We start from the raw sequence: 118,379 nt of genomic DNA on the forward strand, positions 1-118,379 counted from the left end.
AAAAAAAAATGACATGGATAATATATTTAAAATCAAATCTCCATACAAACACATCCTTGATGTAAAATTGATGGATAATAGGTACAAATAAAATGCTAAAAACACTTACGGGTGGTGTGATGTCTGACTTGGTAGACATTCCGTACACCAAATAGTCAACGTCTGTGTCAGCCTTTTCCCCACTCTGTTTGGCTTCCAACACACCCGCCTGCCCGCCCATCTTCTTCATCCACGTGTCGGCACTGACCACCGTCGGATCAATCAGCACCGTCGTCCGAAGAAACGACGTCGGACAACATCCGTATATAAGTATAACAATCGTACGTACGAAGTAGCGTACATCATACAAGGGGGTAACAATTAAATAAAATATAATGGTAGTATGTTTGATTGTGTACTGAATATTTTAGATGCTTTTCAATTTTATTTTTCAATATATCACTATTAAATAAGGAAGAGAATAAATGTGCATTCCAATAAGAACTTTTTGTATGAAGATATTTTTTTCGAATGAAGTGTTTTTTTTTTGTTTTTGTTAATCAAAAAGTTATAATAATTTCGAAAATGTTTAACACACATTATATTAAAATTCCTGAAAAAAAAAATAAATGAGCCCTGTTGGAAGGATATATAAAACAGAAGGATTGATGATTGATGTCGGCTGGCTGGTTGCGGATAGAGAGTAGAAATCACGCTGGAAATTGGCGCGTGACCAATTAATGGCAAAGCTACTACGGTCTATACTCTATTGCGCAAAAAATGGCGCGCACTCTCACGCCTGTAATTTAATGCAGCAATAGATAAGTACTGCTCCTCCGCTCCAATACAATAGAAAGTCTGGCTTATCATTTTTGTCGTCTCAAAACAATAGTTTCATTTTTATAAATAATTATATTATTATAAAATTATTTATATTTTTTTATTATTATTACATAATTATCATTATTTTTTACATCAATATATTCATAAAAATAAAAAATTTATTTATCTTTACTTTTTATCAATTATTAATATAATATCAATATATTTTAAATCTTATATTTAATATAATAAGATTATACTTTTAAACGGATGAAGTGCTATTTTGATAGAAGTAGCAATAAATAGAGGCCCTGTCGTCAAATCAATATATATCTCTTTATACTTCTAAATTAATACCCATTTGGGCGTGTTTAATATAATTTGAATAAGTATTTTTTTTATATGATATATAATTAATTGTATGAAAAAAATTTAAAATAATAATGATGTAATATATTAATTTTTTTTTAAAAATATATGTATATATTTTTTTATTAAAAGAACAGAACCTATATTATTATATGATGTTTAAAGTTATGAAATTTAATAATAAATAATATATTACTCTCTCCGCTCCATTTTAAATGGGTCTTTTAAATTGATTTTAAAGTAATAGTATTTTATTAGTTAATAACTTTTATAAATAAAAAATGGTATTTGCAATGTTATATTTACAATTTAGATAAATATTAAAGTATTTTAATATTAATGTATTTTTTTTAAAAAAATGGTATTTGCAATGTTATATTTACAATTTAGATAAATATTAAAGTATTTTAATATTAATGTATTTTTTTTTAAATACAAAATAAATACTTTGAAGTGTGACAAATGAAAATAGTAAAACTATACATATTATTTCCTCCGTTTTGTATAAAATATCTGTATTGCCGTAGATACGATAATTTTGATAAAATATAATTAGAAAATATAATAAATATAACTATAGGTTAAAATTAAAATTAAAGAATTTAACTTAAAATTTTTAAAATATATTAAAAATTATATTTAGATGGATCAATATAAAAATATGAACATTTACACAAGAGGAAAGGAAGTATATAAATTGTTTTTCAAAATACAAACTTAATAAAATAAATAAATAAAAAAATCTACAAAAAATCTCATAATTTCTGTAATTTGTTAGTATGTTGACCGGGTCAACATTCAAGTACAGGCGCAGAGACCAAACAGGCACGGGACAGGGCCCTGTCTGCCTTCTTTAATGCTTTTAAAATACCCTTTTATTTTTTATTTTAAAACCCATTAATTAATTAATTAATTCATGCAGATGATTTTTCCGCAATATTTTGTTTTAAAAAATAAAATAATAATTGATCCGCAGGAATCACTGTATAATAATAGTAATAGAATAAAATACAGATTTAGAACATTAATTAGTTGTAAAAGATCACTTGGGGCGAAGATAGGCGTATAGTGCAAATTTTAAAAACTTTAAATTATCAATTATTTAAATTCAATTTTTTTTTTAATTAAAAATGTTAAATTCACAAACAAACACGTCCAAATTAGATAGATGTCAATGGTTATGGTCCATCTGAATTTAAGATCAAATCCCAATATATAAGCTAAATTTTACAAAATTCAAACCTGATTCGACGAAATTGTGTCAAATTCTTGTAGTTTTAAAATTGCTTCAAACTTCGTTATGGTTTTATAAACTCTGCGTCTAACCCTTCGGCGGTCCTTATATAACCGTATTTGACCTAAATGAATCCAAAATGTAAATAAATTTTAGAATCTTAATTTCTAAACTTCTGAAATTACAAAATATATATTTTTCTTATATTTAGCCTAAAAAATAGTAAAAATAAACTCTTAAAATCGGATAAAAATAATTATTCTTTAGTATACTTATTAATTTTTTGAAACTAAATACCAGAAAAATTAATATTATTTATAATTTTAGGGGTTTAGAAATTGAGATTTTAAAATTTATTTGCAATTATAGCGCATTTACGTCAAATACCGTTAAATAAATACCGCCAATGGGGTTAGACGCAGAGTTTATGAAACCACGAGAGAGTTTGACGTAGTTTTAGAAATATAGAGAATTTTGCGCAATTTCATGAAACCACGGTAAATTCGTGCAATTTAGCCAAATATATATATATATATATAGTTAAATTCAAAAAATCAAATTGGATAGGATAATACTCATATTCTACTACATTCGATGAGACTCAATGGATATGAAATACCTTTATAAATTTTAACAAGTTGATTTAAAATTAAATATAGATTCGATATATATTAAAATTTATGTATTTTTATTTAAAAATATTTAAAAAATAGTTTCATAATTAATAAATAAATCAAAATAAAAGTATTTTTCTATTATAAATATATTATTAGAAATTATTTTTTATAAATATAATTGATACATGATTAATATATTAATTGAACTTAGAATTCAAATCCGGGTTGAATCCACCGTACCCGGTTTGAATCCAATTAGTGTATGTATATTTTTCATATACCCAAAGTGATATTCGAATAACTAGACTTACTACAAATAAATGAGTTGGATATCGAGTATATTCATATTCATTGTCATTTTTTCTTTTAACTATTAACAAATTGAAAAATAAATCAAATGAAATATATATTTGATCTATTATTTAAATCTATGATTGTAATAAATTTGGGGGAAAATAATGAGATTGTCTTATTATCGTCAAAATAAGGAACCTATATATAAGTCATATAAAATAGACTCGATAAACTCAAATTTAAGTAATCTAATATAAGATCAAATCTAGATACAAATCTACTAAATCTAAATATCTAAAATATCTCAACATCCCCTCAAACTCAAGTGGTATAACAAAAACCAACTCGAGTTTGATGAGAAATTTGAATATAAACATAAAAAGAAAACATAAATAAAATTAGCAGTTGACTCTCCACCCACCGGAGCAAAAAACGAGATGACTCTCTACCGGAGTCGAAAACAAGATGACTCTCCACTGGAGCAAAAAACGAGATGACTCCACCGGAGTCGAAAACGAGATGACTCTACTTGAGTCGAAAATCACATGACTCCACCGGAGTCAAAAACCACATAACTCCACCGGAGGCGAAAACGACGGGACTCCATCGGAGCCTAAAACGAGATGACTCCACCGGAGCTTAAAACGAGATTACTCCACCGGAGCCGAAAACGACAGGACTCCACCGGAGCCTAAAACGAGATGACTCCACCGGAGCCGAAAACGACATGACTCTACCGGAGCCGAAAAACGAGATGACTCCACCGGAGCCTAAAACGACATGACTCCACCGGAGCAAAAAACAGACAAATCGCAAACATCGGACAGATCAGATCGCACGCAGGCCCCAGACAAACAACGGATAGATGGCATATCATAGAGAGATTTTTGGCAACAAATAAGCAACGAAAGATGGCAGATCGCATGCAGGCAACGTACAGGCAACGACAGATCGCAGATCGCACGCAACAACAAACAGGCAACGACAGATCGCAGATCGCACGCAACAACAAACAAACAATTGACATATGACAGATCATTTCAAATCGCTCGCGGGCAATAGACAAACAGCGAAGATTTCATATTGCACACATGCAACAGACAAGCAACGGATAGATGACAGATCGGAGACGAGACGAGATAGATTTGCAAAAAGACAACTTGCAAATGCATGATCTCAAAATCACAAGACCTCCCAGTACAATCCAGGTTGAATGTATCCGGAGAAGCACGCATTGGTAGACTATTCTAATACCATAATAGAAATTTTGGGGTAAAATAATGAGATTATCTTATTATCATCAAAATAAAAAGCCTATGTATTGGCCATACAAAATCTAATCTATAAATAAGATCAAATCTAGATATAAATCTACTAAACTGAATATCTAAAATATGTCAACCATTATTATTGTTTTAGTTATCATTAAAAATATTATTAATTTTTGAAATAAAAAATACTTTTTTATTATATATATATATATGTATTTTTTTTATATTTTTACATATTTTTTTTCAAATTCGTATTCGGCCAAAATAGATATAAATTTCGAAGACGAAAGTAGAGTATATGTTACGTGGTTAGGAAGTCCATGGAGCATGAGCGATGAGGGGTTTGAACATGAAGGCTGTGGTGTGGATTGTTTCAGGATCAGAGGTCCATGGTGCGGCTAAAATGTGGCTATTTTCTGAACAAAGCCGCCTCGCACGAGTCATCACACCTATACATACCATCTAGACAGAGATAGAGAGAGTGGCAAGGGAAAAAGACAATTATTGGTACATGTATGTATTTATGTATGTATATATGTATGGAATTCGATGAGAGAGAGAGAGAGAGAGAGAGAGAGAGAGAGAGAGTACAGTGTACTGATTTCTGAACCCTCCTTGCAAGGTTATATATGTATGTATGTATTTTTTGTTTCTTGGTCGTAGAGAGATGATCGATTATTAATGGCGAAAACAAGAACTAATTATTATTATTGCCCAATCTCTCTCTCTCTCTATAAATATATATACACACGCACACACACACAGTCAATAATGCATATATATACATATATATGGGATCGACCCAACATCTTTTTTTTTAAACTCAAGACTGAAATAGAATTACTATTATTGCCTTTATAAGATAAGTAGAGTAGAGGCTTCTCTTAAGTAATTCATTCATTAATTAATGCTCATTTTTATTGTAAGGTGCTATTATCAATCATCACAATTCAACAATACAATATATATATATACATACATACATACATACAGCTGCTACTGCTGATACTCTCTCTCTCTCTAAGCTCTCTAGCCTGTAGATGATGAATATGAATGAGTGAGAAAGAAAAAAAAAAAAGATAAAATCTTTACAGCCTTTCGCAGTACTCTCCATGATCTTCCCCCTTTAAAGCTGACAGATTTCTTCCATTCTCTCTCTCTCTCTCTCTCTCTCTGCACTTTGAATTTCCATTTAATTTCCACTGTCTTGGCTTTGCTTTGGGTTAATAATAATGGTCTTGGATAAATTGGTTTCAGCTGTCTGTTGAATTTGAAACACCAGGTTGAGCGAGAAAACCTAGAGTGAGAAACACTCACACAACACAACAGAAGCAAATATATCATGTTGGAGTATGGCTGGGGAAACCCACCGTCGATCATGCTTTCCGCCGACGATAATGCCCAAGATTCCGACGGGAATCGAGGGGTTTACGACCCTTACGCCGCCCACAACTTCTCCGACACCGCCAATTTCATTTCCCCTGACCCCAATTTCGCCGCCGTCGCCGGACATCCGCACCACCACCACCACCTCCCTTTTCACCACCCCCAAAACCCTAATTCCAACCCCCATTTTTCCGGCATCTACGACGCACGTGGTTACGGCGCCCCGTCGGCGTTCCCACCGCCGGCCTCATTGCTCAGCCTCGAACCCACCGCCCCTGCCGGGTACATGGTGGTGCCGAAAACCGAGCCCGGCGGCGGCGGCGGCGGGGGGATCGACTTCAACGCGGAGTTCAACAGCAGAATAGGGCTGAACCTCGGCGGCCGGACTTACTTCGCCTCCTCCGAGGACGACTTCGTGAACCGGCTCTACCGCCGGTCCAGGATCCTCGACCCCGGTTCGGTTAACTCGCCGCGGTGCCAGGCGGAGGGCTGCAACGCCGACCTCACCCACGCGAAGCACTACCACCGCCGCCACAAAGTCTGCGAGTTCCACTCCAAAGCCGCCACCGTCATCGCCGCCGGCCTCACCCAGCGATTCTGCCAGCAATGCAGCAGGTGACGTAAAATTACCAAAACACCCTCCCCCATGCACCCTGAAAAGACGAGATTGCCCTCCCCGCCCCCGCCCGACGGCATTCCCAATCCCAATTTCTGGATAATGATAACAATGTACTTGGTACCATCGGTAATGGAATAACAAATTAATAAGTACGTACTTGCAGATTCCACCTTCTGTCGGAATTCGACAACGGCAAGCGCAGCTGCCGGAAAAGGCTCGCCGACCACAACCGGAGAAGAAGGAAATCTCACCACTCTAATCAAGACAACCCTAACAAGTCCTCGTCGTCGTCGTCTTCAGCTCATCATCATCATCTCGACAACAACAACAATAGCAGCAGCAACAATGGCCCCAATTCTTCGTCGGAAAACCTACCAAGTAATAATCTCCTACTTTTCAATCATTAATTGCTTAATCAATCAATCCGGCGGTCATCGTTGATTTTGATGATGTGGACGGTCAGGATCTCCGCCGGATTCGGGGGCGCATTCGTCGTCGGTGACGATCGCGATATCGCCGCCGCGAATGTCACTGGATTGTTTCGGAGGTCACAGATCCAGTTACGGGACAACCTCGTCCACTGCGTCAATAAGCTCGCTCTTCTATTCCAACGGCTAATTAACTTCATAATCGCTGTCTAAACACTGACGACGACGACGAAGAAGAACAGATTGATCAGTTTCCGACAAGGCAGGCAGGCAGGCAGGCAGTAAGTAAGCAAGCTTGATTAATTAATTAATTAATAACATAGTGAATTCGACTGGTTAATTACCGTACGTACCCGACTCCTTAATTAATTTAACACCCACTTCTAGCTAGTTTAATTTGTTCTTAATTAATTTTACCTTGGTCATTTTGGATCAAACATCATCATCATCATCATCATCGTCATCATCATATATATAATATAATTTAATATTAATTTCTTTATTACCTGTAAATTGTATGCATGTTGGAGTGTATGAACTTAATTAATTAATCAGCATTTTCTGCTCTAGTGATGGAAATTCCCAGAAATCAATTTCAAATTGAATTCAAATTCATCTTTCTGCAATTATTAATTTCAATAGACCCAATACTAAAAAATTAAAATGAAAGAAGGAATATTACATTTTCGTATATATATCGATGAATTTAATAAATAAATAAATAAATAATAGTAGTAGGAGTACCATTTAGATACAAGAGTTGGTTTTGGCAGGGAAGAGTAGTGCAGGGAATTGCCATTTACAGCTGCTGCTGCTGCTGCTGTTACATTATTTTATTTTGTCTTGCTTTCTGATATTTTGTGGGTACGTACGGTTACGGTGCTGCACTAAATACTCTATTTTATTTATTTTAATTAATAAAATTGATGGTGTAAATTAAATTAAAAGCAGTAATTAGTAAAAAAGATGAAGTGTGAAATTGGAAATTGGAAATTGATATTTATTTTTAGTTATTAAAAATTATAAGCCACAAATATATTCAAATTATTTTATATATTTTCATTGATCAATTAAATATTATTATTTTTAAATTTATTATATAATCTCCTAATGATCCTTTTGGATAGGAAAAGAAGGAATAAAAAAATAGATCAATAATGTTGGTCCAATGTTAGAGAGTCAATTCTAAATCAATTTTTCAATAATTCAAAAAATGTATATAGAATTTAGGGGTGTGCTATCAATCAAAAAATGTATTTGTGATTTAATGTTTTGAACGAAAGTCATAAACATTTGTGAAATATAATATTGCTTTTATCATAGGGTCATAAAATATAAATATAGTATAATATTTTATATTTCCATCCAAAATGCTTAATAAAGTGTTACAATAATATAGAAGAATAAAATCAACCGTACAATTGAAATAGACAAAAGGAATGTTTAATGGCATCATATCCATTAAATTGTCAATTAAAAATTAGGGCCATATCATACGATTGTTTATATATATAAATATATTTTACATTTATTCTTTTTGTCTTTTAAGTTCATATTTTTAATTTAAATGATACTTGAATACAATATTATATATTTATAAAAGAATCGTAATAATGTATAGTAAATATACAATAAAATAAATAAATAGAATATATATAGCCTTTTTCTTTGGAAGAAATGCATTTAATGGAATTCGAAATTTAAATTAAATTTGCTAGTCCCACCCAAAACAATAATAATAACAATAAACAATTCAGTGATTTCTACCGAATACATTATTACAAAATTATATATACCTAACAATTTTAATTTCAAATTGCTTGCAATTAATTTATTGCCTACAAGTTATAAATTGGCACCTTTTTTTTTTTTTTTGGGGTCAATGTAGCATTGTATCGATAAAATATAATATTATTTTATATAAAAATGTTAAAATATTCTCTCTTTTTAAAAAAAAAAATAAAGAAAAATCTTATTAATGTTCTATATATTAGATGAGACACTTACCATCTTTGTGCATTTGAATCTTGACATATTTATACCAAAAGGAGAATTATTCTTTAATCGATCTTGCAAAGTAAAGACATTTCAGATCAATTTGTCTAAATCAAAAGCAAGTCGGAAAATAATAAAAATAAATAAATAAATAAATAAAATAAGAAAGAACATAAACAGCACAAAAACTAGAAGTAGATAAATTACTTCTGTTTTGTAATTTTGTAGTTCTATTTGAATTTGATGAATTATATTATATTTCTATGTTTTTATGTGAAATTCAGATATTGACAATTAGTATGACAATATATCAGATCAAAATTTGTATGAATAATTTGTTTTTTAATAAAAAAAAAAATATATATATATATATATATATTGAAACTGGACCAAAGTTGCAATAATATATGTGTATTATATTTCTTGAAGAATAAAGCACAGACAGTTGGTAATAGTAGTACGAGAGAATGTCATCCAGACATCTTTTGATGTTCCTACTTCCTACAATCCCCCCTTCACGTGCAGCTCACGTGGACTCACAGGCTGTTCAATTTTCATGTGCCACTATATAGTCAGATAATCAATATCAAGAAAGCTCACTTAAAAAACTACACGTGTCAAAAAAACAAGAATAATTGTATTATTATTATTTTTTTTGAGTGTTAAATTCCTAACAAGAAATATTTTAATTTGGAAGAAGGGTGAGAATTGACAAAAATGAGAAAGTTGGGAGAGAGAAAAAGCAAGAACAGAAATAACCCACTTCCTCGGGGGCCCAAATTGCAGGGCCCGGCCCACATTAGAATTGAAATAATTAATTAGTACATTACAACTAATATTATTTATAATCACAACAAGAAGAAGTTCATAAATAATGATAGGTGGTGTGAAAGTGGAATATGTAAAATACATAAAATAAAATTATGTATATAATATAAACACAATTTTTTTATATAAAAAAAAAAAAAGCACATCCTAAATTTAGGGACGATATCATGTAATAATACAAGTGGTACACATAGCGCCACCTCACTTTCCATCTGTCATAATCCACCTCATCAATCACTCACTCAGTCAATCCTAATAAATTTAGAGAGAGAAATGAGGGTGTTTTTTTTTTTTTTTTTTTTTAAATTATTTGATTTGAAATTTATTAGATTTTATTTTATATTAAAATAATATAAGACAAAATATTTAGTGAAAAAAAAATTAAAAATACAACTCTGAATAATAGAAAAGTGAAATTTGAGTGTTATATTAAGAGATTTTTTTTGAAAATTTAATTTTTAAAAAAAAAATAATAAAAAGTTACTTAATGTGATTTTTTTGAGAAAAAAAAATATATTTGTTATGATATTTTTAACTATTATAAAATATATATTTTATAAATGTATAACATTTATCCCACTCAAAGTAATTATTTTTTAATTATAATAAAAATTATTTATATTCAAATAAAAAAATACTCTTAAATTATACAAAAATACTCATTTACTTTGTAATTACAAAGATTAAAATATCAAAATTATTTTACATATTTTTACTAATTAATAAATACTATTATTTGTTAAGTAATAAAAAATAATAATATTCTATTGAGATATGGAAAAGAAAATATGAGTGATTATAGTGCTCATTAGGAGTTGCTAATTTTAGTTAATATATGAAAATAGACAAACAAAAAAAGAAAAAATGACACATTAACCTAGTTTTGAAGACAAGAAAATAAAATTATTCTGACATTTGCCTCGTATATGGCTAATCCTTCTCCAAATCTTCTCAAGAAGTTATTTTTCAATATATATATATATATATATAATTTTTATTTATTAATTAATTTTTTTATTTATTTACGGTAAACCAGTGTATATGTGCTCTAAGAACATCTATGTAGATACATATAATATAGTATTAGTATTAAAATGGATGAAAAAGTGGAGGCGTGGAGGCAGTGAGTTAGTTCATCGGAAACCACAACTACGACACACTGTTTCTTTTAATGAAACACATCATCATCATCATAATGTAATGGAATTGCGATCCACACCACGATTGTATTGTGCTGCGCTACAAAGACGTTTGGGACCATTTTATTTTCTTATTTATTTATTTTATTTGTTGAGAATAAAATCTACATTTATTTTTTTTTTTTTGGTTGTGTTTCGACTTTAATTTTCCTTCCAAACTTTAGTAGAAAGGGGGACCATTTTCCCACATTGCTGCGGCAATATATATACACATATATATATATGGTTTTGATGTTTGTGATTGGGCTGAGTCCTGCTTAACAAAGCCCAATTTAAAAACTTCGTTGGATTATTATTTATTTACCATCAATTTGCTGAGTTTTCTCTCTAGAAGTAGAACACACACAAAAAGTGGACTGGAGTAGTGTTTATCATTGGTTGCTGACAGTAGTAGAATGAAATGAATCACATACCAACTGTCATGATCTCGAATATTATTATTATTAGTTAATTATTAGTATTAATAATAATCATAATGAAAAGGGTAGAAATGAAAGAGATATGCAAAGTGTACGAATTGGCCTGGTTAAAGGCAGACAGATGTACATACAGACAGTGCGGCATGACATGATTTTGGAGGCGTGCATCACATAATAAATTCCACTTATATGTTTTGTAATAATAATAATAATAATACATCTACTTCATGCATGTCAACTTATACAAAATTAAATTATACATACATAGTGGTTGAGGGATCATAACTAATTAATAGTGTGCATAAAGGGCTTGGCATTTATGTGTTTGCTTTGAAGATGGAAAAGTAAATAAATCTTGAGCAAGTTTGTGAACCTAAAGCCTAAAGCCAACCACCACTTTTCATTTCTTGCAAGGAAACTATATAATTAAATTGATTAGCATCAAAGAAACATAATTCCTATTATTCTTTATTCTAATAACAATAAATAAATAAAATATGGGAACTTCATCTCCAAATCACACACATGATGACATTGTCATGAGAAGCTAAGGTTCTTATGAAGTATTGTTTATTTCAACATTCCTAATTATAACACAAATGAGCATATATATATATATATATATTCAAATCCTCTACACAATGAGAAAGTGAGAATTAATAATGTACAAAGATAGGCAACAGCCTTTTGCAGATCTGTATACAAATTAAATACTATGCTTACTTTTTCATCCCATCATTCATAGTATTAATTGTATAATTAAAATATCATCCACAAAGAGTAGTAGTGGTCATAAATATCTAAAAAGCAAAGCCACACACACATACTGAATGGATCTGAATTCTGACAAAGTGAACAGCTTTAGGTACTATGAATTTTATCTTTAGGGGAAAAAAAGGATGCAATGAATTCTCTCCACAAGTGACTCAACAGAGCAAATGGGTATGTCCAGCTTAGATATGGGATATGTACAACCCCTCCCTTGGGACACACACAACCCTAACCTATTATTTTAATTGGAAAACATCCCACTACAACTATTTAGGACTAATTGCTTATTATAACTATATAATATATCTATATCTATATATAGAGAGAGAGAGAGAGAGAGAGAGAGAGAGACGAGTACAAGAACACGAATAATAATAATAGTCTTTTGATAAGGGTGGCAAGCCGCAGCAAGTAATGAAAAAATATACTATAAGAAAAGCAGACCGGAGATCATGCATGAAAAGGAATGAAAGTCATGTGCAGTAATTAAGTAATTAATTAAGCCAATGCAAATTAAGGTGTAATATATTTACCTACATATGTGTGTGTATGTGAGTGTGCAGCAAGAATTTGGACTTGGTTAGGAGAAGACAAATTTGATTTGATGTGGAAGAAAACTGGAAATCAACTTGCAAAATGATGAGGGCAAATATTGGTAGAGAAACACAGATTTTATTAGTATATATATATATATGGACATGGACATACTTGATGAGTTTTTGTTTGATGCTAATTTTATTGATAGATACAAGTACTCTCATATTATATAGATAGGTAGATTAATTATATGATTATCAGCACATGACATCCTTGAGAAGCTTGTACCTGCGAGGAGTAGCGCGAGGCGATGGAGTTTTGGCTGTGGCTTTCTCGGCGGAAGAACCGCCTTCTTCGCGGTGGAGCTGCTTGATTTTGTCGCCGGAGTAGACCGATCTCACTTCATTTGCATGGACTGATTTGCTGATATTCCTAGAAGAAGAACTCGAATTCGTATGCTTGGAAGAAGACGAGTTTCTTCCCTCGCATTGGCACCACTCGCAGACTTCGATCGGCTCCGCGCTTTCGCTGTAGTAGTTGCTGCAGTACCTATCGATTCATTCACAGTCCAATTACTTCCCCAAATAATTCGAATCGATCAAATTCGTAACAAACACGAACTAAATGACGCGATAACCGCCTGAAGAAGGAGCAGTTAACACTTGACGTTTCAGTTTTCACACGCCACAAATCGTGAACACCGATCCAACCAACAGACATCAATCATCATCACAATAACCGTACAGCTTCAAACAAACAAAAGAAGATTCTAGATATATAAAAGTGCGAGGAATTAGGTACACATACGAGTGCTGAAAGCGGCTGCGGCACTTGGAGCACCGGAAGAGCTTCTCCGGAAAGCCTACGTCGCCGCACATACAGCAAACCGTCTGGTGATCCACCATTTCCGACGACAGCAAGCAGCAGCAACACAAACCAAAACTGGAAGAGGAAAAACAACAGCACAAAGAGAGAGGAAATCAAAGCGATGGCTCAATTCAAAGTCGGTGTACGACGCATCTCTCATTATCATATATATATATATATACACGTACAAAAACGAAAATAAATAAATTCCACATTTTTTAATAAATAAAATATTATATTTATTATGGTATATATAAATATAAATAAATAAATACATACGTAGGGTGGGGAATACAGGTAGACCACAGGTTGCTTGCAGTCGTTTTCAGTTAAGCGAATGTGGGCGAAATGACAGATTTGTCCCTGACGTATTTTCCAAATATTTTAGGAGTATTCATTTAATTAATTAACGACTGGAAGAAAATTAAGTGGCGCGTGGAGTGCACTTTGTTTGCTTTTCAAGAAAAGGCGCATTGGGATTGGGATCGGGAGCCGAGCCGGTCGACGAGCCTTATCTCTGCGGCTGGCTGGGGTGGAATTTTATCCATTAGCGGGAGCGTGGAGAGCGCGTGGATAGCGGGCGCGTGGGTGAGAGGGTAGAAATGACGGTGGGTAAAAACCTAAAAAGTTAATTGTCCTGAAGAGGAAAACCAGTCAACTTCGTACCTTTTAATTTTAATAAATAAGTGGTCGTAACATACCATACCATGCCATACCATAATGCTTGTCGTTTAATCACTTTATTGCTAACTTTACTCAGTATTATAATTACGTTATACATATATATATATATTTATTTATTTATTTTTATTTTAAAGATTTATATATATATATATGTTTTATTTAAATTTCAACTCAGTGCAATTAAAAAGTATATATATTTTTATTTTGATTTATTTAATTATAAAATAATTATTTTATTAAATATTAAATAAAATAAAAAATAAATTTTCATGCAATTTCACAAATTTACTGAAAACTCTTTATAGTTTCGAAAATTCCATAAAAATCTATTCGTAGTTTCTAAGATATTGCATACTCGAATCTCCTCTAAATTTTATTATGCTCTTATTTATATACTCCTTCTGTCCCAGTCCAAATGAACCCTTTAGTATTTTGTAATAGATTAAGAAATAATATTCCCTCCGTTCCATAAATATAATCTTAATTGAGTTGGAAACAAAATTTAAAAAATATTGATATTATATTAATAATTTTTTATAATAATATATTATTACTTTTACTAAAATAAAAAATATATACTTTTAAGTAAAACCGACAAAATAATAAAAATGATACGTTGAATTAAAAAAATATATATATTTTTTAATTTATTTTTCTCTTTCTATTTCCATTTTCTCCCTCTTCTATTTATTCTGTTTTTTTTCCCTCTTTTCAAACTCCTTTCTCTAGGCTCTTGCTTCATTTTTTTTTCTCTTTTAGTTTTATTTTTATTTCTATAATAATTAATAATCTATAATAATTTAATTTATAAATATATTATTATTATTATAAAATATACAATTTTAGCTCCAATTTATTTGCAGATGCATCAGGTTCATTTTTGTATAATTTTTTCTTTTTCAATTTATTTTTTTATTTTTTTTTCTCAATTTTTTTTTCCTTTCCTATTCATTACTGTATCTTTTTTTTCTTCGATTTTTTCGTTCTTTTTTTTTCCTTCATGTATCTTTTTTTTCTCTAATTTTTTTTCTTCCATTTTTTTTTATCCCTTATTTTCTCCTATGTCCTATGTCTTCTTCTTGCTCGATTTTTCTTTTTTTCTTTTTTCCGCTTCTTCATATATCTTTTTTTTTTTCTAATTTTTTTTCCATTTTTTCTTTATTCATTCTTTCCTTCTCATTCTTGTATCTTGTTTTCTCCAATTTTTTCTTTCTTCATGTATCTTTTTCTTTCCTTATTTTTTTTTCCTTTCATTTTTCCCTTCTGTCATTTTTCCCTTTTTTTTTCCTTCTTTTTTCTTCCTCCTTTTTCCTATACCACGCTCCGCAACTCGGCAGCTCCCATGCGCTCAGTTCTGTTTGAATCCGATTTCAGTTGCTCAATTCTGTTTGAATCCGATTTCGGTTTGAACTATAATTGTTGGTTAAAAAACCGGTGAACCGACGGTTTGAACCGATGATTTGGAACTGGATGAGCAAATTTAAATTTTGTATTTGATGTAAAATTATTTTGTGAGTTAGTTGAAATGAAACAAGAAATAGATGAGATTTTGGGGAAAACTGTGTGGTGAAGTGAGGAAGGATGATGAGAAACATGGGTGGTAACCGGTAGCACAAGCTTTTCATCAATCTTCATTTATTTCTTGTTTTTCTCGTATTCTTCTTCATTATTGTAATATAAAAACGCAACAATGATTTTGTCCTTTCCGTCTATTGTATCAATTCAAGAATATTTGGAACAATCTATTATTTCGACTTCCTAAAAACGCCAGTGAGCAATTATTTACGACATTCTCTCATTCCCATTGGATTATTGTATTTCAACTTTGAGGATCGATTTCAAATTTGATTTCCTCCAATTTTTAGTAGCTTTAAGAGCACAGTTTCCGGATTGAGGGTTAACGGACTTAAAATGAAGAAAAATTTGATCTGAAAAGATTAATTTCAAAGAACTTAGCAGAAGAATAAAGTGGATGAAAGAATATATATTTAACAAAGCTAATATAGTATTTTAGTAGTTTTATACAGAAATATGTCACTTTACAACATTTTATAAATGACAAGTAGGTTTTTTTTTTTAAAAAAAAAAAAAATTAGAACCATGTGGAGTTTTTAGCATCTTGCCTACTATTTTCACAATTTTCTCTACTTTATCACAACATAATTACTTTTATATATATATAAAAAAAAAGACAAAAATATTTTTATACTACCTTTAAATATTCATTGCAATTAAAATAATTTTATTTTTTAAATATCATGTCAAAAATAAATATTTACTTTATAACTGGACTAAAATAGTTTATTGTTATTCCATAAGAAATAATCTGATAATATAAAATTGAATTTATAATCTTAAAATCATCATCCCTTTAAACCCACCTTGTGGCATGCAATATGTATTTTAATTTTAATTTAATTACACAAAAATAGCACAAATAACTAAACATAATCTTTCACTAACATATTTTTCTCTCCAACAATACATATGACTTATTTGAATTTGTTTTTGTTGTAGTTTAAAATTGAATGTTAATTTAAATGTTTATTTAAATAATATTTTGATTTAATACTTTATGAAAGAAAATAATATACTTATTTTTTTGTAAATTTGGATGAAATAATAGTGTTATTTTTTATTTGAAATAAAAAATAAATATGTGGGTATGTTTGTTTGTGAGAAATTGATTTTGATTTTACTATTCTAAATTTTTTTCCTTATAAATATCAAATAAAACACTCAATTTTAATTTATTATATTACACTTAAAATAAATTTTGCATTTAAACAATCACATTCATATATACTATTTATTATCGTATTAAATAATTATTTTTAATTCAAAAATTTATTATTCAAATCTCACGATCAAACCCTCAAACAAACACACCCAATATTTTTGTTATTTGCCTTTATTTTTAAGTTGTGTTCAAATTTTTATTTTGAAAGTAGAATTTTAAAAATAGTGAAATATTGAATATATATATATATATATACATATATAATGTGATGTTGGTTGTGATATTTTGTAAATATTTTTATGAAATAAAAAATAATCATTAGATATTTGTTTAGAAAAAATACTTATTGAAGAATGATGCCAAAAATAGCTGTAAACGTAGTCTTTTAATGTTTTCCTCACCTACTTTACCAATCGCTGATAAAAAATTAATATGAATGTACATGTTATTTGAAAATATCATAAGTTTAATTACAAATACTATTTTATGGACTTTGTTTGGCTGTGTTTAAATACAAACACTACTTTTCATTGTTTATCTATAATGATTTAATTTTTTTATCCCTAAATTGACATTATACATCTATTATTTCATATAGTATTATACATAAAATAATTTATATTCAAAACATTATTTCAAATATTTATTTACATCAAATCAAATAATTATTAAAATTTGAATTTTTTCCTAATTTAATAATACTAAAACATTAAAATACAACCAAACAACACATGCGTGTTAAAATATTGTAAAAACTATAGAAAAAATGTTAGGAATTTATACGACGGAGAGAAAAAAATAAATAAAAACAAAAGAAAACAAAACAAAACAAAACAGGAGAATTGATCTCTCGGCAAAAATGCTAAGGTGGTGACGATTAGATGGTCCCAATTATTATAAAAAGTAGAATCAATTATTGCTATTGCCCTTTTAACCGATCAACCAACACAAAACATTATGTAATTTTATATGATTCAATTTTTCTTTGAATCATGGTTTAATTTGAACCCAATATATATATATATATATATTAAGAAAAAAAAAAAGAAAAGAAAAAAAGGCTGAAATATCATAAAGAAACACACACTAAGATTTATACGTGTGAAGTTAATGTGTATATTATTGTCGATTATTAAAGGATCAAATAATTTCCATGATTTACATGTGAAATTTTAAAGCGAAATTTAATGTCAAGAGGTCGAGATCATAGAAAATTGACACACTACGATTATCCTTATTGTTGAGACATTTTAGATATTCAGTTTTAGATTTAGAGATTTATATTTGATCTTATTCATAGATTAGATTACTTAGATTTTAGTCTATCGAGTCTATTTTGTATTGCATAGACTCTTTATTTTTATGATAATAACACAATCTCATTATTTTTCCCTAAAATTTCTAATACTTATAAAACTATAATAATAAGAATAATCGTAAATCTTAAAGGAGCAACAATTATTTTTGTGGTAGGAGTTGCATGGTAAAATATAGCATGAATTGCATAAAAATTGTTATTTATAAACTACTCCCACTTTACTGTAGTAAATATATATTTTTTTAAATGGATGTGAAATATTAATCCAAAATTTATAATCTGAAAATATTTTAATTAATTTAAGAACAACAAAACTCATTAACAACAACAATAATAAATTAAATATTATTATTATTATTATTATTATTATTATTATTAATTAATTATTAAAATAATACTACCAGTAATGAGTGAGTAATAAGCAGCTAGTAAGTGATAAGTATGAAAATGGGGCCACAGAGCTGCTACGTGTTCTTACGAATAGGCCTTGGATTACAATTATTACTCCATCCGTCCCAAATACCATGTCCACGTTGTCGTTTCTGTTCGTCTCACATGCCATGTTTTTTTGGAAAATGATTACACACTTTAATATCATTTTAAATTTTTAAATTTTATTTTTTTAATTTTAATTAAACTAATTATCTTAATGTTAATTTATAATTATTTATATTACGGAGGGAGTAATATATATGGTATATATTTGGTATTTTTTTTTTAAATAAAAAGAAAAAAGAAGTGACAAGAATCTCTTGGGCTTGAAGTCAATAGATAAAAGTAGAGACTAAAAACAGCATGATACACAAATACTAAAATTTTATTTTGTTGAAGAAAAAGGGTGTTTCAGAGATTGGTTACTTTTTATTCTCACTTTTTTTATTTTTAATTAAAAGTATTGTATTTAAAAATTATTATTCTATCTTAAAATTACTAGTAAAATACAATCTAGTAAACAAAGCTGGTGGTTTCTTTAAGAACTAATGCAGACAAACTTTTGAGTTAACCTTAATATTAAATTGCATTAGTAATAATATTACTATTATCCTTTGCCTGGAAGTGACTTTTCATTAAACAGAGGATTTTGAGGACACAATAATTATTTTTATTAACAAAATCAAATGTACCGTACTATATTCTATTTTACGGTACTTTTTAGTACTTCACCTAACCTAACACACAATGCAAATTAAGGACACAAGGACAGTCAAATATACTTCCATCTCTTTTGTTTTGTTTTCTTTTTCTTTCCTAGCAAGCAGCATAAATAAGATAAGTTTGAACCAGCTATTCAATTTATATTATTATTATTAAATATATATTTTTTTTAAAAAAAAAAAAGATATTTAATGATGATGTACTACATGCACTATACTAAGACTCTGCTCTCATTAGTTTTTTCTTTGTTTAACCAAAACATAGTAATAAAACATTCCCAAGCACAGGTAACACACTCTAAACATCTTTGTTAATAGCCCATGATTCTTGGAATTAAATCAAGGATGAGTTGGTGCATATAGTTTACAGTAATATTTTTTAAAAAAAAAAAAAAAAAAAATCAAAAGAAGACAAGAACTTCAAGATATTTACAACAGCAGAGACTGACTTGAATTCTTTCTGGGGATGGAGGCAGTAGTTGCTTGTGACAGTGATTTCCTGCATTTAATGCTATCTCCCTACATGTCTGAACTGAAGATTAGTATGCATAGCTGGAGTAGTGAAACTATAAGATGGTACATGCTTTGTGTATATAAAGTTGATTTGATCATTCACCACATATGATTATGATATATACTAAAATCCAATTCATCATCGACAATATCAAATCATCAGTTAAATACAACAAACTCAGGAATCTAATACCATTCTAAATTCTTATTCAACAAATGTGTTGATTGTATTCATATCCAGACAAAAGAGCTTTAGGGGGGGGGGGGGGGGGGGAGGGGGATGTTTCTTTAAAGAACATCACTCCCCACACTCATCCTGTGCCTTTGGAGTTTCATCATCTTTTTTTTTTTCCCACACAAATGAAGGGTGATTGTACTTTAAGGCAGAATGGGACCACACCACTAAAGACATCTCTCAACCCACACTTGCCTGCCATTACTAACACAATTTTCAATCTACCTTCCTCCTCATTTTTTTTTTATTCTGCACCAGAAATGTACTGTGCAAGATTTTTATATTTGTTTTTTCCTCTTTCGTACATAGGGAATGTAAGGAAAATAAATCAGAACAAACACATGTCCTATCATTGCAGTGATGGTAAAATATTGCAACATGATATGTCTCCCACAGTTAAGTAAGGTGGATCACCTCAGCCGGATTAAGATTCAAGAAATCAACTTGCTCTGATTCTTGATTTGAAGATCACCTGGGATGAGCTACAAAAAAAGGGATAAGATAAAATCCAGAGAAAAAACAAGATGGAGGGCTACAATGATCCTCAAAACTTGCTAGAATGAATCTAGATTTGCACCCACCAAAATTTGATAGTTTGAAAGTTGATCGATAGGTCCAGGTCTATCACCAGCAAATGCATGTGAAATATACACTCACTTTGGGATGGGGACTCACTGGTGGCCTACCACAATGGATTGCGAGTAACAATAGTACACATCACGTTAGGACAATTAACATGCTTAAGTTAATAGAACTGAAAGCCATCATGCCTGGATTTGATAACTATCTAACCAGTGCCTTCAATAAGAAGGGAAACAATTTAAACCCATATGCCAAATTAAAGGACCATGTAAGACAATCGACTGCACATTTCTTACTGTCTTCTGACACCACACGATTATAAGCTATGGCTTTAGTTACTTTAATTCAAGAAGATGACTGCAGTCATAGTTGCAATTATAGGGAGTTCTTGACAAAGCAGTGCATTTGGAAAACAACAAATTCTTTTGAAGTATGAGGAAAGTACCTTTTCAAATGTGTGGGACACATTTACCCAATCCACAGATCAGTGCTATTGTCGTTGAGTCCCTAGCAGCCACAGTTCTGTCACACAAAAAATAAGACTTTCTTGTTCTTCTGAATATGCAACCTCTGGAAGGAATTGTTGTGGTTTTACTATGATTCACAATTTTCCTTCAATTGCTGTGTGGATCAAGTGGTTAATTAGTGTAGCTGAAAACAAAATTTTAAATGTACATAGAATGAAATGGGCATGTAATATTTTCTCAGTTAATTATTTAAAGGAGATGGTAAAAGAGGCCCCGTACAAAATGTTCATTGTTAAAGATAAAAGAAGATAAATATACTAAACAATGGTGCCAAATAAGACAGACAGAGATGGAAGGCACCCCAAACAATGTTTGCAGCTCAAATTATTTCATTATAATCACATAACCTGTTTCTGTGAGATACAACACTTCATAGCCAGCGGGAGCTTCCCAGAAACTGCCAAAGGATACAATCCTAGAACAGGGAGGCTGAATGTGGTCATGAACGATTTTGAAATGAGAAGTTCCATGCATAATAGGTTGCTGTGATGGATATATGGATGCACATAGCCAGGCCGGTGAATGTATAGTTGAATTATATTTATTCTTGCTTCCAACTATAAAACTTAGAGAAAGTTCACTCAAAAATATTCAAATGGAGCATGATATGATGTTATCATATGTACACCAAGCTAACCACACCAACCGTAACATCCCACTATTTTAGAGATCATTATCTATAGGTCGCCGGTCGAATCTTGCTTGCTGCACCAAACTTGATCATTGTTTTCTTACTGAATGATTATATAAATCTGTATGAAGACAATGAAAACATTATTTTATATTATTATTGTTATTATATTTACATAAAAAATACCTTTCTGCAATGGAGGACTTAAAGAATCATTTTAGTTTATAGCCGTTTTGATAAAGAAACATCCATGAAAAGAGAAAGGACCAAACCTCTTTTAAATCTATGTACAGTCACAAGAAAGAGAGTTTCCAGCACAAGAAAGCAATACTAAATTAACAGGCAAGTCATTACATTAACACCGGAAGCAACCGAAACCAAATGTGCTCCATGTGTAACTTGCACATGGAATTACACTTTATCAACCTAAACTGTAATTCAGATAGCATTTGTGAAGAAATTGTAATGAAAGCAGCTAACCTGCCTTGTGCTGTAGTCTGTGGTGAATATAATAAGATATTCTGAAGGAAATTCTCCAGAAAAAGGCATTGCAAGAGTAAAAGATGGAGACAGACTAGTAACATACAATTCTTCTTTAAATCTAAAGCAGAAAAAATGTTTCGATTACTTCATAAAATATTGTTACTATACAGATAGAACTCACCACAGTGTTGAATTGGATAGGCAACACTAGGTAGTACATGATCTCATTCTTTCCAAGAATAAGGGGCACGCTCAACAATTAGATAATCCTTTCTAATATCTTTCACCACCCGAATTTCATCATCAATGTATACTGACTCAAACCTACAAAACATAGTAACATATTTTCACATTTGATTGGGACGTTAAGAAATATTTGCATTCAAGTGAGTTAACATAAAATAAAATACAAACATTTGATATGGACATGGAACTCATCACTTGTTGACTTCATGAACATAGCAGAGCAACGAAGAAAATCATAAAATTTCTGGATCAAATCCATTGCATTGAATTCATGAAACGGAAAAACTACACCTTACTAAGTAGCAGTAATAAATGTATAGCAAAAGAATAAGACTCACTTACCACCCCTGACCAAATGGAGGCAGCGGAAATTCCCATCCTTTTCCCCGTAGAACAGCACTGGTAAATCTGCAAAACTAGTAACATGAGAAAAGAATGGAACAGCTCATGGAACAATCACACAATTATCCATGTAATAACAAAGCCAGAAGATTGTCCAAATCCCATGTGTCTAACTTATCCCTTTTCACATTGAATAGCTTTTGACAGCTCAACTCACAGAAATTGTCCAAAAAGTTCAAATCATCAACCATGATTCATAAATTACAACATAAAAAATTACCACATGAGGAGAGCATTTATAAATTGCTCAAGCAAAATAATTCTATGCATTTCTTATAAATTGCAATTCAATGTGGGACAATATTGAACACTTCTCCCTCGTGATGATAATCTCGAAAATCCATACAGGATCAATACCAAATACGGACACTAATATCATGTTAAGAAGGGATCCGGACTTCCAATCTAAAACCAATTGGTAGTAGATGGAGTGATCTTCACCCTTATAAGCCAAGGAAGTTCCCAAATTTTTTTTCAATACGGGACAATATTCAGCAGCTATATTTTCATAGCACATACACAGCTCAAAGAAAAGAAAAAAGAAAAATCATATTAATGTGTAACCTCAAATTTTTCTATCCATGGTTCTACTGTTTACTGCATTCTTTGAGCATATTAGATGCATCTGGATTTTAAGTCTGGCAGTCAACTGATGGTTTTTCAATTGGTTTCTAGACAAATTGTGGGCTTCCGAACGAAGCTAGTCAGAGCAGATAAGACACATAGTAATAACCAATGCCAATAGACAATAGTGCGCTACAAGAATACATTTCTAATCTTAATATGAACACTAGAGCTTTTAGTTGCTGCTAGCCTACTACGATTCTTGAATATCATGAACTTAAACTTCGTTGCATAAAAAAACTAAATATAGTACTAATCGTAAGAATGATTTCCAGAACTTAGACAAGAAAACAAACATTATAGGTTTGGGTTCTTCCTATGCTTAAGAGACCCAACAATTCATGTTAGGCCAAAAGAATTGAGAGCCCATTTTTGCTGATTGTTGACCTAACTCTCAACCCGGGTCAATTTTGGGTACAGACAATCATTATCCACACGCCAAAGAATGGACAAACAAGGGAGAATTTCTTCAACTCAATCCCGATCAACGGTCTCATCATCATCCTTGGATGTTCCTTCATGGTATCATTGATTTCTCACCATTTACTTATTTGGATTCGATTTTGAATCTTGTTGGTTGGTGATTGGAATGAGTTGTTTGTAGTTGGGAGATCTGGGGTTCGATATTGTAATTAGGTGTTGGAGTTTGATAGCCTTTTGGTTGTCATTATTTTTTATTGTACTAACACCTTTTGTTATAGTGGATTTTGCCCTGGGTCTGGTGGTGTGGTTTTTATCTTTCACTTTGAAGGAGTTTTTAGTCTTAAAAATTTTGGTGTCTCATTGTTACTTTCGTTGTTTATAAGTGGCTATCATTATCGTATTTTGTTAGAAAGAATAAGAGGTTGGAGTGAAAAGTTTTAGTGGACCGTTTGAACAGGTCAGGTGTGATCACGCTTAAGAGAGTGCATCATCTGATTTTTTGTTGCCCTTGCTCTGTTGAAATTGTAATTGACAGACTCACTGTTCGAGTTAGTGGTTTCTAAGGCTAAAGTGAAAAAATATAGTTTTGTGTTTGTTTACTTTGTATTGATAAAAAAAAAAAAAAAAAAAGAAAGAATCTTGACCACAAGCTAAAAAATTTAACTGCAACTCACTTGAAATTCACTCTTTGAGCAGAAGCAACTTGAATATCCGACCGGACAAAGAACACTCCATCGGGAGGAAAAGTGATGACGTTATTGAGAGTCAATTTCTCCACATCAATGACCTGCAAAACATCACCAGCCTTGGTACCAAAAACCGGCGCGTTCTTTACGATGAAGAGCTGCTCCTTCTCAGTGGTCCAGAGCATCCGCCACGTCGCCGACAAAGACTCGCCTGTAGTGACGGAACCGCGACCGGTGGCGGCCAATGAATCAATGGCGTCGACTATTTGGGACAGCTTTTGGGGGTTCGATTGGGTCTTGACGCCGCGATGCTCGTCTGCAATTAGCTGGAGGAGATGGCGCTTGGCTGCTAGAGACGGCGACGGCGACTGAGATTGATCCGTGAGGGAAGAGCAGGTGACCGTAGCTGTTCTCCTTGGCCGAAAGCGGATGTTGGTAGTGGCGGGAAGTGACAGGCAGTTAGCAGCCATTTGTGATATGATTCGGCCTCCCTCTGTGTACGTCTCATCCCTTTATTTTTCCTTTGGCATATAACTATTTGAGGGCCTAATACGACGTCGTCACCTTTTTGGATTGGGCCTAAAAGCCCATCTTTCAGCCAAGGTGCAAGAGCTCAATAAGACGTCGTATTTATAAGTTCCACTCAGTTCAAAGTTCAAGCCCTCTTCAACGTGAATTCTGGAATACGACGGGCGTATCCCTCTTTTGGATTGGGCCTTTAAGCCCATATTTCGGCCCAAGTGCAAGAGCTCATACGACGTCGTTTGTAGAAGTTCAAAGTTCAAAGCCTCTCCGACGTGGACTGTGTTTTGTTTAGTTCGGTACTGAAGCCTCTGGAAGATCATCTGCTCTGCTGCTCTCGTTTGATCGTTGGCAAAGCTCGCTCGAACAGAGATTGCTTCTACTGGAGCTTCGTGAAAATCCGATTTAGGATTTTGTATTGTTTTCTGCTTCTCCGGTTCGTTTTGTTGATTATTTGTTAATGGCGGTTTCGGCTCCTGATATATCCCGAGAGCGGGAATCTGGACAGGATGTTCGCACACAAAATGGTATATCTGCCTACTGGAATTATGAATGCATGTGCGAATCTGTCATGCTTGCTTTTTCAGTTCCTTGTACTTTTTAGCTTGCCAGCATGTATTCTTAAGTTCTATTTGTTCTTGTTCTCTACCTTGGAATTGTGCAGTGGTGGCATGCCAAGCTGTAGCGAACATTGTCAAGTCTTCGCTTGGTCCTGTTGGACACTTTAAGGTATTCTCTACGTTATTCTCTTCTTCACTAAGTAATTTGTTGTTGAAGTATAATTCGATCTCGATGTTTCATACGACTGCGTTTTAATTGGGATAGCATGCTAGATGGGATCATTGAGATGAATTTTAGTTTCAAATCTCCTAATTATTCATGGTAGTGTCATTCTTCAAATACTCATAATTGGACCTCACTTGAAATGGAAAAGCCTTTAGGCTATTTTAATTAAGCATGGTTTTGTAAGCTGTGAGCTCAACAGTTTCTTGAGTGGAAGTAATACATGGACCACTATATGCTAGATTTCTTTACAGCAGATGCAACCACTTATCTAGAGTTTGTGGTGAGAACCTGTTTCTACTTGCTACTAAATATTCATCTTTGTTGGTTACTGTGTAATAGATGCATTTTAGGAAGGTATTATGTAAGAATAAGTGTCGTTATATTCTGGTCATTAAATCTTTAGCTGGTCATGTGACATTTTGTCTTGATTCATGGCAATGAAAAGCTTAGTTGATGGTTTTACTTTTACTTATCAGTTTGCTAGTCCAAAGCCGGTGAGTTATCTGGACCTTATTGTCCAGTTTAATTCCTTTTGTTGATATCTAATAACAATTACCTGGGTTTATCTTTCTTGGTACTTCCAGATGCTTGTGGATGATATAGGTGATGTAACAATCACAAATGATGGTGCTACAATACTGAAGTTGCTTGAAGTTGAGCATGCTGCTGCCAAGGTGAACAGGTCATTCTTTTATCAAATTTTAATATATTATTATTTTGAAAACTATGTTTGCTAAATGTTACTTTCTTCATATTTTGAACACAGGTTCTTGTTGAATTGGCAGAACTACAGGATCGAGAAGTTGGAGATGGGACAACATCTGTGGTTATCATAGCTGCAGAATTTCTTAAGGTGTATTTTGGATCCAGTTTTCTGAATGCATTCCTTTTCAAGTTTTGTGTATGATTATTATCTGACAAGTTGGGACCTTTCTTTTTCTGCAGAGAGCTAATGATTTAGTGCGAGATAAGATACATCCAACATCTATAATCAGTGGATTCAGAGTGTGTTTCTACGTTATTCTATTACATGCTTTCTTTTCTTTCTGGGAATTTTCAGATTCTAGCTTCTTTGTCAACCATGTCCAGCCTGTAGTGTGGTTAATGCTGTATTTGTTTGCTGCTTTTGTTGTCAGCTTGCTATGAGAGAAGCATGCAAATATGTTGATGAGAAGTTGGCAATGAAGGTGACACTGTCTTGTTTGTTGATTCCTTAGAAATTTGAGGTCTCTGCATTTTTTGTTTTAGGATTTACATGTATTTTAATTTTGCCAAAGGATCTTTACATAAACTTGAAGTAGCCATTCAGCTTGTGTTTTGTGAAGTAAATTACATGGAAAATGCTGAACACCTAGAGTTGTGGTGGGAAGAAGCTTTTTTTTTTTTTCATTTTACATGGGACTGTTGAAAACTATTCCTGTACTCTTTCCTTTGAGTTATTTATTCTGCGCACCTAGTTTATTCGCAAATAGAAGCATTTTCTTATAGAAGTGTAGATTATTCTGAAAATGAAATTGTTTTATTTTATTATGAACCAGTGGCACGTCTAAGTTTGACATATTTAAAGTGCATGTAATGTTGGTTTCTGAAATTTCTTTAACATTATTAGTTTTTGCATTAGTATATGAGAAGACATTAATATTGGTGTTCTGAACTCACATTCTAAGATGCTTGCTTAGGTTGAAAAACTTGGTAAAGCATCTCTGCTAAACTGTGCGAAAACCTGCATGTCCTCAAAGTTGATAGGCAGCGATAGTGACTTCTTTGCAAATCTGGTAAGTTTTCAGCTTCTGTTTGGCTCTGTTGTATGGTATTTGAACAGAATATATATATATATACTTTTTAATCAGAATTTCTACTCGGCAAAATAGCATAAAATCCCCTGTGGTTTTCCGAATGTGTTGAAAATCCCTCTGGTTTTAAAATTCTATAAAATCTACCCGTGGTTTCCAAAATGTTGCACACTCTCCCCTTTCTTCAAAATTAAACTAACAGTGTTAATATTTTATTTATCTGGACCGTTATACCCCTTAGCAGAAATTTGACCGCTCTGACTTTCTGACTTTGACCAGTTTTTTTTTTAAGCCATACACACATACAGACATTTGCAGGTAAAACACACAGACAAGCTTACACATACACACACATTTACACACAGACATCAAAACATACACACATTTACACACATATAGTACAAATATACACACATACATCAAAACTTACAGTGCTGCCGCCGAAGTCTTTCTTTTTTTTTCTTATTTCTTCTTCTCCAACACAGACATCCAAAGTTACATCAAAACCTACAGAGCCACCACCATGTCTTTTTTCTTCTTCCTTCTTCTCCTTTCTTATATTTTTTTCACCTATGTTATTTCTTCTTTTTTTTAACTCATATATACACATATACATACATATTCACATATACATACATATTCTTCTTTCTTTTCTATCTATTCTTCCACCGCTTGTCTCATTTTCTTCTTCTTCTTTTTTTCATTCTTTTTCTTTTTTCACCTATGTTTCTTGAATTTAATTATTTTTTGTACTCATTCAAATTGATTGAAACTCTTACCAAATTGAATTTGGGGATTTTGAAGTTTAACCTAAATTTTGAGAAAAATATGCCTAATTTGAGCAATTTCACTCAGATTCGATTGTGTTTGAATTTGATTTTATTTTGTTCAAAGAATGATTAGGAGTTTGAACCAACCATTTTTTCTGAATAATATATAATATACCTGAATTTTTTTTTAAAAAAAAATAATAAGAAGATGGGTGACTAGTGGTGTGCGACGGTCGTCAGTGGAGGAGCGGTACGCGGCATGGACAAACTCGGCCATCAGCGGCTGCAGACGACAACGGAGGAGCGATGCGAAGAAGAACGAAGAAGTATCAGGAAATTAGATTTTTTATTATTATTATTTAATTAGAATTTTTTAAAATATAAGTAAAATAACTAAAATGTCCTCTTTTAATTAATATATTTTGAAATGCGTTAGGAATGGTACTTTTGTAATTTCACATATCAATATATCAATTTTCTACCAAAAATCGCAGTCGGGCGCATGAGATGCACTCATGTTAACTCTTAACGGAAAAGGGATTTTTTTGCAATATTTTTTAACCACAAGTAGGTTTGATGGAATTTTAGGACCGTAGGGGGTTTTAGGGACATTCAGAAAATCACAGGGGAGTTTTATTATATTTTGCCTTTCTACTCTAAGGAAAGTTCAGTCCTTAATTTTCTGAAAAGTATTGTGTGAAAATTCTGATTTTATACCTTGATTTTTTTTCACAATTTCTACAATTTCCATGCATGCCATTTGTTTCTTTTCTTGAACTAAATTTCTCAGCCAAAGGCATGCTTTAATTAATGCTGGCTCTGGGAACTCAATGTATCAATGCCAATATGCTTCTTTTTATTATCTATATCTATCATAAATACTGATTTTCTTCATTTTCACACTGCTATTTGTGATTTTCTTGTAATATTAAAGTTGTGGCAATGCATTTCCAAATTTTTAACATCTAGGTTGTAGAAGCTGTACAAGCAGTAAAGATGACAAATGCGAGAGGTGAAGTGAAATACCCAATCAAGGTATAAAAAGCTTCCATTTGTCCGCTGTTCCTGACTCTTCCTGTCATCTACAAACTACAAAGTGTATTAAATTAGTAGATATCTGTATTCTCAGGGATTTATTTAGGATACATGCTTCATAGAGTGTTTTGTATCTTTTGTTATGAAAGTGTTGTGATCTTTTGTCCTCAGTCATATTCGCCAAAAACCCAAGGGAATTCATTTGCATATTCCTTGGTGCTTAGGAAATCAGTATTGTTAAAGCCCACGGGAAGAGTGCAAGAGATAGCTACTTACTGAAAGGCTATGCACTGAATACTGGTCGGGCAGCACAAGGGATGCCGTTGAGGGTTTCACCTGCTAAAATTGCATGCCTAGACTTCAATCTTCAAAAGACAAAGATGCAAATGGGCATCCAAGTCCTAGTAACTGATCCCAAAGAGTTGGAAAAGATCCGCCAGTGGTAATTGTATTTGTCGTTATATACTTCTATCATATATCAGCAAATTTAGTATTTCCATTTCTGGATAATATGCTGCATTTCAGTTTTTTTTTTTTGGCACGCGAATGGTTTTAAATTAAACAAAATTAGTTTTGCAGCTAAGATAGGTTTTGGAATCTATACAGCAAATGAATTCTTGGATTGTCCTTGTTTTATTGCTTTCTGTTTTCACTTATGAATGTTGTTGTATACTCATTGTTTGGAGGTACACAATCCTACTTGAGTTGAGGTTGAGAGTGCCCTGGAATTTCACATAAGAGATGGTTGTAATAAATGCATGCTCTGTCATGCAGGGAAGCGGACATGACAAAAGAACATATACAGAAGATTCTTAAGGCAGGAGCAAGTGTAGTTTTAACAACTAAGGGAATTGATGACATGGCACTTAAGGCAAGCCTCATGCTCAACTATTGTAGAAAAATTCTCAAATCTTTTACCTTATGGCTTTAGTAATCTATGTTAAATTCTTTTGTTATTGTTTCAGTACTTTGTTGAGGCTGGTGCTATAGCTGTAAGACGTGTTCGAAAGGAAGACATGCGCCATGTTGCCAAGGCAACAGGGGCTTCTGTGGTAATTTTTAAAATTTAAAATGGAGTTATATGGGACTTGCTGGATATGATCATTGGTGGGATGATTTCTTTCCAAAATCTCTCCCATGCAGATCTCAACTTTTGCTGATTTGGAAGGGAAAGAGACATTTGATCCATCACTTCTAGGGTGTGCTGAGGAAGTGGTTGAGGAGCGCATTGCAGATGATGATGTGATTATGATAAAGGGGACCAAAACAACAAGTGCCGTATGAATCTTGCTTCTGTAACACTTATTTGTTTTCTTTTTCCTTGTTTCAATACCTCTTTTCCTAATGATTTTGTAGCACACACCATCCTTAATCTGTTGGAGCAATATTTTCCTTTGGAACTGTGTCATTTGTTTAGAGTGATGAAATGTAACTGCATGTGTTGCTCTCTACTGGCTTTTTAAAAATTTACTTGTAAATGTACTCTCTCTCCAGGTTTCCCTGGTACTCAGAGGTGCCAATGATTTCATGCTTGATGAAATAGACAGGAGTTTGCACGATGCTCTCTCCATTGTCAAAAGAACACTGGAGTCCAATAAAGTATGTTTCTTTATTTCAGACCCTTCCATCTTTCCGAAAATTACATTCTGCCTACATTCTGCCTGACTTTCTCGGTGATGTCTTCTTTGCTTTTGCATGTCAAATCATTCTTATGTTGCTGTTCAGTAGCTCTTTCTTTTATTAAAGGAATATGTTGTGCTTTGGTAGCCAATAAACGTGAAGAGAACGATAGGCTTACTCAGAGATGTCTTTGTCATGTCGTTCCTATGGTATGGCACTATAGGTTGTTGCTGGTGGGGGTGCTGTTGAGGTTGCGTTGTCTGTTTATCTGGAGAATCTGGCCACTACATTAGGATCCAGAGAGCAGTTGGCTATTGCAGAGTTTGCTGAATCTTTATCGATCATACCCAAGGTGCTCCAAGAGACGCTGCTTAATGTCATCATTTTACTTTCTATCTGAACTAAACTTGAATTAACTTTTTTCAGGTGCTTGCTGTAAATGCTGCCAAAGATTCAACTGAGTTGGTTGCCAAGCTTCGGGCCTACCACCACACTGCACAAACTAAGGCAGATAAAAGACATTTGTCAAGGTACTTATGCCACTTTATTTAACAGTAAAGTATTTATGCTTCTTTTGAATGCAATTTTAGCAACAAGACGAGGTTCAACTGAACTCTCGACTTGGAACATGATGATCTAAGCAATACAACGTTTTAAGTTGGGCTATCATCTCTCATGTGTCTCAGTGCCATTTCTTATATATTTCTAATAGTAAGCACTGATTAGATTTAGAATTGTTTTTATATGGTAGTTAGTGTTGATTAATTTTATTCTATTGTATCAATAGTAATGCAAATGATAGTAAATAAAATTCTATTAATGTATTATGAGAATAAAAAGATTTTTGGGCGCTATAAGTGGATGGATACCAATGACCCCAAGGTACACTACAAAAAAATAATATATTTATAACGGAATTCCGTTCCAAAAGTTCATGTAGCTAACGTAATTTCATTCATAATTCCGTCTTTAATGTCACGAGTAACGGAAAAAGTAGATTTAGGACAAAAAAGTTTTGTTACAAAAATAATTTTTTCTTGTAGTGGTAGTACATATCCTATAAAAGCTGTCACAATCATTAATAGGAAGATTATAACTCGAAGACTCCGAATGATAGACTTAGGATCTACTTGATATAAATCATGAGGTACGATCTCTTATAGGCAAGCATATGATTAGTCTCCATAAAAGTTTCAAAACTAATTATGTAAAATGGAACATTGCGAATTAAGATCAGAAACTGCCAACTACAAGATGCATTTATATACTCTCTCTCTCTTTTTTTCAGCTTGGGCATGTCCCAGATTTAGGTGAAGTTTACAAACTTTGGCTTTTGAGTCATTGTGTTCACTATGGAAATTTCTTAAAATGCGTGACGTATGTAATGACACGCCTTTATAATGGCTGCAGCATGGGTCTGGATTTGGTGAAGGGTACCGTTCGCAATAACTTGGAAGCCGGAGTGATTGAACCAGCAATGAGCAAAGTGAAGATAATCCAGGTTAGTTATTCTAAATCAACTCTTGAATCATCTTTTAAAGATTTGGATGCTCAATACTTTACATTCTTCTCAGTTTGCAACCGAAGCAGCCATTACAATTCTGCGGATCGATGACATGATCAAGCTTATGAAAGATGAAAGCCAGAATGACCAAGATTGAGGTCTGTCTACGCATGGACGATGATGTTGGAGGGAGTTTAATAGATTCGGGATAGCCTGTTGATATATTCTCTCCGCATATTCTAGTATATTTACCTTGTTTTTTTTTTTTTTTTTTTTTTTTTTTTATTAATAGCCTACAAAGATCGACTAGACCGACAAAGCTTGCGTATTCAACGGTAAACTAATGGAAATTTGTCCGGATTCACTTTATTTGTGACCATGGACGATAGGTGTACACCAACATTTTGTTCGAACTTTATTTTATTAGTGACAATAGATGCATACGTAACATTGCATATTTTTATGTTGTATATGAGATTGTTATTTTTCTCTAAGCTGAATCATTTTTGCTATTTGCATTAAAATCAAATTTTAAATTAAATTAAATATAATCTTAAAAAATACATATTATTATTGTTGTTATTTATTTATCTGTTTTTTACAAAATAATTAATTTTGAATGTACTATACTACTATTACATACAATATATTTTATTATAACATATTATTGTTTTTATATATACAATATTGCCATTGCATTTTTTTCGAAAAATTTAAAGATTTAAATAATAACTATTAGTTCTTATAATATAAATATATATATATTTGTTTGGTTAAACAGAAGAAAAAAATATAATAATTTTACCATCTTATTCTTATATTGTATAAATAAAAAAATAAAAAAATATTAGCGGGATTTATTATAAATAAATATAAATAAATAAGTGTTAAATTTAGACCAATGAAAGAAAAATTAAAATAAATTTAAGAGAGAAAAATAGTATATATTATTAAAAAAATAATAGTAATTTTATAAATTAAAAAAATAAATATTTTTTCCTTCTCCAAATTTCTCTAATTTTAAAGAAAAATAAAATAAGTTTCATTTTATATTTCCTCCTTTCCTCTTCCCTTTGAAGAACACTAGAACCAAACCAAATAATTATAATTTTTTTCTTATCTACAAACTAAGGGTGTGTTTGCTTGGAGTTTGAATTTTGAGTTGGGATTTGAATAGTAAAAATTTTGAATTTAAATAGTTGTATGATGTGATATAAATAGGTGATGATGTGATGTTTTGAATGTAAAATTGATTTTTAATATAATATAAAAAATGAGAAATAAGTGTTTAATTTGATATTTTTAGGAGAAAATTTTGGATGCAAAATTTATCCAAAATTTATCCAAAATTCCATCAAACGAACACACCCTAAACAGACCCTAAAGCCCCTGTATCGTACGATGATACCGATTAGTATTTTTAACTAATTATTTATTTACCTGCAACATTCGGGTCGGGCGACCCGAATAAAAAAGTCCTATAAATAACCGACTGAAGGATCACTGGGTCGGCTCCACGCTTCTGCCTCCTGGTCCCGTCCATCGATCCTTTCCTCATCTTCCTGATTTCTTTTCGCACTCGGCAAACCTAGCGATTCGATTCGTCTCACCTCGTATCGTTCCCTCTCATTTACTCCAAATTCTGCATAATCAGTGATCGGAACACTGCTCCGACGATGATTCCGTTGTCCTCCAAGATTTCAGGTCAGATTCGGTTCCTGCTCCAGAGCTTGAATGACTCCAACGCCGATCAGATTTTTCAAGAACTCTCCCAGGTGGGTCGGGTCGCCCATGTTTCGTCCGATCTGTTTATAGCTCGAGTTCTAGTTTGAGAATGGGGGTTTTTTGTTCGCACTTTTCATTTCTCTTAATTAGTCAGTCGATGATCTCGAGGTTACCGTAAACCCAAGACCTTTCGATATTGGCTACTGGGTTTGAGTCTTGGTTGAATTCGACTTTATTTTGTTTTGGTTGAGGCTGGACGTTGATGGGCTCGAGGACCCCTTGTTAAATTATGTCTATCTGTGGCTCGTTCCCTTTGCCGTATAGTATGAAATTTTAGCCCTTCTATGGTCGCATTTCCGTTTCAGTATTAACCCACCTTTAAGTGCTGTGTTGTTGCTACTGGGATTTACATTTATATGTAATGAAGCTAATACTCTTGTCTGGTAGAGTATGAATGAATTACGCAAAGGGTTATCCTAATTGCCTCCTGACTGTGGTAGTTGTTCATTGATATCTATGTTGATTACTTTAATGTTGTTTTCACCTGGCAGTGTTCATTGTTTGGAGCGGAGGGTTGCATATTGCTGCTGCAAACTTGTTTCAACCACCTGAATATCTATGAGGAAGATTTGAAGAATTTGAGTCTGCATCCCTTGTACACTTCAATATTCAAGCATATCCTGGACAGACATCACTTTAGCACAGTGCTCTGTAAATCATTGAGAGAAGATACAGCAATCACTGAAGAGTTTCTGCAAAATCTGGCTGGTGCTCTGCGCTTGTCATTACCTGAGAAAATTGGAGTTGGTCTTGCACTGTCTGATTCAGAAAATCAAGATGTTAAGAATTGTGGTTAGTTGCAACTTGACTTATTATTTCTACATGATTAAATTTGAGTTGCCACACTGTTAACATATCTGGTACGACTGTTCTGCTTTCATTTTTGTTTACTTATGGTGTGTATATCCACTGTTTATTGTCTTCAGGAAAAAAATTCTGTATGAATCAGCTTGCGGAGTTGTCTGCTAATCCAGTTCCATTCGAATCGACTGAACTTGTTCAAAACATCCTCATGTTTCTGAGTCGATCTGAAGGCCTCGCGAAGTATGTAGATTCATTCATGCAAATGTTATCTCTAGTCCAATTGAAGGAGGGTGATCAATTTGTTCTAGTGCCTTTTCTACCTGAAGATCAACGTTCAGATAACTTCTTCAGGTGATTACTAGCTAAAGTATCTTGAAATTTTTTTCTACGTACTGATTGAATAGACTAAAATATGTGTTGGTTAGTCAATTTTTTTTAATCACCTCCTTTTTTCTTGTTTTTGGGCTCAGCAGGCACTTGGAACTCTACAGCGAGGGTGATGAAGATGATTTTGATGCTATCCTAGTAGAAATGGAAAAAGAAATTTCCATGGCTGATGTGATGAGTGAATTAGGATATGGGTGCACAGCTGATGTTTCTCAGTGCAAAGAACTATTATCTCTTTTCCTACCGTTGTCTGAAACCACTATTGCAAAGATTCTTGGTACAATTGCCCGAACTTATGCAGGTCTTGATGACAACCAAAATGCCTTTGCTACCTTCCATTCTGCCCTTGGTGGCAATAGTGGAATCGAGCAACCACCTTTGACCGCTTGGAATGTTGATGTCCTTGTGGATTCAATCAAGCAACTTGTATGCTCCACTATTTAATTACGTAGTTTATACACAATTTTTCTACTGTATTAATTGTACTATTTTTGCTTTGATTATTTGGTACAGGCACCTGGGCTTAACTGGATAAATGTCATGGATAAGCTGGATCATGAGGGATTTTATATCCCTAATGAGGCAGCATTTTCCTTTTTTATGTCTGTTTACAGGCGTGCATGCCAGGCATGTCTTGTTACTTTTACTTTTTTCGTGTTTACATTGCATACCTCAATGCTCAAAATACATTGCTCTGTTCTTTAAAACCCATTTGCTGCATGTTATTGTTCAGGATCCATTTCCTCTCCGTGCAATTTGTGGCTCGGTTTGGAAGAACGCTGAGGGTCAGCTATCATTTCTAAAGTTTGCAGTATCTATGCCTTCTGAAATATTTTCATTTGCTCACTCTGAGAGGCAGTTGGTAAGTTGTTTATTGTCATCTAATTGCTGTTATTAACACTGTTGACAAATTTAAATTTTTTGATATTAATGCTAATCAGCAATGGTCTATTCTACTTGTGCAGACTTACGATGATGCTGTGAATGGACATACATTTCAACCAGGCCAAACAAATCATGCCTGGTCCTGTCGTGATCTGCTGGAGGTGTTGTGCCAGCTATCTGAGAAAGGCCATGCAAGTGCTGTGCGATCCATCCTTGAATATCCACTGAGTCACTGCCCAGAAGCTTTACTTTTTGGGATCGCCCATGTGACTGTACTGTGTACTAAATACCTGAAACTGTTGAATTATTTTTTTGCCCAACATTTAGTGATCATGTGGTATGACTTGCAGACTCCATACAATCTCATCCAGAACGAAGTGGCTTCTGCTGTTCTCCCTGTGGCACTCAAAAGTATTTCTGGAAACAGTTTAGTTCATAAAATGTGGCATGTAAATTCAACCCTGTTATTGCGAGGATTTATAAATTCAATAAGCTTTGATCCTGAAAATATCTCAAGGATTTTGGATGCTTGCCATGAGCTAAAGGTATAGACTTCTTATTGAACCTTTGTTTCATGCTGCTTTCACATAAATGAAACGTGTATTGCATCAGCAATTTCTTTCACATCCTTCTGACTGGTATCATGACGTCCATTTATTTTTTATTTTTTGCGTGTTTGAATGCTACCTACGGAGTATTAGTATTTTCTGTTGAAAGGTGTAATGATCTCTTTCTAATTTCGAGGTTCTTTGCATAGTTACTTTATCCAGTGTTAATCACCGGACTCATGTCAGATCCATTTGCGGTGAAAAATCCATTCCTTGATAACATATGTCATTGTGCAAATCTCTTCACCAACTTGTCTTTTTTTTTTTTTTTTTTTTTCCTTTTTTGCAGATTCTCTCTCTAGTGCTGGATATGTTGCCTTTTTACTATGGGATCCGGTTAGCTGCAGTTGCTTCTAAGAAAGAAATCATGGACTTTGAAAGTTGGTTGAACAGTCACTTGTTGAATAATAAAGAAGCTTTTTATGAGGTGTACATTTTGTTTGTTAGAAATGTTATATGAATATACATGATTTTTGCTATCCTTAACTGGAAAAAAACAACTTTGTGCTGCCAGGAATGCCTAAAATTTCTTAAGGATGTTCAGATTGGAGCTCCAGATGTTTCTGCTAATCGCATTCATCCCAGTGTTGCTCTGTTGAATATTTATTTGGATTCTTGCCCTGCTGTTATAAAGGTTTTTGCATGCCTTTTATATATCCTGATTTTTTCACAACTTTAAATAAATGTTACTTATTGTTTAACAAAAAATTGTTAATCAGGTCCTCCAGTCTCGGGCTAGTGCCATTTCCTCGGCTCAGTTCTCCGAGGAAATGGAAAAACTGGATGTTAGTCATATGCGTGCGAACTCAAGAGCTAGGAGTGCTGATTCAGCTGCAGGTGATAATGTTGCTGATGATATCGAGGCAGAGGCAAACGTACTCTTTCATCAAATGTTTTCTGGTCAGATGGCTGTCGATGGTATGATTCAAATGCTTACGCACTTCAAGGAATCTCCAGAGAAAAGGTGAATTCTTAAAATCCCAATATATCTGTGACACTTGATATGATAGATATCCTGTACTAACTTGAAGAACAAGGGAACATTTGAACATGCTGATTCTATCACATCTCGTGGCGCTTTCTGTATACATTCCCTCTCTTTCTGAGTTGTTAGTTACCTTCTCTGGTGAGCCATAGGCTACTCATTTCTATATCAAATGTTGCCATTTCTGGATGAAGTATTGATGGTAAATATTAAATCTATGTGTACTTACGTCATTTGTTAACGGTGTAATCAATTCTTAGTAAAATGCTGAATTTAGACTGCTTAGAGATGCATTTAAGGCTTAAACACTCATTGACACATTACGACTTTTTCAGGGAGCAATTGATTTTTGAGTGCATGATTGCCAATCTATTCGAGGAATACAAGTTTTTCCCCAAGTACCCTGAAAGGCAGCTCCGAATTGCCGCAATTCTATTTGGTGAGAACTTGTTTTGATGTATGTTCTATAGATGTATGTGTGTTTTATGTATCATTCGAGTAATATTTTGTTATATTGTGATTGCCTTTTTGCTGTTTACTTTAGAAGCATGAATGGGTTTTATTGCATAGTGCATGGTTGATAAATTGGCTGCATTGACTGGCATGTTATCAGATACAAGTCCGTGCTTTCTCTGCTTCATACGAAGTGTCTATTTGATTCAGTGTTAAATCAAATTACAATGTTCCTTTCTTTTGCAGTAACTGCTTTAGCTATGTCCATTTTATATTTCTGTTATATATGTGTTTTGATATGAAGAATATGAATTTATAATTTGAAGCTAATCAAGTCTTTTATGCTATGCTGTTACAAGGTATTGTTTCTTCACTTTATTTGAAAAATTCATGAAGTCATGTGCAAGTCTAGATTGCTCCCATGATACACATTAACTAGGACATTTTAATGTTATGCTGGCAAGGTTGCAAGTCCCACGTCTCATTTTAAATGCAACCATTCTTGGTACTCCAAGGGCTGGTTTCTTGAATCTAGTGAGTCTCCCAGTTTTTCTGGCTTCATGCAGCATATGTGGGTGTAGTTCAATGGCTAAACGGGAAATTTTGTTGAAGATTGATTTGTAATGATGGTAAATTTGTAATCTGGGGATTAGGGAAGCTTAGGGTTTTTATTTTATTTTATTTATTCATTGAGTTCACCTTTGATGGTGTTATTTGATTGCATGGGATTCTTGGTGGAGTAAGCGTGGAATTTGCAGAACTGGTGAAACATTTATATAATTCACTGGGTGGGAATTTTATTGTGGGAAGATGTCATTGCACAAATACTATTTTCACAATTGAAAGGATTTTATAGGATGTACAGTTGTCCTCTTTTGTGAGTCAAATATACTTTAATCTTTGCTTTCAGAAGAAATAATGCTCCTGCTTCATATTATTTTATTTCTGTGCCTATATTTACTGGACTTGACTCTACTTGCATAAATGATTCTGGTTACAGGTTTACTTATCAAGCATCAACTTGTTACACATCTAACCCTTGGAATTGCTTTACGAGCTGTTTTAGATGCTTTGAGGAAACCGACTGATTCAAAAGTTTGTAATCTAACAACACACATTGTCCAATTCAATTGCATTTGTTTACATCAATATGACTCAAGTTTACAATATGCAGATGTATGCCTTTGGGAGCCGGGCATTGGAGCAGTTTGTAGATCGCCTAATAGAGTGGCCACAGTACTGCAACCATATATTGCAGATATCACACTTGCGTACTGCGAACCCAGAACTTGTTGCATACGCTGATAGGGCACTTAGCAGAATTTCAGCGGCTCATGGTGAGCTGGATGTTCATAGTTTTTCTTCTGATCAACATCATGGCCCAATTCAATCGTCAGCTATGAGCATGGAGGTAATCTAATTATCTAATGTTTAATGTACTGATTTTGCCAAATGATTCAACTGCCCTCTAAATCTTTTATAACTCATCCATACATATGTTCTGTGATGGCACTAATATGTATTCTTTAACTGACATTGCACTTCCCAAATGTATGGTTGGAGGAATATGTACTTTCTATTTCTCCATGGAATTTATACTACAATTATACAACTTTTTTCTAAGTGAATTTCTAATTAATAATTATCAATTATCATGTGCTTTTATAACTTGTGAATCTATTGAATATTGTAATTGTTTACTCATTGTAGTGATCTCTCAACTTCATTCATGTTTCTGTTTGTTGGAGGTTTATTAACCCCTCAAATATCACTTCTTGGTTCAGATTCCTGGCTCATCATTTCCCCTAATTGGCCATGCTAGCACTCTGTCTGGGCTGCAGATTTCTTCTGGCCAACTTCCACAAAGACCGGCAAATTCACTAGATGAGAGGAAAACTTCTGCTTTGTCCAGTTATATGAAGCCTGCGTACACCACATTAGGTCAGCTTGCGGTTCCTTCTGGAGACGGGACTAACATTCAGAAGGCAAGTATTTAATTATGTATTTTTCTGCATGTGCATCTACACAGTACCTGTTTCTGTGTATTTCATTTATTGGCCTTTTCAACTAATTTGTTCCAAGCAAATAAAAATAAAAATAAAAATGCAGTCACATAGCGGAATTGGTGTGGGATCTCTGCATTCTGCTTCGCCTGGTTTTCCACGTTCATCTCGACCCACCTCAACAAGTATTTCCACCACTTATACCCTTATCTGTTTGATTTTCCTATGATGTATATAAATTGTATACATGCTCCTCTGTACCTCTAATATCCTATTATTCTGTGGTCTGTAACTAAACTATTTACAGGGTTTGGTTCTGCCTTGAACATTGAAACACTTGTTGCTGCAGCAGAGAGAAGAGCAACGCCCATAGAGGTGCATTTTTTTATAAGCTATTGTGATACCTGTTTAATTTTAGCTTTGCCTGCTCTATTCATTATCTATTATGTCCTATGCTTTTCATGTTCGCTTGTGAACTTCTGAATTTTCCTTTTCAACTCTTGCACCTTTATTATTCCTGTTATAATTTATCTAGCCCCATATTTAGGGTTATGGTATTTATTCTCAAACTTATTTATTATTCCTTTTCTGTTGGATTATAGTTGCAATTTATTGACAGCTACTGCTTAACTGACTTTAATGCTAGTTACGTATTGCAAAGCAATGGTTCTTTCTTGTATTTCAGTTGGTTACATGGTTTTCTTGCATTGTGTTTTAAGTTCTCAAAAGATAGCAATTATATAAAGGTTTTGGATGCAGCACCATCACGAGTTTCTGATATTGTCTATTTGTAGACCTACCTATGAAATTATCAGTTAGTAACAGCTAAAAAAGCACTAGTAGTATAGTCCATCATCTATTTCAATGGAAACTTGAATGACACTTCAATGAGTTCGAGAAAGTATATAATGAATTATACATAATGAAAATAAATCAAATCAATATGGTGTCACAGCCCTGTGAAAATGGCTGATGCTTGCTTTTAGCTGTGATGCTGGGTGTTTTGATTAAGCTAATGAATCTAATAATGCTGATGAGGTGACTTGAAGTTTTTGGTATTTACTTGATCCTAAACACCACCCAACTAACCTTGATGCTCTACATAGACAGCTTGATCTAAAGAGTACTCTGAAAAAGTACCTTTTGCTTTTGGTTTTATACATTCTTAGCCTGACAACCTGAAGAACTTATCTTGAATCGAAGTGTTCTTTTGAACATCAACGAAAATAACCAAATTTTACCTAGTAGTTGTGTGCTCAAAATTTCCTTTTCCTTGGTGTATACTGCATTTTGTTGCGTAAGTTCCTTGCCTAAATTTTATGGTGTGGATCTTTAATTATATGGCTTTTTAATATTTGTAATTAGCAATTTAGCAGTATGCAAGCCACTTTTATTGTGTTTAATTATTTTTGTCCTACCGTTCTGTTTTGAACAGGCTCCTGCATCAGAGATTCAGGACAAAGTATCGTTTATTATAAATAACTTATCTACTGCAAATGTGGAATCCAAAGCTAAGGAGTTTGCTGACATACTAAATGAGCAATACTTCCCATGGTTTGCTCAATACATGGTTATGAAAAGGTTCTACCTTACCTCATCTCATCCTTAACTGATGACCAATGGCTAAAATTCCATTTCAGCTGTCCTTATATACTATTTTGGGAAACTGAGTTTTCATATTGCCTTTCTTTTCTGTAGCTTTCATGGTAGTGACTAAATTGATTAAATTAATTTTTCTTTATTTTCCATGAACTTGTTGACAGGGCAAGCATCGAGACAAATTTTCATGATTTGTACTTAAGGTTCCTTGATAAAGTTAATTCTAAGCCTTTGAATAAGGAGATTGTTCAAGCCACTTATGAAAACTGCAAGGTTTGCATAGCACACATCACTGCTGATTTCCCCCACTGCGTTTCCACTTGGTATTCAAATTTGGTTCATGCTTGCTTTTCAGGTTCTATTAGGATCAGAACTTATAAAGTCAAGTGTAGAAGAGCGGTCATTGCTGAAAAACTTAGGAAGCTGGCTTGGGAAGATTACAATTGGCAAAAACCAAGTTCTAAGGGCGCGAGAGATAGATCCCAAGTCTCTAATTTTGGAGGTTTATTTTATCACCACATACATATATTCCCATTGAGTATGTTTGAATGCTATTTTTTGTATAATAATTGAAGTACTCCCAATATTTCTGTGTTTCTACAGGCCTATGAGAAGGGACTTATGATAGCTGTTATCCCTTTTACCTCCAAGGTATAATTCTGCATCCTGTCAATTTTTAGGATGCCTCATTTTGTTCACCTTCTGTGCTTTTTCCAGATTCTAGAACCATGCTCCAATAGCCTTGCATATCAACCTCCCAATCCTTGGACTATGGGTATTCTTGGATTGCTTGCTGAAATTTATGCAATGCCAAATTTGAAAATGAATCTTAAATTTGAGATTGAGGTAATTTTACCTTTTGCATTTTGCATCTAGTTATGTTTTCACATGCATGCTTTATATTACTGAAAGCCCTTTTCTTATTTTTTTCCTTTCCGTTCAGGTTCTCTTTAAAAATCTTGGTGTTGATCTTAAAGAGGTTGCACCATCATCTTTGCTAAAGGATAAATACCGAGAAGTTGATGGAAATCCAGATTTCTCCAATAAAGATGTTGGAAATTCGCAGCCAACTGTGGTAAATGATGCGAAACCTGGAGTAATATCTACAATGAATCAAATTGATGTTCCCCTTGAAGCTACATCTGCTCAACATCCTGGTGGCCATTCAAGAATAATATCTCCGGTTTGTTTTAGCCAGTGCCATTTTAGTTTAATAAAGTTTTATTCTTGGCTTGATTTTATGGTCTTGGGATCAGTATGGCACCCCTCTCCAACATCCACCTGGACCATTGACGGAGGATGAGAAGATGGGGAGTTTGGGTTTTTCTGACCAGCTTCCTTCTGCACAAGGCCTTCTACAAGGACAGACACAGTTTTCAGTTAGTCAGGTTTGTAAAGCTCACCTGTTTTTTTTTTTTTTGTTTTTTTTTGCATTTATGGACTGATTATTATTTCTCTGATTTTGTTATGTTTGCAGCTTCCTCTGCCAACTGCTAATATTGAACAGCAAGTTGTTGTCAATAAGAAGCTTCAGGCTTATGGTCTACACTTACATTTTCAGAGGTTTGGTTCTTTTAGTTTAATCTGAAGCCTTCTGTTACAAATTAGATTGGTATGTTAAAAACATTTGTCCTCTCTTATTTGCTTCAGCGTGCTTCCAATTGCCATGGATAGAGCTGTTAAGGAGATAGTGTCGAGTATTGTTCAACGAAGTGTATCTATAGCGACTCAGACAACCAAGGAACTTGTTATGAAGGTCTGCTCATCCCAGTTCTTGACTTGATGAATGAGAATAGTTTGTTTGTTCTATAAAGAACCTAGGATCAGTTTGTACCAACGCATTTGGATATAAAGGGACGATTTGGGTGAGGGTTTTTGGAACTGTGTAATATGGATACAAATACACCCCAATCTGTAGATTATAAGTTAGAAATAAAATTAAGAAGTTGCGTATAACATATACTGGTTAAAAACATATTAAGAATTTGTTATGATGGTCGTTGGAGGCATCTTTGGAAAATACCCATCCAAGATACACATATTGTAGTTATTATGATACTGAACAGGTATTGGTTAATCAATGGCAGGACTATTCCATGGAGCCTGATGAGACTCTAATAAGAAATGCAGCACATTTGATGGTAGCAAGATTGGCGGGCAGTCTGGCCCATGTAACCTGCAAGGCAAGATATCTGCTTTGTCTAGTATTGCTACTTGGATGATGATATACTCAATTTCCTCTCTCTCTTTCTCTCAAAATATCACTCACCTTCTAATATGGATAAAGTTTTCCTCTTTTTTCAGGAACCTCTGCGAGGTTCAATATCTGCTCAGCTTAGGAACTCACTCCAGGGAATGGGCATATCAACTGAACTTCTTGAACAAGCAGTACAACTTGTAACTAATGATAATCTGGACCTTGGCTGTGTGTTGATTGAGCAAGCTGCTACAGAGAAGGTAGACATTCGTTATTGAACCACACGAACTATATCATGAGTTGATACTGTCACTGGACGGGCTGTTGTATATCTTTTAAGATAAAATTGAAGCTGCATTATTTTTTCTAATAATGTTTTAACTAAATCTAGTAGACTAATTCTTCATTTCTTGTGGTTGTGTTTACAGGCAGTACAAACCATTGATGGAGATATTGCTCAACAACTTAATAGTCGGAGAAAGCCTAGAGATGCTGCTGGTGCAGGATATGTTGATACAGGCTCATATTCACCAGGCCAATTGGGGCTTCCAGAGTCCCTTCGCCCCAAACCTGGCCAGCTATCTCAATACCAACAACGTGTTTACGAGGTTGATGGATCCTATTGCCCTCTGGAAAGATTAAATTTCCAATATTACTTAATAATTGGTTGTCTTGACATTCTTGGTTTGTTTGGTTAGGATTTTGCTCGCCTTCCTGGACAAAAAAGCGGAAACCAACAAGGTTCAAATCCTCCACCTGTTGGCCCATCTGTATCGTCTGCCAGTGGTGGAGTGACCCATCAATTTGCAGCTCCATCTGGCCAAATAAGTTCAAGCCTTTATTCATCTAGCCATGTAAATGCTGGAGCTGGTGCTGTTCCACAGACTCTGGAAATTGATTCTGATGAGGCAGAGCCTGTTGGTTCTCAGATTCCTAGGTTTATCTCTTGCTTTTCTTCAAAATTTGCATATTTCTTATTTGCCTATACTTCTCTCTTTCCTCCTCCTATTAAAATACATAAATAAATAAACAAACAAACATTCTGGTGATGTTACAGTGTTCCATCAACACATATGATGGGTGATGTTTCACAAAGTCTAGAAAGTGATACTGTTCCTTCATTTCCTTCTGCTTCGACTTCTGATCTGCAAGTGCTGGAAACTGCTAGCCCTGCTAAGGTTCGTAAATTATGTGAAATTGTCATGTTGGTGTAGATGTAAGCTTATTGATTGGACTCTTATTAATTTAGGAGTCTGGAGCTACTGTGCAACCTGTTACTGCATCTTTGGCTTCTGAACGTCCTGGAAGTAGCGTCTCCGACCCATTGTTAACCACGGGTGAGGCGCTGGATAAGTACCAGACAATTTCAGAGAAGGTATATACGGCATTCGTATTTCTTCTCATGTCTATTAATCAGTGATTGTTCTTCACTAGTTGGCTTGAGATTTGGTGTTTCTGTTTTTGTCCATTAACAATATCACCACAATAATACCTTTCAGCTTGAAAATCTCATGGCTAATGATTCGAAGGATGCTGAAATTCAGGTAAATGGCTTCAGCTTTAATGCGTCATTATAAATTCACTTCAAATGAGTGAAGTCAAGGCTCTTTCTTTTTTCTTTTTTTTTTTTTTTTTTTTTTTTAAACAAATGCTTTAAATGATGCTCACTTTCAGGGCGTAATTGCGGAGGTTCCTGCAGTTATCCTCAGGTGCATTAGTAGAGATGAAGCTGCCTTGGCTGTGGCTCAAAAGGTGATGATTTTTTATTATTTTTATTTTTTTTCTTGATATTAGTTGAATAAATACTTATTTTTATAGTAATATATCTTTGTTAATGATGTAGGCTTTCAAGGGCGTATATGAAAATGCATCTAACAGTGCTCATGTTGATGCCCATCTGGCAATACTGTCTGCCATTCGTGATGTTAGCAAGCTTGTAGTTAAGGAGCTCACTAGTTGGGTATGTCTAGTTTTCTAATGGAAATTTTAGATCCTGCTATTCTACAATTCAGATTTATTTATTTTGTTTAGACTTTTTTGTATCCAGCTTCTCCCATCCTCTGACAAACCTTCATGCATATTCTTATTGTTGCTTCAATTTATTATTTAGGAAGGGAAAAAATGTAATTGGAAGTTTTAGTTATGATTAGGCTCAATTATTTTTCTTTGGATGCTCTATTATCATTAGAACACTGACACCACTAAGCTTTGCTGCTTCTTTGATGGCAAGCTTAAGAGCTCCATCTGCATGGTGAGGTTGTTGTATAGTAGGTGAATTGGTAGTTGTGTAAAATGAACGATCACCAGTATCATCAACTAAGCTTTGTTGCTTCTTTGATGCTGAATATAGCTTCTTCCTTTATTTTGGAGTGGTATGGTGAATTTATGCAAATTAGAAATGCTGTTTAAGAATGTGCGATAATAATGTTTTCCATTCTGAAAGCACATGACTTCAATATTAGGTAGCACTCCTGCTTTGGGAAAATGTGTTTCTCTATTTGATTCTTTGTAAAAAATATTTGAAATGCATTTATTTATGTCTTGCTTCCTTCTCTATATAAATTTTTTTGTTTATTTTGTTTTTGTTTTGATAGGTAATATACTCTGAGGAGGACAGGAAATTCAATAAAGATATCACAATTGGCCTTATCCGCAGTGAACTTTTGAACCTGGCTGAGTACAATGTTCATATGGCTAAGCTTCTTGATGCAGGAAGAAATAGTATGCATCACATTTTTCATTTGATTTGTTGAATCTGAGAAAATAATATAGTAAAAAAATAATCAAAATTTCTGCTATTGCAGAGCCGGCAACAGATTTTGCCATTTCTCTTATTCAAGCATTGGTTGTCAACGATTCGAAAGTTATATCAGAACTGCACAATCTAGTTGATGCTTTGGCAAAGGCACGTGCTTCATATATTTGTCCCAGATTCTGCATGCATGATTGTTGTAATTGTTTTATATTTTGATTATTTCCTATGTTAGCAGCTTGCTGCAAGACCTGGGTCTCCAGAGTCGTTACAACAGCTGGTTGAGATTGCCAAGAACCCTGCCAATGCTGCAGTTTTGTCTCCGATGGCTATTGGAAAAGAAGACAGTACGAGAACTCCTAGGGATAAAAAGGTCTTTCATGCATGCAACCACCCCCCCCAACACCCACACACATTTTGAGCACTCACTCTTTTGAGGGGTGTATTTGGTCTGTATCCTGGTTTTGTTATCTGTATTTAAAATTATGATGCTGCAACAGGCCACTGGGTTTTCTGGAGGAAGCCGAGAAGAGTATGCTACTTCAGAGTTGGTGGATTCAGATCCTGCTGGTTTTCACGAGCAGGTGCAAAATTTTGTTTATTTACTCGTGAGAACTTGGCAGTGGCACATGTGTCGATGGTTTACCTATATAATGTGGTGTTCAAAAGCTCTTGAATGAGGGACCTTTTAGCGACTAATTTTATGTGGGATTGCTGAGATGCGACTTGATTTCTAAATGAACTTGTCTTGCATGCAAGTTTAGGAGTACTAACTATACTACAGTTAACTCAGATTTTTGGTTTCTAAAGTTTCCCTCTATAGATTCTTATTTCCCTAGTTTCTATGCGCTCTTCATGTAGGTGTCTGCGCTGTTTGCTGAATGGTATCAAATATGCGAGCTTCCAGGAGCAAATGATGCAGCTTGCGCCCGCTATGTCCTACACTTACAGCAGAGAGGCCTGCTTAAAGGGGACGACACCTCAGATCGGTTTTTCCGCCGAATCATGGTATATATCCTCTTTTTTGCTCCGTGCTCTTTACATAGAACTTTTTCTATGTTAACATCAATGAAATTTCAGGAACTTTCTGTGTCACACTGTTTATCTTCTGAGGTCATGAATTCTGGCTCATCCCAGCCACATCAAGGACAGCCATTGTCATTCCTTGCTATTGATATCTTTGCAAAGCTAGTGTTTTCAGTTCTGAAGGTGCGTATCACCACATATAGGCTGTTCCGAAAGGAAAGCTGAACTTACAGACCTCTGCTATATGTTGGATATCACCTGGTCTTTTCATTATGTTGGTTGTTGTTATTTAATCTTTTCCTTCTAAACTTTGCAGTTCTCCCCCGTTGATCAGGCGTCAAGCAAACTCTCTCTTCTGCCCAAGGTACAGTTTCTTAAGCTTAACTAGTAATAGTAATAGTAATAATAATAATAATAGTAATAATTTGATGCACTCAATTGTCGTTTCTTTCAGGTTCTTGCTGTTACTGTGAAGTTTATTCAAAAAGATGCTGAAGAGAAGAGGGCATCCTTCAATCCAAGGCCATACTTTAGGCTGTTTATTAATTGGATTCTTGATTTGTGCTCTTTGGAACCAGTATTTGATGGTGCAAACTTTCAGGTATAATTCTTCAGACAGTGAGTTCTACGAGTATGTTTGTGTCTGTATTTTTAATGAACTGACTATTTTCTTTGTTTTTGTTTGCAATTATGGGCTCTTTTCAATGTACTAACTCTATATTCTAATCAACCTTTTTTTGAACTATAATCCAATCAGGTGCTGACTGCATTAGCAAATTCTTTCCATGCTCTACAACCTCTTAAAGTTCCAGGCTTCAGGTTTGTGGTTTATGTTTGTATGATTTCACTCTTGGTACTTTCTATTGAGCGATTTTTTTCCTTCCTCAGAGGCTTCTCCTCTCCCCTAACTAAATGTGTTTTGATATTCTTGTGTTTAATGTTTAGCGATGATATATTAATTGTATCATTTTCATCTCTTGTGATATAAACAGTGAAAGGATTGATTAGTTCTTAGAGTAATACCCTCTTTTCAATATTATATACCCCGTCTCTTAGATAAAACAGCCTGTTGGCTGCAAAGCGTATTCCCATTTGATTTATTAAATACCGTCTTTTCAATATTATATACCGTCTTTTCAATATTAAACAGTGAAAGGATTGATTAGTTCTTAGAGAAATACCCTCTTTTTAATATTGTACCCTTTATTTGATTGCCTCATTATGGATATATTCGACTCACTTGTTATTTTGGTTTCAGCTTTGCATGGCTTGAGCTGATAAGCCACAGGAGTTTCATGCCAAAATTACTAGTAGCAAATGCACAGAAAGGATGGCCTTATTTGCAAAGATTGTTGGTAGACTTATTCCAGTTTATGGAGCCTTTCCTGAGGAATGCTGAACTTGGAGATCCGGTTCGTGTCTATTACTTCGTAATCTCCATTATTTTACAAAAATTGCCTGCTTACATTAATGTCCTTGTAACTCCTCTGTAGGTTCATTTTCTTTACAAAGGGACACTGAGGGTGTTGTTGGTTCTACTACATGATTTTCCAGAGTTCCTTTGTGATTATCATTTTAGTTTTTGCGATGTCATTCCTCCAAGCTGCATACAGATGCGAAACATTGTACTTAGCGCATTTCCCCGGAATATGAGGCTGCCAGATCCTTCTACACCGAACCTAAAGGTCACTATATTCTTATATATGTTTTTTTCTAGTTTGTGAAGTTCCTGTTCTTGACATTATTTGGAAATATGTAGATTGATCTGTTGGCTGAGATTAGTCTGACTCCGCGGATCCTCTCAGAAGTTGATGCAGCTCTTAAAGCAAAGCAGATTAAGGCGGATGTGGATGAATATCTCAAGGTTAATATCAAAGAACAACAATAATTTCATGGAGAACTGAAATCGTTTAAATGTTCCCATTCATTGGTTTTGTTACTTTTTTGTGTTAATGATGACTTTTTAATCGTCTGTGTCGAAATCTTCATTTCAGTTGAGACCACAAGGGTCCCCTTTTGTTGCTGAGTTGAAGCAGAAACTACTACTCTCTCCAGCTGAAGTGGCTCGTGCTGGGACTCGTTACAATGTTCCTCTTCTCAACTCCCTTGTACTGTATGTTGGGGTGCAGGTATGTCTCATCGATATAGGGTCTTGGGTTTTGCTTCTTCTTATTCTGTTTCTTGTATATATCATTTTACTCGGCGACTGTATGAATGTGTTGGTTCATTATTCTTGGAATCATAATGTCAAGAAAATTTGTGCAGGCTATTCAGCAACTCCAAGCAAGATCCCCTTCTCATTCTCAGTCAATGGCTAACATGAATGCATTCCTGGTGAGTGCCGCTCTGGACATTTTCCAGGCCCTGATAATGGATCTGGACACCGAGGGTCGCTATCTGTTCCTGAATGCTATTGCCAACCAATTACGATATCCCAACAACCACACGCACTACTTCTCTTTCATTCTTCTCTATCTGTTTGCCGAATCGAACCAGGTATGCACATTCCATATGATTACGGCAACAAATACTTTTACTGTATTATTGATTTGCCATCCATTTGATGCTTGCACGAAGCAGGAAATGATCCAGGAGCAGATCACCCGAGTCCTGTTGGAACGCCTGATTGTGAACCGTCCCCATCCATGGGGTCTTCTAATTACTTTCATAGAGCTTATCAAGGTAAAGATTTTAGGAGTGTTATTCTTGCCTACCCGACCTTCTCGCTTTATTTAACGTGTGCACCATAAATACAGAACCCGAGGTACAACTTCTGGAGCCGGAGTTTCACAAGATGCGCACCTGAGATTGAGAAGCTGTTTGAATCGGTGTCGAGGTCGTGTGGGGGACCGAAGCCTGTGGACGAGAGTGTAGTGTCTGGTAGCGGCATACCCGAGGGCATGCATTAACGATTGAATGTAGGAAGGACGGATTAAATTTCAATGATTTCTGTTGCTTGTAGGATTTGCTGTAGATTCTCTCACCTATGTTTTTTTTTTTGTCAGATTAACGTCCGGACGTTCGTTTTCTAGGGTTCTTCGACCTTTAACGCACCCCTAGTTTTGGTAAAAGTTTTTCAAGGCAGGCCCCAATATGGCGTTTTGGTTTCTATTCTAAAATATTAAAAATGGTTATTATAGTCAAGTTTTAAGTTGTAACGGTAAATCGTTGTTCAAATTTTTGGTTTGCATTTTTATAAAATATGAACTTCAAATCCAATTTAACGGTTTCAATTAGAATAAAGAAAGTCAAAATCGGAACACACAGCAGTCAGTTGCTGTAACAGATTGTGGACTTGTCAGCAGGGTAGTGGTTGTTTTGATTTGAAATTTTGCAAATGCTTCCCTCCACACGGAAATTTAGAAAGATAAGATGTGGTAATTCGGATCGGGTCCAGTTTTTGACCCATCAAACCGGAAATTGGGCTTGAATTCTTCGGCCCAGAATTGGGCTTGAACTGGACCCATCAAACCGGTAATTGGGCTTAAATTCTTCGGCCCAGAATCGGGCTTGAAATGGACCCATCAAACCGGAAATTGGGCTTGAGCTGGACCCAACAAACCGGAAATTGGGCTTGAATTCTTTGAACTGGACCCATCAAACCGGTAATTGGGCTTGAATTCTTCGGCCCAGAATCGGGCTTGAAATGGACCAATCAAACCGGAAATTGGGCTTAAACTGGACCCATCAAACCGAAAATTGGGCTTGAATTCTTTGGCCCAGAATTGGGCTTAAACTGGACCCATCAAACCGGTAATTAGGCTTGAATTCTTCGGCCCAGAATCTGGCTTGAAATGGACCCATCAAACCGGAAATTGGGCTTGAATTCTTCGGCCCAATCACGAATCAAGCCCAGCTTGATCTTCATGAGCCGTTCATTTTATTAGCATACGGGCCAAGTATAGCCCAAAGATTTTCGGGCCAAAAGTAGGCCGAAACAAGAGTCTTTTAGTGTCGTGTTTGACTCGAACTTTCGGGATGTACTTAATTTTGCCCCTCCTAATAATACTATTAAAATTTTTCAAATGCTTCCCTCCAATTAAGTACGAAAATTTAGATAGATAATATTAAATAGAATAATTTAAATTTTTTTATCATTATTATTTTCTTTTTGAAAAGATTATAGGATACTGATAGGGAGGAAGTATAATTATATTTGAAGTTCACTTCCATACTGATGTGCAAATTAGTCATGCCAAGAAATTAGTCATAGGAGTGTTACAAACAGCTCAGCGAATAGTATGTAACTAAAGCACTAGGAGCACAAACATACTCAAGAAATGCAAAATATACCTCAAGAAAATACATTAAAGATTTATAACCAATGCTTTAAATTAATTTCTACTCGCTTCTAGTTTCTTTAATATTTATAATCCCAAAACTAATGCCCACCATTATTTTAAAAAATAATTAAAACAAAAAATCTACAGATATCCTTCAGATCTCGCGATTCTCAAAACACAAGAAAAAGATTAGATCCAACACAAAATCACCATTACATTACACATACTTTGCCAAAAAAGAAAACATCAAATCCACAAATCGAGGAGCATAAAAAACACGTCCATGTATCCAAAATCACTAAATCATATATAGTTGGAGAAAGCCGAGACGTACCTTTTCTCGTAAAAGACTACTTCGATCTGATTCTCTGCTCTGAACAAACAAGGGTTAGGTTACAGCCAATGATTTCCAGCCACGTGGACATGAGTAGAACCTGCTTTATTTGGACCAAATACCAATTCTTGTAATTACAACATTCCCAATAGTAATAATTACCTTAAAAAGGAGATAAAGTTTCGATCTTTCCCTGTCCCTTAAAAAAAAGGGCACACAAGTGGGGTAAACATTTCACATGTTTATATTAATTAATTATTACACATATCTATAAGATAGCAGTAAAAAATAAGAGGTGAGGTAATTTATTCTTCATCTTTACAGTCTTCATACAACAAACCCATCCAATTATTGTAGCCAAACATGCTGTCCAAATTTCACAGGCAATCTTATTTGCTTCAACGGGCATAGATGACAGAATGGGGGATTGATTTTAATGCCAGCCTGTAAGAAATGGTAATGGATGTGATAACAAGTTCAAAATAGTTCCAAGAAAGTGGGCATAGATGAAAAGAATCGACAACATAGGATCACTTACTGTAAGGGAATCCATACAAAAATGGTGTCTCTGTGGGCTGTCCGTGTTGTTGCTCAGTACCTTTTGCTGTATCAATGCCTCTTGAATGATCTCCCGCCGCTTTGTCTGATTCCCGTGCCCACGAGGCCGGCTGACAACATCGATCGGGAATCAGGCCGCCACTTGAATTCTTTGAGCCCAGAAAATACTTGTGCTAGCTCCGGAGTTATTTCGCTGTCCCTTACCTTATTGCACGAAACTACTTTGAGCCTTTCGAGTTCGTCCCAGGAAAGGATTACGGATTCTAATCCTTGTGCTGTCAGCAACGAACATCCTTCCAGTGAGAGAAACCTCATGCCCCTACAAACAAATTACTATCCGTGACTTTCCGAATCTCCTCAACATGTTATGACAACAATTGAGGTATCATATGTAATACAAAAGATCCGAGTTTAATCGACTTTAAGATCCACCTAAATGTATGCAGCTTTATTACATGGTAATGTTAAATGTGACTGCAAGCTCTAAACATGGATATGCCCGAATTTGATTATGAACAAAAGCTCAAATCATAACAAATGAAAGACAAGACTTCCCATTTAAGAACTTAAATTCTAATCATAAATCTACCACAAAATGCAAGGACGAACAGTGCAGATTGAATTTTAAAGTGAATAAAAACACAAGGCATGAATCAATTAAAAACACAGTTCATCTCATTTCCTACCTACAAATAATTGCAGCAGCAAATATACCGTTATCCAGTCCCCAGCAGTCCTCAACAACCAGCCCTGTAATAGCCCGACAGACCAGAAACAACGATCTTACACCATGTTTAAACCGCAATTGACACCGTGACAAATGTAACTCCTCGAGCATCGGACAAGACCTTAAATGCTCATCCAACCCAGGATTATCATCAATATATTTACACAGCTTGATCCTCAAGATCTTCAAGTTTTTACAATAAGACAGAGCCGACAACCACCCACCCTCCATTCTATGGCTGCAAATTGTCAACTCTGCCAACATCTCACAACACATTCCAATCGCCTTAATTCCATCAAAACTTCCTTCACACCCCATTAACTCCAGCTTCAACAATCGCCTACACCCCTGTGCTAAAATCGTCATCCCAATATCCGAAACGATGGAGGCATAAACCCCACTCAATCTGCCAACCAATTTCAATATTTGCAAATTCTGAAACCTGTGAATCCCTCTCAATGCAAAATCACCACAATTGTGCAGCTCCATTTCCTGCAACATCTCACACTCTGTGGCCAAGAAGGTTAGCCCTTCCTCACCAACATTCATTAGAGATATTTTTCTCAAATTCTTACACCCCTCCGACAATATCCTCACCCCTCCATCGATCCTTTCAGAAGGTAAAATATCCAGTTTTCGAACAAAAGAACCATCGTTTTCCAGCACACTAGAATTCAGATAAACCCCAAACGACTCAGTAGACAACAAAATCCCAGAATTCCTCTCGAATCTGATACTCGCCGGCAAAATGTTAACATCAACCAAATTAGGGAAACGATACGCCAACCTCCCCGATTCCAAAAACTCCCAATCCAACAACCTAATCGATTCGATCAGCCTCCCGCACAGGGAGCACCATCTCTTGCACACCAACGAATTGGATAAAAGCTGTTTCCGTTCCGAAATTCTTTCGAAGACTTTAACCAACAATTCATCCGAGAGCAAAGCGGTGCAATCCGGCAGGGCGGATAACGGGCTAGGGTTCGATGGTGTCTCGGATTCGGGTTCCGATTCGGAACGAGGAGTTATCGACCCCGAGTTGGGAAACGAGAGAAGGCGCATTTTCCGAATAACATTCTTCAACGCCTCCTCATCGTATTCGCCGGAAAATGGTTCGCACCAACTCAGGCGGCGCTGCCTCGAAATCCTCCGATCACACCCGGGGCTTCTGTCCGACATTTCCGGGCAATTAGGGTTAGGGTTTTCGACGCCGCCACAAGCAGAGGGAACCAAGCATTAGAACGACGCCGTTTCGCGCCTTCCACAACAATCAATAATCAATAACTGCCACTGCGCATAGATTTTGCCCCTGCGTGGGTCAGCTTGACGAAGAAGAAGGAATCAATTGAACAGGACACTTGAGTTTGGTATTATCTTTATCCCTTTTGCCAAATTTTATTTAGAAATTTCTTTCGCTCATTAATTTCACAGAAATAAATAATCAACAGGTAAGCCCCACTCTCCCTATCGTATTATGCCACGTCATTGAATGATGACGCGTCGTTCATTCATTGGTTGTGTTCTTTTTCTGATTCTTAAATGTAGCAAGAAAATAAAAACACCACTTCTTCATCATCAAGAAATATATAAATTAATAAGCATGTATATATGGTTAAGGACACCTTTGGTAATAAATAATTCCAACAAGAAGAACAAAATAAACAAACAACTAGAAAAAAGATCAAATATAAAAATAAATTTTGAAAAATAAAAATAGAGTCAAATAGATAAAAAAAAGCCGAGTTAAAAGATGGATGTCATGTCACACTCACACGTACACGAATGCTTGTTTTGTCTCATTAACAAAAATAAGTCCAGACAAAATCATTGCAAATTAGTTCGTACCAATGCCTCCAATTGATTTTTGTCACCTAATGTAAGAGATTCCTTAATTTAAATAGAAATACTTGATATTTTGAAATTTTGTAAGGTTTTAAGAATATAATTTTTTTGAATATTTTTGATATAATATCTAAAAGATGTAATAGTTTATAAAAAAAAAAATAATATTGATTAATAATATCAAAATTTAAAAATATATACATGTAGAAAAAATCATATACTGAGGGACTAAAAATTTGTGAAAGTTTAAACTTGCAATTGAGCTTAATACCCCATGTTCAACCTCCAGACCACTAGGCTGTCCCTCATTTAAACCCATCGATTTATTTTTGTTATTATTAGAGTGAACTCTAGAAATAAGAAGTATGCTTTTAAAAAGGCTCAAACGAAATGAATTAGACTAGGGAAGGGAAAGGAAATGTTCATGGGCCGGGCCATCATTGTCTTGTTTGACAGCAGACCCATTATGAATGTGTTTGTTCGGTGGATTAGATTTTAAATTTATTATTTATTTCATTTTTTTTTAATATCAAATTAAACACCTATGGTTTATTTTTTATACTATAGTAAAAATTAATTTTACATTAAAAACATTACATCAACATCTATTTATAACACATCATACAACTATTCAAATTCAAAATTTTTATTATTCAAATTTCAACTTAAAATCCAAACTTCCAAACAAACACACCTATATTCTCCCTCCATCAAATTTATGAGTTACATATATATATATATTTACATATAAAATGTAGTTTTTTATTTTTAAAAAATCTTTGATAATATTTTTATTTATTTTTAATATTAAATTTCTTGTAAATATATCAAAATTGTTTACACATTCAATATATCTAAAACCTATATATTTTTTTAAAATACATATATATTTTTATAATACTTATTATTTATATCACAATCAACAAGTATAGTACTATATTCATTAAAATCTATATTCAATTCAAATGAACATATAATTTGTGGGTTAAAAATTTATTTTCTATTTTATAGAATTTATATATTATCTTTTTTAAAAAATAAAATAAAATATAGATATTCCAATTCCATCGTTTTTCCCCCTTATTTATTTATTATGTCCTACCATCGTACTATTGAATTTTCTACCCAAACAATGTGGCCATATATATTTAAGTAGTTATAAGTATCTCTTTTCCATTTTCATTGAAACTATTTCAATTTCTTTGCCCCACACGATATTATTAAAATCATATCATATCACACTACCTAGTGAATTAAGTATTTTTACTTTTTATATATATATTCACACATTGATAATGCTATTACTGTCCTTTTTTTTTTTTTTTTTTTAATTTTTTAAATGAATAAAATCTAAGGGAATATAAATATCCAAGACCTGCATGCCAACCCCATATTCCTATATTTATTGCCAAAATATCTACACTTTAATTTTTTTTTAATACTTTATTGATATTTTTTCCAAACAAACATGTGATTGTGCTACATATGGTCTATATTTAATTCATCTTAGTAAGATAGTTTTGAGTGTTGATAAGTACAACTAATTACCATTTTTAATTTGAACTAAGTTTCAATAATAATGTGTGTATTATTCACTATTTTATTTTATATTACAAATATAATACTCTCATCATTCAAATATCAAATACATATATATAGTTCATTAAAAAATTTATTGTCTTATCACATGAGATTAAAATTTTGATTAATAAACTAATACACATCATTCTAGCCCAGACAAATCCCACCTACCTACTGGCCATCCTGATCCAAAATATAATTTGTTTTATGTTGTGGAAGAATTAATTTAGATTGTTTTCATAATTATAAAAACTTAAAATAATAATATATAGAAAATATTTAAACAGTCAATAATTGAACATATATATATATATATTTACAAATAAAAAAAAATAAAAAAATTGTGACTCTTGCTGATGATTTGATGAAAAAGGCGTTTCAACATAATGCATTATGGTTCAAAAGTATTTATTAGTGTGGGCAACTTCCTGACCATAATTTGGGGTCTAATAAATGAATTACTAATTTATGGCTAGATATTATAATTGATTTCAATAAAAAAATGTATGTTAATTAATTCATATGTTTTGGAAAATATGATTTATAGTAACAATTTACATAATATATATATGTCTATTAATTAATTGAAGTCATATAAGTATTTTATGTACTATATAAGACTAATTAGTAAACTGTGTTTTGACAAAGATTTCTGGATTTTTGTAATTTTAATGTAATAATTTATAAGAAAAAAATATATTTAATAAAATATCTTTTAAAAAACTACTATAGATGAATAATGGCAGATTTTTCAAAAGTATATATGCAAAGAGAATCTGAATCATTTTCATATATATATATATATACTACAAGAAAATATAATTTTTGTAACGAGATTTTTTCGTCTTTAAATTCATTTTTTCCGTAATTAATGATATTAGAGACGGAATTAACGATGGAATTACGTTAGCTACGTGATTTTTAGGGACGGAATTCCGTTACAAATATATTATTTTTTTTTATAGTGATACTATATAAAATCTTTTTTCTATGTCCTATTCTAATTACAAAAATTATTATTACATCATTGACGTCACTCATGCATGTACATAAAGGGTTTTCTATTATTCATTAATTGATAAATATATAATTAAATCACTATTTTCTTACATAACGATCATGCATGTATCTCATCCGATCCAAAAAAAAAAAAAAAAAACTAATTAATATCTCAGGATCAGAATTAATTAATAACAAATGTTATACATTTAATTTAGTGTAAGAACCAAATTAGTAAATTACAAAATGTGACGACGGAGGAAGTGCACGACAATGTTCATTAAAGTTATTAATTGCGGCCACACACATACACATATAATACAGCCTGTAATCTGTATAATAATAATAATAATAATAATAATAATAATAATGATGATGAATCTTCTACAGTCAATTATTATAATATTTACTTTATTTTAATATTTTTTAAAATTATTTTTTTAAGAAAAAATTATCAGGTGAAAAATTATAGGAAATAATTTTCACGAAAGTAACTAGACAGTGTCAGAATTATTAATATTATAATTATTATGGTGAGCCATTGCACGTGTACTGAAATAAATTTACTCAAGACTCAAGACAGTCAGATATTAAATGCAATTGTCTGTTCGACCTAACTCGTACCGTCGGCGCCCTGTAATAATAATATTTCTATTTCTTCATTTTTTATTATTATTTTTTTAATAACAATTCATTTAATAGATTATGAAAATAATAATAATTTATTCATTAAATAGATCTGAATGAAATATTATTATTATAAAGCAAATTACCTTATTAAATAATTTGTTACGTACACGTACAATGGTACATCTATCTGGCTCCGCCTCCGGGGTCCCAGGACCTTTCAAGCTCCCTCAGTCCCTCCTATATATATGTGCGTAAACTCGCGCAATTTGAGTCAAAATTGAAAACCCTAATCCCCAAATCGACAACCATGGGGGTGCTGATATCTCCGACGAAGCTCCGATGCGATCTCCACTCATGGTCGCCGCCGGAAACTCCAACGACGACGCCGTTAGTCATCTCCGTTCTCGCCTCTCTAATCGAGCGAGCGGTGGCGAGAAACGAGAGGATCGCCAAGCGCCACCGCAAATGTCCGCCGGCGAAGGCGGCGGCTTCCATCTTCGACTGCAAGGAGACGCCGGACATGACGGTCCAGTCGTATCTGGAGCGAATATTCCGGTACACCCGAGCCGGACCGTCGGTCTATGTGGTTGCCTACGTGTACATCGACCGGTTCCGGCAGAACTTCCCGGAATTCCGAATCGCCGGCGGCAACGTCCACCGCCTCCTGATCACCACCATCATGGTCGCCTCCAAGTACGTCGAAGACCTGTAAGTCGGATCAATCAATTAATTTAATTCTGTCGGTGCAAATCCATTAATTATTAATCAAATTAAGCTTTCTGATTAACAACGACGACGATGTAAATATCAATTATGTACAAATGTGCAGTAATTACCCGAATTCCTACTTTGGTCGGGTGGGGGGGCTGTCGGCGAAGGACATGAACAGGCTGGAGATGGAGTTTCTGTTCTCGATCAAGTTCAGACTGCACGTGAATGTGAGCGTGTACGAGAGCTACTGCAGCCATTTGGAGAGGGAGGTGAGCTTCGGAGGAGGCTACCAAATCGAGAGGGCTTTGAGGTGTGCAGAAGAGATTAAGACAACATCTTCCTACAACCGCCGGATTTCGTCAACAACCGCACGCGCCGCCGCCGTTAATTACCATCGCAGTGGTGCTTCTCTTCTTCTGTAAATATAGTTTATATTGATATATATATATATGTGTGTGTGTAATTATTAATATTAATACAGTAAGATTTAATTGTACAGTGACTGGTGTTTGATAATAACAAAGGACCTCGAATTTCCTTGTTGTAAATTAGAGTGTTGAAATCGTGGAATTAATTAAAATGTTTATATATTAAGTATATCACCGAACAATTGAGCAATTTAATGAATTGTTGGGCTTAATTTAGACTTTTAGCATTCAATGTCTTCAATTTATATTTATTGGGCTTATAAATAAGAATTTCACTATATTTGCGACTGATAAATAAAATTGAGTTTAGCCACTTTATTTTAGAAGATTAAAAAAAAAAAAAAAAAAAAATGATTGGACCTAACTCAATTTAAGTTGAGATTACTCTAGAGAATGTATTAACTATGTAATAAAATTGAATAGAAAGGTGCATACAAGAAATATTCGACACTGTTGTTGAACCAAAATGATTTATTAGTTTTTCTCCCGGTGTTTAATAGATATCATAAATATTCAACAAAAAAAATACTTAAATTAACAACTTTAATTAAGACAAAATTGTAATGTAATGGACCATATTGGTTGCAATTTTTTTGAAGCATCTTTGGGAATATTCAATATTTCTTGAAGAAGAACGATCCACGGACTAGAATAGCTTGTAAGGAAGGCCCAAAGAGGTGTGTTCTAATTTTTTGGACTTTGATTTTATTTTGAGATTTTTATTTGATATGAAAATAATGTATTTTTTTTTTATATACAAGATTATAATAATTATATAATAAAAAAATTAAAAAAGGCAAAACCTCTGTAACTTACCTTAAAAAAAAGTTTGACCGCATTATTTTCACCCTTGTCCCTTTATTGACTTTCCTCAGCAAAAATTCACCAAATAATGAATAATGGGTTAACCATATAAAAAAAAAATTAACGGTACATTTTCATTATTATTATATAAATGTCACTAATTTATTACACTTAAATTAACCGCATTTTCACAATGGCAAAAACTTGTAATTAATAATTAATACTCATTCCGTCCCAATACAATAGTCTTGTTTACCATTTTTGTTCGTCCTAAAACAATAGTCTTATTTTCATAATTTACCATATCACCACCTATACTTTTTTATTTTTATTACACAATTGCCACTACTTTTTACACTAATACACTCACAAGGGCAAAAAAAGTATTTTATCTATACTTTTTACCAACTACCAATATAATATCAATATTTCTTAAATCCCGTATTCAACCCAGACGATATTTATGGGACGGAGGGAGTATACCGTTGAAAAATTTTCAATCTCGTGCCACAAAATTATTTTCTAATTGATTTGGGATGGATGAAGCATTATTGTTCATAGTTGTTTAAAATATATAGGGTTTGCTTGTCCAAACTTTCCTTTCTATACGATTCACATTTATATATATTTTACACGCCCACAAAGTCTAACCTTAAACATAAAATATTATTTTTTATATTATCGATACGATTATTTGAATTTCACATAAAAAATTCTTCAAATCAAAATATTAAACAAAGCCGTAGTGTGTGTGTTTTGTATTTTTAATTTGTTGTGTTTTTCTTTTTTGTTGGGGTGGAAATCCAAGTTTCACATTGAAAGTTGTTAAGAAAATAAGTTCTAAATAAACTCCACTAGTATGAGATATTTTGAAGTAAGTGCAAAAACAAATCCGTACAAACTCAGTGCAAAGCAGATAATATTGTACTAATGTTGAGCTGACCAGTCTTAAATCATAAATTTTATGTAAATATATATATATTATAGTATTTTTATGTAATATTAATATAAAAAAATGTCAAAAATACATCAAAACAGCTTCCTATAATATTTTGAAATTAACCCTAAAATATTGGGAAAAAACCTTTTGACATGCAACAATATAAGTATATGATATCACAGAAGCGTATTTGCAGGAAATACTTTTTTTTTTTTGGGTATTTGTATAATTTGCAGCAAATCTTGAGGAATCAGGACTAGGCTGTAACTGGATAATGACACCCACGTGACAGAATTAGTAGTAATTACTACATTACAGGCTGAGGCTAATATAATTATCTTGAACATGTTACTTTATATTGTCCATTCTGCTAAATTACTCACACGTAATCAGACAGGATCTTCGCAACTCATTTTCTCAAGATTTGCCAATTAATATTATACAATTAATGAGCACGCTATTACATTAATCAATTAATTAAAATAATAAAAGCAATTCTTCGACTATTAATTTAATTTATTTAACTAGGACATGCAATGCGATTATGCAATTATTTCATACACACATATATATATATTTAAGTTATTAATAATAATATATAAAATAAAAATAAAAATGAAAACGAATATGCAGAATGAGCGCCTGGTATCAAGGGAATGGGGGGCGAGGGGTCACATGGGGGCAAATTATTCAAATGTGTAACCGTCAGTCACGTGTCAAATCAACGGCTAACGGTCAGTATTCACCTGCATTAACGGCGGGTTTTCTTACGGGAGTCTCTGTCAGTTACTGTGCCGTTGAACTATTGCTATTTTTGTCGGTCCATTAACTGCACGCACTCAAATTTCGGATATGGGAATGGCTGCGCCTGCGCCTGAACATCAATCCTAGACAAAGGCTAATGTAATGTAATGAAATGAAATTCATTGAATTTCATGTAAATTTATGTCGAATTTGGTCTCCATGCACATACAGTTGTGATTTTCGAATGCAGTAAATGTCAGCCGAAGAAGCTATTATGGCAAGCTATATGTGACAAATTAAACCGAGATGGTATTGACAGAATTCGAAACATTGACCTTACGCTATTATTAATAGTTACATTTCAATAATGGTACACTAACTAAAATTAAATGAAATTTATTACCGTTCGAGCATATGCTAAGAGTCTTGTAGAATTGTTGGTTTGTGTTCACTTAGGTTTGATTGTGTATTATAATTTTGAATTTGAATTTGAATTTGATTTAAATAAAAATTTAAATGCACTATTTTTTTTTTTAAATTTAGTTTTATTAAAAATTATAAAATTTTATGTAAAAAAACATTTAGGGTGTGTTCGTTTGTAAGCTTTTGCAAAAATCTTACTATTCATCTAATTTTTTTCCCGTAAAAAATATCAAATCAAACACCTATTTTTCATTTTTTATATTATAGTAAAAATCAATTTTACATTCAAAACATCACATCAACACCTATTTATATCACATCATACAACTATTCAAATTCAAAAATTTTACTATTCAAATCCCAACTCAAAATCCAAACCCCGAACAAACGCACCCTTACTATATGGTTGACTATGCCTTTAATTTACTAAACAAAGTAACAAACACATATATAATACTCCTTCGGCCAACTCCATATTATTCATATACTTTTGATGTGGAGTTTAAGAAGTATTGTACTTAAACAATAGCTTATGAATATTTTTCTGTATATATATATATATATATTTATTTATATATATCAATTTAATATAATCATATTGATATAAATAAATATAAATTTAAAACTATTTATTTGTAAAATATAGTTAAATTTATTTAGAGAGAGAGAGAAAAAAATATATATAATATTTAGACAGATTAAAATAACAAAAAATATACTTTCTCCGGTAATCTTTTCATTTGACTTTTACACGTGGATTAAGTAAAATTAGTATTTTATAAATATGTAGTGTTAAAAGTAATGTAATGTTTATTTTATCCTTAAAAAGTAATGTGAACAAATAAAAAATAGGGATGTTTTGGTATTTAGTTGAAAGTTAGAAAAATAAATAAGAGGTTTTGATTTGGAAGACTAAATTGAAAAGTTTAGTAGTGGACGAAGGGAATATATATTTAGAGGGGATTAATAAAATATACACTCCTTATGTTCTAATTCAAATCACATTTTTTACTATTTTTTTTTTCAATTTCAAAGTATTCATTTTATATTTTAAAAAAAATAATTATACACTAATTTTAAAATATTCTTAATTTTAATTTAAATTACATATATAATTACTTTATATGTAAAGTTCAAAGATAAAAATGTCAAAAAGTTCTTACACACCTACGCTAACTAATAAAATAGTATTATTTTTTAATTTACTTAAAAAAAAAAAAAAAAAAAAAAACTCAAATAACCCCATTGATTTAGACTAAGGGAGCAATAAATTTCATTTAATATTGAATTATAATTTGTATTTGAATTTTTCGAGACACAAGAATGGAAGGTAAGATAGATTATCATTATTCTTACTATATATATATAAAAAATAATACTAATCAAATGAAAAAGTAGAGGGGAACGCTAACGTAACATGCGGTGCATTTAGTCAAATAGGCAAAGAATATTAATGTGTGTGTGTGTTCTTTGTTAGCCCCCACATGGAAACAGAGGGCCATCTAATTATCAAATCATATCATCTGTGAGTTTGGTGGGCCACCATGCATGTAATAACATGGCATGGCATGCATGTTCTTCTTCTTCCTTTTTATTCTCTCTCTTTCTCGCTCTATAAATAGCTGTCGATCATATTCTCACACATATAACATTCTCAGCCCAATAGATAGATAGATTCATCAATATAATGGTTGCTGCAGCTTTATCATTCCTCTCCTCCAACTATAATAAAAATGTCCTAAAACTTAATTACCTATTTCTGCTGTCCCTAATTATTGCATCCACCTGCCACTCCTTCAGCCCTAAACTCCTCAATTTCTCCAAACTTCAGTATTCCGGCGGCGGCGGCGGCTGGACGCCAGCCAGGGCCAGCTGGTATGGAAACCCTTCCGGTGCAGGCAGCGACGGTACTAATTTAATTTAATTTAATCAGTAATTAATAATGATGATGGAAGTTATTAATGATTATTTTATTAATTAATTAAGGTGGTGCCTGTGGATATAAGACCGCCGTCGATACGGCGCCGTTTTCGTCTTTGATTACGGCGGCGGCGTCCTCTCTTTATGACTCCGGCAACGCTTGTGGAACTTGTTATCAGGTATATTATTAATATGGTTTCGACTATTATTATTTAATTCATTCTTTAATGCTGTAATAAGTTTTTTCTCCACGTGCCAATATATATATAATTAATTAATTGAGGTTGTTTCAGGTGAAATGCACGAAGGCGGCGGTTTGCTCCGGCGCGGCGGTGACGGTTGTAATAACCGATGAATGCCCCGGCTGTGACTCACAGAACCTCCTCTTCGATCTCAGCGGCACTTCTTTCGGAACTATGGCCAATCGTGGAGAGGCCAATCAGCTCCGGAATGTCGGAATTGAGGATATCCAATATAGGAAGTAATAATAAATAACAATAATTAATCAATAACTATATATATATATATAAATATTCTTTAATTAATTAATTAATTAATTAATGATATATAATTGGAATTTGGATAGAGTGGCGTGCAACTTCGGCGGGACCACGGTGGCGTTCCGTGTGGACGAGGGGAGCAATCCAAACTACTTCGCCACCGCCATCGAGTACGAGGACGGCGACGGGCTGGAGGTGGCGGAGCTCCGGCGGGGCGGCGGCGGCGGGGAGTGGCTGAGAATGAGTCGATTATGGGGTGCTGTACACAAGGTGGATTTGCCGGGGAATTATCCGGCGCCGTTCTCGGTGAGGCTGACGAGTAAATCCGGGAAGGTAGTGGTGGCGGACCACGTCATCCCGGCCAATTATGTGCCCGGAAAGACTTACAGATCCATGGTCAATTTTTAATCAAGGCCTGCAATTATTCCAATATTAATTAATTAATTAATTAATACCTAAGCCAATCCATGGTGAAATAGGAGTAATATAATTATAAAAGGTCTGTCTCTGCCCGCTGTGTGCAGTTAGTTAGTTATTTTAGTTACTGTCTGTTGTGTTGGAATATGAGCCAATCCTTTTGTGATATTGTGCTCAATGTCTCTTTTGCTTTAATTTGCAATATTAATGCAAAGTAATATATTTATGTATGTTTATCATTTGGGTTTTCAAATTTTTATACGGGTTTGATTGGGTGCAATTTTTTTATATTTTATTTTTCAAAGCTGCGAAATTAAATGGTGGATAATATATGATATTGGAACATTATAAAATTGGAATAATATAATTGTGCTGGATTTTGAAAAATATATTGTAAATTTAAATGAACACTTACAATATGACAATAAAAGAATATTATTGAAATACTAGTTATATATTGAGAAGTAAAATATTATCATTGACACGAGACCTAATTAAATTATTTATGAATGGATTATTGATATTGAGCCTGCATATATAAGTGTTGTTGATTGAAGCACGAACGTGTTGAGCGTGATCGTTGACTTGAGTTTATTGAATCAAAATTAAATAACTAATTTACAGAAAAGTCAACGAGATGATGAAATTACATGTTTAAACTTCAAATTAAATAGGAGTGTCTTTTAATTAGACGGTAATGATATCACTTATTATTCCTTCAATAATTGATTTCAAACTTAACTGAAAGAAGTCTTCTTGCATTTTATATTTCGTGTAATCAGCAGATGTTGAAGCATGACAGTTTGGTTATGTTTCTTCCAAACAAAAATCAATTGACGTTGTTCCCAAAAATATTACTCAATAAATATTATTTAATAAAAATCAACAACTATATATATGCAAAATAAAACTGAACAATCCAAGCATACAACATATTATTTTTCTAATAAAAATATAGTATTATTTTTCGTCACAAAATATTATATCAAAATATTAATTAGATCAATAAAATAATACTACAAAACTAAAATTCAAACCCTAGCCTAAACAAAACAACCCCTAACAAATAAATAAATTACTAGTTATGCAATAATTGGAAATTAGTAGTTTTGAGTGAGGAAAAGAAGACGAAAAATAATAGGATGAGTATTTTTTGAGTTGGTAGGAAAGAAGTATTAATTATAAAACTCAAATAAGCTAAAGTTTACTATCTTGATTTCTTTTTATATTGGAATTTTATATGTTTATTAGGTAGTAAAATTAAATTAAATGTTGATTATAAGTGTGAGAAGAGAAAATGAAACAAGTAACCAAACAAAGAAGGGGTAATGCAGCTAGCTACATTGAAGGAGAGGCATAGATTTTTATAGGCAAAGTTGGCGAATTCAATATAGGATATATATAGAATATAGTTAGTACCTAATCAGTCATATTTAGAAAGTACAAGTCCACGTCCACACCGTGGATCAGATCGAGTAGCGGCGGCGTTTGGACATCATCGACAGATCGAAACATCCTCCACCGTACACGTGTCCTAACCTCGGACCCCCCAAATTCTCCCCACCTCTGATCCCCGTCCCATCAACAACACTCACTCCCACTAAAAACATGGACACATTCTTTACACCGTACAACTTCACACTACAAGAACCAACCCTACTCGTCTCTCTCTTCCAACACCACCATTTCTCGACCTTCCGTCCGTACATCCATGGCCGCCTGCACCGATGAAGACCAACAGAACCAACAGCCTAATTTCAAGCACTATTGCAGAGTCTGCAAAAAGGGTTTTATGTGCGGGAGAGCCCTCGGCGGCCACATGCGCGCCCACGGCATTGGCGACGATAACGGCAGCCTCAGCGACGACGACCCCGGCAGCGATTGGGAGGACAAGATCGGCGCCGGTGCCGCCTCCGCCTCTGCCGCCGGAACTAAGAGAATGTACCAATTGAGGACCAATCCTAACAGGCTCAAGAGCTGTCGGAATTGCGAGAATTGCGGAAAAGAATTCTTGTCTTGGAAATCGTTTCTTGAACACGGTAAATGTAGCTGGGGCGATGCCTCCGACTCCCTCATCTCCCCGCCAGATTCCGACGCCGAAGATGACGGCGCCGGCGGGAGGCGCGGTTGGTCAAAACGACGGAGATCCCTCCGGTCAAAAGTTGGATGCGTCAGCTCTAATTATTCAACAAGTGACGAAGATGATCTCCTCCTGGCAAGATGCTTAGTCCAATTGGCCAACACGCCCGTGTCGCCCCCCGTGTTGGATATGGAAGAGTCCAGCGCCTCCGCTAGCAGGGAGGAGGAGCGGCGGAACCCTAGCGGCGGATCGTACTTCAGGGCCGCCGCCGGGAAGGCGGCGTCGAAAGGGGTGTTCGAATGCAAGGCTTGTAATAAAGTTTTTAATTCGCACCAGGCGTTGGGAGGACATCGTGCGAGTCATAAGAAGGTTAAAGGATGCTACGCGGCCAAACAGGACCAATCGGATCAGGACAACGTTGCAATCAATTCCAGCGGCGGCGGCGGCGATTATAGCCGTCAGGACAATAATGCCGATCCCAACACTTCTTTCCGATTCGAGCAGGGCCCAGCTGCCCTGGTTGGCGCTGCCAGACGGAAATCGAAAGTCCACGAGTGCTCAATCTGCCACCGTGTCTTCACTTCGGGACAGGCCCTCGGCGGCCACAAGAGATGCCATTGGATCACCTCTAACGCCGCCCTGCCAGCGGAGAAGCCGGCGTCACTACCAAAATTCCTCTTACAAGACACCATTAATGCCGATTCTAGAATCATCCATCCGCCTCCAAAGGCGCCTGACATCTCCGGGAAACTTGATCTCAACATTCCGGCGTGGGCCGACATCATCGGAGTCCGCCGTGACCCGCACAATCCGTTGAGCTTTGAGGTTTCCACCGAGATGCATCTGCAGCCGTGGATCGGCAACAGCGCTGCCACCGCCACTGCCGCTGCTGCCTCAGCACAAAGGCATTCTCCGTCGCATTTACAATTGAAGAACAAAGACAACATTACCAATTATCACAGAAACCACAACGTTATAAATGAGATCAAATGTTGCCCCTCTAACGCCGACGCCGACGCCGGCGCCGGCGCCGCCGTTGAGGACGAAGCCGACAGCAAGCTGAAGCTGGCGAAATTGAGCGATTTAAATGACCTGAAGGAAATGGGTAGCAATGAAAATTCTTCTCAGTGGTTGCAAGTGGGAATAGGTTCACCGGCGACTTCTGAACCCGCCGCCGGTACCACCATTGCTGCCGTCACTGATTCCTGAAAGTTAATGTACAAACTTTTGTATTCATATACCATTACCATTTGAATTGTATAAAGGACATATATGTCCTTTTTATTTGTAATTGATAATTAATTGGTGCAAGACTGAATATATAGTGAGTAATAGGATTAATTAGTATAATTTCTTTTCTTTTCGTTAATCTATTATAAAGAAACTACATATGTTAAGATTCATTTTGTAATTAAAGATTTTGTATGTAATATATGAGTTGGTTTAAACTTCGGAATTCTTGTAAAATTCACACAAATAGTTATAATTAATAGTTTTTTTTTTTAGTACAAATACATGTACTCAATATATATATATAATTAAATAAAGGTCAAGTCATGAGAAGTCATTTGAAAGTGGTCAAAATGCAATGAAAAATTAGTCAACTTAAGCATTTTGGAATGTTTGACTATACTTTTATTTATTTATTTTTTACTTTCCAATATCATATTCAATATTTATATATAAAACATTACATTTAATTATTATTTTATTTAAAAGTAACAGAAATCAAAATATTCAAAACACAATAATAATAATAACTGGTCCTATGTATTTTGGCTGTGTTCTTTTTGTTTACTACAAAAAAAGCTATTTTTTGGGCTGGGTTAGGAATGGCTATGAAATTTAATTTCTTTAAGGCACGAGCCGAATCTCAGCAGCCCAAAAGTACAAAACCCCAAAATTTGGATTAAGTTAAAAGAAATGGGTTGTTTATAAATAAATAAAATTTACCATTCAATTTTCTTGTTCTTTTCATCTAATAAAATATTAGATTAAATCATTATTTTAAATCAAAATACTACAACTTTACAAAATAATAATAATTATAATAATAATCCTTTAAAAAAACATATCCATTTTATTATTATTATTATTAATGTAATAATTAAAGTAAACAACTAACTGTAAGCTGTAAGCAGAGGAAGGTGTCCAATAACAAGTGGACTGGTGGGCGATTTTGTCAACGTGGAGTCAACTGTTGCAATTAATGATGAATCCACCGATCCATAAATGACTTGACTTAGAGACCAAAAGTGTCTTCCTTCAATTTGACAGTTACAACTGCAAAGCCCGCTAAATGTTATCAGGCCCGTCTGGTCCCATTGACTTTTTAATAAACGTTGACTTTTACTTCCGTCCACACTTACTGGTTACTAAGCATTTTCACAGATAATAATAATTATAAACGTAAAATTTTTAATTAAATATTCTTATTGTTTAAAATTTATTTTTGATTCTAAATAAAAATTCAAATTACGCAAGTTTTATAAAAAAAAATATATATAAAATATTTTAATTAATTTTTTTGAATAAAATAAATAAATAAATAATGGTTCAATAGTTCATTTTTATAATTTTTGTAAAATCAGATAACAATTTGTTTCAAAAAAATCTATAAAATGAAGGATTAATATGATATTTATTTATTTTATTCAAAAATATTATTTAAAATATTTTATGTTTTTTATTTAAATAAAGCTTGCGTAATTTAGGTCTTTATTTAGAACCAAATATCATATTTGAACAAAGAGAGTGTTTCGTGCAAACTTTACATTAACACAGGTGGTTTCGCGCAATAAATAAAATATAAGATGTTTTGTACGTTTTTATTAAATCACAATGGGGTGTGTGAATGGAAATTCCCCTAAGTTATTTTGGCATATGAACTAATGGTGTCTTAAATTTCTGCAGCAAAGACTTTCCAAAAGACAAAAGACATATTTGAAAAAAGATCAAAATATGGAAACTCACTCCTTCCGTTACGGTGCAAAGGGAAATTAATGTGGAATCTTTTATTCCAGGAATGTGAGTGATATACTCTACCGGATAGGGTTGAAGATTGGTAATATGTGATTTGAAGATCATATTTTAGAGAGAAGAATATTGAGTGAAGTTCTCATCCATCTATCCATATCGATTCTCTTTAGTTTTGAATGAGTTTTTGACAGAAAAATTCGCCGGAGAGGTCGAAGGTGTTCGGAATTAATGGAGTTCCAACCGGAGGGAATGATCAAGTTCTGGAATTCTATGTTGTGTGGTCGTTGTTAGTACGAGGTTGTAGCAACGAGAACTTTAGGAGGTATTTTCCTGGGTTAGTCATGACTAGCATTAGAGTTGAATGAGTTGTGGTTGTTTGTGTCCTTAATCAGCACTGGTTAGTGGAATTCCTCCTGGATTGGTATCCCCGGATGTAGATTGGTTGATAATCGAACCGGGTCAACAAATACCTTGTCTTACTGTTGTTTTATGTTCTGCATTGTTTTTCGTTGTTGAAACGTAGTTATAACTGTGAACCGCCCACGCTTTGGGAGTTGGCCCTTTAAAATATTCGAACGAGTTTTGTTCGATAAATCACTTCCCCGACAGGATGTAATAATAAAAGATAATGAATTATGCAACAGTGGGCACACAATTAAGAACAGTAATCACACACACACTGTTTAGTTCAAGACTTAAAAATAATCCCATAACTCCCACAACAATAAAATTGTACCATGGCATCATCTTTTTGTACTATTAATTAATTATTCAATTTAAAGATTAATTCAACTAATTAATTAGGTGGTAGCATTAGTAATTAGCAGAGTGGGAATTAAGGGTCTACCTTTTGCCCCTAACAAAACGGCAATTATACCTTCTTATTGAAATTTTAAATAGCATTTTATACGTGGGATTTATAATTTCAAGAAATTAATTTCTTCATTTTTTTGTTCACTTTTCATTGTAATATTTTATAGTAAGATATTTCTAATAAGTACAATCAAAGTGCCATATTTTACTATGGTCCAATTGACTAATCTGTGGTTACAAATTACAGCAAATCCTATGCATATCTGATGGGTGGGTTGATTCATTGTTCTGGTAACCCCCTCCACAGTGAATTTCCAAGAATACCCCTGTAAAATTTAACACAATTGACCTAATTTTATTACTCTACACACCATCTGCTGCTGATTCTCTCTGCTTGTAATAAAATAAAAAATAAAAATAAATGGGGCTGGCTGAAAGTAAAAGAGAAGGGTGTTTATGGAAATACATAATTTCCTTTTTATATATAGAGGGTGGAAATAAATGCAAAGGTCGCATGTTACATGTTGGATGAACCAATGTGCTTTAATTAGTTTTTTTTCATTATTTATTGCTTTTTGCCGTTTTACAAAGGAAATACATACACATAATTTACTTCACAAATAATCCACAATTTAAATAAAAATTTTAATCAGTTGGCATTTACGGAGGTCCAGGGAGCGGGGCTCCTATGGGGGTGTGTTTAGGCGCGGGGAGCTGTGGTCCCTGGTGCTCTAAAGAATGGGAAGCAGATTCTGTTATATAAGTATATTGTGTGGGTGGAGGAATGCTTGTCACCTACTCCTTTTAGCTTCAGCACAGAGTGTGTAATGTATTTTTGTGGGAATCGAAAATGGTGAAGTGAAGTGAACCCAATTCTGCAAATTCACACAATTCTTATCGATCGATCGATCAGTCTTGTAAGAAAACTGATTTAATTGTAATGGAGGAGAGGCATAGATGCAAAGTGTGCTGCAGAAGCTTTGGAAGTGGCAGAGCTTTGGGAGGGCACATGAGATCTCACGTGCCGAAGATTTCTGCCTCGCCGGAGAAGTGGCCGGAATTCGAAGAAGATGAAGATGAAGATGAGTTTTTGTTGGATTCGCCGTCGTCATCGGAGGAAGAGGTGTTTTCCGGCGGGGGGAATTTGGTGCAGGACAGGGAGAGTGAGACGGAGTCTTCCAGGGGAAATTCCGGCCGCCGGAGATCTAAGCGGGTTAGGAAATCAAGAATTTCCGACTTCGCCGCCGGCGGAGAGAAGAAATTGAAAGAAGTGGGGGATGAGCAGTCGGCAATGGAGGGAGAGCCGGTGAGTTCGATTTCCGACACCACGCCGGAAGAACACGTGGCGCACTGTCTGATAATGCTGTCCAGAGACAAATGGACGCGTCGACGAGAAGACGATGGCGACGGCGATGGCGGCGGGGAAGTGATCGGAAAGATGAGTAAAGTTAAAGCGAAGTACAGATGCGAGACGTGCAAAAAGGTTTTCCGGTCGTACCAGGCGCTCGGCGGCCACCGGGCAAGTCACAACAAAGTCAAAGTCAACTCGCCGGAGAAGCTCTCCAGTTCATCTTCTCCGGCGCCGGCGGTGGAGAAGATACACCAGTGCCCCTTCTGCCACCGGATTTTCCCCTCCGGCCAGGCCCTCGGCGGCCACAAAAGATCACATTTCGCCGGCGGCGCAGTTCCCGCCGGATCAAACACTCCGAAAATCGGCGAAATCCTTGACATAGATCTGAACCTTCCGGCGCCGCCCGACGACGACGAGAACAGCCAGATTGACGTCTCCGCCGTGTCCGAGGCAGAATTCGTCCATTAAAGCAATTAATCGATGATTACAAAGCTTTTCTAACAGTGGACTGAGTGTCCGAAAGAGAGAGGTAGAGGTAAAATTAAATTAAAGTCAACTTTTTTCTTCAATACACAAATCATCGTCGTCATCTCCATGGATCTCATCCGCCATTAATTAAAGATTTAATTTTTCATCAATACTGGGAGAAGAACAGATCGAGCAGTTCAATTTGGGATTGAATTTGATTTGCTTCATTTTAATTAATCAAATAATTAATTGAATTACAATTAAGAATCACAGTAGTAACACTAAATAGTAATAATAATAATCCTGAACAGTTTTTTGCAGTTAGTTGTGATTATGGTACTAACATTGCTCATAGTTTCTACATGTTCCCAACTGTTTTCTGCAAACCCCTTTTCTTGAAGTAACAAATCAACACTAGTAAAAAAATTTTATTACAAAATCAATCAAAGTCTTTTGTATTCCTTTAATTAAACAATGTACAGAGCAACAGCAGAAGTAAGATGATGTGATTTTATTTATTATATTTTTTTTTTTTGTGGGTATTGAAATTTTTTAAAAAAATATATGTATGTATGTATGGCTAGAGTGGGGGTGAAGATTCGATTTGGTGGCACTTAGGTGTGAGATTTGGAGTAAATAAAATTGAATGCACATACCTAATTTCTTGACTAATTTGTTTGTTGTACTGACCAAAAAGCACAGGTGATTTGATTCCTGCAATTAAATCAGTTTGCCAAACTTGGAAAAATGGCAGTAGGATGTTCAGTACCAAACTGCAACAAATCCTTCCCCTCACATCCTGTTTATTTATTTATATCCATCTATTTATTTATTTTATTTCCAGGATAGTTAATTGGGTAATACTATTGCTCATGCAGCCCTACTGAGAGAAAAAAAAAAAAAAGGGGGGGGTCTATAAATTGATATATAATTATAATAAATAATAATAATTATTATTATTACATTGGCTGTCAGTGGCCAATTCCCAACCCACCATTTTTATTACATTGCACTAATTTTTATACAAACACATAGTATTATATGCATATAATTCTTCTTACTTGTTAGTAAACAATATCAAACCAGATTCTGTGTACTTGTTTTTTTTTGTCCAATGGAATAGCAGCTTTAATTTTGCCTGTGCTACTTTTTGTTTTCTGGGTTTCTTACATTATACACATATATGTATGTGTGTAATGAAAAGGTTTTCTTGATTTTAAGTTGACACAGCTTAATTAATTCATAATACAGTGAGGATTTAAAAAAATAAATAAATCAATATGTGCATGCCGAGGGCAGACTTATTGGACCCTGGAGAGGGCAATTGGCTTAGCTAGCTAGCCCAATTTAATTATATATATATATATATATATAGCAATTACAATTAACAAACTTCTGAAGACAATCGTGCTGCCTATTATCAAATAGGGCTCTATATATATATTTATGAAATAATGTTCGAATAGTTAAAGTTTATTCTTACTTTAATTTATTACAACCACCACAAGAACACTAACTTTATAATGCATTGATTTGTAATCTTGGTTTAGTATTTAGTTAGTAGCCCTAACCCCCAAATAATATATTTATATTTTCTAGGCCAAATCAGGTAGCCCCAATTCGTTTCATGCCCAATTTATAATTCATTACACCAAATAAATAAATAATATTTTACATTTTTTGTATTCAATTCCCCAAAATTCCCAAATGGAATTATTTGTTGTGTATCTTTTACATCATACTATATAATATAATGAAAAGTGTGGCTAAAGCAGACACAGTTCATTTTAGTTAGCAACTTGGGGAATATACTGCTTCTCTTTTTCCACCAATTTTTATTACCAAGAAAGTGGTTCGATCAATGGCTATTTGTCTGAATTGAATTAATTAAAATTTCAAATGACTAATATAACATGGTAGTCAAAGCTAGGAATTTTTTCTCTGAATTCATCGTCAAGTACTCTCCATTATTCTGTTCTCAATTTTCCTACACTGTTCCTTTGCTATGTTGTGTTATTTGATCTTGATACCATGACAAGTCAACCTTAGCTTGTGTGGTTTCTAGAAAAGTCAATGCTGTTGGGGCATGGAATTTTCAAGAACTTGCCACATTCGTTGACCCTTTTTACCAACGGATTAATTTTTATCTTCTATTGTTGATCCCCAATAACCCTAGCTATTTTGTGCATCGATTTTTTTCTTTTTTTTTTTTTTTTTTTCCTTGTCTAAGTGGGTATGGTGAAGTTTCCTACAAAATGATAGTACTAATGACTTGGACATGAAAGGATATCACGTGTAGTAGTTTTCTTGTGGACTGTTTGAAGTTCAAAAAAACACACACACAAATTAAGACAAAAACCCTAAAATAAAAAAGTTTGCTTGATCATATATATTGACTTCAATCTCCCGAAGAAGAATGGGTCAAAACTTAATTAACCATTAATAAATAATAATCTCACTCCATGTCTTAATGCGATCTTCACACACACCGTACCCCTTTCTTGTTCTTTATTCTCTTTATTAGTTTATGTTGGAAATTAAAGATTTTAATTAGAAAATTATATATAATCAAATTCACTTCTTGCATGACTATCACCACAAGGAAATTATGGCATCACGCATCATGATTATTGAAAATGTTCGAAAATAAGTGTTTGTATTCAAAAGGGTTGTAAAAAATTTATAATTTGTTAAAAATGTAGGTGATATATTGGAAAACAAGCAAACAGCCATTTTGTAGCTATACATTAATTTGGATCGATCCGGCGCACTATTATTTTATTTTATTTTATTTTTGTTGTTGTATCCAAATTTTGTCGAGCTTAAATATGATTTGCGTGGCTGATTGTTACTTGACACATATCAAGATATGTTTGATTCTTTTCAGATTTATTTGTTCTTTGCGGTATTCCCAATTATTCGGTAAATATCGCATCGGTAATTAATTTGAAACAATATATCACATTGAAGATAATTGACTTAATTATTGAATGATCAATTTATTTGGCCAATATATATATATGTCGCATATTGTATTTAAAACATCTTTTGATTAGTGTAATATTTGCGGCTTCTACCTGGAGATTTTGGTCGTATTTATCTCAAATCGCATAAATCATATCTCTAGCTTTAATCTTCCCCATTGTTTTGGATTAAAGATTTGTTTATTATTGGCTATCAATTTCACAACAAATTGTCTTTGTCTTAATCATTTCAATTAATACCTTGTTTAGTACATGCTATTGTTTAATACTGTATGTTTCTTTATACTTCATCAAATTATGAACTACACATAAAACACACAGACATGTCTGAGTGCATGTAGATTAGTCATTCAATTATTGATTGTCTAATATATATAATTTTGTAAGGACAAACATATGTATTAGTATAAGTGAACATGGCAATATATTCTTTAAGAGAATCTCACTTGTAATTTTGAAATATTCTAATCATCATTACATATGTGGAAATTAAATAAAAGGGTGTGGTGCATTGTATGTTATCTAATAACTAGCAATTTTACCTAATATATATATATATATATATTAGATTTGATTATTTATAAAAAGAAATCAAAATAAGAAGATAAGATAATAAGACCTCAAAAGAAGGTTGGGTTAACTACTAAGCCACCACAACTCATAGCATATATCAATTAAAAAAAAAAAAATTATTTATTTATTTGTGTTTGGTTAGATTAAATTACTACAAAAATAAAAAACCTGAAATCTTTTTTTTTTTTTTTTTCATATTATCATTCATATATATTTATTGGTTAGTGTATATAATAACCCTGAAATCTCTTTTTTTTTTTTTTGGTTAGTGTATATAATAATGCAGTTAGTTAGAACATACAATAAAATTATTAGAGTTATATGCGACAATTATAATAGCTATTTGGGCCTGCTTTGATTATAGTGGTGGCCCATAATTAATTTATTGGGCCTTAGCCCATTCAGAGCATTAAAGAGTCAAATTCCTAAATCAAACTTGTGTGTTTCTCTTTATAGAAATAAGTAAATAAATTATTTCATCCGTTCTATAACAAAGTATCCATTTTAATTTTTTAGTAACTATATTATCTATCTAACATTACAAATACCCTTACAACTTACAATATATTACACAAATGTCATTACCCTTATATCACACATACTAATAATGTTATTTTAGTCATTTCTATTTTATTCATACTATATCCCAATATAATACTAATATTTCTAAAACTACGTGCAAAAAACAAATGGATATTTAGTTCCGGGACAGAAGGAGTATAATACTATTTAATACAATATAAAAAATATATTTGTTGTGATATTTTAAATGATTTTTTACTCTATATTAATTTTTTTGAAAAAAATATTTTTTAATTTGATGTTTTTAAGAAAAACAAAAATGTTAAGTAATAGTATTATATCAAAACCAAATCTTAAAGAAAAAAGATCTTCCATTATCGAGTTTTATTCGTTTACAAATTGAATTTGATTCATATTTTTTTTTACGTTAAGATTAAAAAATGTAATAATATCATTTTGAGTTCAAATATTTGAATAAATACTTATTACATTTGCAAACAATTGTTTTTGACACATTCTTATCATTGTCCCTTTTCATTTAATAATATGTTAGTGTAAATTCATATAATGAAATTGTTATTTATTTATTTATTTATTTATCGGACATATAATGAAACTGTTATTGATTGGGCGATGAGTTGTATTGATGAAAATTTATTTGGCTGAATAATTATAGTCACACAATAAAACTGATTCTAGAATAATTGTCACATTATATTAAATAAAGTATATATATATAATTCATTGAGAAAAGAAAAGATGGAATAAGTAACCAACTATTATTAAAGCAAGACTATTAATTGCATATAAATGCCTTCTACAAAAATAAAATAATTGCATACAAATTTAAATAAGGGAAAATTTACCAACTATAATAAAACTGTGACAAATTATTGCTTATAGTAATATACTAACCAAATATATAGCCTCATTTAAATAAGAATTTCATGGTGCTATAATTCTTGTAAATCATTCCATTTATATATATAGCTAGATTCATTGTTAAATGATTGTTTTAAAATTTTATAAAATTATGATGAGTCAATAAATCTTATTCTAACAAAACAATCATATTTCACAGTTAAATTTCATAGAATTATACAATTTTTATTACTAGTGATTGATTATGCTTTTTTTTTTTTTTTTTGGAAGTATAATTCAATTTAATTTTTCAATGTAAAATTTACTTTATAATTTGGTGTTGTTCAACCAATGCATGAATATACATAATTTATGTATTGTCTAAGATTTTGTACATAAATAAATATATGTGGAAGTTTTATACATTAGTTAACAAATATAACTTTCAATAAAATGCACCGTAAATAATAATTCTTGCATTTACTCTAAAACAAAGATAATTTAAATTCACTTTTCAGGTAACATTTATAATGGGACCAGTCTCCAATTAATGCACTTGATGCCAAAAGATTAAAAGCCTCTTTACACAAATTTATTCACCTTTATTCTACTGCATTCAAACTATGGCAATTCTTTAATATTATTTGGTAAGAAACAACTACTGTATATATTTTATTGTTTCTTAAAAATTAGTTTAAAAAAATAAAAATAAAATAAGAGGTAACATATTATCAAAATGAACTGAAATTCTTCTTATAACCCCATCGATTCAGGTAAGATAAATTCCTATCAAGGGCAATTTTGTCATTTCAGAATTTCCGGGCAATTTTTAATGTGTATAAATAAGAAGGGGTGGGTCAGTGGATCTAGCCGTTACGCTGCCCGACATTTGAAAAAAGGATAAACCAAAAAAAATAAATATAATGATTAAATACTTTTCCAACTGACCGTTGTGACCTTAGTAAGCTCTCTCTCTGTCCTCATCAAAAACGCTCTTCACGCTCCACACTGCAGTTTCAATCTGGCCAAATTTTGCTAAGGAATGGCGATTTCCGAGGTGTTTGGCGAAGATGATATGGCGATCGATGAAGGCCTTGGGTATCCGAAGGCCTACGCCAAGCTATGTCGAGATAAGGGATTCGGACCGTATAGCCATGGACCGCCTTTTGCTTTTATGCCTTACGCTCTGGCTCAGGAAGAGGTATGGATTTGTGGATTCCGTGGTTTGGATTTGCAGTTTTAGTGAAATGGAATTGGAGGATCTATGGAGATTGATTACGTTCCGTTCGTTCTCTGTTAATTTGATTTAGCTGCAACCGGCGGTAGTTAGAGGAGGATCTTATGGGAAGGAAATTGCTTCGATTGATTAATTCTGTGTTTTGTGAATTCAATTCTGAAGAGTAATTAGTGTAGAAATGAATTTTCTTAGGTAGTGAAGACTGCTTTTAGCGATGAACCTAAAATTGGAATGTTTTGTATGTAGAGTTACATAGAACTTAGAAGGAAGTTAGATTTAGTGTCTGTTAGAACTTAGAACTCATCAGCACCATTGATCTTCCTTTTCTGGTTTTGGTGCAGGATTCAAGGGCAAATGAATTGGATGCGTTGTTTCCAATAATTGATCCAAAGGCAAAACCTACTACTAAACCGAAGATCTTCCTGAATCTCTTGTGGAAACAGCTAAGCCATCTCGGGTAAATTGACATGGCTTTCTATTACTATTTCAATTATCTAGAAGCACAGCAGTCTAATTAGTTTTGAACTATCCAGGAATGCTGGTTTTGATCCTGAAATAATTCGTGTCGATCCTTTCGGAAATGTTCTGTACTATCATGCTGATGCTGCTTCCCCTCTTGCTTGGGACATTGATCATTGGTTTCCTTGCTCAAGTAATAGCCCCTCTTTACAGATTGTTGATGGTTTAGAACTTGTTATCTGGATAGGTCCTGAACTTTGATTTTTGTGGTTGAAATTGCAGGAGGAGGATTGACTGTTCTTAGCAACCTCAGAATACTGCAGTGGCAAGTATGCAGAAGGAAGCATGACAAGCTGGAGTTTCTGATACCTTGGTGGGATTTTCAATTGGGCGTATCCATTAACCAGTTCTTGTCCATCTTTGCTTCGTCCAATTCGGATTTCAGGTTAGTGTCTGCTCTGTTGTTACTCGAGTATTCATAACAGGATAGACGTGTAATTGATCGATGTCTTTGATTTCAGGCACAGGGCATTTTCATGGTTGTTTTCTGAAGGTGAATATGAAGAACTGAACGCTTCACAGACAGTGGATTCCCATTCATTCCCTCAGCATTTCTTGGATTCGACAGGGAAAGTAGGACTGGCTCCTGCTGCTGTTGTTCGGTCTCGAAGAGAATCTTTCGATGCGCCCTTGAAAGTTTTGGATTTTAATAGAAGGCCTAGACCGAGCACTCCTATAGTAGGTTAGTTGCATATAGTTGAATTCCGTTGAGAGGCTAATTCCATAGCTTGTAAGTTTTTTTAGAGCCTTACCTTGATTTGATTGTCATTTTACTCCAGCAGCCACAAAGAAAATAAAACAATTTCCGAAAGAAAATCAAGATCCAATGATGTCGAGCAACCCGTACCAAGCCATTGTCTTGGCTAGAGATTCTTTGAAACAGAGGGAAGAAACAGCAAAGATGCAGGCAGAGATACACAAACTAGACAACGAAGTAGGCGAGTTGCAGCAAAAGACTGAGGAACAGAAGCTGTCTATCCAAGAACTGGAAATGGTGCTGATGAAGAAAAGACGGCGGGCTGAAAAGTGTCGGAGGCTAGCAGACTCACAGTCTTCATACCGGGCAATGCTGGAGAAGATGATTAGAGATGCAATGCATCAGTAAGATCTTGAGGAACTTTTAACAACTGCCCTAATTAGCGTCATTATTGCTTCTTGTTTGATCCAATTCTTGTGCATGTTTTGTGTTATTGCAGAAGTGTTATCTACAAGGAGCAAGTAAGGTTGAATCAGGCTGCAGCAAGTGCTCTAATGGCTAGACTTGAAGCACAGAAAGCAATTTGTGATTCTGCTGAGAGGGATCTACATATGAAGCATAGACAAAGAGATGAGCTTGAGAAACAGATGTCACAGGACTGGGATGATCAGGAAAGGAAAAGGTCAAGAACAACAGATGATTCTTTGAATGAAAAGGATGATAACACCCCACTGTATTTGCCCGAACCGGAACAAGAAACCGATCAGACTCCTCATCCATCAATTGCAGACAATGGCAAGAAGAAGGCTGTTCTGTGGTTGCCAGAAATCAAGTCCACTTCCCCTTCACACAAGGAGCTGAGGAGGTTCTTGGAGGAGGAGCAACGAGCTTCGGCTACAAGTTTTCCACAGATCGATGAGGAACAACATGAGGAGGAAGGAGAAGAAGAAGGAGAGATCGTGCAGCAGATACAAGATGGAGATAAAATCTACAACCTGCAGTTCCCAGTTCATCATGAGCCGGAGGAGGAGGAGGATGAAGAGATCCGAAGGCAACGTGGGAAAGGAAACATAGAAAAGTGGCTGCAGTTTCTTCTCGAAGATACAATAGAAGATGCAGACTTTAATCCACAGCAATGCAGTAATGAAAATGAAACCAACCGTGCCGATGATGACTTCGTCAAGAAGCTCAATCTCATATACCCTCACGCAAAGATCAAAGTTTCAGCAGCTCAGGGACTGCAACAAACTGAGAATGCAACAGTGATTCGCAAAACAGTCGAACAGCAGAAAGTATCCGAGGACAATAATGATGAGAAAACAGAAAGCTCGATCGAAGTTGAGACAACAATCTGTAAGACTCCCTACAAGAATCCTCCTTACAAGATTGCGCCGGAGAAAACAGGGGCAAAAGAGTCAGCTTCCATGGCTAAAGAAACACGAAGAATGAGTAGCCCTGCAGGCAAAGCTTCCAAGGAGAAGGAGCTTCTGAGGTCGGAGAGTGCCAGAGGATTCCGGAGAATCCCATCTTCTCCATCGCTTCTCTTGGGAGGCATGAAGAAGCGAGTCGACTGCATAGGGAAAAAGCCTTCTGTTCTTGGCGACAACGACAATGAGGACTATTCCGGCCGGAACAGCTTCCTCAAATCCTCCATCAAAACCATCAAAAGAGCTGTAAGGATTTAGATTACACATTATTCATTTGATTGTGAATTTTATAGTGTGCCATGCATTTGTTTGCTTTTGCTTGTTTGTATCTCTATCCATATATATAACAGCTTGTTGTTTGACAGAATCTCTTGCTGCAAGAAGATCTTTTGGCTCACATAACTTTCCTATTTCTGTCAAATCTCATTTTACAGTGACATACAACATTCATACATATATATATATATATAACACAATTGTCCTAATGATCCTAATCTTGCAGTCCCCAGTAACCCTCATCTCCACAGGAGCAGCTTCCATCCTTGAAATGGTGAAAATTTTCAGTATCTCTAACACAAATCTCTCTTCTAACAGCCTTGGAGATGAACTTGATTGTACTATGACAGCTTTTACACATATAGAGATTCTTCGTCACCCAAATAGGTGTCCCCGGCGACGTATTCATCAGCCCAAAAACAACAGCCGATCTCTCACTGTGGCCACAGAAAACCTCGGCTTTCGAAGCCTCGACTTCGCTCGCAGAACTTCCGTCCAGCTCGCCGCATGCAGCCTTCATTCTGTCATAAAACCCCTCCAGGATACCTGCAATTTGTTCGGCGTGCGGATGAGACGTATCGCCGGTAAGAAATGCATGAACTTTCCCCTTAACCTCGACCCAGCTGCACCCGGGATCGATCGCTAGCCCCATCTCTCGCATCGTCTTCCTCAGCTTGGCAACCTCGTCCCACTTGCCGCTGTCCGAATACAGATCACACAACATAACATAGTAACCAACACTTATGTTGTCCGTATCAAAGATACGTCGAGCAGCGACTTCGCCGAGTTCGACCTGCCGGTGAATCCTGCAGGCATTCAACAAGGCTCCCCAGATCGCTGCGTCGGGTTTTATGGGCATCGTCTCTATAATCCTGTAGGCATCCTCCAGCTTCCCCGCGCGCCCCAGCAAATCGACGATGCAGGCATAATGCTTCACATTTGGAGTGACCGAAAACTCGTTCTCCATGCTTTCGAAATACCGCAGACCTTCTGCGACCATCCCGGACCGGCTGCAAGCACATAATAGAGCTATAAACGTAACCTCGTCGGGAAGTACTTCCGATTCCAACATTTTGTGGAAGAGCTCCATGGCAAGTTCGCCTTGGCCCCTTTCGGCATGACCCGTGAGGAGAATGTTCCAAGAAGCAATGTCTCGTTTCTGCAAATCGAACTGATGCTCGGCAAGCTTCATTCTTCCGCATCGGACATACAAATCGAGGACCGCATTGGGGAGAAACCCGTCGAAACCTAATCCGGTTCTCAAAACATGGGCGTGGATTTCCTTCCCGCACATCAACGCCCCGATTCTTGCACACGCGGACAGCACAGAGACTAAGGTGACATCGTTCGGGTCTAGACTCAGTTTCATCTGCCGGAAATAAATCAACGCCTCGAAGCTCCGGTTGTTGATCCGCAGGCCAAGAATAATCGACGTCCAAGACACTACATTTTTGTCGCGGATTCGATGGAAGACCTCTAAAGCCTTGTCGATGCATTTGCATTTGGAGTAGAAATCAATCAAAGCGTTGGCGACCATAAGACAGTCGGCTAGCCCCGTCCGTATCGCCAATTCATGAAGACTTACGCCGACATCCAACAAACAAGTCGACGCACACGCCGATAAAACACTAGCAATCGTGATCTCGTCGGGCGCAACCCATTCCTCCTCCATCCTCTTATATGTTTCGACCGCCTTTTCAGCCAATCCATTATTGTTGTAACCCGAAATCATCGATGTCCACGCCACCACATCTTTACACTCGACTTTAGCAAAAACCTTCTCCGCCTCATCCCACCGTCCAAAACTCGTATACATCTGAATCAACGAGTTGCTCACAGCCTCATCAGCCCCATACTCCATCTTCGCAACGTACCCGTGAATAGCCCTCCCTAATCCCTCATCCCCAAAAACCTCACACGCCGAAATCACACTAGTCATCGTCATCAAGTCTGGATGGAAACAACACTCCCTCATTCTAAAGAACAACCTCAACCCTTCCAAACAATCCCCGCAACTAAAATACCCGGCAATCATTGCATTCCACGAGATCCTATCCCGTCTACACATCCCATCAAATCCCAACCTCGCGCTCCATAAATCCCTGCATTTTACGTACATCGTGATCAAAGCATTCACTACATCCACATCCGCGCCGAACCCAAACCTCAAAACGTGCGAATGTATCTCCCTCCCACATTCCCAATTGCCTAAACCACCACAAGCTCTCAACACACAAGGAAATGTATACACATCCGGCCGGATACCGGCCCCCCCGAGCCACAACATCCTCCCGTACAATTCGATCGCCTCATCGAGGAATCCGTTCTTCGCATACCCTCCAATCAAGACATTCCAAGAAAACAAATCCCTTTCCTCCATTTTACCAAACACATACCAAGCATCACTCATATTCCCCAACCTCACAAACATGCTCAGCAGCGCATTCCCGAGACGTAAGCTCAAATGTGCAACGAAATTTAACAGAATTGAATAAATCAACGACCCTTCATTTGAAGCCCTCTTGAACTCACACAGCCTAACTAAGGAAACAAAAGTTTCTTCCTCTATATCATCGTTCTGCTCCTTTTCTATAGATGTTAGAAAACTTACAGCTTCATTTAGCTCGTTCTGATTGCACAGCTGAGTTAGATATAAATTGGGATCGGCAGTGACTGAAGACGTCGAATTCGAAACGGAACCCGCCCGGCTGCCCTTTCTAAGTGACAACCCGCTGCATCTACACGTAAATCGATTAAATCCATGGCTTCTGAAGTTGGGGCGTCTCGAGAAATCGGAATTCCGCAGAGAGATGGGTAGGGTTTTCGCAGAGACCGCCATTTTCGCTCAATTCATTTGAGCGAACAAGGAGGGTTTTAGCTGGGGGTTTAACTTTTGTCGGGAATTTTCTACAGATATTTTTGTGGATGAAAAGCAATTGATAAAACGACGTCGTATTTCTTAACGGGTCAAAATTAGTCAAACATTATCACCTCGGTAGATTCCTTGGAATCATCCTTTCCCCAACTTACACTCTAATTGTAATTAGTTGAAGTAATTAATGCGTAGATTAGAAACGACGTCGTCTCGTGTGTGTATATATATATATATAATAGAGTACAAGACGAATATGCTGGGGATTGAGAAGACTCCCCGCCCCCTTTTGTACCTTCCCTCCGTCACGCCGAGCATATGCTCTCCAAATATTCTGTTTTCTGCTCGATATAAGTAGCCTCACCGATTGCCTCGCGATTTTGCATACAGTACGGATCGGTCTTGATCTCGATCTGGTGTGCGTTTGATTGGTTTGGCTAGGAATGAAGTTTGGCAAGCGGTTGAAGCAGCAGATTGAGCAGAGTTTGCCTGGATGGCGCGATAAGTATTTGTCGTACAAGCGGCTGAAGAAGCTGGTGCGATTGATTTCATCATCTGCGATGGTGGATGATGGATCGCTGTCGCTCGACTGTAGCAAGGCGGAGGCGGAGTTTATATGCGTGTTGAATGATGAGATCGATAAGTTCAATGGCTTTTTCATGGAGCAGGAGGAGGATTTTGTTATTCGCCATAAGGTTTGTGGTTTTTTTGGTTTAATGTGTTTTGACTGCAGTTTGGTTTAGCAGAAAAAATAGTGGTTGAGAATTTGTATTTGTGATTTTGTCTTGTGTTTCTGCTTTGATTGTGTTTTTGCGACTTATGTGAGTCGAGTCGAGATCACTCTCCTTATCAACTGCATTGCTGCAACTGCAAGTGTTACCTGAGTATCTGGATTTATATGATAGAGAAATAGTAGAAGTAGCCTCAAGTCGTAGATCGACTGGAACGTTGCGGCGGCCATTTGTTTTTATTCGACGAGTTAGAAATAAAATAATAAGAAACTGTTGTTTTCAAAACCTTCATGATCGATATAAGGTGAATCGCGACAAATTACTTGTATGCTACGAGACGGACAACTCTGATCTCCTTCGTTTCATTTGCACGTGGTGGTTAGGTGTATTTATACGATGAATGATATTGATGCAGGAATTGCCACAGAGAATACAGGAAATGATAGACAAATACGGACCGAATGGAACACACCCATCGGATGTGGAATTCAAAAAGGAGATGTCCAAAATCAGAAAAGACATTGTGGATTTCCACGGCGAAATGGTTCTCTTGATCAATTACAGCAACATCAACTACACAGGTAAACGTTCGATGTATAGTCCATTGCATAACCTTAACCTGAATCCCAAGTTTCCATCTAATGTATCTATCTATATAAATCATTGGATCTGAGATAAATGAGGTTGAATTTCCTCACAGGTCTGGCCAAGATCCTAAAGAAGTATGACAAGAGAACCGGAGGAGTATTGCGTCTGCCCTTCATCCAAAAAGTCCTCGAACAGCCATTCTTCACAACGGATCTCATCTCAAAGCTCATCAAGGATTGTGAAGCCACAATAGAGTCTATGTCTATGTTTCCGCCATCTCAGAGATTGCACACAGAGATGGAATTAGGAATGGCAGCCGGCGAAGGGATCTTCCAGAACACGGTGGCTGCTCTTCTCAGAATGCACGAGATGAGACAAGGCAGCTCCACCTACAGCCATTTTTCACTGCCACCACTTAACCTCCCCGACTTCGACGTCATCCAGTCCTTGCAAGTTCCTTCTCCCATACAAATTCCCTGATGATGATGCTGATATGACACGAAATCTGTATTAGAACGCATAGCAATGGTCCCTTATGTTAGCCCTTTTTGCTGTTTAGATGACATACTTTAATAGTAGAGCTTACACAAACACACCACACACACACACTACTGGATTGCTTTGCAGTCTCCTCCTGTAATGTGACACCTGAAGAAAATGCAGTATCACACTTCTTTTACCATTCTCTGCCTTGCCTTGATTGTCTTCTGAAACGTGTAATTACTTGTTAAGTGAATTTCTTATGTTGCAGGCAACATAGTAACAGGTATAGTTTCTGCTGATTTGTCATGAACATGACATTCACAGCTACTGTCAAGAATCTTGTTTGACCATTTCAGGGTTTGTTCTACTGGGCATTTTCATTACTTCATTGAAGTGAAATATTCTTTTTCTCTCTTGTTATTTGAATTTGGTAATTTATTTATTCATGGTTCTTGTGTTTCCATACAGGGGACACGTGGCGGAATGGAGTGAATATCCGTGCGTCGATACCAACCGAAGAATCTCAGAACGCTCGCCTCGTCCGTTGTCTTTTATATTCTGCGGTGCCATCCTAAGAAAATTCCAAGGTAGAGTGGAGTGGTCTCTGCACCTAAGCTGCCATAGCCATGGGCCGCCATGTCTTCCTGCAATTGCTTCTGATTAAGCTGTAACCCTATCCTTTAGGCTTTGGTCGCTTTTCCATGGCTTCGCGAATTCTTGATTTCCGTTCAATGACTCTTGTCCCCAAAACTCCGGCGTCCATCTGCAGCTGCGGATCTCGATCTGGATTTTGTTTCCGCCCTAATTTTCCGAGCAGAGTCGATTTCAGGACGGTTGCGTTCAGATTGCGAATTGATTGTAATGGATCGATGGGATATTGTAGTGTTCTTGGTGGTGCTTCGGTGCAGCGATGCCGGCGGGTGATTTCGGCTGTGGCTAGGGCTGAGCAGCCGGAGCCAATTGACCGTGCGATAGTCACGAATGAGGTAATTTTAGGAGTGGGTGAGCGGGCTATATGAACGCGAGTTGTTAGTTATGATTTCCTGTGAAACTGTAGAATTTGATTGAATCTAGAAGGAGAATCTGACCAAGAAATTATGATACCCTGATATGCACTTCTGCTTTATGTATATATACTCCATTAGCAATATGATTCGTTTACTAGTTTGAAATAGAATGCTGACATGGATGTGTTGTAGGAAGGTAAAAGAGGCACTCAATTATCCAGAGGAGAATAACTTAGATTCAGAACAGCAGCAAAAGAGAAGCCAGTTGAGGAAAAGGGTTGCTTTTGGACTGGGTATTGGAATCTCTGTTGGGGTAGTGGTGTTGGCTGGAGGATGGATTTTTACTGCTGCCCTTGCTGCAGCAGTATTTGTTGCTTCCAGAGAGTACTTTGAGCTCGTGAGGAGTCGGGGGATTGCTTCTGGAATGACTCCTCCTCCTCGATATGTGTCACGAGCATGTTCTGTTATTTGCCCTTTAATGCCTATGCTCACATTGTAAGCATTTCAAACTCCTGTTGTCTCGAAAATTTTTCTTTAGGTAATCACATGGATTTAAGCTTTCCCATTCCTGTAGGTATGGTGAAAAGTGTCATCTTAGTAAAGGATAGTATGTGATTCCTTGCTTTCTATGTGTGAAACTGAATTCTGGAAGTGAGCAGTGGTTGGTTGCTTGTAGCATGTTTTCTAGTAATATGTAGTTTATTTTACTTCTTTTAAGGGGTTACTGTATAACTGGAGGACAAACTATGGGTGTGAAGCTTTGATTTTTTGGGGGGATTGCATGATTTTTTTAAAACCATAGATAGCTACCACTGTACTGCAAGATTCAACACAAATGTTTTAGGAAATAATGATAATAATAATAATCAATGACGTGAGCAGTTAGTGTCTCCTTTTTGGATAATTTTAGTCTTGGCCTTACAGTTAGCATATAAAATGGTTGACCTTGCATGAACTGATTCATCATTGAGCTCTTAATTGATTCCCGTGACATTTTAGTTTTTGAATCAATTATGTTTACTATGGGATATATTGTTATGCTAATGACTATCTACGCTTTCATGTCAGATACTTTGGGAATATTGATGTATCTGTGACATCCGCGGCCTTTTTTGTAGCTATGGCCCTCTTTCTGCAGAGAGGGAATCCTCGTTTTGCTCAACTTACTAGTACCTTGTTTGGATTGTTTTATTGTGGCTACCTTCCTTGTTTCTGGGTCAAGCTACGGTGTGGTTTGGCAGCCACATCCCTGAATGCCAGTAAGAAAGAATATTTCATTTCTATTGAAGAATATTTGAAGTATATTAGATATTGAAAATGGCAATAGACTTTTAGAAAATCGGCCTTAAATAGTATTAGACTACCTGGACATTATCCATGTAGTTTTGCTGCATGTTTTAATTTATACATATTACAGTCGAATATATGTGGTGTTGTGCTAATGTCTCAATCTCTGGCAGGTTATATGACGTCTTGGCCTGTTTCTCTTGGCAGCCAAACTATGTGGCCGGTGGGGCTTGTCGCCACATTGATTTCAATAAGCAGCATCATTGCAGCAGATACATTTGCATTTATCGGCGGAAGGGTAGTTCTTTTCTTCTTATTGTTTATTTTTGGTCAAGCTGAGGAAAAGTTTTGAGTACATTGCACTGTAATTCAGATTTATAATCAAGAAGTACAGTGAGATAATAGAAGTTGGGATGTTGATGTGCTTTAATATGAAATTATTATGGAATGTCAATTGGGAAGTGATAAACTAGATGATCTTGTGTTGTTTCATTCAAAAAAATTTGCATGAGACCATACATTAACTGAATGATATATGTTTCTGATTTTCATCAGGCTTTTGGACGGACACCACTTACAGCCGTTAGTCCAAAAAAGACGTGGGAAGGAGCTCTGGCTGGATTAGCTGGTTGTATAACTACTTCGGTCGTATTGGCGAAGATCCTACACTGGCCAACTGCTGTCCTAAGGTGAATAATTTTATAGTACAAGACGAACGCCACAATAACCCTCGCTCAATTTACACATACACTGATCAATATTGAATAATTTTCAGCGCTGTAGCTTTCGGGTTTCTGAATTTTTTCGGCTCACTTTTTGGGGACCTCACCGAGTCCATGATCAAGCGTGATGCCGGTGTCAAAGATTCAGGATCACTCATACCTGGTCACGGTAAGGCATGGATGGATATATCGATTGTTAATTGTTATCACTAGTTGCATATATACTGTCATCCTACAACATTTAAATTTCGACCTAATCACAATTTTTACTAAGCAGGTGGGATACTAGATAGGGTCGACAGCTACGTCTTTACAGGAGCACTGGCGTACACTTTTGTGAAACTGTTACTACCACGCAATGGAGTTTGAAAACATTTGCGCAACATCCTCACCAAACTGTGAACTTTACTACACATTTTTGAGGAATCATCAAGATCATTTACTGGTACACGATGAACATTCAAAAAAGGAATTCAGGTAACCTTTCCAAATCGATCAGGTTCTTCCTTCCTTACTCATAATATCTTTCTTTTAAAGCTTTTGCTCTGTTTTGGGTCACATGAATGATCGGTAGAAGGCTAAGCTTGCATATTCGATAGCAGTATTAGCATCTTTCTTTGTTGACCGGGTGCGCCAAAAAAATTGATGAAATAATATAGTGGATATCAGCTTCTGTTTTTAGGATAGAAAAAGACCTAAAATTATTCTCTAGCATATATACATTTCCATGTTGATTGTCCAAAGTGTTTCCAATTTGTGTGGTGTTTAGAACAGCTGTGCCTTTGGTCATACAATGTTACAGAGTATGCGTTGGTTCGAAGCTAAATAAATAAGATTGTGAAAAAAGAAAAAGAAAAGGAAATTGCGACTCCTAGGAGAAGCTTGTCCGTGACAAAAGTTATCCAACATTGAAATTCCTTTAATCTAGAGGTGGTTATGATTAATCTTTTGGTGAAAGGTGTGCTTTTTATGTTGAGAAATATGTTTTGCTTTTGTGCAGTTCAATATCTGAATTCACTTTGGAATATTTTCTGCTTTCTTCCATTGTGTGGTGACCAAATGCACCCTATTGTTTGGTTTGTTTTTAGTTTTGGGATAAAATATACATATATAGATGACTAGTTCTTCCTTTTTTCTTGCCAAGATATTACACAGTAAGTATGTATGTGTGTTTGGAAATAAATGCTTAAATTAGATAAACCCTTGTTTGTCAAATAGAGCACATATATAGAAAAATTCATCCATTAATGCCAACCATTTTGTTTGTATATTATATGCTGAATTTTCTTATTTTTCTCTCTGTAAAGCTATTATTATGCTATAAGAAATAATGTCGTCTGTAGATTTAAATGTATCTATCATAAAAATGTGTTTTTTTTTTTTTAATTTAAAATATTATTTTTAGAAATAATGGCACAACACTCGTGATTTATGACAAGTCAACTAAATTATTACCACTTACTTGTTTATGGGCATCAATCGAAACAAGATATCAGTTACCAAATTGAGTATATTATTTTCAATGCTTCAGGTCTTCAATTATTATCATGTAAAATCAAATAAGGTAAATATATATTTACACATTACTTATGTGTCACGAGAAAAATCAGAGGAAACGACATGAACATCTCTCTAATTTTATTAAGAAGAAAATTGAAGTAGTTAAATGACAAAAGGCCGATTAAGGCACATCCAAATATTTTACTTTTGATTTTGGATCTAAAAAATAATTTAGATTATTTATAGATTAGAACACTGCACTTGGCATTTGAAACCATATACAATGATCGAAATAAAAATTTATAAAAATGAGTTGCTAGGTCAGCACCATCAAATAAATCTCTCTTTGAAAGAAACAAAACAAAAGGGGGGCTGGGCTTATTATATATTTTATACACCACAAAAGTTAACTGCCCAAACACAATAATTTATTTATTTATTACAATATAAACAGAATATTTAAATAGCATAGAGAGAGGGGGGGAAAGAGAAGACATGACAATCTGTCAGCTTAAGGTGATTTATTTAATCATACCTAACTAATTAATAAACTAATCCTCCTCATTATTTGCCAATTAAAATAACTAACGCCCATTAAAGTGACTAAATGGAGATGAAAACAAGGCTTGATTGAACTAACTAATCATGTGGGGTTGGGGTCCAATTAGTACAAAAGTCCCATGTGACTCTTGATTAGGACACCCCTTTAAATAACACAAACTAATCAGCCTTTGCAGCAGCAACTTCAAGTTCAATATAATACTACTTCTCATCTCATCTCATCTCATCTCACAGATTATTACACCAACAAAATGGACACTTCCCACCAGACAACATTAACTAATCCTAAAAACAAAATAAAGCCACTGCTACTTGTTGTAAGAGACATAGCTGATTCAAATTCCCATCAAGAACTACTGATAAATAAATGATGATACCCAAACACAAACACAAAAACAATCACAATCCTTAACCAAGAACTTAAACTAAGGGGGGCTGTCAAAGCATATATTGCATTGATCATAATAATGTGCAGTTTAAACATACAGCAACATTAACAAAAAAAAAAAAACAAAAGAAAAAAAATAGGGTTAATTCTTTTGTTCCCACTTTCAATTCGTTGTTCTGTCTTCATCTTCTTCTCCTTCTTAATCGAAGACTAGATAGGGTTCATGATCATCAAGGGGAAACTTAAATACCATTAACTACACATAGAACATCCAGAATTAAAATTCCTCTGGATCATTTTATACCAGGAAAATAATCAGCCTGAGACTTAGATAATTGGTGCAATAAATTCAGGCATGACAATAGATAAAAAGTTCATTAAAACATCGAATTCGGAGCTTACTTTTTTCCCTTTAGCATCTCCACGCCGAAGCCGATATCAGCTCTTTCCTTTGCCAGCAAAGTGCGAGAGAAGACTGTCGTTTCTCGACCTGAAATCCACGCACCGGCGTCCTCTTCGCGACACACTCCGCTTGCGCTTCGGTGAAATTGCTAAACCCAACGGGGGTGAACCCGGATGACAAGAACATAGCCCTCCAATGCGGCGTCTTTTCCGGAGAACGGATGCGGTCTAGAACAAGTTTTTCGAATCCCGGTTGGAGTAAATACTTCTCAATCTTTTGCAGAGCGTCCGTATTCACATTTACAGCGTCGAGAGACTCCAGCACGTTGGAGTACGACTGAAGGGCATTGATAATGTAGCTGGCGAACGGAAGATCCGTTCTGTCGTATCCTCTGTCGACAGAAACGACAATTCTTGGCGACAGCTGTTTGACGAAGTTGAGAACCAAAGGCACCGGCAATTGGCAGTTGGAAAGTGAGCTGATCGGGAGATTCACAGCGACCGCTTCGTTGCTCGGTAAAGCCCACGAGCCGGAACTCAAAGAATCAATGCTTGTGACCTCGAACTCGAAGACGATGTTGATTTCGGAGGCGAATTGAATCAGATTTTCTCGGGTGAGAGTTAGCTCGATCTGATCGCAGTTTGAGGGGGTGACGATTGCAGTGATTTTCAGGGAAGGTGCGCCGCCGGTTCTGATCGCGAGCTCCTGCAAAAGAGAGGCCCATTGGGTGCCGTACCCAATGTCAAAGTCGACAATGTGGATTGTGTCGAAACGTTCGAGGACTTCGAGGAGGGCTTGATTGCAAGTGAAGTTTGCGAATTGCACCAAGGGTGAGATCTCAGAGAAGGACTTGTAAGCACCAATCTTGAAAATGGCGCCGAAAGGAGGGGTCGCAGGAGCTCCGGCGGGGTTGTTAGCATGGAGGAGCAATTGCAGTGCCTCCTTGCAGTAGAAAGCAGCCCTGTTGAAAGGCTTTCCGACGGGAGAGAGCTGGTGATTGAGCCGCGCCAATATCCCTTGCGCTAGAACAGGATTACCGGTCTGGACCAGCTCTGCGGCCTTGTATAGCTGGTCGACTACAGCTTGCTGGTGGTGGCTATGGCCGAATTCATCCCCACAGCCTGTTTTGGGTTTCTGCGGCGGCGGCGCCGCCCCCGCCCTCTGATGGAGGTACTGAGGAAGGAACTGGAGCTGGTGGGGGAGTGGCTGCAATTGCTGCCCTGTATCCAGCAAAGACACTTTTGAGATCTGGCCGCCGGCGTCGACGCCGGGGTTGTGCCGTTTGGCCTGCGGCGGGATGGAGAGATTCTGCTCCGGCAGGTGGGGGAATGACACGGGGAAGAAGAGGGATGAGGGATTTTGGGGGTACTGAGGTTGTTGGTGATGGGGGTTTATTAGGGAATTGAAAATTGGGGGTTTCATTTCTGCGGGGGAATCGAATGGATGCAGGCCGATTGATGCAAGATTGTTGGATAGGGACGAAGGGTTCAAGAAATTGGTGGATGGATTTGGAGGATTGGGATTGGGAGGTAAAGGGATTTTTTCAGGGGTAGGGGTGGATCTGTTGGGGAAAGATGGAAGAGATGGGAGGAAGGTGGCCCCAAATTGGTCTCCGGCCAAACCCTGATCCACGACCCCAAATCCGGCGGTGTAGTCGAACTCCGACGCGGCGGCGGCAGTGGTGGTGCCGATTTGGAGGACCTTGTTCAGGCTTGCCATTGAAGGGTCTTCGACATCGCCCATGATCCAGCGGAGGACGGACTGCTCTTGGCTGGGAGACACCCCAACAGATTCCGACAGCACGCTCTCCCAATCCTCCATGCCGAACTTCCCGGCGGCGGCGGCGGCGGTTCCGATCTCTAGAGATGGAGGAATGGGAAGGAGTTGGGAATCAGCTCTTCCGCCGGCATTGGAGCTGGTGGCGGTGGTGGAGTCCTGCTGCCATCTGGGCGAAGGGTTTGGGTCGGAGACAGCAGCCACACCCGCCGTGTCGGTCGAAGCTGCACCGCCCCCAGCACCGCCACCGCCGCCGCCGCCGCCGCCGAGAGATGAAGACAGGGTCGAGGATGACGTCGGCCTGCTGCCAATTTTTGCAGAATCCAACACCGAATTAGGCTCTCCAAAATTATTACCCAAAAAGCAATTCTTCCTGGCGAAATAAGACGAAATTCCCGCGCCACTATCTGCAATAAAATTCCTGTTCTTCACAATCACCTCCAAATCGAACACTCCCTTCCCCTCGAAATCCAAGGGCAAGGGCATTCCCTTCATTTAACGAACCAAAACTCAACCACAATATCCAATTCCTCAACTGCACCTTCCTCGAACACACAAACACCACAACAATTTACCAAATGCAGTAAACCCTAAAAACACAATCACAAATGCACTTAGCAGTATACTCCAATCGCGCGAATTTCTGCAGCAACTCGACCCCAATCGGAGCTCCCCGCAGCTAAATCCGGGTACGGTACGGCCGAGCGGAGATGGAGCAGACGAAAATGGCGGATTTGAAGTGTTGTTCTTCTGCGTTAATTACTTTCCCCTACCCCATGAAGAGTTTCCCTCTCCGGGCTTCTGTTTTCTGCCATGGATGCGTACAACATAAAAAAGTAGTAAAGTGCCCTCCCTCCCTTCATCCATCCATCCCCTTCTTCTCTCTCTCTCTCACTCTACTCTCTCTCTCTCTCTTTTTTCTCCTGTTTTTCAATTTCACTCTTTTTTTTATTTTAATTTATTTATGTGGCCTGTCTAGTTATCTTTCTTGCTAGGGTTTCCCTCCTCTTCACACCCACCCGCGCCAAACGCGCGTCTCTCCACGCGACTTCAATGAATACTGCAAAATCACGAGGAGTTGAGAGACACGCGCTTTACTGGAGCGTCAATGGCGCAGTACTCCACAGGACCAACAATGCAGTGGGAGGGATGAACTGGCAGAAATGGAGTCCTTTAGTTCCCCAAATTGCCCCTCTCCCCGCCATAATACAGCCCACCGAAGTCGGGGGCAGTTTAGTCATTCCATCACCTGCTGTCCTGTTTTTCGAAATTGAATCTGAGATAACGCAGAAAGGGGAGTTTGGAAAGATCGAGACCAGATCAAGGGACAGGATGGCCTGCAGGAGAATGGACGGCGAGGATCCATCCATTGGGTTTAGGGCTTGTTTGGTTGCGCCCATTATTGAAAAAACAAAAATAAAACAAAAGGTTAATAAATTAAATAAGGTGTGGGTGTTTATCAACCAATGGATTTTTGTCGATTGACCGACCGTCCGTCTGGGTCGGGCCGTGGCGTGTAAGGGCAGTTTCGACAATTCACCAGACAAGAGGGCAGAACAGTCATTCCACATCCTATAACCACATAGATTAGCTTCTAATTAATGGTGATTATTATTACAACATAATTATACAAGATTTTGGGGAATTGAAGGATGATTGAATTGAAATTAGGGTTATGAATTTAGAGACAAGAAAACATTGAAAGGCCCGATGAACTGCAAAATTGTGATAAAAGTGAAGAAAAAGGATATGTGGAGCAGACGAACCAAAAGTGGGTCTTGAAAAGCCAAAAATCTTCAAATTTTAGGTTGTCTGGATCTTCATACAAAAGCTGTTTCTCCCTCGATTCTCATCTGCTTTCGTACGATACACACACACATACATAAATACATATATATATATATATATATATTTACATACAAATTGATTTTTCAGTACATCACTGGAAATTAAGGTAAATAAAATCTACCTTGTATGTTCGCAAGCACCGCAGTGATTAATTAATCATTTAATGCAACAGCAAGTGGATAATAATATAATGTTTGAAATAAAATAAAAGGGTTTGTAGTTTGTTTTATAATTTAATTTGTTGTCCAAACCAGACAGGATTGAAAACTGTGGGTTTTGTGTGGCTGCATCAAAGGCAAGCCGGCTTAGCTACACTAATTTTATAATAATAATAATAATTCGTAACATTTTTAACAAATTGAATATAAATTAATTGTATTATTCATTATTAGAATTATTAATACAATATATTTTTTTCACGACATATTACATTAAATATTTCAAAATTTAGTTTATTGCACTACTAATTATTTTAATTGAACTCCATGTGGCTGTGCCTGTGGTTCATTATATACTCCATCGACACATATCTAGTCAATCTTGAAATTTCTTCATCTTTATTAAAAAAAATTAATTTAAAAATTATTATCGACGAGTTTTCAGAAATATATATATACACTATAAATACTGTAAGCAATCTTCTTAAATTTTTTCACAACGCACAATATTTGCTTTTGGCATGAATTTTTAAGTGGGTAGTATTAAGCAGGATAATTTAGAAATTAAGTGATGTAATAGAGAGATAAATATATATTTTATTTTTTTATTTGGATGATGTGATAGGATAAAGTGCAGGGTAAAGATAATTAATTATTTTTTATTTTGAAAATATTGCAAATTGTTTGAGACGTACCAAAAAAAATATTGTAGGGTGATTGGCACGGAGGGAGTAACAAATTATCTTTTTGTAAATTTTTTTTATCTTCAATTGCACATGCACTAAAACTTTAGAGGAGAAAGACTCAAAACAATAATTATATTCCTGCTATATACAAAATCAAAATATATTTATTTTACCATTTTGAATTGTCTACAATCAATATATATATATATATATACACACAGTAATCACAGTTCTCACCTAAATGGTAAAATATTCTTATAATTTTCTCTAAATTAAATTATAAACACAATATTTATTATAAGAAAAAATTATTTTTGTAACATAATTTTTTTTTTCTCTAAATCTACTTTTTCCGTTAATAGTGACATTAGAGATGGAATTATGAATAGAATTACGTTAGTTACGTGAATTTTATGGACGAAATTTCGTTACAAATATATAATTTTTTTTGTAGTGATTATCTTATTTTACAATACATTAAAAGATATTACAATTAATGCATTTTGTATATTACATATCACATATAAAATACTAATATTATTTTAATATACGTATTTATTTATATTTTGTAATTAAAACTAATTTATCACCAAACAACACTTAAAAGTTGTATGTAAAGGCCCCATGCTTAAGTTATGCAGCATGTTGGTTATCTTGTGAATTTATTTCCCCAACAATAAGCTAAATGATATTAGAAGCAAACCCTATCATGTCCTTTGCTCTCTTATCAAGAAAAACCCACATTTAATTTACCCCAACAAATTAAATTAAATTAAATTAAATTAATAAAACAATGGTTAATAATCCAAGAAAACCCTTTTCCTCAAAACAATTCACATTCTTTGCATGTCCCAAAATTATTTTTAATCATTTCAATAGTCGATGCAATATGTATGTTAGTGGGTTTTTCTTAGTTAGTAGCAAATTATATTTTAATTAATTTATTAAGCATCATGATTAAGGGAAGCACTCGAAGAAATTTCCTTTCAAAAGGGGTGGCCCACCACTACTACTGCCCTTCATTAATTTAATTTAGAATTTTAGGACACTATTATGTTACGTACATTTAAGCACTAAACAAATTGTGTGGCACATGTCTATACATTTATATGATGTTAATGATTATTCATATAATGGTCAAAACTTTCAATAAGTTATTAAATAAATTAAAATTAATTATTTGGAGTTGAATATTGAGGAAGTCGCCGTAGGTGGATGGATGGATGGATGGCTGAAAAGACACGACTAAATATATTTTTAATTTAATTTATTTTATATTTATTTATGTATTGCATAATAAGCAAAATGTATATAGGGGTTGACATTTTACACGCTATTGCATGTAATTATTTGGGAGTTTTACTTTTAATTTACAGTGATTTTTTATTTTTATTTAATTGACCTAAGAAAATAATTTGGTTATGTATTCTAGCTAGTTTCAAGCATTTTTAGTCTTATTAGTGTTTAATTGAATTGTTGGCTTGATGAACAATAAATTATTTTTATACAAAATGTTCTATTTATATTTCCTATTCTACTTTAATTTATACAATATTTATATTTATATTTAGCCAATTGCCATTGTTTTTCCAGTCACAGCCACGGTTTGAAAAAAAAAAAAAAAAAAAAAATCTGAACCGGCAGTTCGAACATAGGGTTTACGGTTCTAAAGAAACTGGATCCGAAAGACCGAAACCCTTTCCGGTTTAATTGCCCCGGTCTGGACCGGTGGTTCGAAATCGACTGAATCTCCAATTACATAAGTTATTTATTTATTTAAATGACAATTTTTTCGACAAAAACTTCCCGCCGAGAATGAGACGCCGTTTGAGATTTTGAACGAGTCTTAGAGTCGCTATCGTGAGAAAAGCGACGTTGATTCAAATTGTGCGTTGAATTCGAAAGTTCCAACTCAAGAACCCTCAAAGGCAGCATAGATCCAGTGGGGGAGGAATTCCATGGATGTGAAAGAAGCAGGAGCCTCGCTGGATGCTCTGGTTTCGTCCTTCAACACACGTATCGCTGAGCTGCAGCAGTTCGTTATTGCGCGGAACAGTCAATATCGCTTCAATTTGCAATTTTTTCTATCCCTGTGAAAATTTTCATCCATATTACATCGATTATTGTTAGAAGAACTCTATGTTTGTTTTTCGCGCAGTGTATCCAGCCAGCGGTATCACCGATTTATCGGCCATTGACGCAGCTTTGAATGGGATGGAGGTTCAGGTTCAGAATATCAAGAATCGACTACGTGATGAAACTCGAGCTATTCCTAAAGCTAAAGTAAATTAATTTCTACTTATGATTGCTCCGATTGTTTTCTGTTGATACCCCAAACATGATTTGACTTTGATGGATGAACATAATTATTCTAGTTTCAAGCATTTTAGGTTGAAAGTTGTTTATACCAATATGGTTGATGAATAGCTTCTTTTTTTTTTTTTTTTTTGTTAAGAAAATTTAATTTACATCAAACTAACTTAACTAAGTAAACAGAAAGTCTTAATATTGAGTCATGGAATGGAGTTATACTTGGGTCATTTATTCAGGTGAATCAAAATCACATCGCATTACCTAGTTAAAACACGAAAAGTATGTGGGAGAGATATTTAGCTGCCAAAATGCAGATATTTCTGGTTAATACTTCTGTATGGAGTTTTTAGTAACCTGACTATGCGCATGCCACAAAATATTTTGTAAGTAGCACTTTCCATTGCTTGCAGAAATTAATTGAAGCAGCGCTGCAGCAGCAAAAGAAATTGGAAACTCTGTCTTCCTCTGTTCCTTCATTTGTTCCTCAAAGAATTATTAATTTGAATCAAGACATTGGTAACTGGTAATGATATGTGCTCGTTTTGCTTGTTCTTTTATGTTCATGGAATGTGATCTTAATATTCCAGCTAAATCTTCTTTTTCCCCTCTATTTATAGTGTGCAAAGAGAAGAACATAAGCAAATTATTGGACTTGAGCCTTTAAAAGTTGAAGAACCTCAACGCAAAGTGAGGGATCTCTCTCTCTCTCTCTTTATATATATATATATATATGATTGTGTCCATTTGTATGATCTGCCGAAGCCTCTTTCATGTTGACATCTTTGATTGAATCAATGATGAAAGTCCACTTCCGATTTCTTGCTTATAGAACCATTTATGTTGACATCAAGTTACTCTTAACAACCTAGAGATCAATTTAAGTTGTGCAGAAGCCAATGCATGTTACTTTTAGCTTGAGATTTGTGAAATAGCCCAACTTATGATAATTGTTCATGTCAAACTATATGCTGTTCTCTGTTTATAACTGTTCATTAAATTGGGAGAATGAAGCAAAAGTGAAGCTGAAATGATGCTAAAATTAAATGTGGAATATGACACTTGTGAATATAACAGGCTAAGTTAACTAGCATCTGGCAGTTTATAAATTTGTAGTTGAATTATTTGGAAATTCTCAAAGATATGCAGCTTCTGTAATCTCTACCCAATCTTTATATAAGGCATCTCACTTACTAGGAATCACATAACGGTGCCATCTCCTTGAAATGTGGTTATTTCACTTTGTTTTTTTATTTTTTATTTGGTTTTATTTCACTTTGTTTAATTTGGTGTTTGGTAGTTGCTGAAGTTCATGCTTGCCCAACTAGAAAATCTTTTGTCCTTTGCACCTGGGATGATATGAACACTGGAGAAGGATGTAATTCTAGCTTGCAATCATTGAGCTATATAGTATTTAAATTATTTACCCAATACAGGAGAAGAAGGGTCGAGCATCCCCTCCAATGTGGTATGTCTCTGAAGACGAGCTGAATTCTGTGCCAGCGTAAGAGAGCCAGTATTTCCTGCCAAAAAGTTTTTGAGTCTATTCGAAAATTTCAATGATCATAACTTCTTTGGCACATTAGGTATATGAAACAGAGACTCACTTTGGACAAGGTGAATGCTGCCATTGGTGATATGGCAACATATGCTGAAGCAAACGCCCAACTTATTGCAGCCCCAAGAAAAAAGGTCACTCATGTTATTTTCTTTCAACTTGCTGTGAAATTTGATATAAACCATTTATATTGACTCTTTTTTTTTGGTTTCAAATGGTGAAGCTCTCCGAGAATAACTTGGACAAGGCTCTGGTAAGTGGTTTCACCCGGAGAGGTTTATTCAATTTGTGATAGCATTCTCATTGCTTGCTTCTTTTTTATTTTTTTATTTTTATTGTTGAGATAGTTTTCATGTAATGCAAAATTTCATACCATCTTTGACGTGCGCAGGAATTAAGGGATATTGCATCATCAGATGGAGTGAAAGGAAAACACTTCTTCTTAGAAGGAGATATCAAGGGACCTTCTCTAAAACTCGACAACACTGGAAAGGCTCTACTGACGGTTAGTTGTTCTTATGTTTTCAGGCAAGGTACTTTAGAAAATACTAAGAAAATACTAGTTTTAGTAGTTTTGAAACAGGATATCATTCTGTTTGTGAAGTTTTTCTAACATTCGAAAAAAAGCTTTATGCAAGATTGTATATCATATCTGTTTAGGCAATGCTGCTGCATATGATTTGATGGAAATTCTGTGCTTCTGTCTACGAGTAACTTGATGCATATATAATTTCTATACTTAGGTCCTCCGGCACCTGGGACGGATAAGCGAGTCACGAATTGGACATCACCGTGTAATCATCTTGTTGAGGCCTTAGCTCATTTATTGCAACATAGAATAAATATACATTCTAGCCGCAACTTAGGAGGTAGTTTGTTCTTGTTCAGACAACACAGTTGATTTCCTTGATGTGTATGGATTGTGCGTTTAACTTTGTTGAAAATTTTTAGTCTTGATTTGCTATATTCTACTATGTTTTATGGTATCATTGGTATGCGACGACTTTTGTTTTTTCTTGTCGAAGTTAGTTGCTTCTTGGGGGATGAAAAATGTCGAAAGGAAATGGATAGCTAATCAATCTTCCTGGGAGGTCCGTGGACCCGAAGCACATCCGGTCCGTACGGGCGCCATGGTTGGTGCTGACCATCTGGTGTTGGAGCCCATGGAGCTCGTAAGATTTAAGTCAAAGATTTGATTCCTTTTTTGCTACTACGAGTCTCTCTATTTGTGCTATAGTAAACATCCTGCCAAATTGTTCTCTCCATGGCTCCACCCTGTAAAGTGGCGGTGATCGGAGCTGGAGTGGGGGGGCTGACCGCCGCCCGTGCCATCAGAGCTGAAGGTCTCCACGTAACAGTCTACGAGAAGTCCGACCGACTCGGGGGCGTCTGGATTTACGATCCACGCGTCGAGTCCGACCCGTTAGGCCTGGACCCGAATCGAGAAACCGTGCACAGCAGCATCTACCCATCCCTCCGAACCAACCTCCCCAGGCAGCTGATGGGGTTTCCCGACTACCCATTTGGCAGCAGGTCCAAGAATCCCGATTCGAGGATCTTTCCAGGGCATCAAGAGGTGCTCGATTTCATCAAGGGATACGCTGACTTCTTCCAGCTTGTTGAATTGATTCGATTCAATACTGAAGTTGAGCGGGTCGAACAGGCCGGGCCGGAGTGGGTCGTCCAGTCGAGATTGACTTCTTCAGGTTCTGTCTCTGAGGAGATGTTCGATGCCGTTGTGGTTTGCAGTGGACATTATAGTCAACCAAGACTGGCTCAGATTCCAGGTAATGTTTGTTATCAGTACTCTTCTTTCAATCGAGATTTGGTCATTTTCTAACATTTGGATGTTCGGGAATATTGATTGATTTCAGGCATGGAGAAATGGCCCGGGGAGCAGATTCACAGCCACAATTACAGAGGCCCTGAGCCATTCCAGGACAAGGTTTTTCTTTTACCAATGCCTCTATTTTTATTATTATATACATGTCAGTTTCGATTACATGCTTTTCCAATTAGATTGTGGTGGTGATCGGAAGCGGGCCTAGTGCAATCGACATATCTGCGGAAATTGCAGAGGCAGCCAAAGAAGTTCACCTTTCGTCCAGAGCTCCCGACACCACAGCCACCAAGTTGGATTTCGGAGACAACATTTGGCAACACTCAAAGGTGTGCATATGTTGCCGGTTGAATGCTCAAACATCCTCGTATCATTACTACTAATGCATTTGGATTCTTGCAGATCGAGTTTCTTGATGAAAGTGGACTAGTTTCTTTCGAGGACGGGGCTTGTCTCTTCCCCGACATCATCTTCCACTGCACCGGGTGGGCATAATTCACTGATCTTCACCTCTTTCGGTTACTACATCGCACCTAATGTTGAATGCATTGGTGCAGGTATCATTATTCTTTCCCGTTCTTGAAAACTGATGGAATTGTAAGCGTGGATGACAATCGTGTCGGCCCCCTTTACAAACACATCTTCCCTCCAAAACTCGCTCCTTCCCTTTCCTTTGTGGGGCTCGCCTTTCGGGTCTGTTCATCCTATGCCTTGTTTATAAGCTTATATCTGTCACTGTAGTAACTTTAAAACATATGTTGCAAAAAAAAGACAGGCAGTGGTGGTTCAATTGTTGCACTTCCAAGCAACTTGGATTGCCCGAGTTCTATCGAGCAAAACAAATTTGCCATCAGAAGAGGAAATGCAAGCTGATGTCGAACGGCATTATCAGCTCATGGAGTTGAAAGGGATACCAAAGCACTACACTCATGCCTTCAGCCTAGAGGTTCAATATTCTTCCTACAGCTTCTCAAACATCTGCCAAATTTATGTTTTTCTAAAACAACTACGATGTATTATTCTTTCCATTAGACGTTCTTTGAATACATCGACTCGATAGCTGTTGAAGCGGGGCTAGAACAAGTGGGCGAAGAAGTGAAGTCCATTTGTAAGAGCTATTTCAGTTTCGTGATAGAGAATGGCCTTTGGAAGGCAAAGAATTGGAGACCTGACTGGGAACTTCAACAAGGTAACTAATCTTACATCATTAATCAATGTTGGAATCATCCTGTTACCATACAACTTGCAAAATTCACAATAATGATTCAATAATGTATCTACTTTAAATTGACACAAGGTTATGTGAAATTTATTTCGAGCATGTGTTTGGTGAGTCAAAAGTATCTATAATGAAACCTTTCTAGAATTTCCTACATAATTGCATCTCACTATCAGTAAAAAAAGCTGTGTTCATTGTACAGGCATCAGGTTGGTAACATTTTAATTCATTGTATAATTGTGTTTACTTACTTTTGGTTGAGAAAATTGACCTGTACAAGAAAAATACTAATAATAATAATGGCCACTCATTCAATAGGTGGGAACGTGACGGGGTTTTTGTTATACTATGGTATTTTTTTTTGTCTACAGTATGGGGGAGATTCATTGTATGCATGTCGACTTAGAGAACAATAAATTCGTACAAAAAGTGAATTCAATTATGTTACTTATTTATGAAGGGAATTAATTGATGCCCGAATCAATTTTTGCCATCTCTGACAAAACAGTAACATAATTAACTTAATGACTTAATCCCCAGATGCACTATCCAAATAGGAAAAAGAAAGTGTAGGCATGTATGTGTCTGTTTTAAAATAAATAATAGTAACATGATATGATATGATTAGGTCATAATGATTGTATTTAGTAATAACAGAAATTACACATTTTCCTATCCATAACTCCCAATATTTGTGACAAAATACACAGGGCATGTCACGCTATTTAATTTAACATAATTGTAATTTTGTAAATTCAATAAAAGAGGGCAACTAGGTACTGATGACAGCAAGTGTACAAAAATTGGGGGAATGTGATCACCCTAGAATGCCCCTGTGTAGATACTTGAAATACCGAATTTACCCTCGGAAATCATCCCCGTTCGTCCTCCCGCCACCATTTCCGTTCATGTCAGTGCATCGGGGAACGGTGCGGCGTGCCCTTCCGCCGGTTCATAATCGACTCCGACATATCGGAAGCCGGCCAGCACGACGGCCGGAATCCAGACCGGCAAGCTGGTAAGTTGCTCCGTTTCTTCTTCACAACATCGGTGGTCGCAGTGCAAGTAAGATTCGGGCAGTCCATGACCTCGCCGGCGCTGGATCCAGAGTCGCCGGAGTCCGGCGGAATTGCTCCGTCGTCCGGCAGGGCAAGGAACTCACACTTGCGAAGGTACGCCGAGAGGTTGTCGCCACTTCTGAGTATGTGGTGAACCTGAAAACAAATTGGAAATTCAGCGAAAACCTCAGCAGAAAGGAATTAGGGTATAATTTAATTTCCGCACCTTGCAGGAGATGGAGCAGAAGAGGTATGAATCCTGCAGGTTCCGGTCGCAGGTGATGCAGACGTTGCCGGAGGCTCTCGGCGGCCTCGTCAGAGGCCTCTGGTTCAGAAACACCACCTTCGCACTGTTGGTGGTGTAAGACTGCACAGAGCCAAAATTGAAAATTCCGCCATGAAAATGGAGAGAGCAAAAGCATCAAATCCATTCAATGTAGAGAAGTTACCTGAACTTGAGCACAATCCATGAGTTTATCGGCGTCGACAACCCTAATAACATCATGGTACACGTACCTCCTTATCTAATTTCCAGATCAAAATTATCAGAATCGATCGTCGACGAATAAACAGAATCAAATTAAATACCTACCTGTAGGAGGCGATGAGAATTGTGATTGGCGAAGCAATCAGGGCAGATTCCTTCAGAGCAATCCAAGCAGAAGACGTTCTTCTCATTCTTTCTGGAGTCTTCATGGACGATACAGGCGTTGAAGAACTTCTCCGTCAGTAGCGCCGATAGCCAGCGGGGAATCTCCGGCGTAGCATCCACCTGCAAGAATTAAATTGGGCATGAATCGGATGAACGAATGTCAGGCAGCCAGCTATCAGCAGAAATCGAATAAAAACGCAGAAGAGGGAAGAGTAAGAAGAGACCCCACCATGGCTGTATCCTTTTTTTTTGTTTTTTCTTTATCTTTGTGGGTTTGAAATTTGTTGGGCATACACATACAATACACAACACAGCACTACACTTGTAATCTCTATAAATATTGTTGTATAGTTCACATCAAAGAATAAATGTGGAGAAGCTTTATCGGGATATCAGGGAGAAAGATTTCTTCCTGTAACATCATCATCCCATCTCTCTTTCTCTCTCTCGCCAAAAATGTAAATATATATATATGCATGTATATCATCAATAGAGATACATACATGTATATATATAGATATAGTGTATGTGTGAGAGAGAGAGAGAGAGAGAGAGCGGCGCCTGCAAATTAATTTATGAGAGAGAAGACTGTGGTGTGCAGTTACTGTTACCAAGAAATACAGGGAGGGACAGGATTGGAGGAGTCGCGTCCAACCTCATTTAAAGTTTTGTTTGTATTCTGTAAGTTGCAAGAACTGTCTCTACTCTCTCCCACTGCTCTAAATAAATATGTGCAGTAGTAATTGCTCGCTACCCTTCTCTCTCTCTCTCTCTCTCTCTCTCTCTCCATCTCTATATTTATATGTATTTGACTCGAAGAAGAAGATGAGATATGACTGTAGTGTGTAGTAAGTAAATTGAATCCATTCTCCATCATTTGAGTGGTTGGGGTGAAGCATGAAAAGGCAGCAAAAGATTGGAAGCTTTTTTCAGCTTTAATTGAATTAAATCTGTTCTGATACATACATACATACATATACATATCTCTTGCAGTCCCCAGGCAGAGAGAGAGAGAGAGAGAGAGAGAGAGAGGCAGGCTTCAACATCCCACCTTGAAACCATACATACCTAATTTCCATTTTCGTTTTTTTCCCAGTCTTTTACAAAAAAGAGTTCAAATAATTGACAAACGGGCATTTGCATTTGTCAAGAATGCCAGAGAACAGTCCGACAGTTGTAGACAACTCATCTTATAATCTCCATCTATGTATGTATGTATCTTCTTAAGAATTTCCAGAATTGGGTTCTAACTCATCAGAGAGAGAGAGAGAGATAGCACATTAAAAAGAACAGTGGTTCTCGTCCTCTGTTGTAATGAAGCTGCAGGGAGACGACACGTCTGATTGCAGATGCAAAAATCAAGAAATTAATATTCTTGTTTCATTACTTGTCATCTTCTCGTTCTTTAATGATTCTTGGCAGGTTATATGACACAGAACAGAGGCAGAGCTTTTAATTTAAATGCAATGCAAATCAATGTAGAGATATATCTCCTTGTTCTTCATCGTTCTTTTACTTTCTTTCTGAGTTTTGTCTATGCAGCAGCAATTATGGCGATTTGCCCTCTGCAATCTTTTTGCCTAATTCATCATTCGTTGGTTTATTGTAGTACTAATACACATACGGCTTCTTCTCATCATCGTATCTACCTCGTAGGGTCTCTCTTGCCTGTCGGGATATTCTAGCCCCCCATGATTCGTCTACCTTTACCTAATTTTCATGTGCCCGCTAATTATTTTTCTTGTGGGACTTAAATTTTTTGTCGATCCAAATCATATTTTATGCACTCGTAATTCTATTTCCCAATAATATGAAATAAAAATTACATCTTGATTAGTAAAGTGGAACTTTTTTTATTTTTTTGAGTGAAAAGCACAAAAGCCCACAATTAATAATAATAATGCCTAATCAATTTTGGCGTTTTTGGTATTTTGTTGCTCGAGAAAGGGAGAAAGGGAGAAAGGGACGTTAGTGTGGCTACATTCCTTCCTTCTAAGTCATCCAAAGTACTCATAGCAGAGAATGATTTCGATTTAGGGTTTTCTTGCAGTGGAATTGTTTGTCTGAATCTTGGATTGAGTTTAATTTTTGGGAGTGATGGTGGAAATCGACTGCGGCCAAGGGTCGAAACCGCCGCCGCAAATCTCTGATATGTTTCAGAGATTCGCTTTGGCTTTTAAGACCAAAACCTATGATCTCTTCGCCGAGGATACTCCGGTGGATGGAGACGGCGATGTCTTGGCCCTTCTTGATTCGGCGGAGGAATTTATTCCCGATCAGAAGGTCGTCGTCATCAAACCTGACCATTCCGGCGACGATAACTTGCTCCGGCGCGTGGTGGTTCCTTCTCTCTTCGCCACCGTCTCCGCCTTCGAAGCGTCGTATCTGCAACTCCAAGCAGCGCACGTCCCGCGAATTGACCAAAATGCCCTCAAACAGGCCGACGAGTCACTTGTCTCGATTCTCCAGAAACTCGCCGAGTTAAAGAGCTTCTACAACCGGCCCGGCTCGAACCGCCGCCGGTCCGACTTTCCGGCGACTTCGTACCTCGAATTCCAAGTACAGGAAAATCAAAGCAAGCTCAGAGCTCTGGAGACGATAGCAAACTCCTTACAGTCTCAGATCGACGCCAAAGACGAAGAATTAAACGCCCGCCGCAAGGAATTGGATCAAATTAAGGCTTCCTACACCGAATTGTCCCGACGCGCCGCCGCTCCGACAGTGGTGGAGCAGCGTTTCCTTACAATCGGAGTTTTCTCTGCGATGGTCGGAGACGCCGTTAAATCGCTCCGTTGCTTCACAAAGCTCCTAATCGATCTGATGCACAAAGCCGGTTGGGATTTGGAAAACGTATCGAATTACATTCATCCAGATATTAATTACGCCAAAAACGGCCATTGTCGGTACGCCTATCTCTCTTACGTTTGTATGCGAATGTTTCAAAATTTCGACAAGAAAGATTTCGGATTGTCCGACGCCCAAACGGCCGTCGACAGCTATTGGCAGCAGTTAGTCGATCATATCTCAAAGGATCCGAATTCCAATCCAAATAAGTCGTTCTTGCAATTCTGCCAGAGGAAGTACGAGGTTCTTATCCATCCAACAATGGAGTCATCAATTTTCAGCAATTTGGACAGGAAGGATAAGGTGCTGGAGTCATGGAAATCGTTGTCCGTGTTCTTCGAGTCCTTTGTTCGAATGGCGAGCTCTGTGTGGGTTCTCCACAAGCTGTCCAATTCTTTCGACCCGGCTGTCGAGATCTTTGTGGTGGCGAAAGGGTCGTCGTTTTCGACGGTGTATACGGAGGATGTGTCGACGAAATCGAATGTTGGAAAGGGAACAAGTGTTGGATTCACGGTGGTTCCGGGGTTCAAATTTGGGGGAACTGTGATTCAATCGCAGGTTTATTTTTGTGTCTGAATGAGTGTTCATATTACAAACTCTGTTTCCTTTTTTTTTTGCAATGAATGATACTTGTAAAATGAAGAAGATTGTGTCTACTTATAACAATAATGTGATGGAACAAAATCGATTTTTATTGTGTTTTCGTGCTGCTGTTTGGAGATGTTCTTGTGGAACTTTAACTCAGAGTCGTAATTTTGTGATCGATTTGATGTTGTTTCGATGAAAGTTGTGAGTCGAATTGAAGAGGTGGTTTGTTTGTGGGCATGCTGCTTCTTAATTAAGTGGGCCTATTTGGTTGGCCCAAATATTATACATGGATCATTCTACGCGGTTCATTTCACTCACGTAGGCCCATTTAACTAACGGATCCGCCTCCGGCCCATTGTTCATTTCATCAATTCAGAATTTAAGCTAGATCCGTAAAATTATTAGAGCTAACTATGGTTTGAAAATATCAAGATCTTGAAAAATATTACATAAATTTTTTTATTTTATGTGAAATTCTTATCTAAAGGGAGCCTAATATTTGATGTTATTTTTTAATAGAGAAAATATTTTTGATATAACATTTTAAATAAAAAATAACTTTTGAATGTGATATTTTTAAAAAAGCAAAATTCTGATGAATAGTGTGCAAATAATTTTGAAAACATAGGTAAATATAGACCATGCTTTGAGTATGTCATTTGGAGTTTTAAATTGTGAAATTTATACTTGATTTGGAGAATATTAAAAGTCTAATTCAAAGTATTCATTATTATTATTATTATTATTATTATTTTTTATCAAAGTGTTAATACAATTGATATGGCAGTTGAAGGACTATCCATTGAATTACTTACTATAAGAGATTCTACAACTGATAAAAAATACACATCACAAGCACTAAGGCTATATATAGCTCATCGCGTTTATATAAATAATTTGATTTGGAAATATGATTCTATCAATGTTGAAGGGCCATGATTTTCAATTTAATCAATTTTGCATTTATATGGTTACGCATACAATTTAATGAAAATTTTTGCCCATCTAGGTTTGTTTTTTTGAAGCAAGAAATAAAGGGTATGTTGGTTTTTATTTCACATCTTTACCAGTAAAAATATACTCTCTCAGTCCAATTTCTATTGTCCTAAAATATATTTGCACGGTTTTTTAGGTGATTGTCCTTTTGTTATAAATTGACAAATTTGTCCTTAATCATATGGTAGAGATGAAAAATAATAAATGAATGAAGGGTAAAAATGTAAAATTTGTATTTAAAAAAAAAGAAATAGCATAATAGTTGTTGAACGTTCCAAATAGAAAAATAGGACATTAGTTTGTGCACGGAGGGAGAGAGTATTATTTTTTCTTATAAAATATTATATTAAAATTCTATTTAAATAACAATCAAACTGACCATCTTCATAACCACATTTATGTATATCATAATTGTAAGAGCTTATTTTACTTTATTTTTTATTTCATAAAATAAACTATAATTGTATGTATGTATAGTCCGTGCTATTGATTCTTATCCATCTAAATATGTTTCATATTTCTTCATTTCAAGGTTATTAAAAGTTGCAAATTTTATTTTGTGTATGTGTGATTTTTATTTTTATTTTTTTAATAATAGAGTATTTAAAATAATCATAGTAGTTACTCAATATTTTGAATATTTACATCCTGCCAAATAGGTTGACGTAAGTATTCGAATTAAGAAAGTCACACAGTTAGGATCAAGTCAACCATGCTAGTTTAACCAATTAAGTATACTAATTCGAACAAATCAATATTATATTACAAGACAAACAATATATACTACTCTCTCCGTCTTAAAACTATACTCTGGGTTGTACTTGACACGAGATTTAAGGAATATTAATATTATATTGGTAATTGGTACGTAAAAAGTACGGGTAAAATTTTTTTTTGCCCTTACGAGTGTATTAGTATAAAAAGTAATGATAATTGTATAATAATAATGAAAAAGTAAGAGTAGTTTTATAATGATATGGCTATTTATGAAAATGTAATTATTGTTTTGGAATGAACAAAAATATAAATATGACTATTGTATTGAGACAGAATGAGTATATTATATAAAAATACTGTGTTGTATAAATTATATTGTATTATGTTATATAATCTATTTATTATTTTAAAATTACAATTACTCTCCGTCCGTCAACTTAAATATGTGTTACACTTTTTTCGTCTGTCAATTTAATCCATTTTTTTTGTAAATTTACAAAAAAATAAGATCAAAATTAGAGGACGAAGGGTGTATATTTAATTAACATATGATGTCGGATATATCATTTTTTTTTATAAATATATGTTAATTGAGTCAAATTAATAATATATTAATTGGAACCGATCAACATAGTAATCTAAACATTCTTTTTAAAAAGATTTCATTAGTTTTACAAATAATTTTATAATAATATGTATTTCTTTGAATTTCTTGTATAAATACCTTATATATTTTAATAATAAATTTAATAATGTTAAACATTTTATATATACACACATACATTTTATATAAACATTTTTACTTATTTTAAAAGTAATTTAAAACGTGGTATCCCTATGCACATTTTTTTTTTTTTTTTTTATAAATTTAGAATTTATGTAAAATGGATTCAACTAATTGTATGAAACAAATAGTTATATCATAATGTTAATTTCTATTATTTTTATTAAAAATTTTAAACTTTATAAAATAATTTTAAATGGGTTTCACCACTTTGTGAGTTTGTTTGTATAGTTTTTTTATTTGAAAAATTGTTTTGATGTGAAGTATAAAAAATAGTATCCATAATATACAAAATAATATTTATGTCGAATATTAATTTTTGTGAGAGAATAATATATATTGAAAAGAAAATCTTGAGAAAACAAACCCCATATGTATAATGCTTTCATGGTGGTGAAATTTGAATAATTTGATTAATTTTCTATGAATCAGCCAAGAAAATTAAAATGATAGATATATAAGGCAGCAAGCTAAATGTATAAAGGCTTTAAATTATTCATAATTTAGTGATGGGGTGTCACTACTCTACATTCATGTCATGTGCTTCAATTCTTTTTTTTTTTTTAGTAAATCCTCCAAAATTAATAAAAACATCAAAATTATCAAATAAAAAAATGACTTAGACTAATATATTTATTAATAAATGTAGAATCAACCCAAAATAAAAATCCTCAGTAACAAACAATACCAAGTTTTAAACTTCACTATTAATTTTCACAAAGGATTTCAATGACACTAATGAAAAATGTTAGGGATTAAATGTGAGGTTAATTTGTTCGAGAGATTAATAATTAGCATTATATATAGTGGACGAGATCATCAAAATCATGGATTTCGATCCCACCACAAATTAATGTAATAAAACATATGATGAAGCTAATTAATTAATAAATTAAGCAGCTAGCAAGAGGAGGATGAGGAGGAGGGAAACCCTTAAGCAGTGTTCTTCAAGCACAGCAGAGTAGCAGCAGTTTTAAGAACCCTAATGACAGAAACTAATTAAGTAAAGGGACATAACAAATTGACGACAACAACGACGAATACGATGACAAGGATCAATCGAGCATTCGACGAAACAACAAGGAACGCCGTCGACCTTAGCTTTTTCTTAGTAGGGAGAGACACCAACGTTGGCAGGAGCAAGAAACCCATCTTTCATCAGAACATGATTATTATCTTCTCCTTCCTACACATACATAAATGTTTTTATTAATTCCTTAATTTGAGACAAATCCAAAATTGAATCCAAGAATCGACAAATAAACACTGCGAAGGAAATTCATGCTTCGTGTATGAAAAACTGTGCAGATTGAAGTGGTTCATAATTTCAGATCATATCTAGGGTTTTGAATACATACATACATATATATGTATGTGTATATACCTGTTGGCACACATTGGCTTTCTTCACGGGTTGATCAGGCATGAGTCCGAAATGAATGTGAGGAAAGTGGGCCCACTGAGAGCAACAAAACAAAATGAAAAAAAAAAGAAAAAAAAAAGAAGAAAGGCATGAAACTGCAATGCCATATATGTATTCCAAATTATACCAATCAGTACAGAATTTAATGGAACGAAAACCCTAATTGTGCACTCTGCGTGAATGTGACTGTTGTTCTTTTTTTTTCTTTTTTTTTTTTTGGGTTTGTTGAAATTTATATCTTCTTGGATCTTACATTTTTTGCAGCAGCACTGAAGGCCTCCCTGTGAGTAATATCAGGGTTTCCAGCTTTGATACGTTGGATTTCATCCCTGCAATAATTTTCAACAACAATAACAATAATAATAATAATTAAAAAAAAAGAAACAAATTAAAAGATGAAATATTAGAAATATTTTAATGGATAAGAGGGGAGTGCAAGCAGCTTGCCTAGCTCTGTTAACTTTCAGATTTTACATTTAATGAATTTATAAGAAAGCAGCAATAAAGCTGCAAGAAAGCTTGCATAAATTCATATACCTGGTGGTGGGGGGGGGGGGGGGGGGGTGGGGGGGTGGGCGGGGTGAGGCTGTCTACTCTATACATACATACATATATACATACATACACATGAATGTGAGTGTGTATAAACGTGTATGTATAATTGTAGCTATAATTACTTACTTGATGAAGCGATTGTAAGCAGAGGGGACTCTCTGTCGTTTCTCCGGGGCTGAAGGAGAACACAAAATACAGACAACCAGTAAAACAAAATTAGTGGCCAGACATTAATTATCTTCATCACTTTGGCTACTTAGCTCACCATTTCATTTGTATTTTCAATATTTCTGTATAGATACATAGATCACTATCTCACTGCCATTCTCTCTCTCTCCTTCTCCCTCTCTCCTCATCACTACTTCATCATTATCAAATGATTTTTTCTTCCCTAACATTTTTTTTCACTGATTTCCGGGGGAGATGTCACTTTCCCTTTTTTAAATTTTTTTAAGATATACTACAAGATCCAATATTGCTAACAGAGCAGTCACTTTTATTCAAAGAAACCCTTAAAAAAGGCGTTACATATCATCAGAGCTTCCTTAAGAAAGATGAGCAAAAGGCAAATTAAAGATTGAGTCGAATGAAATTAAGGCAAAGGGCAGTCAGTAGTACAGGCTGAATTAGGGCTTTTGAAAAATCTTTTCTCGAAACAGATCTGAATTCTTGCCATGGAAATGTTACTACTGCTCTAGAACAGCTAAACCTAAGCTCTGTATAAAGCAAATGGGAGCAAATTAAAGCATAATGAGATGTAAAATTGAAGTCTAGAGAAAGAGAGAGAGAGAGAGAGAGAGAGAGAGAGAGAGAGAGAGAGAGAAGGGTTCGTGAAGAATACAGTACAATAGTAACTGTTAGATACTTAATTATAAAAGAGTGTATTAGGAAGCTCAGCATTGACTGTAATGAAAGCATTTTTCACAGCGGAAAAAGATGGGGATAAAGTTGAATTGGGATGAGCCCGATCTGAAGCAGAAAAACATGGAGATTAATTATGTAAATTCTCACGTCTGTTAGCCACTGGAGGCTTAGGAAGCTCGTCGATCCCACGAACAGGCATCAGGGTCTCGTTTGGATTTGGCTGATTGATCAGCAAGTTAGAAGGTGAGTTCCTTATCTCTTCCTGTAAACCAAACATGATAAATTTGGTTATTCAAGAACATAAAGATCAAAGGCAAGCTAGTTGCGAACCTATTCAATTCGATAATGATTCTCCTTTTCAAATGAAAGCCCAAAATCAGAACTTACGAACCCTAATTTGAAACCCTAATTGGGGATTCAGATCGAAAATGTGAAAACACAGAGAGAGAGAGACAGAAACGTATAGTTTATGTATTTATACCAGAAGATTCTGTGGGGAGAAGAATGAGTGGCCAAGATGGAGCTGATTGGCTGCAGGGAGGAGCAATCCACGCATGTTCACAGAAAGGAGGTTGGTGCAATGGCCGCATCGCACAGTCACCGTCTTGAACAGGCTCGTGCAGGGAACGCTCACCTGAAATCAACACATCAGAAGGTACAATCGAAAGGCTTTTGAAAGAATTAGGTAACCTGCAGAGAAGGGAATCGTGAAAAGGGAACTGTTGAATTGATGAAATCAAAGGGTATAAGTAAGTTACCGCGAGGACGGTGTCGCAGAAGTTGCAATGGACATAACAAAGCTGCTCGGAGGGTGGGGAGAGGTGGTGGTGGTGGTGGTGGTGGTCCGGTGCAAAGGCAGATGAAGAGGACATGGCTGTTTGCTTCTTATAAGCTGATTCGATGTAACTACTGTTATCCTTTTTTTTCTTTTCGTTGGTATGATGATGATGATGATGATGATGATGATGATCTTCCTGGGGACTGATTTGATAGGATTGGATTGGATTTGATTTGATTTGATTGATTGATGGAATGACTGATCGATCGAGGTATGTATATATTGAGGGCGTATGTATGTTTTGTGGGGATTGAGTGACAGATTAACCACCTTGGATCTGATCTTCAGAATAATGTTTTGCTTTTTGAGAGTGGCATCAAAGACAAGAAGGTGAGGAAGAAGGAGAAGAGTGGTGGGGATAGATATGTATATGTGTGTATGTAGTGTAGTGTAGGGTGTGCCGAGCTGAGGGGGTTAGGGTCGGGTAGGGGTAGGGGTAGGGTAGGGTAGAGTACCCCACTAACACTGTACATTATAATTAATAATTATTTTAATTTGGCATGGATCGATCGTGCATCATATATCATATCATATCTCCAAGATATACACCCTTAATTTGTTCACCATATATATCAATTAATTCTGATTAATAGAGACTAGTTATCTAGTGTACGTATGATTTGATTTGGTGGGTATACATACATAGATACAAGTACATGGAGGCTGGAGCAAGACATAGATAATGGAGATAGAAATAGAGATAGAGATAGAAGGGTAAGGGTTTGGGGGGGGGGGGGGGGGGGGGGGAGGGTGGGGAGAGAGAGGAAATGAAGAAAAATGTATGGTTGGCATTCCCGAAGGGCAGAGGGGGAGAGAGAGAGAGAGAGCGGCAGAGGTGGGGGAGAGGTGGAGTGAGAAAAGGACGTTTCCATGGAGTGATTAGCTTTCACTCATTCACCTGTTGTTTTCACACTTATGAGGGCTGCTGCTTCTCCTGCTCCCTCCTCCTCCTTAGTTTCTTTTCTCTCTCTTTCTCTCTCTCAAACCCTTATGTTTATATATATATATTTGTGTGTGTGTTTTTTTCTCGAGTCCCAATTTTTTACTTTTACATTCTGAAATGTAGTGGGAGGGGGGAGGATAGGGTAGGGGGGTGGGTGTGGGGGTGGGGGTGGGGTTGATAAAAGCCTTAAATGGCGGGCAACAATCCTCTGCACTTACTATTGTTATTACTACATTTGTGTTGGAAATAAATCTTGAGGTCCTCTCTAGGCTCTTCTCCATATCAGAAACTCCATTCTTCATTTAATCATCACATTATTATTATTATTATTATTATTGCACTATCATCCATACATTGCTTCGATATAATTATTAATTCATTGCTCATTCATTTTAAAAGAATTTTCAGATAAAAAATGAAAATTTGTATCAATAACATAAAAATAATATTTTATACTAAATTTTTATTTTTTTATTCAAAAAATATAATATATATTGGGAATGGTGTAACTAATTATCATTTGGATGAAGGGATTCTCAATTTTTACATTCTTCTTTATATTTATTTTGGCTTCTTGTAAGTAATTGCATACTTATATATGTATATATATATACATAATATTTGTTTCCATTAAATGAATAATTACATGGGACATTTAATTTAGTGCCGTGGTGAGTGATAATGATGACTATAACATGATGTGTAACAAAAATGGACTTGTTTGGATTTTCCTCACAAGTTGAATTAATTAATGGTTATCAGAAATCACAAGGAAAATAAAATCGAACATATGTATATATATATAATTATTTGATTGGAGTTAGTTGTTTGCCTTATTTTGGTCCAATTTCGTCCCTAAACCATTTATTTATTTTTCAACAAACAAAAGGACTTGCACATAAAATTTCATGTATTCTCATATTTGTTTGTATACATAATTATTTAAAGATATTAATTTATTCACTGAATGAAATATCACATTTGTCTTCCCATATTACTTCAGAACTTTCACGTGCTTTACATTTTCATTAATTAATTAACCCTAACCTAAGTTATTTCAATTGATAAATGGAAATAGCATATAATAAAAATGGATTCAATTTTTTAGTAATTACTAAGTAAAATAATATTGCATCTGAGCATAGATATTAGTAC

General features: G+C 35.3%; 19 protein-coding genes across 30 annotated transcripts; 12 read left to right on the forward strand and 7 right to left on the reverse strand.

Annotated features, from left to right (window-relative positions):
- The first annotated feature begins 5,440 nt into the window (after nt 1-5,440).
- On the forward strand, nt 5,441-7,526 carry LOC127256651 (squamosa promoter-binding-like protein 8). Its single transcript, XM_051282804.1, has 3 exons — nt 5,441-6,587; nt 6,755-6,969; nt 7,055-7,526. The coding sequence occupies exons 1-3, from the start codon at nt 5,929-5,931 to the stop codon at nt 7,207-7,209; spliced, it is 1,029 nt and encodes a 342-aa protein (XP_051138761.1). The 5' UTR covers nt 5,441-5,928; the 3' UTR covers nt 7,210-7,526.
- A 5,361-nt stretch (nt 7,527-12,887) lies between these two features.
- Nucleotides 12,888-13,789, reverse strand: LOC127256730 (uncharacterized). Its single transcript, XM_051282917.1, has 2 exons — nt 13,576-13,789; nt 12,888-13,317 (listed from the first exon to the last, which is right to left on the reverse strand). The coding sequence occupies exons 1-2, from the start codon at nt 13,671-13,673 to the stop codon at nt 13,026-13,028; spliced, it is 390 nt and encodes a 129-aa protein (XP_051138874.1). The 5' UTR covers nt 13,674-13,789; the 3' UTR covers nt 12,888-13,025.
- Nucleotides 13,790-20,341: 6,552 nt separating this feature from the next.
- LOC127244516 (probable plastid-lipid-associated protein 11, chloroplastic) lies at nt 20,342-25,379 on the reverse strand. Of its 4 annotated transcripts, XR_007837218.1 has the most exons (5): nt 24,872-25,379; nt 23,091-23,156; nt 22,684-22,826; nt 21,736-21,803; nt 20,343-21,482 (listed from the first exon to the last, which is right to left on the reverse strand). XR_007837218.1 is itself a non-coding variant. In XM_051265081.1 (4 exons), the coding sequence occupies exons 1-3, from the start codon at nt 25,351-25,353 to the stop codon at nt 22,727-22,729; spliced, it is 648 nt and encodes a 215-aa protein (XP_051121038.1). In that variant the 5' UTR covers nt 25,354-25,379; the 3' UTR covers nt 20,342-21,803; nt 22,684-22,726. The 4 variants fall into 4 exon arrangements, 3 of the variants coding, with proteins under 3 accessions (XP_051121038.1, XP_051121032.1, XP_051121047.1); XM_051265081.1 differs by having other exon boundaries at nt 20,342-21,803; XM_051265075.1 differs by lacking the exons at nt 20,343-21,482; nt 21,736-21,803 and adding an exon at nt 21,912-22,140.
- Nucleotides 25,380-25,676: 297 nt separating this feature from the next.
- Nucleotides 25,677-33,370, forward strand: LOC127244507 (T-complex protein 1 subunit alpha-like). 3 transcript variants are annotated; one of them, XR_007837210.1, is made up of 18 exons: nt 25,682-25,932; nt 26,070-26,134; nt 26,776-26,865; nt 26,958-27,044; nt 27,137-27,196; nt 27,328-27,378; nt 27,871-27,966; nt 29,724-29,789; nt 30,014-30,231; nt 30,564-30,660; nt 30,755-30,841; nt 30,933-31,067; nt 31,284-31,388; nt 31,633-31,761; nt 31,836-31,939; nt 32,698-32,719; nt 32,820-32,910; nt 32,984-33,001. XR_007837210.1 is itself a non-coding variant. In XM_051265054.1 (18 exons), exons 1-17 carry the CDS (start codon nt 25,866-25,868, stop codon nt 33,068-33,070), a joined length of 1,635 nt encoding a protein of 544 aa, XP_051121011.1. In that variant the 5' UTR covers nt 25,683-25,865; the 3' UTR covers nt 33,071; nt 33,206-33,370. The 3 variants fall into 3 exon arrangements, 1 of the variants encoding a protein (XP_051121011.1); XM_051265054.1 differs by lacking the exon at nt 32,698-32,719 and adding an exon at nt 33,206-33,370 and having other exon boundaries at nt 25,683-25,932; nt 32,984-33,071; XR_007837211.1 differs by lacking the exons at nt 32,698-32,719; nt 32,820-32,910; nt 32,984-33,001 and having other exon boundaries at nt 25,677-25,932; nt 31,557-31,761.
- Nucleotides 33,371-34,429: 1,059 nt separating this feature from the next.
- On the forward strand, nt 34,430-51,489 carry LOC127253505 (uncharacterized). 2 transcript variants are annotated; one of them, XM_051278233.1, is made up of 52 exons: nt 34,430-34,688; nt 35,190-35,490; nt 35,625-35,853; nt 35,976-36,315; nt 36,403-36,516; nt 36,623-36,751; nt 36,855-37,046; nt 37,125-37,319; nt 37,672-37,809; nt 37,897-38,016; nt 38,102-38,346; nt 38,703-38,806; nt 39,821-39,915; nt 39,995-40,231; nt 40,605-40,805; nt 40,930-41,008; nt 41,131-41,198; nt 42,259-42,404; nt 42,587-42,695; nt 42,778-42,924; nt 43,026-43,073; nt 43,140-43,268; nt 43,366-43,605; nt 43,679-43,810; nt 43,900-43,985; nt 44,073-44,178; nt 44,510-44,605; nt 44,727-44,879; nt 45,048-45,227; nt 45,318-45,556; nt 45,677-45,797; nt 45,869-45,994; nt 46,119-46,163; nt 46,294-46,371; nt 46,463-46,579; nt 47,214-47,340; nt 47,424-47,524; nt 47,610-47,744; nt 47,872-47,955; nt 48,233-48,379; nt 48,452-48,580; nt 48,714-48,761; nt 48,852-48,998; nt 49,155-49,216; nt 49,656-49,809; nt 49,891-50,082; nt 50,157-50,261; nt 50,392-50,526; nt 50,663-50,893; nt 50,978-51,079; nt 51,154-51,315; nt 51,403-51,489. In XM_051278233.1, exons 1-51 carry the CDS (start codon nt 34,590-34,592, stop codon nt 51,304-51,306), a joined length of 7,236 nt encoding a protein of 2,411 aa, XP_051134190.1. In that variant the 5' UTR covers nt 34,430-34,589; the 3' UTR covers nt 51,307-51,315; nt 51,403-51,489. The 2 variants fall into 2 exon arrangements, with proteins under 2 accessions (XP_051134190.1, XP_051134130.1); XM_051278173.1 differs by having other exon boundaries at nt 51,154-51,489.
- Nucleotides 51,490-53,104: 1,615 nt separating this feature from the next.
- LOC127246398 (F-box protein At5g51370-like) lies at nt 53,105-55,687 on the reverse strand. Of its 2 annotated transcripts, XM_051267738.1 has the most exons (3): nt 54,259-55,687; nt 53,553-53,891; nt 53,105-53,458 (listed from the first exon to the last, which is right to left on the reverse strand). In XM_051267738.1, the coding sequence occupies exons 1-2, from the start codon at nt 55,476-55,478 to the stop codon at nt 53,624-53,626; spliced, it is 1,488 nt and encodes a 495-aa protein (XP_051123695.1). In that variant the 5' UTR covers nt 55,479-55,687; the 3' UTR covers nt 53,105-53,458; nt 53,553-53,623. The 2 variants fall into 2 exon arrangements, with proteins under 2 accessions (XP_051123695.1, XP_051123702.1); XM_051267745.1 differs by lacking the exon at nt 53,105-53,458 and having other exon boundaries at nt 53,753-53,891; nt 54,287-55,687.
- A 3,922-nt stretch (nt 55,688-59,609) lies between these two features.
- Nucleotides 59,610-60,680, forward strand: LOC127245180 (cyclin-U2-1-like). Its single transcript, XM_051265932.1, has 2 exons — nt 59,610-60,059; nt 60,181-60,680. Exons 1-2 carry the CDS (start codon nt 59,659-59,661, stop codon nt 60,482-60,484), a joined length of 705 nt encoding a protein of 234 aa, XP_051121889.1. The 5' UTR covers nt 59,610-59,658; the 3' UTR covers nt 60,485-60,680.
- Nucleotides 60,681-65,052: 4,372 nt separating this feature from the next.
- Nucleotides 65,053-66,467, forward strand: LOC127245277 (expansin-B15-like). Its single transcript, XM_051266062.1, has 4 exons — nt 65,053-65,308; nt 65,388-65,500; nt 65,615-65,802; nt 65,908-66,467. Exons 1-4 carry the CDS (start codon nt 65,089-65,091, stop codon nt 66,227-66,229), a joined length of 843 nt encoding a protein of 280 aa, XP_051122019.1. The 5' UTR covers nt 65,053-65,088; the 3' UTR covers nt 66,230-66,467.
- A 1,482-nt stretch (nt 66,468-67,949) lies between these two features.
- On the forward strand, nt 67,950-74,807 carry LOC127246846 (uncharacterized). Its single transcript, XM_051268452.1, has 4 exons — nt 67,950-69,194; nt 69,252-69,512; nt 71,489-71,619; nt 72,975-74,807. Exons 1-4 carry the CDS (start codon nt 67,950-67,952, stop codon nt 73,927-73,929), a joined length of 2,592 nt encoding a protein of 863 aa, XP_051124409.1. The 3' UTR covers nt 73,930-74,807.
- A 4,986-nt stretch (nt 74,808-79,793) lies between these two features.
- Nucleotides 79,794-83,047, forward strand: LOC127254799 (uncharacterized). Of its 2 annotated transcripts, none has more exons than XM_051280124.1 (7): nt 79,794-80,070; nt 80,448-80,563; nt 80,640-80,758; nt 80,848-81,010; nt 81,087-81,307; nt 81,405-81,726; nt 81,822-83,047. In XM_051280124.1, exons 1-7 carry the CDS (start codon nt 79,912-79,914, stop codon nt 83,005-83,007), a joined length of 2,286 nt encoding a protein of 761 aa, XP_051136081.1. In that variant the 5' UTR covers nt 79,794-79,911; the 3' UTR covers nt 83,008-83,047. The 2 variants fall into 2 exon arrangements, with proteins under 2 accessions (XP_051136081.1, XP_051136156.1); XM_051280199.1 differs by having other exon boundaries at nt 81,408-81,726.
- Nucleotides 83,048-83,105: 58 nt separating this feature from the next.
- Nucleotides 83,106-86,059, reverse strand: LOC127254724 (pentatricopeptide repeat-containing protein At1g15510, chloroplastic). Its single transcript, XM_051280009.1, has one exon. It carries the CDS (start codon nt 85,862-85,864, stop codon nt 83,240-83,242), a length of 2,625 nt encoding a protein of 874 aa, XP_051135966.1. The 5' UTR covers nt 85,865-86,059; the 3' UTR covers nt 83,106-83,239.
- Nucleotides 86,060-86,171: 112 nt separating this feature from the next.
- LOC127254998 (SPX domain-containing protein 3) lies at nt 86,172-87,898 on the forward strand. Its single transcript, XM_051280438.1, has 3 exons — nt 86,172-86,592; nt 87,044-87,209; nt 87,329-87,898. Exons 1-3 carry the CDS (start codon nt 86,341-86,343, stop codon nt 87,694-87,696), a joined length of 786 nt encoding a protein of 261 aa, XP_051136395.1. The 5' UTR covers nt 86,172-86,340; the 3' UTR covers nt 87,697-87,898.
- Nucleotides 87,899-88,129: 231 nt separating this feature from the next.
- On the forward strand, nt 88,130-91,915 carry LOC127254926 (phosphatidate cytidylyltransferase 4, chloroplastic-like). The gene is given in 9 exon segments (XM_051280315.1): nt 88,130-88,286; nt 88,384-88,685; nt 88,899-88,925; nt 88,927-89,201; nt 89,775-89,965; nt 90,167-90,291; nt 90,549-90,682; nt 90,769-90,884; nt 90,993-91,915. Coding segments are annotated over 9 exon segments (1,404 nt in total). The 5' UTR covers nt 88,130-88,144; the 3' UTR covers nt 91,085-91,915.
- A 1,265-nt stretch (nt 91,916-93,180) lies between these two features.
- LOC127244617 (scarecrow-like protein 27) lies at nt 93,181-96,287 on the reverse strand. Its single transcript, XM_051265163.1, has one exon. It carries the CDS (start codon nt 95,836-95,838, stop codon nt 93,577-93,579), a length of 2,262 nt encoding a protein of 753 aa, XP_051121120.1. The 5' UTR covers nt 95,839-96,287; the 3' UTR covers nt 93,181-93,576.
- Nucleotides 96,288-99,857: 3,570 nt separating this feature from the next.
- On the forward strand, nt 99,858-103,304 carry LOC127244863 (spindle and kinetochore-associated protein 1 homolog). Of its 3 annotated transcripts, none has more exons than XM_051265442.1 (11): nt 99,858-100,090; nt 100,194-100,318; nt 100,759-100,871; nt 100,966-101,035; nt 101,782-101,849; nt 101,932-102,037; nt 102,127-102,156; nt 102,295-102,408; nt 102,647-102,772; nt 102,929-103,075; nt 103,187-103,304. In XM_051265442.1, the coding sequence occupies exons 1-9, from the start codon at nt 99,994-99,996 to the stop codon at nt 102,719-102,721; spliced, it is 798 nt and encodes a 265-aa protein (XP_051121399.1). In that variant the 5' UTR covers nt 99,858-99,993; the 3' UTR covers nt 102,722-102,772; nt 102,929-103,075; nt 103,187-103,304. The 3 variants fall into 3 exon arrangements, with proteins under 3 accessions (XP_051121399.1, XP_051121390.1, XP_051121382.1); XM_051265433.1 differs by having other exon boundaries at nt 102,933-103,075; XM_051265425.1 differs by having other exon boundaries at nt 102,647-103,075.
- Nucleotides 103,090-105,584, forward strand: LOC127244858 (flavin-containing monooxygenase FMO GS-OX-like 2). Of its 2 annotated transcripts, none has more exons than XM_051265406.1 (7): nt 103,090-103,690; nt 103,778-103,848; nt 103,923-104,072; nt 104,146-104,228; nt 104,301-104,436; nt 104,519-104,689; nt 104,776-105,584. In XM_051265406.1, the coding sequence occupies exons 1-7, from the start codon at nt 103,168-103,170 to the stop codon at nt 104,938-104,940; spliced, it is 1,299 nt and encodes a 432-aa protein (XP_051121363.1). In that variant the 5' UTR covers nt 103,090-103,167; the 3' UTR covers nt 104,941-105,584. The 2 variants fall into 2 exon arrangements, 1 of the variants encoding a protein (XP_051121363.1); XR_007837345.1 differs by having other exon boundaries at nt 103,102-103,690; nt 104,515-104,689; nt 104,776-104,923.
- A 289-nt stretch (nt 105,585-105,873) lies between these two features.
- On the reverse strand, nt 105,874-107,015 carry LOC127244877 (protein RGF1 INDUCIBLE TRANSCRIPTION FACTOR 1-like). The gene is made up of 5 exons (XM_051265457.1): nt 106,902-107,015; nt 106,613-106,792; nt 106,470-106,544; nt 106,247-106,387; nt 105,874-106,176 (listed from the first exon to the last, which is right to left on the reverse strand). The coding sequence occupies exons 1-5, from the start codon at nt 106,968-106,970 to the stop codon at nt 105,874-105,876; spliced, it is 768 nt and encodes a 255-aa protein (XP_051121414.1). The 5' UTR covers nt 106,971-107,015.
- Nucleotides 106,788-110,219, forward strand: LOC127244851 (protein GRAVITROPIC IN THE LIGHT 1-like). Its single transcript, XM_051265393.1, has one exon. The coding sequence runs from the start codon at nt 108,770-108,772 to the stop codon at nt 110,090-110,092; it is 1,323 nt and encodes a 440-aa protein (XP_051121350.1). The 5' UTR covers nt 106,788-108,769; the 3' UTR covers nt 110,093-110,219.
- A 3,297-nt stretch (nt 110,220-113,516) lies between these two features.
- LOC127245785 (axial regulator YABBY 1) lies at nt 113,517-116,629 on the reverse strand. Its single transcript, XM_051266827.1, has 7 exons — nt 116,202-116,629; nt 115,925-116,077; nt 115,591-115,705; nt 114,706-114,754; nt 114,278-114,353; nt 113,986-114,060; nt 113,517-113,787 (listed from the first exon to the last, which is right to left on the reverse strand). The coding sequence occupies exons 1-7, from the start codon at nt 116,313-116,315 to the stop codon at nt 113,710-113,712; spliced, it is 660 nt and encodes a 219-aa protein (XP_051122784.1). The 5' UTR covers nt 116,316-116,629; the 3' UTR covers nt 113,517-113,709.
- Nucleotides 116,630-118,379: the final 1,750 nt, after the last annotated feature.

Source organism: Andrographis paniculata, unplaced genomic scaffold (genome assembly GCF_009805555.1).
Source record: "Andrographis paniculata isolate CXL003 unplaced genomic scaffold, ASM980555v1 Contig10END, whole genome shotgun sequence".
Lineage (NCBI taxonomy): Eukaryota > Viridiplantae > Streptophyta > Magnoliopsida > Lamiales > Acanthaceae > Andrographis > Andrographis paniculata.

Coding starts and splice junctions, on each gene's coding strand:
- LOC127256651 (XM_051282804.1), top strand. CDS start 5,929: ATGTTGGAGTATGGCTGGGGAAACCCACCGTCGATCATGCTTTCCGCC. Junction 6,588..6,754: donor TTCTGCCAGCAATGCAGCAG/GTGACGTAAAAT, acceptor ACGTACTTGCAG/ATTCCACCTTCTGTCGGAAT. Junction 6,970..7,054: donor TTCGTCGGAAAACCTACCAA/GTAATAATCTCC, acceptor GTGGACGGTCAG/GATCTCCGCCGGATTCGGGG.
- LOC127256730 (XM_051282917.1), bottom strand. CDS start 13,673: ATGGTGGATCACCAGACGGTTTGCTGTATGTGCGGCGACGTAGGCTTT. Junction 13,318..13,575: donor CGCAGCCGCTTTCAGCACTC/GTATGTGTACCT, acceptor ATGAATCGATAG/GTACTGCAGCAACTACTACA.
- LOC127244516 (XM_051265081.1), bottom strand. CDS start 25,353: ATGGCTGCTAACTGCCTGTCACTTCCCGCCACTACCAACATCCGCTTT. Junction 23,157..24,871: donor GCTCAAAGAGTGAATTTCAA/GTGAGTTGCAGT, acceptor CTAGTTTTGCAG/ATTTACCAGTGCTGTTCTAC. Junction 22,827..23,090: donor CCTCCATTTGGTCAGGGGTG/GTAAGTGAGTCT, acceptor TATGTTTTGTAG/GTTTGAGTCAGTATACATTG.
- LOC127244507 (XM_051265054.1), top strand. CDS start 25,866: ATGGCGGTTTCGGCTCCTGATATATCCCGAGAGCGGGAATCTGGACAG. Junction 27,197..27,327: donor CTATAATCAGTGGATTCAGA/GTGTGTTTCTAC, acceptor TTTTGTTGTCAG/CTTGCTATGAGAGAAGCATG. Junction 29,790..30,013: donor AAGTGAAATACCCAATCAAG/GTATAAAAAGCT, acceptor CTTGGTGCTTAG/GAAATCAGTATTGTTAAAGC.
- LOC127253505 (XM_051278173.1), top strand. CDS start 34,590: ATGATTCCGTTGTCCTCCAAGATTTCAGGTCAGATTCGGTTCCTGCTC. Junction 45,228..45,317: donor ACCAACAACGTGTTTACGAG/GTTGATGGATCC, acceptor TTGTTTGGTTAG/GATTTTGCTCGCCTTCCTGG. Junction 48,762..48,851: donor AACTCTCTCTTCTGCCCAAG/GTACAGTTTCTT, acceptor CGTTTCTTTCAG/GTTCTTGCTGTTACTGTGAA.
- LOC127246398 (XM_051267738.1), bottom strand. CDS start 55,478: ATGTCGGACAGAAGCCCCGGGTGTGATCGGAGGATTTCGAGGCAGCGC. Junction 53,892..54,258: donor GCTGCTGCAATTATTTGTAG/GTAGGAAATGAG, acceptor ATTTGTTTGTAG/GGGCATGAGGTTTCTCTCAC.
- LOC127245180 (XM_051265932.1), top strand. CDS start 59,659: ATGGGGGTGCTGATATCTCCGACGAAGCTCCGATGCGATCTCCACTCA. Junction 60,060..60,180: donor TCCAAGTACGTCGAAGACCT/GTAAGTCGGATC, acceptor ACAAATGTGCAG/TAATTACCCGAATTCCTACT.
- LOC127245277 (XM_051266062.1), top strand. CDS start 65,089: ATGGTTGCTGCAGCTTTATCATTCCTCTCCTCCAACTATAATAAAAAT. Junction 65,309..65,387: donor TTCCGGTGCAGGCAGCGACG/GTACTAATTTAA, acceptor TAATTAATTAAG/GTGGTGCCTGTGGATATAAG. Junction 65,501..65,614: donor CTTGTGGAACTTGTTATCAG/GTATATTATTAA, acceptor AGGTTGTTTCAG/GTGAAATGCACGAAGGCGGC.
- LOC127246846 (XM_051268452.1), top strand. CDS start 67,950: ATGGCCGCCTGCACCGATGAAGACCAACAGAACCAACAGCCTAATTTC. Junction 69,195..69,251: donor TCGGCAACAGCGCTGCCACC/GCCACTGCCGCT, acceptor TTACAATTGAAG/AACAAAGACAACATTACCAA. Junction 69,513..71,488: donor CCGGTACCACCATTGCTGCC/GTCACTGATTCC, acceptor AGTTTTTGACAG/AAAAATTCGCCGGAGAGGTC.
- LOC127254799 (XM_051280124.1), top strand. CDS start 79,912: ATGGCGATTTCCGAGGTGTTTGGCGAAGATGATATGGCGATCGATGAA. Junction 80,071..80,447: donor ACGCTCTGGCTCAGGAAGAG/GTATGGATTTGT, acceptor GTTTTGGTGCAG/GATTCAAGGGCAAATGAATT. Junction 81,011..81,086: donor TCGTCCAATTCGGATTTCAG/GTTAGTGTCTGC, acceptor CTTTGATTTCAG/GCACAGGGCATTTTCATGGT.
- LOC127254724 (XM_051280009.1), bottom strand. CDS start 85,864: ATGGCGGTCTCTGCGAAAACCCTACCCATCTCTCTGCGGAATTCCGAT.
- LOC127254998 (XM_051280438.1), top strand. CDS start 86,341: ATGAAGTTTGGCAAGCGGTTGAAGCAGCAGATTGAGCAGAGTTTGCCT. Junction 86,593..87,043: donor ATTTTGTTATTCGCCATAAG/GTTTGTGGTTTT, acceptor ATATTGATGCAG/GAATTGCCACAGAGAATACA. Junction 87,210..87,328: donor CAGCAACATCAACTACACAG/GTAAACGTTCGA, acceptor ATTTCCTCACAG/GTCTGGCCAAGATCCTAAAG.
- LOC127244617 (XM_051265163.1), bottom strand. CDS start 95,838: ATGAAGGGAATGCCCTTGCCCTTGGATTTCGAGGGGAAGGGAGTGTTC.
- LOC127244863 (XM_051265425.1), top strand. CDS start 99,994: ATGGATGTGAAAGAAGCAGGAGCCTCGCTGGATGCTCTGGTTTCGTCC. Junction 102,038..102,126: donor TTGCAGCCCCAAGAAAAAAG/GTCACTCATGTT, acceptor CAAATGGTGAAG/CTCTCCGAGAATAACTTGGA. Junction 102,409..102,646: donor CTGGAAAGGCTCTACTGACG/GTTAGTTGTTCT, acceptor TTCTATACTTAG/GTCCTCCGGCACCTGGGACG.
- LOC127244858 (XM_051265406.1), top strand. CDS start 103,168: ATGGCTCCACCCTGTAAAGTGGCGGTGATCGGAGCTGGAGTGGGGGGG. Junction 103,849..103,922: donor CTGAGCCATTCCAGGACAAG/GTTTTTCTTTTA, acceptor TTTTCCAATTAG/ATTGTGGTGGTGATCGGAAG. Junction 104,229..104,300: donor ATCATCTTCCACTGCACCGG/GTGGGCATAATT, acceptor GCATTGGTGCAG/GTATCATTATTCTTTCCCGT.
- LOC127244877 (XM_051265457.1), bottom strand. CDS start 106,970: ATGTGTATGCCCAACAAATTTCAAACCCACAAAGATAAAGAAAAAACA. Junction 106,388..106,469: donor TGGATTGTGCTCAAGTTCAG/GTAACTTCTCTA, acceptor GGCTCTGTGCAG/TCTTACACCACCAACAGTGC. Junction 106,177..106,246: donor TCTGCTCCATCTCCTGCAAG/GTGCGGAAATTA, acceptor ATTTGTTTTCAG/GTTCACCACATACTCAGAAG.
- LOC127244851 (XM_051265393.1), top strand. CDS start 108,770: ATGGTGGAAATCGACTGCGGCCAAGGGTCGAAACCGCCGCCGCAAATC.
- LOC127245785 (XM_051266827.1), bottom strand. CDS start 116,315: ATGTCCTCTTCATCTGCCTTTGCACCGGACCACCACCACCACCACCAC. Junction 116,078..116,201: donor TCTGCGACACCGTCCTCGCG/GTAACTTACTTA, acceptor TGTTGATTTCAG/GTGAGCGTTCCCTGCACGAG. Junction 113,788..113,985: donor AAGCCAATGTGTGCCAACAG/GTATATACACAT, acceptor ATGTATGTGTAG/GAAGGAGAAGATAATAATCA.